Source organism: Rhinoderma darwinii, chromosome 2 (genome assembly GCF_050947455.1).
Source record: "Rhinoderma darwinii isolate aRhiDar2 chromosome 2, aRhiDar2.hap1, whole genome shotgun sequence".
Lineage (NCBI taxonomy): Eukaryota > Metazoa > Chordata > Amphibia > Anura > Rhinodermatidae > Rhinoderma > Rhinoderma darwinii.
In genome coordinates, this window is record NC_134688.1 from 315,691,729 (window position 1) to 315,835,907 (window position 144,179).

A 144,179-nucleotide genomic window follows, 5' to 3' on the forward strand; every position below is an offset into this window, starting at 1 on the left:
TGGTTTGTATATTAAGCGGAGTTCCAAAAACCGGAGTTGAAAAGAGGAGTTAAAGCCCAAGTAAGTGCTCTTCTACTTCTTTATCTTTTTGGTTAACACCTGTTCGCTGTTTTTTTTGTAACTGGGATAATGGACAGCAAGATTGGAGGTTTTCTTCAGTGCACAGTTTGCCATATGTATGCACGACTGGAGCCGAAGTTCCAGGGTGAATATCTCTGTGGCAGATGTGAGCATGTTGTTCACCTGGAAGCTCGTATTAGAGATCTGGAGGAGCAGAATGCAACACTGAGGAGGATAGACAATTTTGAACGGAGCTTGCTGCTCACAGAGCATGCAGTTAGTGGGTTACAACTGGAGGGTAAAGACATGGGTGAGCAGGATCAGGTAAGTAGCTGGGTTAATGTAGTTAGGGGCAGTAGAAAGGGGTCAAAGACAAGGAAGGCCGATCCGGTTTCTGACATTCCAGGCAAAATTGCCAAGTTGGGTGATGATGCGAGGGTGTCAGTCTCAGAAATGGCAGCCCTAGTGGATACTGATCTCCCTAACAGCCGGGAGAACAGCCCAGCTAGTAGTCGGCGGGATGGTAATGCAGGTAAGCCAAGACAATTGATAGTCGTAGGGGATTCTATAATCAGGAAGACGGATAGAATTATTTGTCGCCAAGACCACCTCAACCGAATGGTTTGCTGTCTCCCTGGTGCCAGGGTTCGGCATGTGGTGGAACGGGTGGACAAATTGCTGGGAGGGGCTGGTGATGATCCAGCTGTCGTGGTCCATGTCGGTACCAACGACAGAATAAATGGTAGGTGGAGGAGCCTTAAGAATAATTTTAAAGAACTAGGCTACAAGCTGAAGGGAAGGACCTCCAAGGTTGTATTCTCAGGAATACTGCCTGTGCCATGCGCATCACAGGAAAGACAGCGGGAGCTTAGGGAGTTAAATGCATGGCTGAAGTCTTGGTGTAGAGGAGAAGGATTTGGGTTCCTAGAGCACTGGGCTGACTTTTCATTGGGGTACAAACTGTATTCTGCAGATGATTTGCACCTAAATGGAAGGGGGTCCGCTGTGCTGGGGGAGAGAATTCTAGCTGGGGTGGCGGAGTATTTAAACTAGGGCTGAGGAGGGAGGTCAATGTAGAAAAAAAAGGGGTAGCCAGGTTAGAGAGGGGTCAGACTATATTGGTGGGGGGAGAAACAGAATGTGGGGAGAGGACTAGACAACAGGATAAGGAGATCCTTTCGTTACAAAACATCAGTGTAAATAAAAAGGACCGATTAATGTCAAATCACATTTCTGATAATAAAAGTGAAAAACTGACAGGCAAGTTAAAGTGTATGTTCACAAATGCCAGAAGTCTAGCAAGTAAAATGGGGGAGCTGGAGGCCTTGATACTGGAAGAAAATATAGATATAGTTGGTGTTGCTGAAACATGGCTGGACTCTTCACATGACTGGGCTGTAAATCTACAGGGTTTTACACTTTTTCGTAAAGACAGGACAAATAGGAAAGGTGGTGGTGTATGTCTGTATGTGAGAAGTGATATGAAGGCGAGTGTGAAAGAGACAATAGTGGGTGAAGACTGTGAGGAGGTTGAAACCTTGTGGGTGGAACTAGAAAGGGAGGTAAACACTGAAAAAAAAACTTTTGGTGTAATCTATAGACCCCCCAATATAACTGAGGAGATGGAAGTTCAGCTATATAAACAGATGGAGCGGGCTGCACAGGCGGGTACTGTAGTGATAATGGGAGATTTTAATTTCCGGGATATTAATTGGTGTCATGGTTCGGCTTCAACTGCAAAGGGGAGACATTTCCTCAACCTGTTGCAGGAAAATTTTATGGGCCAGTTTGTGGAAGACCCGACTAGAGGTGAAGCTCTGTTGGATCTGGTCATTTCTAATAATGCAGATCTTGTTGGGAATGTCAATGTTCGTGAAAACCTCGGTAACAGTGATCACAATATAGTTACATTTTACCTATACTGTAAAAAACAAACGCAGGCTGGGAGGGCAAAAACATTTAATTTTAAGAAAGCCAATTTCCCCAGGATGAGGGCTGCAATTCAGGATATGGACTGGGAAGAACTAATGTCAAATAATGGAACAAATGATAAATGGGAGATTTTCAAATCTACTTTGAGTTATTATAGTGCAAAATTTATTCCTACAGGTAATAAGTATAAACGACTCAAATTAAACCCCACATGGCTTACACCTTCTGTGAAAGGGGCAATACATGACAAAAAAAGGGCATTTAAAAAATACAAATCTGAGGGTACAGCTGTAGCCTTTGTAAAATATAAAGAGCTTAATAAAATCTGTAAAAATGTAATAAAATTAGCAAAAATACAAAATGAAAGGCAGGTGGCCAAGGATAGTAAAACAAATCCTAAAAAATTCTTCAAGCATATAAATGCAAAAAAGCCAAGGTCTGAACATGTAGGACCCCTAGATAATGGTAATGGGGAGTTGATCACAGGGGATCAAGAGAAGGCAGAGTTACTAAATGGGTTCTTTAGCTCTGTATATACAACTGAAGAAAGAGCAGCTGATGTAGCCGGTGCCAGTGCTGTTAATATATCGGCTGATATACTGAATTGGATGAATGTAGAGATGGTCCAAGCTAAATTAAATAAAATAAATGTGCACAAGGCCCCGGGACCAGATGGGTTACACCCTAGAATTCTTAAAGAGCTTAGTTCAGTTATTTCTGTCCCCCTTTTCATAATATTCAGAGAATCTCTAGTGACTGGTATAGTGCCAAGGGACTGGCGCAGGGCAAATGTGGTGCCTATTTTCAAAAAGGGCTCTAGGTCTTCCCCGGGTAATTATAGACCAGTAAGCCTAACATCCATCGTGGGGAAAATGTTTGAGGGGCTATTGAGGGACTATATACAGGATTATGTGACAATAAATAGCATTATAAGTGACAGCCAGCATGGTTTTACTAAGGACAGAAGTTGTCAAACTAACCTAATCTGTTTTTATGAAGAGGTAAGCAGAAGTCTAGACAGAGGGGCCGCTGTGGATTTAGTGTTTTTGGACTTTGCAAAGGCATTTGACACTGTCCCCCATAGACGCCTAATGGGTAAATTACGGACTATAGGTTTAGAAAATATAGTTTGTAATTGGATTGAGAATTGGCTCAAGGACCGTATCCAGAGAGTTGTGGTCAATGATTCCTTCTCTGAATGGTCACCGGTTATAAGTGGTGTACCCCAGGGTTCAGTGCTGGGACCACTATTATTCAACTTATTTATTAATGATATAGAGGATGGGATTAATAGCACTATTTCTATTTTTGCAGATGACACCAAGCTATGTAATATAGTTCAGACTATGGAAGATGTTCATGAATTACAGGCAGATTTAAACAAACTAAGTGTTTGGGCGTCCACTTGGCAGATGAAGTTTAATGTAGATAAATGTAAAGTTATGCATCTGGGTACCAACAACCTGCATGCATCATATGTCCTAGGGGGAGCTACACTGGCGGATTCACTTGTTGAGAAGGATCTGGGTGTTCTTGTAAATCATAAACTCAATAACAGCATGCAGTGTCAATCAGCTGCTTCAAAGGCCAGCAAGATATTGTCGTGTATTAAAAGAGGCATGGACTCGCGGGACAGAGATGTAATATTGCCACTTTACAAAGCATTAGTGAGGCCCCATCTAGAATATGCAGTTCAGTTCTGGGCTCCAGTTCATAGAAAGGATGCCCTGGAGTTGGAAAAAATACAAAGAAGAGCAACGAAGCTAATAAGGGGCATGGAGAATTTAAGTTATGAGAAAAGATTGAAAGAATTAAACCTATTTAGCCTTGAAAAAAGACGACTAAGGGGGGACATGATTAACTTATATAAATATATTAATGGCACATACAAAAAATATGGTGATATCCTGTTCCTTGTAAAACCCCCTCAAAAAACAAGGGGGCACTCCCTCCGTCTGGAGAAAAAAAGGTTCAAGCTGCAGAGGCGACAAGGCTTCTTTACAGTAAGAACGGTGAATTTATGGAATAGCCTACCGCAGGAGCTGGTCACAGCAGGGACAGTAGATGGCTTTAAAAAAGGGTTAGATAATTTCCTAGAACAAAAAAATATTAGCTCCTATGTGTAGAAATTTTTCCTTCCCTTTTCCCTTCCCTTGGTTGGACTTGATGGACATGTGTCTTTTTTCAGCCGTACTAACTATGTAACTATGTAACTATGTAACATAATCTCCACAAATATTTGAAAATATTCAAACTGATTCATGATCACTTGTATGCGATAAATAGGCCCAACACTATGGTATGAGAAACATCCCCATATCATGATTTTTGCACCATCATGCTTTACTGTCTTCACAGTGTACTGTGGCTTGCATTCAGTGCTCGGGGGTCGTCTGACATACTGTCTGCAGCCACTAGACCCCAAAAAAAAAACAATTTTGCTTTCATCAATCCACAAAATATTGCACCATTTCTCTTTGGGCCAGTCAATGTGTTCCGTGGCAAATTTTGACCTATTCAGGACACGTCTTTTTCAACAACGGGAATTAGCAGGGAGTTCTTGCTGGTAATTTGGCTTCACTTAATTGTCTTCTGATTGTAGCAGTACTCACTGGTAACAGTAGTTCCCCGCTTCCTCCCGAATTGGTTACCACTTTTAATCAAAGTAAGTGTTTCATCCGAACAATGTCTGGAACGACCCATTTTCTCCAGTATTTCAGAAGGAAATGCACTATTGCTAACATGTGCAACATTTAGGGCCAAAATTGACACCTGTCATTCCACAGAATGAATGACTTCACCAGTTTAACTCATCACTGCTATAATTTTTTTAAAATAAATTTAGATTTTTATTTGAATTTAAGCAAAATACAAATACACAAAACACAAAGAACAGTGTCAGACTGAACCAACAGTGGTCGGAAACAATTACAATTGTCAATTACAATTAGCCATATTCGTGCTAGGAGCACCATTTTCAAAAACTAAATACATCAGCAGAAACATGACCTGGTAATTATAAACGGTTGAAAAAAGGAACCTTATGCTGATCCAGGCTAGGACAAGCAAGACATTTAGGAAGATGCGGGGAAGGAAGAGAAAAAAAAAACGGGGGAGAATATTCTTTATCCCCTTACGACAATTTGGGAATACAGTACGCTATCAGGTGTCAGCAGGGACTTATAGGTATCCGAGGACTGAAACTGGATCCAAGGGGACCATATTGTGAAGAAGGTTTCCTCAGCGATGCAGTGAGCTCCTCCATCCTCATGATATCGTCCACTCTATGTAACAATTGCACAATGGTCTGGCAGCGTTTTCTTTTCTATAGGACAGGAACACAGGCTCGGCCAGCATTGACCAAATGGCGGAGGATAGATCGAGCTTGCTAACGATGAGGAAGATCATTGATATGTAAGAGAAAGAGAGATGGGCAACTGTCTAAGGATATACCGGTAACCTGGCAACAGAGTCTATGAACCCAGTGATCACAATATAGTTACATTTTACCTATACTGTAAAAAACAAACGCAGGCTGGGAGGGCAAAAACATTTAATTTTAAGAAGGCCAATTTCCCCAGGATGAGGGCTGCAATTCAGGATATAGACTGGGAAGAACTAATGTCAAATAATTGGACAAATGATAAATGGGAGATTTTCAAATCTACTTTGGGTAATTATAGCGCAAAATTTATTTCTATAGGTAACAAGTATAAACGACTAAAATTAAATCCCACATGGCTTACACCTTCTGTGAAAGGGGCAATACATGACAAAAAAAGGGCATTTAAAAAATACAAATCTGAGGGTACATCTGCAGCCTTTGTAAAATATAAAGAGCTTAATAAAATCTGTAAAAATTTAATAAAATTAGCAAAAATACAAAATGAAAGGCAGGTGGCCAAGGATAGTAAAACAAATCCCAAAAAATTCTTCAAGTATATAAATGCTAAAAAGTCAAGGTCTGAACATGTAGGACCCCTAGATAGTGGTAATGGGGAGTTGGTCACAGGGGATCAAGAGAAGGCAGAGTTACTAAATGGATTCTTTAGCTCTGTATATACAACTGAAGAAAGAGCAGCTGATGTAGCCGGTGCCAGTGCTGTTAATATATCAGTTTATATACTGTATTGGATAAATGTAGATATGGTTCAAGCTAAATAAAATAAAATAAATGTGCACAAGGCCCCGGGACCAGATGGGTTACACCCTAGAATTATTAAAGAGCTTAGTTCAGTTATTTCTGTCCCCCTTTTCATAATATTCAGAGAATCTCTCATGACTGGTATAGTGCCAAGGGACTGGCGCAGGGCAAATGTGGTGACTATTTTCAAAAAGGGCTCTACGTCTTCCCCGGGTAATTATAGACCAGTAAGCTTAACATCCATTGTGGGGAAAATGTTTGAGGGGCTATTGAGGGACTATATACAGGATTATGTGACAAAAAATAGTATTATAAGTAACAGCCAGCATGGTTTTACTAAGGACAGAAGTTGTCAAACTACCCTAATCTGTTTTTATGAAGAGGTGAGCAGAAGCCTAGACAGAGGGGCCGCTGTGGATATAGTGTTTTTGGACTTTGCAAAGGCATTTGACACTGTCCCCCATAGACGCCTAATGGGTAAATTAAGGACTATAGGTTTAGAAAATATAGTTTGTAATTGGATTGAGAATTGGCTCAACGACCGTATCCAGAGAGTTGTGGTCAATGATTCCTACTCTGAATGGTCCCCGGTAATAAGTGTTGTACCCCAGGATTCAGTGCTGGGACCACTATTATTCAACATATTTATTAATGATATAGAGGATGGGATTAATAGCACTATTTCTATTTTTGCAGATGACACCAAGCTATGTAATATAGTTCAGTCTATGGAAGATGTTTGTGAATTGCAAGCAGATTTAAATAAACTAAGTGTTTGGGCATCCAGTTGGCAAATTAAGTTTAATGTAGATAAATGTAAAGTTATGCATCTGGGTACCAACAACCTGCATGCATCATATGTCCTAGGGGGAGCTACACTGGCGGATTCACTTGTTGAGAAGGATCTGGGTGTACTTGTAAATCATAAACTAAATAACAGCATGCAGTGTCAATCAGCTGCTTCAAAGGCCAGCAGGATATTGTCGTGTATTAAAAGAGGCATGGACTCGCGGGACAGGGATGTAATATTGCCACTCTACAAAGCATTAGTGAGGCCTCATCTAGAATATGCAGTACAGTTCTGGGCTCCAGTTCATAGAAAGGATGCCCTGGAGTTGGAAAAAATACAAAGAAGAGCAACGAAGCTAATTAGGGGCATGGAGAATCTAAGTTATGAGGAAAGATTAAAAGAATTAAACCTATTTAGCCTTGAAAAAAGACGACTAAGGGGGGACATGATTAATTTATATAAATATATTAATGGCACATACAAAACATATGGTGAAATCCTGTTCCATGTAAAACCCCCTCAAAAAAACAAGGGGGCACTCCCTCCGTCTGGAGAAAAAAAGGTTCAACCTGCAGAGGCGACAAGCCTTCTTTACGGTAAGAACTGTGAATCTATGGACTAGCCTACCGCAGGAGCTGGTCACAGCAGGGACAGTAGATAGCTTTAAAAAAGGGTTAGGTAATTTCCTAGAACAAAAAAGTATTAGCTCCTATGTGTAGAAATTTTTTCCTTCCCTTTTCCCGTCCCTTGGTTGAACTTGATGGACATGTGTCTTTTTTCAGCCGTACTAACTATTTAACTATGTAACTATTTAACCCCATACCAGAATTCTTGTAGGGCAGAGCAAGGACAAAAAATATGTAAGAGTTCCTACTGCAGAACCACATCTCCAGCACATAGGGGAGCACGAGGGCTAAATAGTGTGAGGTCTTTCTGGTACATAATACCAGCGGTACAGGAGCTTATACCTAGCCTCCTGGTATCTGCTACCAATGCAGGACTTGTGGGTGTAGAGAAGAGTGGGTCTTTTCTGTTCTGGGGAAAGGGAGATCTGTAAGTCCGCTTCCCATTTAGTCAAAACCGGGGGGCCATAGTCTTCCTGGGGAGAGACCAGGAGAGAATATCAAGACGATAGAGAGTGCCGACACGGACCCGATGAGGAACAAAGAGCATCGAACAGGGTTTTGGCTCCATAGTAAACTTCAGGCACTAGAGATGCAAGGAAGTGAGATAGTTGCGTGCATCTCCAAGAGTCTAAGGTGGGGAGATCTGGGACAGTTGCAAGGTCTGAATTGGTCAACCATCTTACTCCAGAGAGGAAGTGGCATGCCCGGGAGGATCCTCTAGTGTGCCAGGAATGGAATAGGGGATCTGAGTGGCCCGGTGGGAAGGCTGGATTGCCAAGGATGGGAAATTGGAAAACTGGAGGGGGAAACTTGAGCATATGCAAAAATACGGTGACAGACATGAAAAGTGGCCCCTATTGTGGGATGTGAGATAAGGTGAAAGACTGGGAAAGAGACAGGCATGAAAGGGAGTCTAATGGAGTTGAGGAATGGACCTGTTCCAGAGCAACCCAGCTTTTAAAGGGCCCGTGACAACACCAGTCAATTACTCTTTGGAGATGTGAGGCTTTATAGTATTTTCTAATGACCGGCAGACCCAACCCATCACTGAATTTTGGGTAATCAAGTATACGACGGGCAATGCGGGCAGGTTTGCCAGCCCAGATGAATTTAATGAGGTCTTTAAAGACTAGATTGAAACAGGAGACTGGCTGGTGTATAGGGAAGGTCTGAAGGACATACAAAAACCTGGGAAGGCTATCCATCTTATAAATGGCACACCTGCTGAACCATGTGTAAAGGCCCTTAGACCATCGACACAGGTATTCTCTGATGCGAGACAGAAGGGTCATATGGTTACATTTAAAAGTGGAGGAAAGGTCTCTAGGGATCCAGACACCCAGGTATTTCAAAGCCGAGTCAGCCCAGCGAAATGGGAAAGAAGAGGCCAAGGCAGCTTGCTTGTCTTTAGGAAGGGAGATGTTAAGGTCCTCAGATTTTTGGAAATTAATTTTAAAATTAGACACCTCACCCAACCCATTCAACTCTGATAGCAGATTAGGGAACGTAATTAAAGGTTGAGTGACCAGAAACAAGAAGTCATCCACATATGCTACCACCTTGAGCTCAGTCTTAACGATTCGATTTTTCCCTCCCGTAAATACTGGCGTAAATACGGGTCCTTGGTCACACGTATTCGACCCGTATTACACCAGTATTTACGGACCCGTGCCCGTAAATACGGGTCCGGTGTCACCCGTATTCCACCCGTATTGAGGGGCATGTTTTCTCTGCAAAATTGCACTGCACTAATCGGCAGCCCCTTTTCTCTATCAGTGCAGGATAGAAAGGGCAGCCCTTTCCGAGGTAAAAGTAAAAGAAATTCATACTTACCCGGCCGTTGTCTTGGTGACGCATCCCTCTTTCGACATCCAGACCGACCTCCCTGGATGACTCGGCAGTCCATGTGACCGCTGCAGCCTGTGATTGGCCTGTGATTGGCTGCAGCGGTCACATGGGCTGAAACGTCATCCCGGGAGGCCAGACTGGAGGAAGAAGCAGGGAGTTCTGGGTAAGTATGAACTTCTATTTTTTTTACACGTTTATTTATATTGTGATCGGTAGTCACTGTCCCTGGTGCTGAAAGAGTTACTGCCGATCAGTTAACTCAGCACCCTGGACAGTGACTATCCACTGACGTCGCCTAGCAACGCTCCCGTAATTACGGGTGCACACACGTAGTCACCCGTAATTACCGGAGCCCCATAGACTTCTATGGGCCTGCCCGTGCCGTGATTACGGCCTGAAATAGGACATGTTTTATATTTTTCAACGGCCCAGGCACCTTCCCGTAAGCATACGGGGAGGTACCCGTGGCCAATAGAAGTCTATGGGCCCGTAATTACGTAAGGCCGTTTTTACGTTCGTGTGCATGGGGCCTATGTAAATGATTTTTTATAAAAAGTATTTTATTGTTCAAACGCCATAAGACAAAAAAAAATTATAAACATATGTTATCACCGTAATCGTTTCTGTCAAGAAAAAGACATTTGTAAATTTCACCTCTACTTTGCTTTAAATTCATGTGAAACACCTACAGGGTTAATAATCTTTCTAAATGCTATTTTGAATGCTTTGAGGGGTCTAGTTTATAAAATGGGGTGTTTTATGGGGCTTTCTAACATATAGGACCCTCAAAGCCACTTCAGAACTGAACTGGTACCTAAAAAAAAGCTTTTGAAATTTTAAATGTTCTAAGCCTTGTAACGTCCTAGGAAAATAAAAGAATGTTCAAAAAATGATGCCAACATATAGTAGGCATATGGGAAATGTGAACTAGTAACTATTTTGGGTGGTATAACCATTTGTCTTAGAAGCAGATACATTCAAATTCAGAAAAATTCTATTTTTTCCAAATTTTCTCTAAATTTTGCTATTTTTCACAAATAAACACTGAATACATCGACCAAATTTTACCACTAATCGCTTGCATAGTTATAAGTAGAGATGAGCGAACCGGGACAACCGAACCCGGTTTCGGTCCGAACTTCCGGTAAAGTTCGGTTCGCAGCGAATCCGAACTTCACCGGGTTCGGCCGAACCCGTTTTGACCGAACCCGGTCAAAAACATTATACAAATCGGCAGCCACTTATCTCTATCAATCACTGATAGAGAAAAGAGGCTGCTGATTAAAAATAAAATAAAAAGCATTTCATACGTACCCGGTCGTTGTCTTGGTGACGAGTCCCTCTTCTTCCTCCAGTCCGACCTTTTCCGACGCGGCAGCCTGTGATTGGCTGCAGAGGCCTCTGCAGCCTGTGATTGGCTGCAGAGCCCGCGGCAGCCTGTGATTGGCTGCAGCGCTCACATGGGCTGCATCGTCATCAAGGAATGTCGGGCCGGATGTCGAGAGGGACGCGTCACCAAGGCAACGGCCAGGAGACCGGACTGGAGGAAACAGAAAGTTCTCGGTAAGTATGAACGTCTTTTTTTTTACAGGTACTGTGATCGGTAGTCACTGTCCAGGGTACTGAAACAGTTACTGCCGATCAGTTAACTCTTTCAACACCCTGGACAGTGACTATTTAGGGTATGTGCACACACACTAATTACGTCCGTAAATGACGGACGTATTTCGGCCGCAAGTACCGGACCGAACACAGTGCAGGGAGCCGGGCTCCTAGCATCATAGTTATGTACGATGCTAGGAGTCCCTGCCTCTCTGCAGGACAACTGTCCCGTACTGTAATCATGTTTTCAGTACGGGACAGTAGTTCCACGGAGAGGCAGGGACTCCTAGCATCGTACATAAATATGATGCTAGGAGCCCGGCTCCCTGCAGGGTGTTCGGTCCGGTACTTGCGGCCGAAATACGTCCGTCAATTACGGACGTAATTAGTGTGTGTGCACATACCCTTACTGACGTCGCCTAGCAACGCTGCCGTAATGACGGGTGCACACATGTAGCCACCCGTCATTACGGGGCCTCATGCACACGACCATTAAAACACCCGTTATCACGGGTTGTAATTACGACCCGAAATAGCGGGCCCATAGACTTCTGTTAGCCACGGGTACCTTCCCGTTTTCTCACGGGAAGGTGCCCGTGCCGTTAAAAAGATAGAACATGTTCTATTTTTTTATTTTACGGGCCGTGCTCGTAATTACGACTCGTAACTACGAGCACGGCCGGCCGGCCACGGGCAGCCGGCCGCTTTTGTGAACCGTGCTGTCATTATAATTATAGCAGCACGGCCCGTAAAATAGAAAAATAGAACATGTTCTATTTTTTTAACGGCACGGGCACCTTCCCGTGAGAATACGGAAAGGTACCCGTGGGTAACAGAAGTCTATGAGCCCGTTATTGCGGGTCGTAATTACGACCCGCAATAACAGGTGTTTTTACGGTCGTGTGCATGATGGGAGCACGGCTCGGAAAAACGAACGGCTGCCCGTGCTCATCTCCTGAAATACTCTGTGCTGCCTTAAACTCTGTGGACAGGTCAGGATCCTGTTTCTTTTAAATGCTGCTAGGGAACCCGCTCGATCCACTATATAAGGCTACGCTACAGTGCAGCATTTAAAAGAAACAGGATCCTGACCTGTCCACAGAGTTTAAGGCAGCACAGAGTATTTCAGGAGATGAGCGTGCAGATTCAGTGCTGTTGTGAACTCTGCTCTTACCATTACGTAGCTCTCAGTCTGTTATCTCTCCTCCACTCCTGTCCTCAAGAACACCTTCACATGATTGGCAAGTCACCACGTAATGGTAAGAGCAGAGTTCACAGCAGCACAGAGTATTTCAGGAGATGAGCGTGCGGATCTTGTGCGTGGTGGTGACTTGCCAATCATGTGAACGTGTTATAGAGGACAGGAGTGGAGGAGATGTAACAGACTGAGCTACGTAATGGTAAGAACAGAGTTCACAGCAGCACAGAGTATTTCAGGAGAGGAGCGTGCAGATTCAGTGCTGCTGTGAACTCTGCTCTTACCATTACGTAGCTCAGTCTGTTACCTCTCCTCCACTCCTGTCCTCAATAACACCTTCACATGATTGGCAAGTCACCACCCCGCACAAGATCCGCACGCTCATCTCCTGAAATACTCTGTGCTGCTGTGAACTCTGCTCTTACCATTACGTGGTGACTTGCCAATCATGTGAAGGTGTTCTGGAGGACAGGAGTGGAGGAGAGGTAACAGACTGAGAGCTACGTAATGGTAAGAGCAGAGTTCGCAGCAGCACTGAATCTGCACGCTCATCTCCTGAAATACTCTGTGCTGCCTTAAACTCTATGGACAGGTCAGGATCCTGTTTCTTTTAAATGCTGCACTGTAGCGCAGCCTTATATAGTGGATCGAGCGGGTTCCCCAGCAGCATTTAAAAGAAACCGTGTTTGTGTATGTGTGTGTTTGTGTATATATGTGTGTTTGGGTATGTGACTTTGTCTGTTTTTGTTTTTATATGTGTGTTTGTGTATATATGGGTGTGTTTGTGTATATGTGTTTTGTGTATATGTTTGTGTATATATGGGTGTATTTGTGTATATGTTTGTGTGTAGATGTTTGTGTGTGTTTTTGTATGTGTGTATATGGGTGTGTGTTTGTGTATATGTGTTTGTGTATATGTGTGTTTGGGTATGTGTGTTTTTGTTTGTATATGTGTTTGTGTATATGTGTTCGTGTATGTGTGTATAACTGTGTGTGTGCGTGTGTTTGGATATGTGTGTTTTTGTTTGTATATGTGTGAGTTCGTGTATATGTGTGTGTTTGTCTGTTTATGTGTGTGTGTATATCTTGTTGTGTTTGTGTATATATGTGTGTGTCTGTGTATGGTTGTTTGTTTGTGTGTGCGTGTATATATGTGTGTAGGTGAGTAGAAGTATTGGTATTGTTCACATTGATAACTGTTTTTTTTTATGTTGTTGCAGATTTTGATGTACCGATTGGACTACATCTTCGATTCGTTGGACTACTGCGTAGATCTGCGTTTTTTCAAATTTTAATAAAATGGTTAACGAGGGTTTTGTTGGGGATTTCTTATTTCAATAAAAAAGAATTGTCTTTGTGTTTTTTTTTTCAAACTTTATTAGTGCCTAGATAATGGCAGTTGGCTGATTGACAGCGTTCATTATTAAGGCGGTACTTAGTGTTAGCCGGTGCAGAGGCTAGCACTAACCACCCATTATTACCCCGGTACCCACCACCACCAGGGGTGCCGGGAAGAGCTTGGTACGATCCAGTACCCGACCATCTGTTGTGATGGTCGGGTACTGGGGCGGCCGTAGGCTGGTATTATGAGGCTGGGAAGGGCCCAAATCAGTGGACCTTCCCACCCTTGTAATGCTAGGCTGCTGCTGCTGTGTTGTATCGGGCTGGTTATAAAAATGGGGGGGGACCCCCACGTCGTTTTTTTTTTGGAATTTAACAAATTTAGCAATAGACGGGTCCCCCACATTTTTAATAACCAGCCATATACAAGGCCGCAGCAGTCTGGCATTACATGGGTGGGAAGGGCCACTGGTTTTATCCATTCCCAGGCTAATAACACTGTGTTGTATGTGGCTGGTTATGATAAATTGGGTGGAACCCCATGTCTTTTTAAAAAAAAAAATGTAAATAAATAAATAATTTAAAAAAATGACGTGGGGTCCCCCCCACTTTTATAACCAGCCAGATACAACACAGCAGCAGCAGCCTAGCATTACAAGGGTGGGAAGGTCCACTGTTTTTGGCCCTTCCCAGCCTCATAATACCAGCCTGCGGCCGCCCCAGGGCCCGACCATCACAACAGATGGTCGGGTACTGGATCGTACCTGGCTCTTCCCGGCACCCCTGGTGGTTTTGGGTACCGGGGTAATAATGGTGGTTAGTGTTAGCCTCTGCACCGGCTAACACTAAGCCTCGCATTAGTAATGGATGTTGTCACTCAGACAGCGGCCATTACTAAAGTGGTAATAATAAAATTTGAAAAGAAAAAGACAAAGATATAGATAAAATATTTTATTGAAATAAAGCACCCCCAACACAACCCTCATTAACCATTTTATTGTAGAAAAAAAAAACGTCATCTAAGTAGTCCTCGAAACCGACGTAGTCCAAACACCAAACCTGTAAAAAAAAATAATTATGAAATAAAACATGTCGTAGGCTTAGATTCAGTTTAATGTGTGATACTGACTGTTATACCATGTATAGAAGCCTGCCGTGAAGTTGACTTAGATACAGGGCGCCAGCAGACAGTATCATACATGGCCATACATACATATATACAAATATACATACATACATATATACAAACATACATACATATATACAAGCATGCACATATATACATGCAAATATACATACATGCAAACATACACACATATATACATGCAAACTATCATACATACATGCATACACACACACATGAAAACATACATACATACAAACAAACAAACATGCAAAGATACATATATACAAGCATGCACAAATATACATGCAAACATAAATACATGCAAACATAATTACATACATGCACATATATATAAACATACATGCAAACATACATGCAAAAATAAAAACATGCAAACATACATACATGCACATATATACATACATACATGACAACATACATACAAACATACATGACAACATACATACATACATGCAAACATACATACATACATGCAAACATACATACATGCAAACATAGATACACACATGCAAACATATATACATGCAAATATACATACAAACATGCACATGTATACATACATGCCAACATACATGCAAACATACATGCACATATATACATACATACATGACAACATACATACATGCAAATATACATACATACACACATGCACATATATACATACATGCACATATATACATACATGACAACATACATACATACATGACAACATACATACATATATATATATATATACACACATGCAAATATACATACAAACATGCATACATACATGCAAACATACATTCATGCAAACACACATACATGCAAACATACATACATACAAATATACATACACACATGCACATATATACATACATGACAACATACATACATACATGACAACATACATGCAAAAATACATACATGCAAACATACATACATACATGCAAATATATACATGCAAATATACATACAAACATGCACATATATACATACATGCCAACATACATGCACAGATATACATACATACATACATGACAACATACATACATGCCAACATACATACATGCCAACATACATACATACATACATACATACATACATACATACATGCCAACATACATACATGCCCCAAAAAAATAATAATACGTTCATACTTACTTTCCTCCTGTCCGGCCTCCAGCGATGACGTTTCATTCATGTCGCCGCTGCAGCCTGTGATTGGCTGCAGAGGCGGTCACGTGGGATGAAGCGTCATCCTGACGTGCGTGACCGCCACTACAGCCTGTGATTGGCTGCAGCGGCGAAAGGGATGAAACGTCATCGCTGGAGGCCGGACAGGAGGAAAGTAAGTACGAACGTATAATTTTTATTTTTTTATTACATTTATGGTATTTTCCGCGCGCCGAGCATGTACTGTGAAGGTTGCTGAAAGAGTTAGTGCAGCCCATTAACTCTATCAGCACCCTGGACAGTAGCATGCTCGGCGCACGTAAGTGACAGGTTCGGTCAGAACTAGTTCGGTCCGAACCGAACTTTTTTGTGAAATTCGGCGAACTAGCCGAACCGAACTTTTGATAAGTTCGCTCATCTCTAGTTATAAGCATTCCGAAGTTATTACCAAATAAAGTGAAATATTGTCAGATTTGAAAAATGGGCTCTGAGCCTTAAGGCCAAAACTAGGCTGCGTCCTTAAGAGGTTAAGTGCTTTACAGATCTCCTTGACCGAGATCAGAGAATCAAGAGATTCTACCACTCCACTGGGTAGGGAGGCGAGAGAGGAATCTCGTATATATTGCTGAAGGGGGGCTTGGCATGGAGAGGCTTCAGAGACACTAGATGGAGGAAGGTTATATAGGCTAGCATAGAAAGAACCAAATGTATCCGCTATAGCACGTGGGTCCTGAGTGAGTGTCCCTGTAGGCTGGGAGATGAAAGAGATAAAGTTACGGGCTCGTTGTTCACGGAGAGATTTAGCTAACGTTACGACGACGGTCGCAATACAATAAGCGTTTACTGTAAATATCTAGTTCCGACTGCAGTTTTTTACAAGCTAGCATAAGTTGCGCAAGAACCTCGGTCGCGAGTGAGGGTTTATCAGGGCGGCTGAATCAGGGTGGCTGTTTTAGCAACCTGTTCTTTTTTCAAACGAGCACCGTGCTTCACTAGCAGGCCCCGGATGGCACATTTATGTGCAACCCAAAATATCAAAGGGGGAGTTTCCTGACACGTGTTCTCCTCAAACTTTCTAGATAGTTCCATCCTGATATCACCACACGCTTATTGATCCTTTAACTCCTTCCCGACCGCCCACCGTCTTTTGACGTCAGGCGGTGCAGGTCCCGAGTCTACAACTACGTCTTTTGGCGTCGCTGTAGATGAGTCTGATGAGCGCTCATCCTCTAAGCAGGAGCTGTAACTAACAGTTCCTGGTCCTAGAGAAGCCTCCTGAATACAGCTGGGGTAGGAAAACATTCGGACCCCAGCTGTTTAACCCTTTGATTGTCGCGGTCCATGACCGCTGCATGATCAAAGGGAATAACCCCTCTTTGATCGCATCACCGGGATTCCGGTGATGCGATCAAACACCGGGGAATCCCTCTGCAGTCAGCCCTGGGGACCTAGAAAGGACCCCAGGGCTGTCTGTTATGTTTGCCTGCTGTTTGGGCACACTATGTGCTGCCCTAACAGTAGCCTGTGTCATGGGGACATATTTTACTGCCCCTACACTAAATAAAAACAAAAAACCTACACATATTAGCTATCTATACGACTGTAATAACCTGAAGAATTAATCTAATGGGTTATTTAGCATAAAACGTGAACGGGATAAAAAATAAACAAGAAAAACAATGCAGAGAATGGCTTTTTCCTATATTCACGGCATAAAAAAAAAAAAAATCACCCCCAAACTGTGGGGGAAAAAAATACTATTTCTCTGGCATAAAACAAGGCCTCATACAGCCACGTCAATGAAAAAATTAAAAAGTTATGGCTGCTGAAAGGCAGAGAGGTAAAAGCAGAAATATTTAGCTGGTCATTAATGTCTTTTCAGGCCCGGTCATTAAGGGGTTAAGAAGGAATCATTGAGGCGCCAATGCCAGGAACGTGGTCGAGTAGTAGGGAATGCCAGTGAGACTGCTATTATTTTGAACAAGCCCCTTTCAATGAATGATTCAATGACTCTGAATGTGAATGAGTGGCATGCTTGTCCTAATTGTTGGGTCTGTTTTTTTTCTACTACACTGAGGGTTTGTTCACATGCACTAATTACGGACGTAATTTGGGCATTTTTGCCCCGAATTACGTCCGTAAATAGCGCCCCAATAGCGTTGACAAACATCTGCCCATTGAAAGCAATGGACAGACGTTTGTCTGTTCACACGAGGTGTATATTTATGCTCCGCTGTCAAATGACGGCGCGTAAATAGACGCCCGCGTCAAAGAAGTGACCTGTCACTTCTTTGGCCGTAATTGGAGCCGTTATTCATTGACTCCAATGAATAGCAGCGCCAATTACGTCCGTAATGGACGCGGCGTTCAAGCGCCTGCACATGCCGTTACGGCTGAAATTACGGGGATGTTTTCAGGCGGAAACATCCCCGTAATTTCAGCCGTTACGGACGCTGTCGTGTGAACATACCCTTACAATTAAATTATTTGCTATGTAGAAATATCACTACCAAAAACATTGATTTATCAAGTTAATTATGTTGGATTGCCATTTTTTTAACACTACTGTATGTCGATGAGTATAGCTAATCTATGCTCTAGGGTCTGCTGGGTAGAAATCATTTTCTCAATTTGAAAGCAGAGGAAATAAAGCTGTTTCTCATAAAAGCCTAATGGGCCAACCAGGCCGAGTGTAGGTCAGCACCCAGATTGCGGTTATCACAAAAAACATCAGCTGAGAGCAGTAAGCTGTTGTCAGACCCCGGGGTCCATGAGCATTGCTTAATTTAATCATCAAGGAAACACTATGGGGCCCTTACTTGCAGGGATCATTAGCCTGTATATTGCTTGCAAAAACATTATTACTTTATATCAGTATATTCCGCAAAGAACTTGAATGTAACAAGATGGAGACTGCATCAGTAACACGCCTATGGAGACACCGCCCCTGGAATGCAAGAGGAGTGTACAGATTAGTTTACAGCTGAATAGAGCCAATAGGGCTTAAAGAGGCTCTGTCACCAGATTTTGCAACCCCTATCTGCTATTGCAGCAGATAGGCGCTGCAATGTAGATTACAGTAACGTTTTTATTTTAAAAAAACGAGCATTTTTGGCCAAGTTATGACCATTTTTGTAATTATGCAAATGAGGCTTGCAAAAGTCCAAGTGGGTGTGTTTAAAAGTACAAGTCCAAGTGGGTGTGTATTATGTGCGTACATCGGGGCGTTTTTAATACTTTCACTAGCTGGGCGCTCTGATGAGAAGTAACATCCTCTTCTCTTCAGAACGCCCAGCTTGTGACAGTGCAGATCTGTGACGTCACTCACAGGTCCTGCATCGTGACGGCCACATCGGCAGCAGAGGCTACAGTTGATTCTGCAGCAGCATCAGCGTTTGCAGGTAAGATCGACTTACCTGCAAACGCTGATGCTGCTGCAGAATCAACTGTAGCCTCTGGTGCCGATGTGGCCGTCACGATGCAGGACCTGTGAGTGACGTCACAGATCTGCACTGTCACAAGCTGGGCGTTCTGAAGAGAAGAGGATGTTACTTCTCATCAGAGCGCCCAGCTAGTGAAAGTATTAAAAACGCCCCGATGTACGCACATAATACACACCCACTTGGACTTGTACTTTTAAACACACCCACTTGGACTTTTGCAAGCCTCATTTGCATAACTACAAAAATGGTCATAACTTGGCCAAAAATGCTCGTTTTTTTAAAATAAAAACGTTACTGTAATCTACATTGCAGCGCCTATCTGCTGCAATAGCAGATAGGGGTTGCAAAATCTGGTGACAGAGCCTCTTTAAGCACGTCCCACATCTCTAGGGAGGAGATTTGTAAGTCTTTGTTCAATAAAGTTTAATCTTACTTCCTGCTTCACTGAGGGAGGATGTGTACCAACTTGTCTGCCTGGTATGTCTCTTCCACGCATGCCCTCAGTTTCCAATTTACAGAGGTGGCTATTCGGTGTGAAATAACAGGGAGAAGGAAGTGACCCTGACATACTAAGAAAATCAAACTCTAACTCCCATAACTATATCATGGCCTGACCATGAACAATAAGCATAAGCCAAACATGGTAGAAATGAGATTGAGGCTTATATCAATTTTCCAATAGGCAAATTGTGTGGGGAAATAATAGGTGTAGTCCTGTTGAGGATATTTTTTTCCACCCACGTATCAGTGAGTAATAAGGCGTGAAGGCTATCAGTGGACTGTTGATATTCTATTCGAGCCAGGTATGGATTTATATAAATATCATTAAAATTGTCAGACTATTTAACCCCTTAACGACCAAGGACGAAAATGAACGTCATGGTCGGCTGCTAGTTCCCGCACCATGACGTTCATTTTCGTCCGCATTTCAAACTGTAACTCTGTGTAAACACAGAGTGACAGACCCGCGCTGACAGTTGTCCCCGACAGCTGAGACATCAGTCTTGCCGGACAGCGGACCATCGCCGCTGATTTCGGCAGATAACCCCTTAAGTGCGGCGACGGATTGCCGTCGCCGCATTTAAGTGGTTTGAAGCACATCAGCAGCCCCCACGAAGTGATCGTGGGGGCTACCGATGCTTGTCACGGCAATCGGAGGTCAGATAATGACCTCCAGGTTGCCATGCACGGAAGCCTCGGAGGAACAGCGTCCGGCCGTTCCTCCTCTGCTTCCTGTCAGTGTGACAGTCACGTCACAATGACAGTTAGAGTACATTACACTACGTGTGTAGTGTAATGTACTCTAGCAGCGATCAAAGCTGCAAGACTAAGTGTCCCCTAGTGGGACAAGTTAAAAAAGTAAAAAAAAGTAATAAAAATGTTTTAAAAAAAGTGTAAAAATAAAAGTTATAAGTTCTATAAACACTAAATGCTTTTTTTCCTGTAATAAGACTTTTATTATAGAAAAAAAAATGAACACGTTAAAAAAGTACACATATCTGGTATCACCGCGTTCGTAACGAACCCAACTATAAAACTATAATGTTGTTTTTCCCGCACGATGAACACCCCAACAAAAATCAATAAAAAACTACGACAGAATCGCAATTTTTTGGGTCACCACCGCTCCCTAAATAAAGAATAAAAAGTGATCAAAAAGTCGCATGTACCCGAAAATAGTACCAATAAAAACTTCTATCCGTCCCGCAAAAAACAAGCCCTTACACAGCTTTTTTGACTAAAAAATTATGGCTCTCAGAATATGGTGACACAGAAATTTTTATTTTTATAAATAAGTCATTTTATTGCGCAAACGCTAAAAAAAAGGACCAAACCTATATACATATGGTATCGCCGTAATCGTACCAACCTGCAGAATAAAGTAAAAATGTCATTTATAGCGTACGGTGAGCGCCGCAAAAAGAAAACCTAAAAAACGGTGTCAGAATTCCTGTTTTTTGCTCAGGATTGCAAAAAAATTGAATAAAAAGTGATCAAAAAAAATCGCATGTACCCCAAAATGGTACCAATGAAAACTACAGATTGTCCCGCAACAAATAAGCCTTCACACCACTCTATTGATGGAAAAATAAAAAAGTTAGGGCTCTTGGAAAGCGGGGAGTGAAAATCTAAAATATGAAAGCAAAATATGGATCAGTCCTGAAAGGGTTAATTCATTTCTAATGAAAAAACGTATGACAACATGTTGGGTATTTCCGTACTCGGGAGAAATTGCTTTATAAAAAAATGGTTGTTTTTTCCCTCCTTTATCCCTTGTGAATATGAGAAAATGCAGCATTTTAGTGGAAAAAATGTTGATATTAATTTTCGCGCCCTAATTCTAATAAACTCTGCAAAAGACCCGTGGGGTCTAAATGCTCACTATACCCCTAGAAAAATTCCTTGAAGGTTTTTCCAAAATGGGGTCACTTTTGGTGGGTTTCCACTGTTTTGGTCCCTCCAGTGCATTGCAAATGCGACATGGCACCGAAAACCATTCCAGCAAAATCATAAATCCAAATGGCGCTCCTTCCCTTCTGAGCCCTGCTGTGGGTCCAAACAGCAGTTTATTACCACATATGGGGTATTGTCGTAATCGGGAGACATTGCTTTACAAATGTTGGGGTGCATTTTCTTCGTTATAATAAAAATTTCTATGTTGTTTCAGAAAAAAAGTACATTTTAATTCTTACAGACTAATTTCAATATATTTAGCGAAAAACCTGTGTGGTCAAAATGCTAACTATACCCCTAGATAAATACCTTAAGGGGTCTAGTTTTCGAAATGGGGTCGTTTATGGGGAGTTTCTATCATTCTGGCAGCTCAAAGCTTCTCCAAATGTACATTGGGGCCTAAAATATTTTCAAGCAAAATATGAGTCCTGAAAGCCTCCGGGTGTTCCCTTCCTTTGGGGCCCTGCCGTGTGTCCAAACAACGCATTAGGGCCACAATGTGGGTATTTTTGAAAACAGGAGAAAGAGGGTGATAGATTTTGGGGTGTGTTTCTTCATTTTCATGGTCGCTTTACAAAGAAATCGGTCTTCAAACTGATACTTTTATGAAAAAAGTGAAATTATTATTTTTTTCACCTGATATGCATTAAATTTAGCAAAGAACTGTGGGGTCAAAATAATTACTATACCCCTAAATAAATACCTTATGGGGTCTAGTTTTCTAAATGGGGTCGTTTATGGGGAGTTTCTATCGTTCTGGCAGCTCAAAGCCTCTCCAAATGTGCAGTGGGGCCTAAAACATTTTCAAGCAAAATATGAGTCCTGAAAGCCTCCGGGTGCTCCCTTCCTTTTGGGTCCTGCCGTGTGTCCAGGCAGCGCATTAGGGCCACAATGTTGGTATTTTTGAAAACAGGAGAAACAGGGTGATAGATTTTGTGGTGTGTTTCTTCATTCTCATGGTCGCTTTACAAAGAAATTGGTCTTCAAACTGATACTTTTATGAAAAAAAGTGAAATTATTTTTTTTTTCACCTGCTATGTATTAAATTTAGCAAAAAACTGTGGGGTCAAAATACTTACTATATCCTTAGGTAAATACCTTAAGGGGTCTAGTTTTCTAAATGGGGTCATTTGTGGGGGTTTCCACCATTCTGACACCTATGAGCCTCTGAAAACCTGGCTTGGTTCAGGAAAACAAAATGTACTTCAAAATTTATAAAATTATTATTCAATTTATAAGTCCTCTAAATTGCTGAAAATGTATTTAATTTTTTCAAAAGTGCTGCCAAAATGGAGTAAAGAGATAGAAATATATATTTAATTAAAAAAATTGTACAGTATGTGTGTACATATGTGACATATTGCAGTTAAAAATAGGGGAAAATGGTAATTTTTACAAAATTTCTTCCATTTTTCTATTTTTTTATTAATTTCCGCAAATCGTATCAGTCTACTTTTACCACTAAAATAAAGTACAACATGTGACGAAAAAACAATGTCAGAATTACTTGGATATTCAAAACTTTCACAGAGTTATTCTCTGATAAAGTCAGACATACCAGATTTGACAAATCTGGCTTGGTCATTAAGGTACAAACATGCCCGGTCATTAAGGGGTTAAGGTCCTAATAAGTTATGGGTGAAAGGATATTTAGCATTCTTTAGAAAAAACAAAATGGGATCAGTATTAAAGTGGTTGTCGACTACTGGACAACTGACAGGTCATCAGTATATGATTACGGAATAACGGCAGAGCTGCAGTATTACAGCCCCGCTCCTATTCAAGTGAATAGAGCAGAGCTGTAGTTCTGCAGCACGGCCTCTATGCAATGTATGGAGCCAACTGCTTCCGGCTCTGTATATTGCATACTGTGCAATGACATCCGGTTCCTGCAGGCCACTTGAGCAGCTGTGGATAGGTAATCAGTTGTCCGGTAAAGGACAACCTCTTTAACTATACAGTGGGAATCTTTATGCAGTTCCCAACACTATGACATAGGGACCATGTGGAGCTAGCGGTCACATGAAGGGAAAATTTGCTTATGAAGTTTTATATGCAGATTTAACTCTATGCATTGCAAAAGGTGAAATCCATGGCAAAAATCCAGAAGAAATCCATGACATACTGTATAGGGCATGCTGTAGATTTGAAAATCCGCAGCATGCTATAAAACACACACAAATTGTTTCCGCAGCATGCAAATTAATGTTTTTTGCTTGCATTGTACTGTACTTAGCTGTTTATTTTCGGTGAGGAAGCCATAGAAAATTCAATTACATTACCTGGAAAGGAATAACCAAATTCACTGCTTCTCCAACATGTTTCACATACATTTGACGAAGGTATCTAGGGAGTCGAATTTTCGGACGATCTACAATAAAGTTTTTTGAACAAAATTATAACAATCACCTTATAATTAATGACACATAAAAAGGGTTTCCCAACCTAGACATTTATACCAAATCTACAGGATAAGCCATAAATTTCTAAAAGATGTGGGTCCCAGAGCGGGGACTCGCATCTATGAGACTTTATGGCATATTCTGTGGATATGCTATAAATGTCTCTGTTGGGTAAACCCCTTTAAAGTTTCCAAAGAAACAATAAACTACAATCATATTAGGATATTTTAGGATACATTTCCTTCAGTGTCTACAAAGTTTAGCATCTAGTGCTTTTTCTTAAAAAAAGTATTAATCCCTTAATGACCTCCAGTACTAGTATGTTGTAAAATTGTCGTTAAGGACTTTGGGTTACAATAAGTTACTTGCTGATCGGTGGGTGTCAGACAGCTGGGACCCCACTGATTACGAGAACGGGGGTCCTGTACCCCTAGTTTAAACGGAGCGGCAAGCATCTCGTGTGCACTGCCGCTCCATTCATTCTCTATGGAAGCGCTGGCCTCAAGTCTGCTAAGTATGGAAGCATGTTAGGTCCCGCCCGGACATGAGCCTGCGACATCAGCCATGGGTGTCAGCTGTATGTTACAGCTGACACCCTTCTGTAATGGCAGGGAATGGTGCTAGCTCCGATCCCTGTCATTAACCCCTTAGATGTTGTGATCAAACGTGATCGCGGCATCCTACTGGTTTGTAGCCAATCGGCATTGCTGCGATGTGATCGCGGGGGTGCCAATCATTGCTATGGCAACCGGAGGCCTAACAATGGCCTCTGGGTCTGCCACGTACGGAACCTAATAGGCTTGCTGTCAGTGAATAACTGACAGCCCTGACTATGTGGGTAAAGCAATGTATTAGACTAAAGATCAGAGGTGCAGGCCTTCAAGTCCCCTAGTGGGACAAAAAAAAAAAAGTGAAAAAAAGTTAATAAAAATGTTGTATAAAAGTTTCAATTTAAAAAAAAACCTGCCTTTTTTTCCTATAATAAGTATTTTATTATATAAAATGTTTTAAAACGTTAAAAAAGTACACATATTTGGTAGCACCGCGTCCGTGACGACCCAAGCTATAAAACTGTCATTTTTTTATAAAAATAAAAAACAATTCCAGAATCGCTATTTTTTTGTTCACCACCCCTCACAAAACAGAATAAAAAGTGTTCAAAAAGTCGCATGTACCCCAAGATAGGACCAATAAAAACTACAACTCGTCCCGCAAAAACAAGCCCTTACACAGCTTTTTTGACAGAAAAATAAAAAAGTTATGGCTCTCAGAATATGGGGACACAAAAGATAAATTTAAGAAAAAAATAGTTATTTTATTGTGCAAATGCTGCAAAACATACAAAAAGCTATATATATATGGTATTGCCGTAATCGTATCGAACCGCAGAATAAAGTAAAAATTTAATTTATAGCCCACGGTGAACACTGTAAAAAAAAAAAAAGAATATAAAATAACAGTCAGAATTGCTGGTTTTTGGTTACCTTGCTTGGCAAAAAATGGCATAAAAAGTGATAAAAAAAATCGCATGTACAAAATGGTACAAATGAAAAACTACAGATTGTCCCGCAACAAATAAGCCACACAACTCCATTGGATAAAAACGTAAAAAGTTCTGCCTCTCAGAATACGGCGTCAGAAAATGTGCAGAGCGTTTCAAAAGCGGATAAGAGGGGCGTGGCTTTGGCATGGCGGTGTGAGGACGCATACTCTCGAGGCATAATTTCTACAAACAGAAGGAGGACATTGCACGGAGAGCATGGGAGAAAGGGGCCATACCCTATAATGGTTCAGAGGTTACTATTTTTCCTGACGTTTACAGATTGACTCTCTACAGGCGTAGAGCTTTACGCCCTTTACTGGAGGCTACTAAAACAGCGGGCAATACGCACAGGTGGGACCATCCCTTCCACATCATACTCAGAAAACAGGAACATTAGCTTGCTGTTAGATCTCCGGATTACTTGGAGGAGGCATTTCGGTTCCTGGAGGTCCCTCCAGCCCTTCTGCCTGATTGGACTGCGCCCCAACATCACTCTTTCCCAGGGGTGGTCCATTTCTGGATCCAGCTCGCCCAATCCTGCCTCGCCCCAGAGATGGCCCAGCAGAGATGCGGACACCATCCCCGCGCAGAGACTGATCTATTACATCTTAACCGTATGGCCTAGTCCTCACATTGTGGGCCTTCGGTCGGTATTTCATGTATTTCATGTGCTTATTTCCCCCTTTGCAGTGTAGTTCAGAGGGTGTCCCCGTCAGTTTTCATATTGGTTTTAAAATAGGGTATTCCTCGTAGTCCAATGGCACGGGGGCTCCTCTTTCTGTTGAATCTCTACATGTCTCTCCTTTCAGGGGTATGGCGGTCTCCGCAGAAGTCTCCATTCATGCCCGTTCCTTGCTTCTGTGTCTCCCTAGCCCGGCTGGGTACGTGTTGTGGGATAGAGCGGGGAGGATAGGTTGGCCACGGGAGTATGGGTCCCGGATATCTTTCGGTTCGGATTCCCAACATAGTTCTTATTGTTGCCGCTTGCCTTATATTCCCTCTGACTGTTGTGCCCGTCACTGACTGTGCCGTTCATGCTGATGGCCCCACACGTGCTGTCCTAGGGAGCTGGGAGCCCCGCCCTGGGAATTACAGTGGTAGGTGGTTCTTTATAGGTGGGTCGGGATGTCCACACCTTATTTAGCCGGTTGGGTCCAGAGTATATTTAACGGTTCTCACCGGTTTGTTTGTGGATCCTCTGTCGTCTGGGAGATGGTGCTTTTAACCCAGGTGAATAGGCCAGAAGTCAGGACAGGCAGCAGACGTCGTCCTCATTAGTGTCCCGTGTTGCTGTGTCTCAGTCTGAGAGTATTTTCCTTCTTAGGGAGACCTAGCACACGATGAGTTGTTGAGGGGTTTTGTACTCCTTTTCCATTGGTGCTGTCTTGTTACATTGTTCTGGTCTCTCTACCTCTTCTAAGGGGACTTTTTCTTCATTGTTTATTTCCTTTCCCCTCTTTGTCTCTCCCCCCCCCCCCACCATGTCTAACATTAATATTGTTTCCCTGAATGCACAGGGTCTGAACAGCCCTGAGAAGAGGTCCTCCATTCTCCGTCTCCTCTGGAAGAAAAAAAAAAGATGGCCTTCCTTCAGGAGACCCACTTTCGGGCTCATAGTATGCCGAAACTCACGGATTCCAATTATACGGATGGGTATCGTAGCATGTCCCCAGACTCTAAGACGAAGGGGGTCTCCATCCTGATTTCACGCTCTCTCCCTTGGGTACATGTGGGGACTCGCACTGATGGAGCGGGAAGGTATCTCTTCGTGAAAGGTAGGCTTTGCTAACTCACTGTTCACACTGGCCTCGTTTTATCTCCCTAACTCTATTCAGGTTGCCTTTCTAGAGAGGGTCCTGGCGGAGTTGGATGACTTTCTGGAAGGTACTCTAATATTGGGGGGTTACTTGAACGTACCCCTAGATCCCACCTTAGACTCCTCACAAGGGCACTCGACCTTATCTAGGTCTGCCCATCGTCGTATTCGTCGGTTGTTCCATGCACATCAATTAATCGATGCGTGGCGTCTCAGGCACCCGTCGACAATAGACTACTCCTTGGCTCCACATAATTCATACTCCAGAATAGATTATTTCTTTCTCCGCCATACATACCTTTCATGCCTCACATCGGCTTCCATAGATGATAATACCTTTTCTGATTATGCTCTTATAACTCTTAATCTCTCCTTCCCTACCGGGTAGGACCCTTGCATGGGCACTTAGAAAAACCCACTCTCGTACATATATTCCCCATATTCACACCTCCCGCAATCGGCGCCTGCATCTTCCCCATGACATCACGGAAGCCTTTTGTGCCTACTACCACTCTCTATATAATCTTCCTCGAGCCTCTTCGTCTTCTGACAGGGTGGGGGCCATCTGGAGAGGATTGAGTCCTACCTCCAGACCTCTGGGATGAAACGTATCGCCCAGGAGGCACTTGCCACTCTGGAGGCTCCTATTTCCCCAGACAAGTTGTCATGGGCATTAAAGGACTCCCCATTGGGGAAGGCGCCAAGCCCTGATGGTCTCCCTTTGCAATATTATAAGGCCTGCTCTGACCTGCTTTCCCCTCACTTCCTACATGCCTTCAATTCACTCACATATGATGCAATGGATTTCAACTCTACTCCTCCCCCTCGGCCCAGGTTAAGGTTAATGGACATTTCTCCTCACCGCTCTCTATTTCGAATGGTACTAGGCAGGGTTGCCCCTTGTCCCCCTTAATATTTATTTTATGCTTGCAGCCCTTCTTGTGTCATATGCGCTCCAACCCAGATATAGCAGGCATTACTCTGGGGGAGAGGTCCGACAAAGTCTCAGCATATGCGGATGATTTGCTCTTTTTTCTTACTTCACCCAGGATTTCCTTGCCTAATCTGTTGGCGAAGCTGAGTAGATACTCGATATTGTCCAATTTCAAAATTAATTACCAAAAATCGGAGGCTCTCAATATCTCATTATCGCAGTCTCTTGTGGAGGATCTGTCAGAGTCATTCTCCTTTAAATGGGCTAGGGATTCTCTCAAATATTTGGGTGTCCTACTTACCAGTGATCTGTCTCGCCTTTATGCGGTGAACTATCCCCCGCTTCTTCAACGCATAAAGAGCGATTTGGAATCCTGGATGACGGGCACTTTTACCTGGTTTGGTCGGTGTGCAGTATTTAAAATGAACATTTTACTGTGGATTTTGTACCTCTTCCAAGCCCTGCCTGTTCACATTCCTCGTCCCTTCTTCCAAACCCTGTTGTCAATACTACATAGATTCATATGGGTGAGGAAACAAGCGCGTATTGCCCGTTCCATGCTTTTCCATGCTAAATGTGAGGGCGGTGTTGGCCTCCCGAATTTTGTCTCATACCATCAGGCCTCACCTTTGCACGGGCACGGGCTCAGTACATCATTCACTATCTCGACTTTATGCTCTCCTGATTTCTCCATCCAATCTCTCTACACCTTCCGATTTGGTTAGTTGGAAGAGAGACTTGGACCTAACATTTACTGCGGCACATAAGGATCGTTTGTTTACAATGACACATAAATCCTCCATGGCTAGCAGATTCAACTAAGCCGGATTTAAGATCTTGTCACGCTGGTATAGAGTGCCTTCCAGATTGCGGTCTCTCCGTTGTGTTGGAGATGTGGCGAGCATGTGGGCATGATTTGACACACCTTTTGGGAATGCCCAAAGTTGACTGACTTTTGGTCGGAAGTGTGGCGCATCTCCTACAAATTTACAGACTTTCCCCTTCCATGTTCCCCAGCCTTCTTCTCGCTCCATCTGTGTGATATTCCATTAACTACGTACAGGCATTTGGTGGTTCGCCATCTGGCGAATGCAGCTACAGCATGCATTCCCGTGTTGTGGAGACAATCTCGTCCTCCATCGATTGCTATGTGGTTCAGCAAAATTCAGGAGATTATGAGAATGGAGGATCTCACTGCATCCATGAGAGGAACCCATGCTAAATTCCTCAAAACCTGGTATAATTGGATTAGATTTCAATCTTCTGCGGAATTTAGGACCATTGTTGCTTCTTGACTTTAAATCCTCTGGTCTGGTGCTCTATGATAATTCCCTATACTCTCCTTCTTCCCTCACCCTCCCATCTTCCTTCTGCCTCTCTCTACCTTCTTTTCGTCCTGTATTTCTTACTGGTTCCTGTACATGTCTGCTGGTATCAGTGTGCACAGGACTACTTTTCTAGTGATGTTCTCAGTTGCTCAATGCTGTTTTTTAGCTTCTGCTGTTGATGCTTTATGCTGGCTTGCGTGCCGATGTGTGTGCTTCCACATGTATGCACTTTATTATCTTTTGTTTGATATTGAAAATGGAAAATAAAAGAATTTATAAAAAACAAAAAAGGATAAGATTGGGCATAATTTATCAGTGCGACACTCCCCACACATCTGCGGATTATTATTTATTTACCCCATTATCATACCCTCTTATTATGCTCTTATGTACTCTGCCCAGCTTACATTTGCCCCAACATTATAAACAAATACCAGCAAAACCCCAAACAGAAATACTACCAAGCAAAATCCACACTCCAAAAGCCAAATGACGCTCCCTCCCTACTGAACCCAACAGTGTGCTCAAACATCAGTTTACGTCCACATATATGGCATCACCATACCCGGGAGAACCCACTTAGTAGTTTGGGGTATTGGTCCTTAGTGGCACAAATTGGGCACACGGGGCAGAAACTGGGCACACTAAAATGGCATATCAGTGGAAAATTTTAATTTTCACTTTGCACCATCCGCAGCGCATTAATTTCTAATGAAAAAACACCTGTAGGATCAAAATGCTCACTACACCCCTTAAAATGCCGTAAGGGGTGTCGTTTCCAAAACAGGGGTCACTACTTGGGGGTTTGTTTTACTGTTTGACCCCAGATCCCTGCAATTGTGGACCAATATTGTGAAAATCACCAAAATAGGCCTCACATACTCATGTGGTTCTTCACTTCTGAGCCCTTTCATATGTCCAGGCAAATGATAAATGCCTTTAAGGGTGTAGTTTCTAAAATGGGGTCACTTCTTGGGGGATTCCACTGTACTCTGGTAACTCAAGATTTTGTGAATGTGACAGGGGCGTCCAAAAACCAATCCAGCAAAATCTGTATGCCAAATTGCGCTCCTGCCCTTCTGAGCCCTGCCATGTGTTCAAACAGCAGTTTATGACCACATGTGGGGTATTTCTTTTCAAATGTTGGGGTGCTTTTTCTCCTTTATTCCTTGTAAACAATTAAAATTTCCAAATTGTATTGATTTTTTTTTAAGATTTTCAACCACATGGCATAATACCACTAAATTCAACAAAAAGCCTGTGGGGTCAAAATCCTCACTATACCCCTCGATAAATTCCTTCTGGGGCGTAGTTTCCAAAATTTGGTCACTTTTGGGGGGTTTCACTGATTTGGTCACGCAGGGGGCTTTGCAAATGTGACATGGCGCCGCAAACCATTCCAGCAAAATTTTAGCTCCAAAAGCCAAATAGTGCTCCTTCCATAGTAAGCCCTACCATGTGTCCAAACAGCAGTTTATTACCACATACGGTGTATTGCCATAATCTGGAGAAATTGCTTTTCAAATGTTGGAGTGCTTTTTCTCCTTTATGCCTTGTAAAAATTAAAAATGTCTATGTTTTATTGAAAAAAAAATAATTTAAGATCTTAATTTTTATGGCCTAATTCCACTAAATTCAGCAAAAATCCTGTGGGGTTAAAATGCTCACGATACTCCTTGATAAATTCATTGAGGAGTGTAGTTTGCACTAAAATTATGCAGCATTCCCCACTGTGATAAATTTGGCACATTTTTTGCCTGCCTGGTTTAAGTTTCTGCTGTCTAACTTTTAGACAGCATTAGTAAATATGGGTCAATGTGTTCAAGGAACAAATAAAAGAATGTTCCCATACACGCATCGACATTCACACATACCGACATTCACACATATTTGGCACAGGAATATTTTCTCTAATTCAAACGAGCATGTACAGAAGCTGGATTTCACAACCACTTGGACCAGAACTTACCAAAATTCTGTTAACATTTGTGGTTCATACATAGAAACCTGGCTATACACGTTGTGCCTCATGACGTACACACTATCCCTCCATGTTTCACACACTTGCACCCCATTATCCATTTATTTCTATTGAGGCACTTCACTCATTACTGCCCCCTATATTTCACCTATAGTATTACACTTGCACACACACTATTCATATATTATTTCTTACTACACATCCCATGCACCACACACACCACTCCCCTCAAGACTAGTGGGAGTGGCTACTATTATTTAAAGCACCTGCTCACTCCATCAGTGTTTCTGAACTGGCTGTGTCCATTTGTAAGTATGGCCTTTTTCGGTGTTTTTGTATATGTCCCCTTGTTTTTATCGGTTCTATACATAGAATTTTGTAATATAGGACATACAAATTAAAAAAAAACCTGTCCTCTGTAGCATAAATTACTCGTGGCACCCAGGTCCCAACCAGCAGTTTGACGACATCCAAAACCATTACTCCATCTCTTTCCTTTTTTAGCCCCACCTGGGATACAACTCGTAGACCGAGAACAGTGGGCTTACAACAAATAAAATGCCCTAATATTCTGTCCCAACCTATTGAGGAGGAAATGCAGGTCTTTGATCTCTCGTCTATTGCCTTAAATCAGTAAGAAATGTCACTGCTAAGGAAGGGTCTATCAATTGATAGACTCCCAAACCTAATTTTTAGAATTTTACATGGTGTTTAGATATTGATCTTATTTCGAGGAAGCTAGCTTTACATAAGTATCATAAGAAAGAGGATTTAGACTTGAGATACCTACATAAAATGGAAGGCTCCATATTAAGGGATCTTGTAGAAATAGCAATGGAAAGTGAGAGGGGCCCAAGCGAGGTGATGACACCCTTCTCATGATTACATCCAAGGTCTAAAAATATCCCTCCTTTTTCACAATATGCGACTATTGAAACATTCGTAAACTTGGTTAGTCAAGATCTGAGAAGACTAATTTGAGCCGGCAAGAAAGGCTAGCCATTGATGAATTGAGTAATAATCAAATAGTTGTTAAACTCTCAGACAAAGGGGGCAACATGGTCACCCTACACAAGGAGAGACATACAATATTTTAGACATATCCAACTGATGTTTTCTTGTAAGACCTTAGACAATTACTCACTGATGCTAAAAGTGACCAATTACTTACTGAGGAGGAATTTAAATATGTATTCAATCAGACACAGTCAACTGAGACTTTATATGCCTTACCAAGAGTTCATTAAAAAAACGCACCCTATCCCTGGCTGATTGATTGTTTCTGGTAATGATAGATTAACCCCTTGAAGTCCAAGGCATTTTTTTTTTCTTTTTTTTGTATTTTTTAACTCCCCACTTTCCAAGAGACATAACTTTTTATTTTCCTGTCTATGGTGTGGTGTGAGGGCTTATTTTTTTGCAGGGGGAGAGGTCGTTTCTATTGCCACTATTTAAAGTGCTGTATAGTGTAATGGAAAACTGAAAAAAAAATTCTATGTGGGGTGGAATTGGGAAATACTACGATTCCTCCATTTTGGGGGGGGGGGGGGGTTCATTTTTAAGTCTTTCACCATGTGGTACAAACTACAAATTAACTTTATTCTGCTGGTCAGTACAATTACGGCGATACCAAATTTATCATCTAGTTTTTTTAATGTTTTACTACTTTTACAAATGAAAAACTATTTGTTAAAAGAGGAAAATTGTCTCGCTATATTCTGAAAGCCATAACTTTTTTTTGTGAACGCTTAATTTTTGCAGGACGGGATGTGATTTTTATTGCTACATATGATTCTTATGACTTAATACTTTTTTTTAGCACTAAGTTGACCAAAAATCAGCAATTCTGGCGTTTTAATTTCTTTATTTTTACTGCGTTCACCGCGCGAGTTGAATAATGATATATTGTTATAGTTCGGATTTTTACGGAGACGGCAATACCAATTTTGTTTATTTTTAAAATTACTTTAGAGGAAAAATTTTATTTTATTTTTTCCCAATACTGAAAACGTTAACTTTTTTTTACTCTTTATTAGTCCCCTTAGGGACTTGTATTGAACCAGATTGCTGGTTCAATACACTGAATTCTTAATGAATTGCAGCATATTGTCATTTTTACAGGCTTCTGTTAAGCCCTTGACCGTGGCATTTAGGTGGTTAAGCGGCCAGGAACAGAGCAGTCTCTGTTACACAGCTGACACCCGCAGCATATGGAGCGAGCTCAGCGCATGAGCCGGCCCCATACTCCAACCGCCGGCACCATGACGTACCGACACGTCATGGTGCGTCAAGGGGTTAACTCATGGTATTAGCACCTATGTGAATGAAATACTATCACCTTTCGTTGTTACTCTTCCTTCTTTTTTAAAAGATACCAAGGTCACTATCACCAGGCTGCACAAAATCTATGAAAACCCACTTTAGTCGCATGTCTTCATGTAAAGTCACTTTACACTAATATTCCTCATGATTTTGGCCTAATTGCCATTGAACATTTTATAGACACTAAAAAGGTACTCAGTTCTGTGTACACAATAAGTTTGTCATTTCAGTTTTGAATTTTTTGCTCACTCACAATCACTTTATCTTTGATGGTAAATATGACCAATCAAAGGGTATCACCATGGGCACTATTTGTGCACCCACTTTTTTTGGGTGTGGTGGGAAGACATTCATGTTTTTACTAATGATTTATTATTTTCACCTCTCACTCCCTTTTTTGGGTAGATATAGACCGAAAGATTTACTTTATAATTTTTTTTATTATTGAAACCACATAAGTACACATAGAATACCAAGATGTGTTGTGTAAAGCCTATCTCTAATTTTAGAATTAATCATGGTCAGCAGGATGGACACATACACACCAAGTTAACAGCTGTGCTTCAAATTCGATACCCGTTTATAGTTTGTCCTTTTAAAAACAGGCCATATATAACCAGCAGTAAAATGTTTGCGCAGGTGGTGTGACATAATATATGAGATGTCTACAACATATATGTACCTCAAACTACAATGTTACTGTACTTGCTAATTGTATGTCATGGTATATGTATTTAAAATACATTATAATAATAAATCTGTATAACATTAGCAGAAAGAGTCAATAATAAAGTGCAGCAACACAACATTCAAGAAAGTAAAATAAATAAAATACATATGTTAAAAACAAGTGCCTTAATTTCTGCACAGCTTAAAGGGAATGTGTCATCAGAGAATGACCTCATGTTTAAATCAAATTTTTATGTTAACATCTTAAGGACCGGGCCAAATTTGGCCTAGGACAGAACAATTTTTTTCCTCTTTGCATCCTGGTGCTCATAACTTTTCTTTTTTATTCAACAAAGTTGTATGAGATTTTTGTGGAACATATTGTACTTTATGTAGGTGCCATTTTTTGGTACATTTACATTATAGTTTAATTTATATACATTTTTATTTTGGCAAAAATGTAGAATAAAAACAGTTCCACGGCAGTTACATTTTTTTACAGCTTACACCAATTATAAATGATGCTATAAATTTTTTGTTACAGTAGTGACAATAGCAAATATGTGTATATTATTTTATGTTTTGGGACTCACATCCAATAAAGTTTATCTATTGTAAAAAATGTGCATTTGTGTGTCAAATTTACAGATTTTTTTAAATTTAACATTACTTTATTATTAATGTAACATTTTAATCGCAGGAGAACTTTCAATTTTAATGGACTGACATATATCTATATGCCAGTACATTAGCCTGCGTACTGATAGTACACAGCCAGTTGTTAGGGCATACCTAATTATGCCCTAACAACAGGAAATATGGTCAGAAAGCCCTGGGGTCTGTCAATGGACCCTGGGCTGTCTGCCCATAGAAGGCATGTCCCTCCATCCCGTCACAGGGATTTCCCATGACGTGATCAAAGTGAGTTCCCTCTTCTCATTTTCCTGTGAATGACGCGATCAGCTTTGATCGAGGCATTGAAGGAGTTAACGGCAGAGATCAGAGGTTTCTTTGATCTCAGCCGTTAGAGCAGGGCTGCCTGATCGTGCGAAAAAACTTGTGTCTGCGCAATTAATTAGCATGACATCTATGCTCATCATAATGCAGTAACATCCAACCGCTCATGATGAGCATAGGCGTCAAGCAGTTAAACAGATTTAGGACATTTTTTTCAATTTTCTTTGTCCCTATCTATATCAGGGGTCTCAAGCACGCGGCCCGCGGGCCGCATGCGGCCCCTGGGGCTGTCATCTGCGGCCCGCGGGACACAGAGCCGCTAGTATCGGCTCTGCTCCGAGACTCTGGAATTCCCTGACATCGCTGTCCACACATGAACAGCGATGTCTGGGGCTTCCCCAGAGCCGGAGTCCCGAGCAGAGCGCTGGTGTCGGCTCTGCTCCGGGACTCTGTGGAATTCCCTGACATCGCTGTCCACATATGAACAGCGATGTCTGAGGCTTCCCCAGAGCCGGAGTCCCGGGCAGAGCGCTAGTACAGGCTCTGCTCCGGGACTCTGTGGAATTCCCTGACATCGCTGCCCATATATGGACAGTGTGTCAGGGTCTTGCCCAGAGCGGAGCAGAGCGCTGGTGTCGGCTCTGCTCCTGGACTCTGTGGAATACCCTGATATCGCTGTCCACATATGAACAGTGATGTCTGGGGCTTCCCCAGAGCCGGAGTCCCGAGCAGAGCGCTGGTGTCGGCTCTGCTCCGGGACTCTGTGGAATTCCCTGACATCGCTGCCCATATATGGACAGTGTGTCAGGGTCTTCCCCAGAGCGGAGTCCCGGGCAGAGCGCTATTATCGGCTCTGCTCCGGGACTCTGGGGAAGCCTCTGACATCGCTGTCCATACATCGACAATTATGTCAGGGGCTTCCCCAGAGCAGGAGTCCCAGTGATGTCAGGAGCACAGCTGGAGTCCCAGGAAGAGCCTACTAGCGCTCTGCCTGGGACTCCAGCTCTGGGCAAGCCCCTGACATCACTGGGGCAGCCTCTACAGAGGGCACTGGGGCAGCCTCTACAGAGGGCACTGGGGCAGCCTCTACAGAGGGCACTGGGACAGCCTCTACAGAGGGCACTGGGGCAGCCTTTACAGAGGGCACTGGGGCAGCCTCTGCAGAGGCCACTTTGGCAGCCTCTACAGAGGGCACTTTGGCAGCTTCTACAGAGGACACTTTGGCAGCCTCTACAGAGGGCACTTTGGCAGCCTCTACAGAGGGCACTTTGGCAGCCTCTACAGAGGGCACTTTGGCAGCCTCTACAGAGGGCACTGTGGCAGCCTCTACAGAGGGCACTGTGGCAGCCTCTACAGAGGGCACTGTGGCAGCCTCTACAAAGGGCACTGTGGCGTTATCTATAAGTGGGTGTGCGACAGTATCTGAAGAGGACACTGGCATTATCTAGGGGTGTGTTGCATTATCTACAGAGGGCACTGTGGCCTTATCTACAGAGGGCACTGTGGCCTTATCTACAGAGGGCACTGTGGCCTTATCTACAGAGGGCACTGTGGCCTTATCTAGGGGTGTGTTGCATTATCCACAGAGGGCACTGTGGCAGCATCCACAGAGGGCACTGTGGCACTATTTAAAAAGGGGCTGCCCAATCTTGACATGTGTGCTAACTGAGCCGCCGGACTGCATTTAGCGACACTTAAACTGGAAAGCTGGATTGTTGAAATAAGCACGTGGAGAAATATCTCAAATTTTTAACCTAGCGCTATTATTATAGTAATGTAGTATTATTATTCTAGTAATATAGTGTTATAGTAGTTCAAATAACTAATTGATTAACAATAATTTTGTATTGTATCAAATTTGAAAGTAATGCGGCCCGTCAACTTCCCATTTTTTCTATATGATCTATATTATAAAATAAACCTAAAATCTTGCAGTTTTCACACTCACCACTGAGCCTCACCATAGACTGACTTTGGGAGGGCACCAGTCAGCTAGTATAACAGCACTTATGGGTAAGCAACTATTTATACACAATGTCAACTTTATATTTGCAGGAGAGGAATCTGCATATTATTAGTATATTTTGGCATTGGTTCATACTATTTTCTTCCTGTTGAGTATAGTGTTTGGCTGTGCTGGGTCTGGTTAACAACATTGTGACTCATCCTCTTTGTATGATCATTTTTTCTATGATCACTCATGTATGTGCATATATATATTTTTTAATCATCGAACAATAAAATGTATACTTTTTCATTAAATAGGGTGTGATGCTTATTCTGCTCTAATATAAGTTTGAATGACACTTCCTTTTCTGTATAGGTCACTTCTCAGCAGTCAACTTATTATCATCATCATCATCATCATCATCACAGGCAGGATTACAATGAAAGGTAAGACCTCGGGGGCGTGGCCTAACGCTGCACTGAGAGGACGCATTTTTTCCCAGTACTCCTAGCCAAGGACCAAATCTGGGGGAATCCTGCCAATCCATTGTCCCACAAGGGTAGAATCACCATGTCCCGGTTCCAGAGATTCAAGAGAGGCGTCCTGTGAGTCCATTTTGGCTGCTAGCATGGTTTTGAGTTTGTGGCCTAGATTTTTGGGCCACTCCTCTTGCGGCTCACTTCCGTCTGCTGAATACGCCGGAACATCCACCCGGGAGCCATCTGTCACCAGCGACATCCCTCCCTGGTGACCAGCTAACAGGAGAGGTGGTACCAGGTGAGGACAGAACATCCATTAGGGGAATCACCTCCCCCGCCCCCTTCTCAGTATTGTCCTGGGAAATTGTTGTCCTGGTATAATACGGGCACCCTCGTTTCCAGCAGACATGTTTGGGCCCTACCCTTCCTTGTTCCCTAATTTTAGGGCCTTAATAAATTGCCTCTTGAAATAGAAGAAATAATCCCCTCGGGCCGGCACAACTGCATATTTTTAATTTCCTGATTGATTGGAGCTTTAGATAATTAAATTTTTTCATAGATGTAGTGGTATGAGAGCTGTTTTTTTTGCGGGACGAGCTGTAGTTATTATTGGTACCATTTGGGGTATATGTGACTTTTTGATCACTTTTTATCCTATTTTTTGGGAGGCAAGGTGTCCAGCAATTCTGGCATTGTTATTTAGGCTTTTTTTTATACAGCGTTCACCATGCATTATAAATTACATGTTAGCTTTATTCTGCGGGTCAGTAGGATTCCGGCGATACCAAATTTATAGTACTTTTTTATATTTTACAACTTTTTGCACAATAAAATTACTTTTGCAAAAAGAATGTATATTTTCTGAACCATAACTTTTGCATTTTTTCAGCGACTGAGCTGTATGGGGGCTTGTTTTTTGCAAGACGAGCTATAGGTTTTATAGGTGCCATTTTTGGATACATGCGACTTTTTGATCATATTTTATTCCAATTTTTGTAAGGGCAAAGTGACCAAAAAATGACCAAAAAACAGAAATTCTGGCATTGTTTTTAATGGGTTTTTTATGCCGTTCTCCACGTGGAATAAATAACATAATATTTTTATCGTTCACGCCGTTAAGGTCGCGGTGATACCAAATATGTATGGTTTATTTATTTTTTTCAATAATAAAGGATTGATAGGGGAAAATGTTTTATTTAATTACTTGAAATGTTTATTATATTTTATTATTTATTAGTTTATTATTTTGACACTTTTTTTCTAGTCCCACTAGGGGACTTGAAGGTCCAACTGTCTGATTTCTTTTTTTTTATATATTGCACTACCTATGTAGTGCAATGTATTAGATCTGTCAGTCATTCACTGACAGCAAGCCGATTAGGCTTCGCCTCTGGGTGGGGCCTGATTGTCTTCCGTAATAGCAGAGCAGGAGGCCATCGTTAGGCCTCCTGTTGCCATAGCAGCAGTCGGCAGCCCTGCTATCGCATGCAGGGCTGACAATTTGCTGCGAACCTCTAAGATGCAGTGATCGCATTCGATCGCTGCATCTAAGGGTTTAAAGGCAGGGATCGGAGCCAGCTCCGGTTCCTGCCGTTACAGGTGGAGGACAGCTGTACAATACAGCTGACATCCACCGCTGATGACACCGGCTCAGCTTCTGAGCCGGCGCAATCTTACCGTCGGCTACGGAAACCTTTCAGGACCCGCCTCCGGGTGGGGCCTGGAAGGCTTCCATACTAGGCAGACCAGGAGGCCAGTATTAGACCCCCGGTTGCCATTGCAGCCACCGGCACCCCAGCAATTTCATTGCTGGGGTGCTGATGAGCTACAAACTCCTTAAATGCAGCGATCGCTTTTGACTGCTGCATTTAACGGGTTAATGGAAGGGATCAGAGCTAATTTCGGTCCCCGCCATTACAGCAGGGTGTCAGCTGTAACATGCAGCTGACACCCAGGGATGATGGCACTGAGCCAGTGCCATCCATTTATCGTAAGTGTATGACAAATTGCGGGAAGCACTGGCTTGACATGACGTATACCTACGACAAATGTCGAGAAGGGGTTAAAGATGTGGGGGTCAGTTCAACTGCAATACATTCTGCAATTTCCCATCCCCAAATGCAGACATAAATAAGTTAACATTTAGGGTATGTCCACACGCACTATTTACGGACGTAATTCAGGCGTTTTACGCCTGGAATTACGGCCGAAAATACTGCTTGAAAGCGTTGGCAAACATCTGCCCATTCATTTGAATGGGTTTTACGATGTACTGTGCAGACGGTCATTTTTTTTACGCGCCGCTGTCAAAAGACAGCGCGTAAAAAAGATGCCCGCGTCAAAGAAGTGCCTGTCACTTCTTGGGACGTAATTGGAGCCGTTTTCCATTGACTCCATTGAAAAACAGCTCCAATTACGTCCGTAATTGACGCTGCGAAAAACGCCTGCACTTGCCATTACGTCTGAAATTCAGGAGCTGTTTTCGCCTGAAAACAGCTCCGTAATTTCAGCCGTAACGGACGTGCACGTGTGAACATACGCTTATGCTGAAAATGAATTACTGATACAGAAGGTCGCATACGGGATGCATATTTGAAAAACAAGCAAAGAACATGTGTCCTGTGTGAGTTAGAGGACTAACTTTAGCTCCGTATTCAGAACTTTACAAACACAGCATTGATGTTTTATTAGTGTTAAGTTTTCTACTATGATTTCACTGAACTGCAGACTTTAACAATAGCAGTGTGTTACAGTTATGCTCCTGATCTCTTATACTTCTTTTAGCTGAGCCAAGGAAGTAAAAAAGAGGACCTCTGTACAGCGCTGCGTAATATGTTGGCGCTATATAAGTAACTGAAATAAATAAATAAGTAGCCAATCTTCAGCAGTCATTTTTAGGACTAAGTGACGCAAGCTTTATAGAAATGCATAGTGCCTGCTTTCTCCTCTCTCCATCCCTCTCCCCGATACCCCACATGATTTCAATGCAGTGTCCGATTTTTGACAGCCTGGAAGTTTAGGCCTGAGCTACACAGAGATTTTTTGTAGCACTTCTGATTGACTTAAACTATTTAGTGATCGCTGCACTCCACAAGATTACATACAACTCAATGGATTCCTATGAACTGCAGCTGTCACTTTAGTTTGTTAATAGTTAAAATCACTTGGAAACACTACAAAAAGTCTGTGTAGCCCAAGCCAAAATCTATAAAAATCAGGTAAACCATTAGTTTACAACAAAACTATGTTTTATGGCAGTTACTGTAGATCCACTTTATATAAAATCTTTGAAAAAAATAAAAAGTTTAATGAAAACTCCTATGCCAAGAAATAGGAGATAATGTTATGAGAAGTGTAAAAATCTCCATCAAACAGTGAGTCTCCAAACATAACAATATACAAATTGTCTTACCTACTATTTCACGAATCAGAATGTCATGTTCCAGAGCTGTTGGGTCACTGCATCCAGCTTTGCTAATGGCTTTGACACGTACCAAAATTTTATCACCAGTATTCAGATTTGTAATTTTGTAATGAGTGGAAATGCTAGGCTCTTTGTTCACAGACACCCACTCTTCACCTAAAAGAAAATATAGGGGCATTTAATGATACATTGCTCCAATAACAATTGTTAGCAAAAAAATTAAACTGTTACAACTCTCAATAAGCAAAGACATCATTAGATCTACTATCATGACAGATACAGCTACCATTGCTACCACCAAGATGGGTGCTATTACCACCACAATGATAAATGCTACCCAAATCACTCTCCCTCATCAACACTTTTAAAACCTTAAGGGAGTTGTCTCCAAAAAATATTTTTATTACGTCCACAGGATAGGTAATAAGTTTATGTTCAATGTGGGTCCAACCGATGGGACTCCCGGCGATCACTAGTACTATAATCCGGTGCACCCCCCCCCCCCCCCCACTGTTTGAATGGAGCGGTGGACACATGCACACTACTGTGCCTTCTATTTTCTATTAGAAATAGCGCAGTACAGCGCTCAGCCATCTCCATCAGCCCGATAGAGAATGATTAAAGAAGTAGTACACATGCATGACCCCCGCTATAATCAAACAGGGGACACGTTCCCTTTAAGTGAAAATCTCTCAGATACACGTGACATTCAAGTTGCACTTTTCAACTAAAACATTGCTCCTCATCCCCTTTTTCTAAGCTGCTTAGCTGCCGCAGTAGCTATTGATCACAGCATCTAAGTAAACAGGTTGAATCGAAGTGATCTTCGATTTTTGCCCGTTGCAGTGAGGTGTTTGCTGTAACATACAGCCGACAACTGCTCCAGTATGGAGCACGCTCAGCTAGTGTGTCTGCTCCATACTTCCCCTTGGCGGCTGGCTGCCACGTACATGTATGTGACATGTCGCCAAGGGGTTAATGTTTCTCTTGATTAGCAGTTGTTTTTGTCTTGCAACTCTCCCATGGGTGGCATTCTTTTTCTAGAGCTTCCCTTACACAGATTTTTTTTCTTCCAGTGTTTCAAAAATGCATAAAGGAAAAAAAACTCCTCCTTAAAACGGCAGCATTTTTTTAAAAATGTAACATCGGTGTTTATTTCGGTTTTGGTGGAGATTTTTATTTAGTGTGACCTTGTACAGTCAATAATTTTTTTCTGGTGTTTTACAGTGCTATGGAGAAGCTTATGGTAAAAAAAAGCCAAAGAAATCAAGTGCTCTTGTGATGCCAAAATAAAGGAAACACCCCAAAAATGAGCCCATTTTGGAATCTACACCCACAAGGAATTCATCTAGGGGTGTAGTGAGCATTTTGACCCCACAGGTGTTTCATAGATTTTATTAGAATTTGAACGTGAAAATGAAAAATGTTCATTTTCTCCAATAAGATGTAGTTTTAGGTAAAAAAAACAAACAATGTCTACAAGAAATAAAGAAGAAAAAGCCCTATAATATTTGTAAAGCAACTTCTCTGGAGTACAGAAAAATATCCCCCCCCCCCCCCCCACATGTGGTCATAAACTGCTGTTTGGGCTCACGGCAAGAATGAGAAGAGAAGGAGCGCCATTTGGCTTTTGGAGCACAGATTTTGCTGGATTGATTTCTTGGCACCATGTCGCTTTTGCAAAGACCCTAAGGTATCAGTACAGCGGAACCTACCCATAATTACAAGCCCATACCTAGTCTACCATTTCTCCTACGCTGACGCTATCATGGACCCCCTTGAGACCCTGACCCAGCAGATGGAGGGCCTCTCCCTACAGGTCCAGGCCCTAGCCCAGAGGGTCATCCAGGGTGACGCTGCCTTAGTAGTACCCCTCACCTCACCTCTAGAACCCGACCTCAAGTTACCTGACCGGTTTTCAGGGGACCGTAAGACGTTTCTCTCCTTCCGGGAGAGTTGCAGACTGTATTTCCGCCTAAAACCCCACTCCTCAGGTTCCGAGAACCAGCGGGTGGGTATCATCATATCCAGACTCCTGGAAGGGCCCCAAGAGTGGGCCTTCTCCTTGGCTCCTGACGCCCCTGAACTTTCCTCTGTTGATCGTTTTTTCTCTGCCCTCGGACTCATTTACGACGAGACTGACAGGACTGCTTTAGCCGAGAGTCAGCTGGTGATCTTACGTCAGGGTAGGAGACCGGTTGAGGAATACTGTTCTGATTTTAGAAAGTGGTGCGTAGCTTCTCGGTGGAACGATCCAGCCCTAAGGTGCCAGTTTAGGTTAGGATTATCTGACACCCTGAAGGATCTGCTGGTTAGCTACCCCTCTTCTTACTCCCTTGACCAGGTTATGGCCCTAGCAGTACGACTTGACCGACGTCTCAGGGAACGTCAGCTTGAACGTTTCAATGTGCTCCCCTCTGACTTTTCTGCGATCCCCCCCGAGGTCCCGTCTCCTCGCCCCTCCACGGAGGACTCGGAGGTACCTATGCAACTCGGGGCCTCCATGTCCCCTCGACAACGTAGGGAGTTTCGCAGAATGAATGGTCTCTGCTTCTACTGTGGGGACGACAAGCATCTACTGAACACCTGTCGCAGGCGCAAGAATAAAAAGCCGGAAAACTTCCGCGCCTAAGTGATCATCGGGGAGGTCACTTGGGCGCACAGGTATTTCCCGTTAATGTGAAACGCAATAAAATTTTGCTTCCCTTTCAGGTCTCGTTTGCTGGCCGGTCTGCCACGGGCAGTGCTTTCGTGGATTCTGGCTCATCTGCTAATATCATGTCTGTGGAATTTGCTATGTCTCTAAAAATGCCTTTTATTGATTTACCTTATCCTATCCCTGTAGTAGGTATCGACTCCACTCCCCTTGCTAATGGTTATTTTACTCAGCATACTCCTGTTTTTGAACTCCTGGTTGGCTCCATGCATTTGGAGCAGTGCTCTGTACTGGTGATGCAGGGATTATCGTCTGATCTGGTATTAGGTCTTCCCTGGTTGCAGTTGCATAATCCCACGTTTGATTGGAATACTGGGGATCTCACCAAATGGGGTAGTGAATGTCTGATGTCATGTCTTTCTGTTAACTCTATTTCTCCCCGGGAGGAGGTAAACACGCTTCCTGAGTTTGTTCAGGACTTCGCCGATGTGTTTTCTAAGGAGGCCTCCGAGGTGTTGCCCCCCCATAGAGATTACGATTGCGCCATCGATTTGGTGCCTGGTGCCAAGCTTCCTAAGGGTAGGATATTTAATCTTTCATGTCCTGAACGTGAAGCTATGAGGGATTATATCCAAGAATGCCTGGCCAAGGGTTATATTCGCCCCTCTACCTCTCCGGTAGGTGCTGGCTTCTTCTTCGTGGGGAAGAAGGATGGTGGTCTTAGGCCGTGCATTGATTATCGTAACCTGAATAAGGTCACCGTAAGGAACCAGTACCCACTTCCTTTGATTCCGGATCTTTTTAATCAGGTTCAGGGAGCCCAATGGTTTTCTAAGTTCGATCTACGGGGGGCATATAACCTTATCCGCATCAAAGAGGGGGATGAGTGGAAAACTGCGTTCAACACACCCGAAGGTCATTTCGAATACCTGGTCATGCCCTTTGGGTTGTGTAATGCCCCTGCTGTCTTCCAGAATTTTATTAATGAAATCCTGAGAGATTACCTGGGTAATTTTCTTGTTGTGTACCTTGATGACATACTGGTGTTTTCCAAGGACTGGTCCTCCCACGTGGAGCATGTCAGGAAGGTGCTCCAGGTCCTTCGGGAGAATAATCTGTTTGCTAAGACTGAAAAATGCGTCTTTGGGGTACAGGAGATACCATTTTTAGGGCAAATCCTCACTCCTCATGAATTCCGCATGGACCCTGCCAAGGTTCAGGCTGTGGCGGAATGGGTCCAACCTGCCTCCCTTAAGGCGTTACAGTGTTTTTTAGGGTTCACCAACTATTACAGGAGATTTATTGCCAACTTCTCGGTCGTCGCTAAGCCTCTTACGGACCTTACTCGCAAGGGTGCTGATGTCCTCCATTGGCCTCCTGAGGCTGTCCAGGCCTTTGAGACCCTCAAGAAGTGCTTTATCTCGGCCCCCGTGCTGATTCAGCCCAACCAAGAGGAGCCATTTATTGTGGAGGTTGACGCATCCGAGGTGGGAGTGGGGGCCGTCTTGTCCCAGGGTACCAGCTCCCTCACCCATCTCCGCCCCTGTGCTTACTTCTCTAGGAAGTTTTCGCCCACGGAGAGTAACTATGACATTGGCAACCGCGAACTTCTAGCCATTAAATGGGCTTTTGAAGAGTGGCGGCACTTCCTGGAGGGGGCCAGACACCAGGTAACGGTCCTTACGGATCACAAGAATCTGGTTTTCCTAGAATCGGCCCGGAGGCTTAATCCTAGACAAGCTCGTGGGCACTATTCTTTACCAGATTTAATTTCTTGGTTACCTATAGGGCTGGGTCCAAGAATATTAAGGCTGATGCTCTGTCACGTAGTTTCATGGCCAATCCTCCTTCCGAGAAGGATCCTGCTTGTATTTTACCCCCTGGTATAATCGTTTCTGCCACGGATTCTGATTTAGCTTCTGATATCGCGGCTGATCAGGGTTCAGCTCCCGGGAACGTCCCTGGGGACAAACTGTTTGTTCCCCTTCAATACCGGCTAAGGGTACTCAGGGAAAACCATGACTCCGCTCTATCTGGTCATCCTGGCATCTTGGGCACCAAACACCTCATTACCAGAAACTATTGGTGGCCTGGGTTGCCTAAAGACGTTAGGGCTTACGTCGCCGCTTGTGAGGTTTGCGCCAGGTCCAAAACCCCTAGGTCCCGACCTGCGGGCCTACTACGTTCCTTGCCCATTCCCCAGAGACCTTGGACCCATATCTCCATGGATTTTATAACCGATTTGCCCCCATCTCAGGGCAAGTCGGTGGTGTGGGTGGTAGTAGACCGCTTCAGCAAGATGTGCCCCTTTGTGCACCTTAATAAGCTACCTAACGACAAGACGTTAGCTTCTTTGATTGTGAAACACATCCTGCGTCTCCATGGGGCCCCAGTCAATATAGTTTCTGACAGAGGGGTACAATTTGTTTCCTTATTTTGGAGAGCTTTTTGTAAAAAGTTGGAGATTGATCTGTCCTTCTCCTCCGCCTTCCATCCCGAAACTAATGGCCAAACGGAAAGGACTAACCAATCCCTGGAACAATATTTAAGGTGTTTCATCTCTGACTGTCAATTCGATTGGGTCTCATTCCTTCCCCTTGCTGAATTTTCCCTGATTAACCGGGTCAGTAACTCGTCAGGGTATCTCCCCGTTTTTCTGTAATTTCGGGTTTAACCCAAGGTTCTCCTCCATTTCCCCTGGTTGTTCCAATAATCCTGAGGTAGAGGATGTTCATCGGGAACTGTGCACAGTCTGGGCCCAGGTTCAGAAGAACCTAGAGGCGTCCCAGAGCGCACAAAAGATTCAGGCTGATAGTAGACGTTCTGCTAACCCCCGGTTTGTCGTCGGGGATTTGGTCTGGTTGTCGTCCAGGAACTTGCGCCTTGAGGTCCCGTCCAGGAAGTTTGCTCCCCGATTTATTGGACCTTATAAGATCATTGAAGTCCTCAACCCTGTATCCTTCCGTCTGGAGCTGCCCCCATCCTTTCGCATACATGACGTCTTCCATGCCTCCCTCCTTAAACGCTGCTCCCCGTCCTGGTCCCCCTCGAGGAAACCTCCTGTTCCCGTTCTCACCCCTGGGGGGTGGAATTCGAGGTGGCCAAGATTATGGACAGTAGGATGGTCCAGGGCTCCCTCCAGTACCTGGTCCATTGGAGAGGATACGGGCCGGAGGAGAGGACTTGGGTACCTGCTCGTGATGTTCACGCTGGGGTATTGATCAGGAGGTTCCACCTTCTCTTCCCTACTAAACCGGGTCCTCTTAGTAAGGGTCCGGTGGCCCCTCATAAAAGGGGGAGTACTGTTAGGGATCTGCCAGGTACTACGTCTAGGTATACTCCTGGGATTAATCAATCCACACCTGAGGCAAGACCTCTTAGACTGATACCGGCTCCCACCAACCAGGGTGGCAGGCTCAGGAGTGGGAGAGCCTATCGCGGCCTGGTCAGTCGGAGTTAGCTCCGCCCCCTGTCCATTATTACCTGCCGTGTTTTTTTCCTCAGTGCTTGTAATTCTTCTGGATTCCTGTCCCCACTGCTGCTTGCTCCAGCCTGCTTCTGCCGTGCTTCTGCCTTGCTGCAGTTCCACTTAACCTGCTTCGCTTTGCCCCTGGCTTGCTTCCTTCTCCGTGCTCACGTTGGTATACTCCACTTCATCCTGGTCCTGACTACTCGTTCGCCGCTCCGTTTCCTCGCGGCGTTCCGTGGGCTACTGCCCCTTCCCTTGCGTGTTCCCTGTTTGTTCTCCCGTGCACTTAGACAGCGTAGGGACCGCCGCCCAGTTGTACCCCGTTGCCTAGGGCGGGTCGTTGCAAGTAGGCAGGGACAGGGCGGTGGGTAGATTAGGGCTCACTTTCCCTTCACCTCCTTCCTGCCATTACAAGTACCATGTGAAATTGAGACCTAATTTGTCGATTTACAACGTAATGGTTCACGATTGCAGAGGTTTTGATGTGAAATAATAAAATAAACACCTTAGAAGCCAAGTTTGGAAACTACACCCTTCAAGGCATCTATTAAGGGCTGTAGTGAGTATTTTCACCCCACAGGTCTTTTCCATAAATGAATGCGCTGCGATTGGTGCAAAGTATTGGTGCAGTGGTGGATGTCAGCTGTATGTTACAATGGACATCCACCACTGATGACGCCGGCTCAGCTCCTGAGTCGGCGCCATCTTGCCGGTGGCTACGGAAGCCATTTAGGCCCGCCTCTGGGTGGGGCCTAAACTGCTTCCATACTAGGCAGACCGGGAGGCCAGTATTAGGCCTCCGGTTGCCATTGCAGCCACCGGAACACCGGCAATTTCATTGCTGGGGTGCCGATGAGCTGCAAACCTCTTAAATGCAGTGTTCGATTTTGACTGCTGCATTTAAGGGGTTAATGTCGAGGATCGAAGGTAACTTCAGTCCCCGTCATTACCCCAGGGTGTTAGATGTAACATTCAGCTTCTGAGCCCTCGTCATCCATTTGTTGTATGGATACGGAAAAATGCGGGAAGCACTAGCTTTCCATGACATATCCTTACGAAAAATGTCGGGAAGGGTGTTAATCGGTTTCATTAAGCCTGCCTGTAGAATCAAGGTTGTCGGACCACTATACCCAGCAGTTACATAGTTACATAGTTTGTACGGTTGAAAAAAGACACATGTCCATCAAGTTCAACCAAGGGATGGGAAAGGGGAAGTGGGATGGGAAAGGGGAAGTAAAAAATTTCTACACATAGGAGCTAATATTTTTTTGTTCTAGGAAATTATCTAAGCCTTTTTTAAAGCCATCTACTGTCCCTGCTGTGACCAGCTCCTGCGGTAGGCTATTCCATAAATTCACCGTTCTCACAGTAAAGAAGGCTTGTTGCCTCTGCAGGTTGAACCTTTCTTTTTCCAGACGGAGGGAGTGCCCCCTTGTTTTTTGAGGGGGTTTTACATGGAACAGGATTTCACCATATTTTTTGTATGTGACATTCATATATTTATATAAGTTAATCATGTCCCCCCTTAGTCGTCTTTTCTCAAGGCTAAATAGGTTTAGTTCTTTTAATCTTTCCTCATAACTTAGATTCTAAATGCCCCTTATTAGCTTCGTTGCTCTTCTTTGTATTTTTTTCGTACTCCATGGCATCCTTTCTATGAACTGGAGCCCAGAACTGGACTGCATATTCTAGATGAGGCCTCACTAATGCTTTGTAAAGTGGTAATATTACATCCCTGTCCTGCGAGTCCATGCCTCTTTTGATACACGACAATATTTTGCTGGCCTTTGAAGCAGCTGATTAACACTGCATGCTGTTATTTAGTTTATGATTTACAAGTACACCCAGATCCTTCTCAACAAGTGAATCCGCCAGTGTAGCTCCCCCTAGGACATATGATGCATGCAGGTTGTTCGTACCCAGGTGCATGACTTTACATTTATCTACATTAAACTTCATTTGCCAAGTGGAAGCCCAAACACTTAGTTTGTTTAAATCTGCCTGCAATTCACAAACATCTTCCATAGTCTGAACTATATTGCATAGCTTGGTGTCATCTTCAAAAATAGAAATAGTGCTATTAATCCCATCCTCTATATCATTAGTAAATAAGTTGAATAATAGTGGTCCCAGCACTGAACCCTGGGGTACACCACATATAACTGGGGACCATTCAGAGTAGGAATCATTGACCACAACTCTCTGGTTACGGTCCTTAAACCAATTCTCAATCCAATTACAAACTATACTTTCTAAACCTATTGTCCTTGATTTACCCATTAGACGTCTATGGGGGACAGTGTCAAATGCCTTTGCAAAGTCCAAAAACACTATATCCACAGCGGCTCCTCTGTCTAGGCTTCTGCTTACCTCTTCATAAAAACAAATCAGGTTGGTTTGACAGCTTCTGTCCTTTGTAAAACCGTGCTGGCTGTCACTTATAATACTATTTATTGTCACATAATTCTGTATATAGTCCCTCAATAGCCTCTCAAACATTTTCCCCACAATTGATGTTAAGCTTACTGGTCTATAATTACCCGGCGAAGACCTAGAGCCCTTTTTGAAAATAGGCACCACATTTGCCCTGCGCCAGTCCCTTGGCACTATACCAGTCATGAGAGACTCTCTAAATATTATGAAGAGGGGGACTGAAATATCTGAACTAAGCTCCTTAAGAACTCTAGGGTGTAACCCATCTGGTCCCGGGGCCTTGTGTACATTTATTTTATTTAATTTAGCTTGCACCATATCTACATTCATCCAATTCAGTATATCAACTGATATATTAACAGCACTGGCAGCGGCTACATCAGCTGCTCCTTCTTCTGTTGTATATACAGAGCGGTAGAACCCATTTAGTAACTCTGCCTTCTCTTGACACCCTGTGACCAACTGCCCATTACCACTATCTAAGGGTCTTACATGTTCAGACCTTGGCTTTTTTGCATTTATATGCTTGAAGAATATTTTAGGATTTGTTTTACTATCCTTGGCCACCTGCCTTTCATTTTGTATTTTTGCTGATTTTATTATCTTTTTACAGATTTTATTAACCCCTTCCCGCTCCTTGACCTACTATTACGTCATGGCAGCTGTATCGTTCGCGCTCCATGCCGTAATAGTACGTCTCAGGAGTAACGGCCGTTTCGGCCGTCCTCCCGACACATACAGGAGCTGTGACGCTGCTGTCTTGTTCAGCAGCTGTCACAGCTCCTACAGCGGGGACCGATCGCTGTGTCCCCGCTGATTAACCCCTTAAAAGCCGCGTTCTATAGAGATCGCGGCTTTTTAGGGGTTAAGCTGCCATCGCCGGCCTGCTACGCGACAGCGGCCGGCGATGGTGACTATGGCAACCGGACACCAAACAATGGCGTCCGGCTATGCCATAGACGGAAGCCTAGTGGGTCCTGACAACGTCAGGACCCACTATGCTTGCTGTCAGTGAGTAGCTGACAGTTCTAATACACTGCACTACGCATGTAGTGTAGTGTATTAGAATAGCGATCAGGGCCTCCTGCCCTCATGTCCCCTAGTGAGACAAAGTAATAAAGTAAAAAAAAAGTTAAAAAAAGATGTGTAAAAATAAGAAAATAAAAGTTTTAAAAGTAATAAAAGTAAAAGTCCCACTCTTTCCCTTATCAGTCATTTATTATTAATAAAAATATATAAACAAACAAATAAACTATACATAATTGGTATCGCCGCGTCCGTAACGGCCTGAACTACAAAATTATTTTGTTATTTATCCCGCACGGTGAACGCCGTAAAAAAAAATATTAATAAACCGTACCACAATCACAATTGTTTGGTCACTTCACCTCCCAAAAAATGGAATAAAAAGAGATCAAAAAGTCGCATGTACCTAAAAATGGTACTGATGGAAAATACAGTTCGTTACGCAAAAAATAAGTCCTCGCACGGCTTTATTGATTGAAAAATAAAATCGTTCTGGCTCTTAGAATAAGGTAACACAAAAAGTGAATGATTGTTTACAAAACGTATTTTATTGTGCAAACGCCATAAGACATAAAAAAAAACTATAAACATCTGGTATCGCCGTAATCGTATCGCCCCGCAGAATAAAGTTAATATATCATTTATAGCGCACGGTGAACGCTGTAAAAAAAAAAGTATACAAAAACAATAGTAGAATTGCTGTTTATTAGTCACCACGCCACCTAAAAATGGAATAAAAACTGATCAAAAAGCCGCATGCACCCCATGAAAACTACAATGGATTCCTCAAGGGGTCTAGTTTCCAAATTGGGGTCACTTTTGGGGGGTTTCCAATGTTTTGGCACCACAAGACCTCTTCAAACCGGACATGGTGCCTAATAAAAAAGAGGGCTCAAAATCCGCTAGGTGCTCCTTTGCTTCGGAGGCCGGTGCTTCAGTCCATTACCGCCCGAGGGCAACATGTGGGATATTTCTCTAAACTGCAGAATCTGGGCAATAAGTATTGAGTTGCGTTTCTCTGATAAATCCTTTTGTGTTATAAAAAAAATGGTATAAAAAGAGTAAATTTCACCTCTACTTTGCTCTAAATTTCTGTGAAACACCTAAAGGGTTCATAAACTTTCTACATGCTGTTGTGAATACTTTGAGGGGTCTAGTTTCTAAAATGGGGTGTTTGATAGGGGTTTCTAATATATGGGCCCCTCAAAGCAACTTCAGAAATGAACTGGAACCTAAAAAAATAAATAAATGAGGCAATACTTCGCTTCTTACATTATACTGATAATGAGCAGTGCCCACTCCGAGATTACCCCAGTTTTGACCGTTTGTATAAACGGAGACCCCTATTAGACCGTTCCAGTGCCCGGTTTTCCCAAGCATACACCCCCGAGAAATGTTTTTCTATTGATGAGTCCCTGGTACATTTTAAAGGGAGGGTTCAATTCCGCCAGTACCTGCCAGGTAAGAGGGCAAGGTATGGCGTGAAGATGTATAAGCTGTGCGAGAGTGCATCAGGGTATACCTACAGGTTTAGGATATATGAAGGAAAGGCCACCCCCAAACCAGACTGCATCCTGGACTACAATAGGTACATGGGAGGGATGGACTTGTCAAATCAAGTCCTGAAGCCCTACAGCGCCATGCGGTGTGGTATAAGAAGCTGGCCGGGCACATCATACAGATGGCTTTGTACAATTCGTATGTGCTACGTCGATGTGCAGGCCAGAGGGGAACTTTCCTGGAATTTCAAGATCTAATCTTTAGGGACCAGGAAGGGGGGGCACCCAGTACTTCTGGAAGCGAGGCCACACGCATCGTACCAGGGCAACACTTTCCAGGAGAAGTTCCCCAAACCGGTGGAAAGGGAAAGAGTCAAAAGAGGTGCAGAGTCTGCTATAAGAGGGGGATAAGGAAGAACACAATATACCAATGTGACACGTGTCCCGAAAAACCAGGGCTCTGTATAAAAGATTGTTTTAAAATGTATCATACATCCCTTGATTTTTAATTTACCCTGATGCACTCCGCACAGCTTACCCCCCTCATCTTTCCCTTCTGAGCCCTGCCGTATGCCCAGGCAGCTGATAACAGCCACATGTAGGGTATTGTCGTACCCAGGAGAACCCACATTACAATTTAAGGGGTGTATATCTCCGGTGGCGCATGCTGGGCACACTATATTGGACACTGAAATGGCATATACATATATAAAATTGCAAATCTCACACTGCACCATCTGTTGCGCATTATCTTTTACACAGTACCTGTGGGGTCAAAATGCTCACTACACCTCTAGATGAATGTCTTAAGGGTGTAGTTTTTAAAATGGGGTCACTTCTCGGGGGTTTCAACTGTACTGGTACCTCAGGGGCTTCTGCATACATGACTTAGCACCAGAAAAGCTCCAGTAGGCCAAATGGTGGTCCTTTTGTTCTGAGCCCTCCCATGGGCCCAAACGGCAGTTTATCACCACAAATGGGGTATTGCCGCACTAAGGACAAATTGGGCAACAAAATGGGGTATGTTGTTCCTTGTGAAAATAAGAAATTTTGATCAAAAATGACATCTTATTGGAAAAAATATCATTTTTTTCATTTCACAGCCCAATTCAAATAGGTGCTGTGAAAAAACTGTGCGGTCAAAATGATAACAAAAACCATAAATGAATTCCTTGAGGGGTGTAGTTTCCAAAATGGGGTCACTTCTGGTGGGTTTCCATTGCTTTGATACCTCTGGGGCTCTGCAAATGCGACATGGCACCCGAAAACCAATCCAGCAAAATCTGGACTCCAACAAACACATAGCGCTCTTTTCCGTCTGAGCCCTCCCATGGGCCCAAACGGCAGTTTATCACCACAAATGGGGTATTGCCGCACTAAGGACAAATTGGGCAACAAAATGGGGTATGTTGTTCCCTGTGAAAATAAGAAATTTTGATCAAAAATGACATCTTATTGGAAAAAATATAATTTTTTTCATTTCACAGCCCAATTCAAATAGGTGCTGTGAAAAACCTGTGCGGTCACAATGATAACAAAAACCATAAATGAATTCCTTGAGGGGTGTAGTTTCCAAAATGGGGTCACTTCTGGTGGGTTTCCATTGCTTTGATACCTCTGGGGCTCTGCAAATGCGACATGGCACCCGAAAACCAATCCAGCAAAATCTGGACTCCAACAAACACATAGCGCTCCTTTCCTTCTGAGCCCTCCCATGGGCCCAAACGGCAGTTTATCACCACAAATGGGGTATTGCCGCACTAAGGACAAATTGGGCAACAAAATGGGGTATGTTGTTCCCTGTGAAAATAAGAAAATTTGATCAAAAATGACATTTTATTGGAAAAAATATCATTTTTTTCATTTCACAGCCCAATTCAAATAGGTGCTGTGAAAAAACTGTGCGGTCAAAATGATAACAAAAACCATAAATGAATTCCTTGAGGGGTGTAATTTCCAAAATGGGGTCACTTCTGGTGGGTTTCCATTGTTTTGATACCTCAACGCCTCTTCAAACCTGGCATGCTGCCTAAAATATATTCTAATAAAAAAGAGGCCTCAAAATGCACTAGGTGCTTCTTTGCTTCTAGGGCTTGTGTTTTAGTCCACGAGCGCACTAGAGCCACATGTGGGACATTTCTAAAAACTGCAGAATCTGGACAATACATATTTAGTAGTGTTTCTCTGGTAAAACCTTCTCTGTTACTAAAAAAAATTGAATAAAATTGAAATTCAGCAGAAAAAATGAAATTTGCAAATTTCATTTCCACATTGCTTTAATTCCTGTGAAATGCCTGAAGGGTTAAAAAACTTTCTATATGCTGTTTTGAATACTTTGAGGGGTCTAGTTTTTAAAATGGGGTGTTTTATGGGGGTTTCTAATACATAGGCCCCTCAAATCCACTTCAGAACTGAACTGGCACCTTCAAAAAAAGGCTTTTGAAATTTTCTTAAGAATATGAGAAATTGCTGTTTATGTTCTAAACCTTGTAACGTCCAAGAAAAATAAAATAATGTTCAAAAAACGATGCCAATCTAAAGTAGACATATGGGAAATGTGAACTAGTAACTATTTTGGGTGGTATAACCGTCTGTTTTTCAAGCAGATGCATTTAAATTCTGAAAAATGCTATTTTTTGTAAATTTTCTCTAAATTTTGCAATTTTTCACAAATAAAGACTGAATATATCGAACAAATTTTACCACGAACATGAAGCCCAAAGTGTCACGAGAAAACAATCTCAGAATCGCTTGGATAGGTTTAAGCATTCCGACGTTATTACCACATAAAGTGAAATATGTCAGATTTGAAAAATGGGCTCTGAGCCTTAAGGCCCAAACTAGGCTGCGTCCTTAAGGGGTTAAGCTCTTTATATTTTACAAAGACTACAGCTGTACCCTCAGATTTGTATTTTTTAAATGCCCTTTTTTTGTAATGTATTGCCCTTTTTACAGAAGGTGTAAGCCATGTGGGGTTTAATTTTAGTCGTTTATACTTGTTACCTATAGGAATAAATTTTGTACTATAATTACCCAAAGTAGATTTGAAAATCTCCCATTTATCATTTGTCCCATTATTTAACATTAGTTCTTCCCAGTCTATATCCTGAATTTCAGCCCTCATCCTGGGGAAATTGGCCTTCTTAAAATTAAATGTTTTTGCCCTCCCAGCCTGCGATTGTTTTTTACAGTATAGGTAAAATTTAACTATATTGTGATCACTGTTACCGAGGTTTTCACAAACATTGACGTTCCCAACAAGATCTGCATTATTAGAAATGACCATATCCAACAGAGCTTCACCTCTAGTCGGGTCTTCCACAAACTGGCCCATAAAATTTTCCTGCAACAGGTTGAGGAAATGTCTCCCCTTTGCAGTTGAAGCCGAACCTTGACACCAATTAATATCCCGGAAATTAAAATCTCCCATTATCACTACAGTGCCCGCCTGTGCAGCCCGCTCCATCTGTTTATATATTTGACCTTCTATGTCTTCAGTTATATTGGGGGGTCTATAGATTACACCAAAAGTAATTTTTTCAGTGTTTACCTCCCTTTCTAGTTCCACCCACAAGGTTTCAACCTCCTCACAGTATTCACCCACTATTGTCTCATTCACACTCGCCTTCATATCGCTTCTCACATACAGACATACACCACCGCCTTTCCTATTTGCCCAGTCTTTCCGAAACAGTGTAAAACCCTGTAGATTTACAGCCCAATCATGTCAAGAGCCCAGCCATGTCTCAGCAACACCAACTATATCTATATCTTCTTCCAGTATCAAGGCCTCCAGCTCCCCCATTTTGCTTGCTAGACTTCTGGCATTTGTGAACATACACTTTAACTTGCCTTTAAAGGTTTCACTTTCAGTATCAGAAATGTGATTATTTGACATTTGGACCTTTTTATTTTCACTGCTGTTTTGTAACGAAAGGATCTCCTTATCTTGTTGCCTAGTCCTCTCCCCACCGTCTGTTTCTCCCCCCACCAATATAGTCTGACCCCTGTCTAACCTAACTACCCCTTTATTTTCTACATTGGCCTCCCTCCTCAGCCCTAGTTTAAACACTCTGCCACCCCAGCTAGAATTCTCTCCCCCAGCACAGCGAACCCCCTTCCATTTAGGTGCAAATCATCTGCAGAATACAGTTTGTACCCCAATGAAAAGTCAGCCCAGTGCTCTAGGAACCCAAAGCCTTCTCCTCTACACCAAGACTTAAGCCATGCATTTAACTCCCTGAGCTCCTGCTGTCTTTCCTGTGATGCGCATGGCACAGGCAGTATTGCTGAGAATACAACCTTGGAGGTCCTTCCCTTCAGCTTGTAGCCTAGTTCTTTAAAATTATTCTTAAGGCTCCTCCACCTACCATTTATTCTGTCGTTGGTACCGACATGGACCACAACAGCTGGATCATCACCAGCCCCTCCCAGCAATTTGTCCACCCGTTCCACCACATGCCGAACCCTGGCACCAGGGAGACAGCAAACCATTCGGTTGAGGCGGTCTTGGCGACAAATTATTCTATCCGTCTTCCTGATTATAGAATCCCCTACAACTATCAATTGTCTTGGCTTACCTGCATTACCATCCCGTCGACTACTAGCTGGGCTGTTCTCCCGGCTGTTACCAGCACAAACAATATAACAGGCCTACCAACAATACTTTTTCCTATTTTTTTTACTTTTACTGAAAAGGACTATCTGTGAATACTAGTTTGTCTTTCTTCCTTTTGCTGTGGGAGTTGGAGCTTTTTTTTCTGAGCGATATTGGGAACTGTTGTAGCTGTGATGGTATTTATGCCTCTCTGAGATAAATGCAATAAGCGCTTGAAATCACTGAATAACATCTATGTATTTAAAAAAAACCTGCTCTGAATGGTCCCCGATTATAAGTGGTGTACCCCAGAGTTCCATGTTGGGACCACTATTATTCAACTTATTTATTAATGATATAGATGATGGGATTAATAGCACCATTTCTATTTTTGCAGATGACACCAAGCTATGTATTATTGTTCAGTCTTTAGAAGATGCTCATAAATGACAAGCTGATTTTGACACTAAGTGTTTGGGCATCCACTTGTCAAATGAGGTTTAATGTAGATAAATGTAAAGTTATGCATCTGGGTACCAACAACCTGCATGCATCATATGTCCTAGGGAGCGCTATACTGTGGGAGTCACTTGTTGAGAAGGATCTGAGTGTACTTGTAGATCATAAACTAAATAACAGCATCCAATATCAATCAGCTGCTTCAAAGGCCAGCAAGATATTGTCGTGTATTAAAAGAAGCATGGACTCGCGGGACAGGGATATAATATTACCACTCTACAAAGCATTAGTGAGGCCTCATCTAGAATACGCAGTTCAGTTCTGGGCTCCAGTTCATAGAAAGGATGCCCTGGAGTTGGAAAAAATACAAAGCAGAGCAACGAAGCTAAGCATGGAGAATCTAAGTTATGAGGAAAGATTAAAATAATTAAACCTATTTAGCCTTGAAAAGAGACGACTAAGGAGGTACATGATTAACTTATATAAATATATTAATGGCACATACAAAAAATATGGTGAAATCCTGTTCCATGTAAAACCCCCTCAAAAAACAAGGGGGCACTCCCTCCGTCTGGAGAAAAAAAGGTTCAACCTGCAGAGGCGACAAGCCTTCTTTACTGTGAGAACGGTGAATTTATGGAATAGCCTACCGCAGGAGCTGGTCACAGCAGGGACAGTAGATTGCTTTAAAAAGGCTTAGATAATTTCCTAGAACAAAAAAACATCAGCTCCTATGCCAATGTGTCGAATTTTTTCCCTTCCCTTTTCCCATCACTTGATGGACATGTGTCTTTTTTCAACCGTACTAACTATGTTATATTCCTCTGGACATATGGCATATATTGCGCCTAAACCCAGAAAACTACAACTAAAAGATGACAGACGTGAGTCAGGGTTGGTGTTGGGGGAATAAATCCCCTGGATGTGGAAAGGGGGAGGAAAGTGCCTCATCTGAGGAAACGCAGAGACCTATCAAAGAATGTATTCAAGAAGCCATAAAGGATTTGCTGCCTTCTTTGCACAAAACTGGAGAAATCAATTGCACAATCTCTACATATATTGAGATAAGATGTCACAGCTCAATCCACTAAACTTGATTTCTTGGAATAAAAAATAGTGACTATGAAGGACGAGGTAGAAGCACAACATGCTGCAATAAGGGGCTTAATAAGGATAATAAGTTGTCAAAGATGAAAATGGACGATCTTGAAAATAGGTTAAAGCAGAATAATATAAATATAATTGGTCTGCCAGAATCTTTTTCCTCCTAAGAGAATGGGAGATGTTGTAACAAAAGAAATTACCAAAGCTTTGAATATTAAGAAAGAAGTTAAATTGGAACAAATAAACAGGATAGGCTCAACAGTATAGGAAAATTGGGAGCCACGGCCAGTGATTGCCAGTTTGATGGATTTCATTAATAAACAAAAATTGATGATGGCCTTTAACCCCTTGGAGACAGTTTTGGCCTTGTGGACACATCCTATTTTTTCAAATCTGACATGTGTCAATTTATGTGGTAATAACTTGGGAATGGTTTTACTTATCCAAGCGATTCTGAGAACATTTTCTCGTGACATATTGTACTTTATGTTAGTGAAAAAATTTGATTGATAAATTCAATATTTATTTTTGAAAAACCCCAAATTTAGAGAAAATTTGGAAAAATTAGCATTTTTCTAAATTGAAATGTATCTGCTTCTAAGGCAGAGAGTAATACCACAGAAAATAGTTACGAGTGAACATTTCCCATATGTCTACTTTATGTTTGCATTGTTTTTTGAACATTCTTTAATTTTTCTACGACGTTACAAGGCTTAGAATTTTAGCAGCAATTTCTCACATTTTCAAGAAAATTTCAAAAGGCTATTTTTTCAGGGACCAGTTCAGTACTGAAGTGGCTTTGAGGGTCTTATATATTAGAAAGTCCCTATAAATCACCCCATTTTAAAAACTGCACCCCTCAAAGTATTCAAAACAGCATTTAGAAAGTGTCTTAACCCTTTAGGCATTTTACAGGAATGAAACTAATGTGTAGGTGAGATTTACAAATTTCTTTTTTTTTGCCAAAATTCATTTGTATTAAAAAAAAATTGTAACACAGAAGGTTTTACCAGAGAAACGCAAGTTAATATTTATTGCCCACATACTGCAGCTTTTAGAAATATTCCACATGTGGCCCTAGTGTGCTAATTGACTGAGAACCAGGCCTCCGAAGCAAAGGAGCACGTAGTGGATTTTCAGGCCTCCTTTCTGTTAGAAAATAATTTAGGCACCATGTCAGGTTTGAAAAGGTCTTGTGGTGCCAAAACATAGGAAAACCCCTAACAAATACACCATTTTGGAGACTACACACCAAAGGAATTAATCTAGGGATATAGTGAGCATTTTGATCCCACAGTTTTTTTGCTAAATTTCTTTGAATTAATCTATAAAAATGAAAATCTAAATTTTTTCCAATAAAACATACATGTTTTCATTTTTACAAGGAATAAAAGAGGAAAAAACACCCCAATATTTGTAAAGCACCTTCTCCCGATTACGGAAATACCCCATATGTGGTCATAAACTTATGTTTGAAAACACGACAGACCTCAAATTTTGCTAGAATGGTTTTCGGTGCCAAGTGACCCCATTTTGGAAACTACACCTCTTATGGAATTTATCTAGGGGGTATAGTGAGCATTTTGACACCACAGATTTTTTTGCAGAATTAATTAGAAGTAGGCCGTAAAAATGAAAATCTAAATTTTTTCCCATAAAATGTAGTTTTACCTTAGATTTTTTCATTTTCACAAGGGCTAAAGGAAAATAAGCACAACAATATTTGTAAAGCTATTTCTCCTGAGCACGGCAATACCTCATATGTGGACATAAATTTCTGTTCGTAGCCACGGCAGGGCTTAGAAGGGAAGGAGCGTTATTTAGCTTTTGGAGCTCAAATTTTTCTGGAATGGTTTGCGGCGCCATGTCACATTTGCAATGCCACTACGGGACCAAATCAGTGGGAGCCCCCCAAAAGTGACCCAATTTGGGAAACTACACCCCTGAAGGAATTTATTGAGGGGTATAGTGAGCATTTTGACCCCACTGTTTTTTTCAGAATTTAGTGTAATTATGCTGTGAAATTGAATTTTTTTTTTCTGGATAAAACGTGGAAATTTTCACGTTTTACAAGCAATAAAGGAGAAAATGCACCCCAGAATTTAAAAAACAATTTCTCCCGATTACGGCAATACCCCATATGTGGTAATAAACTGCTGTTTCGACACACGGCAGGGCTCAGAAAGGCAGGAGCGCTATTTGGTATGCAGATCTGGCTGATTTTATTATTGGGTGCTATGTCGCATTTGCAAAACCCTAAGGTACCACAGTACAGTGGAAGCCCCCAAGAAGTGATCCCATTTTAGAAACTACACCACTCAATGCATTTATCATTTGCCTGGACAAATGACAGGGTTCAGAATTGAAGAGCACCATGCGCATTTGTGGCCTATTTTGGTGATTTTCACAGCATTCGCCCACAATTGCAGGGCTCTGAGGTCTGAGGTCAAATAATAAAACAAACCACCAAGTAGTGACCCCTAATTTGGAAACTACACCCCGTAGGGCATATTAAGGGGTGTAGTGAGCATTTTGACACCACATGTTTTTTCCTTCTAAATTAACACGTAGCGGATGGTGCAAAGTAAAAATTGCAATTTTCCACTGATATGCCATTTTAGTGCACAATATGTTGTGCCCAGTTTGTGCCATTGAAGACAAATACCTCATAAAATGTTAAGCAGGTTCTCCCAGGTATGGTGATGCCATATATGTGGACGTAAACTGCTGTTTGGGCACACTGTAGGGTTCAGAAGGGAGGGATCGTCATTTGGTTTTTGGAACGCAGATGTTGCTTGGTGGTAGTTCTGTTTTGGGTTTTTGCTGGTATTTCAGTTTATAATGTGGGGGCATATGTAGGCTGGGCAGAGTACATTGGGGAATAATAAGAGGGTATAATAATGCGGTAAATAAATAATAATTCAAGATCTCTGGCCGGTGTCGCACTGATAAATGGTGCCCAATCTTATTCGCTTTTGGAACACCCTGCACATTTTGCGTCGCCATATTCTGAGACCCAGAATTTCTTTATTTTTTTCTCCAGCGAAGCTGTGTGAGGGCTTATTTGTTGCGGGACAATCTGTAGTTTTATTGGGACCATTTTGGGGTACATGCGATTTTGTAATCACTTTCTATTCCATTTTTTGCAAGCAATGTAACCAAAAACAAGCAATTATGACAAGGTTTTTTTATTCTTTTTTTTTTACCATATTCACCATGGGCTATAAAAGATATTTTACGTTATTCTGCAGGTTGATACAATTACGGCGATACCATATGTATATTGTTTTTTTATGTTTTGCAGCGTTTGCACAATAAAATCACTTTTAATTAAAGATAATAAATTTTTTATGTCACGATATTATGAGATCCGTAACTTTTTTATTTAAGAAATAAAGGGCTTGTTTTTTGCGTGACGGGTTGTAGTTTTTATTGTTACTATTATGGGGTACATGTGACTTTTTGATCACTTTTTATTCTATGTTTTGTGAGGGGTGATGACCAAAAAATAGCAATTCTGGCATTGTTTTTTATTTTTATTTTTTTGCGGTGTTCATACTGTGGGACAAATAAGATTAAGTTTTATAGTTTGGGTTGTTATCAACACGGTGATACCAAATATGTGTACCAAATAATGTGCTTCCATATGTGGCAGACCAGGAGGCCATTGTTTGGCCTCCGGTTGCCATAGCAACTATCGGCAACCCTGCGATCACGTCGCAGCGCTGTCGATCGACTTCAAACCACTAAGATGCCTGTGGATATGTCATAAATGTCCTTCATGGGAAAACCACTATAAATGCCGCGGTCGCTATTGACCCCGGCATTTAACTAGTTAAACGGCCAGGAACAGCGCCACCACTGTTCCTAGCCATTAGTGCAGTGTGTCAGAAGCTGACACCTGCAGTGTATGGAGCGAGCTCAGCACAAGAGGGCCCGCTCCATACATCATCCCCTCCCCGCTCGATAATGTGCTGGCACATCACGGGTCGGGAAGGGGTTAAGTAAGGAGCGGTCAGGGGGCCCAGGGTCCTCACTGCCGACTATAAAATGCAGGGACTTTTTAGCAAGATTTATTCTTGCTAAAAACTGCGACTTATAGTCCGAAAAATACGGTAAGTGTGATATATTTACATTTCAAGGCATCTATGCAGCTGTTCCCTAAAGCTGACCATGCACTTTAGATAGCTGTCAGACAAACGCTTGTTGAATGATGGTTATTTCTTCCAACTCAATCAAAACATACAAGCTTAGACCAATTTGATAATTTTTTATGTTTTCAAAAAAAATTCTGCTGTTTTCAGATTATCAGCAACTATTCTGTAAATATCTGATTGGTGGGGATCCGTCCACTGAGACCCCAACCATTCTGAAGAACAAGGTTTTGTTAATCTGCTTCCATATTTACCATAATAGAAAGTGACCACACATGCATGGCCACCTCTCCACCTCTAGTACAGGTAGGCTAAATAATGAAACTGGGAGTGAAGTGAGGGAAGAAATAATAGTTAAAGGGGTTTACCCACGAGTGACACTTATGACATATCCACAGGATATGTCATAAATGTCAGATAGGTGCGGGTCCCACCTCTGGGACCCGCACCTATCTCTAGAACGGGGCCCCCTAAACCTCATTTATCTAGACTTTATTCTTTTCTCTATATATTATCATCATCCCCTTTATATTTTAATTTTAGTGATTTTCATTAGCATACAGCAGGAAACAAACATTAAATATACGTCCCCCTAATAAAGATCGCACTGCAGGTACACTCATATGACGAATCCTTGTCTATCTTACCATATTGCAACTTTTTTTTTATTATCCCATCCCCAAACAAAACAACAACAAAACAAAAAAAAACAAAAGCAACAAAAAAATTGTATCCATCTCTCTCTGCTCCCCTCCCCTTCACAAATGAATATATCCAACCTCGTATTGCAACCAACTCCCCCACAACTCTTCAGACTCTACCTTCCTACTGTTTTATAGGTAGTAGATTTTTTTGTATTGTAGCATCCTCCTCACATATTTCCTCCAGCAATTTCCCGTAGGTGGATCCTGCCTGATCCATTTAAACGTAATGGTCTTACGCGCCCAATATAGCAGTTTAAATCGGACTTCATTCTTAATATCCCTTGTACCCTAAAGTCCATCATAACCCAATACGCAAATGACTGGATCCCAGGGGATTTCAACCCCATATCTCTCTACAATTTATTTAAGGATATCTTCCCAGAATCTCTTTATTTGGGGACATGACCACAACATATGGATTAGGTCTGCCTCTTCCCCTGCACACTTAGGACAGTTTGCTTTCCGATCTTTAAAGAGGCTCTGTCACCAGATTTTGCAACCCCTATCTGCTATTGCAGCAGATAGGCGCTGCAATATAGATTACAGTAACGTTTTTATTTTTTAGAAACGAGCATTTTTGGCCAAGTTATGACCATTTTTGTAGTTATGCAAATGAGGCTTGCAAAAGTCCAAGTGGGTGTGTTTAAAAGTAAAAGTCCAAGTGGGCGTGTATTATGTGCGTACATCGGGGCGTTTTTAATACTTTTACTAGCTGGGCGCTCTGACGAGAAGTATCATCCACTTCTCTTCAGAACGCCCAGCTTCTGGCAGTGCAGATCTGTGACGTCACTCACAGGTCCTGCATCGTGTCGGACACATCGGCACCAGAGGCTTCAGTTGATTCTGCAGCAGCATCGGCGTTAGCAGGTAAGTCGATGTAGCTACTTACCTGCAAACGCTGATGCTGCTGCAGAATCAACTGTAGCCTTTGGTGCCGATGTGTCCTCGCTCGTCTGACACGATGCAGGACCTGTGAGTGACGTCAAAGCGTGATCAGGCAGAAGCTGGGCGTTCTGAAGAGAAGTGGATGATACTTCTCATCAGAACGCCCAGCTAGTAAAAGTATTAAAAACGCCCCGATGTACGCACATAATACACGCCCACTTGGACTTTTACTTTTAAACACACCCACTTGGACTTTTGCCAATAGCAGATAGGGTTTGCAAAATCTGGTGACAGAGCCTCTTTAAGCATTTTAGCCAACCTACAGTATATGGTGGATAATGCGACCTATTACCAATGAAGAGTTGTGTGACTCTAAGATGAGGTCCATGAGATAGTTTAGATATTTCCATGTATTCTCTTCCATTGGAGTTCTCCTGTCTCCCCCATATCTTGTACCCATCTCACTTGAGCAGGGATTAGACTAGTTGAACTCATTTTTATCACTCATTACTTTATATATCTTTGACAGTCTCCCTTTCCTACCACATTCCTATATTCCCAACATCAAGGTTACAAATGGGTTCTCCTCCAAACATAATCTATCTTTCTCCTCAAGTCCATATTCCCTAGATAGAGCATGGAAACGTTTTAGTCCTCCTTCTTTAAGGATCTGTCCTAATTTATATATCCCCTTCTGCTTCCGAAATGTATACTCATTAGTAAAATAATCATCTCCCATATTTGTATTCCCCCATATAGGCGTGCCACTATAGTAACTACCTGCTTCCAGTCTCTTAGCTACTACTTTCCATACCATAGTGTACATATACAAAGAGGGAAACTAAATCCTGTATATTCTCCCCATTCCAGATTTCAGAATTTCAAGCATGTTATAATTCTGCCAGAAGTGGAATCTATATCCTAGGGCCCTAACCCAAACATTATCAGTTTTTGTATTAATAATTTTATTAACTTGCGCAGACAAAAAATAGTCTCTCATTGCTGGAATTGCCAAACCACCCCTATCAACCGGTTTCCTCAAGCGGTTCAACTTTTTTCTAGGACATTTCCCCCTCCACACCAACTAAAGAAAACAATCTATCAAAAGTTTTAAATATCACTTCTGCCAACCAAATCGGATTATTCATCAAAATATATAAATTTTTGGGTAATACGATCATTTTAATCAGCGCCAACTTCGCAGCCAACCCTACATTGAGTTTTTTTTCCATATCTGAACCTTCTCTCTTATGTATTTCAAGAGTGGGGCTACGTTTAACTTTTCATATTCCTTTACATTACTAGAGACGTTAATCCCCAAATATTTAAAGTAATATTTTTTTGTTATTCTTTTTAACTGCCCTCCCGGAATATGTTCCTTTTCATTAATCGCTAAGATAGAAGATTTTCCCCAGTTAATACCCACACCTGAAATTCTATCTAATTCTTCAAATAGGTTAAAGATAATCCCAACACAATATTGTGCACCCAAAAACAATAAAATATCATCTGCGAACAATGCTATTTCCTCTTCCTCCCTTCCATACTATAACTCATTATTTCTGGGCTTTTTCTTATATAACTTGCCAATGACTCAATTACTAGGTCAAAGAGCAACGGGGATAGGGGATAGCCCTATCTAGTTCCTCTATCAACGTTAAATGGATCCGATATTGTCCCATTTATAGATAGCCTTGGCCTTGTTCCAGTATATAACAATTTTATCCACTTTAGGAATTTTGGACCTATTCCCTCAACACATCCCACAAAATATCCCACTCAATAGAGTCAAAGGCCTTGGCTGCATCCAGTGACACTATTACTCTTTCCCCCGGATTGTCCGGCATCAGATGAATATTCCGGTATAATCTGGATAAATTATCCATTGTAGATCTACCCATCATAAAACCAGCCTGATCACTGTGTATTAGATCCCCCACTACATCTTTTAATCTTGTTTCCAGAACCGTAGCCAAGATATTAGCATCTTTATTCATTAACGAGATTGGTCTATATGCATCCAAAGATAATGGATCCTTTCCCTCTTTTGGAATAAGTATTATCATCACTTCCCTCATAGACTCAGGTAAAAGACCAACATCAAATGCTTCCTCATATATAACTAATAGTTCAGGCAACAAGATTTCCCGATATTTTTTATAAATCTCAAATTTGAAGATGCAGCCAAGGCCTTTTCCAATTTCTCCAAGGATATTGGTGATTCCAACCATTCTTTTTTTTCCTCAGTCAAGAAAGGCTGCCCTGATCTTATCAGAAACTGAGCATTCTCTTTTTTAGACCTCATCCCCCTTGAGATATAGATATTCTTAAAATAAGAGAGAAAGGTCAATCCCACCTGTTCTGTTCCCACGACAATTAACTCCTTGTCATTCTTTATTGCATACATATACTTTTTCTTTGGGATTTAATAATCCCAGCCAACCTTTTTACTGGGGTTCCCATTTCTATTGCAACACCATAGTTTATAAAGAGTTGATCCTGCTGAGCTTTAAAACCCAAATAATTTTCATCGTTTTCTATTGCCTTTTGCCAGCACTCAAATTTTTCCCTGGATGAAGAGGACACAGCTTCTTTTTCACTTTGAATAACTTTCTCCTTCAGGACTAGTTCCTGACTAGGACTAGTTTTCTTCTTATAGTGACTAATTTCTCTAATCAGTGCCCCCCTCAAATATGCCTTCGTAGCAGCCCATACAATCAATTGTGATGGCTGGACTATTGTACAGAACAAACACTGTTACACTTTGTGTCTCCTTTATTTCCTCATAGATTGTAAGCTCTTGTGAGCAGGGTCCTCACTCCTCAGGTTTGAATTGTAAATTAACTTTGTCACTATGTAATGTCTGATATTTTTTGTTTCATGTTCCCTCTAAATTGTAAAGTGCTGCGTAATATGTTGGCGCTATATAAATAAAGATTATTATTATTATTACTGTGTGCCAATTAAATGTTAGAAACTCAGCTAAGCCAGTTTCAATAGTACTCAATGAATCAATTACTTGAATCCCAAGTGTATTGAATCAAAATATCCCCCCCCCCCCTCTGTTATTACCCATTACACATTCTACTACTAAATGTGCATGATCTGAGATCCCCTTTGTTTCATACGCAATCTTTTTAACAATTTCCAGTGCACGGCTATTTCCAAAACAATAACCTATTTGTGAAAATACTACGTGTGTTTTAGAAAAGTATGAATATTCGATCACCCCTGGATGTCTCTCCTTCCAAATATCCCACCACCCAAATTCTTCCAAAAGAGCCTGGAACTTCCCATTGCCTACGGAGAACTTCCCTACTTTTCCATCCAATCTCGTCTCTATATTATTATTATTGAATTCACCAATAATCAATAATATTGCTTCTTCCTTATCAACCAGGAAATCTAGAAGTTTGTACCGCCACTATCACCTATCTCTTATTTTCTAGTGAACCGTACAGAAAAACATATCTACCCTCCATCTCAACCCACACTGATATAACCTCAAAGGGATTTTTTTTAATGAATAAGTACAGAAACACCTCTAGCATATCTACTATAGTAATTCAACCCCACCCATCGTTTCTCTATAGAATGTATTGTTTCCTGAGACCAGACCTTACTTTTTGAATTATAATTTCTTTATCCTTATCAGACAGGAGTTTTACCAGTAATGTCCGTGTGGAGAGCCCTGGTTGCCAGGGATTAAAGGAGACTCAATGGGCTCATTCCACCTGGAACATATCTGACAGGTGTTCTTCCCCTACCACCTCTTTAAACCATTCTGTAACAAACCTCACAGTATCATCCCTCTCCACTTTTTCAGGCATTACTACTATCCTCAGATTACTCCTCCTTCATCTGTTTTCCAGATCTAGTACTTTATCCCAAAAATTTTTATTCAAAAGCTGGGCCTCTTAGATCTTTCGAGAATTCCTGTGAGATTTCTTCTATGTTATTCATTCTAGTTTCTATCGAATCAAGCCTTACTCTAAACCCATTCATATCTGTTCTTATTATGGCCAAATCACTCTTGATTCCCCCCAATTGTGACAATATACCATTCACAGCCTCAAAACATTGCATTATCTGCCCTGATATATCCTTTAGGGATGGATTTTCATTCTGTAGCCTCTTCAACCGTCTCCCCCTCGCTACCCCACCTCTCCCCTCACTATCATCCCCCTCTGGGGATTGTTTCCGTACGGCCCCTGATCTACTCAGGTATTTTTCCATTTTCCCTGTCTGTTTTCTCTACTCTAGTTTTTTTCTGATGGAGACAGTGAAACATCTGACAATCTACACTTTATATTCAGTTTAGTTTTTCTATTAGCCATATTATAAAGAGGATATTTACCGTTTATACATATAGCAGTCACAAGTATCTACTTTAAAGAAGAGAATACTTCCCCCCTATTAACTTGACATATGAAACATATACCAAGTTTTAACCAAGTGGAAATACAAAAATTATATGTTAGTGTATACAAGTCTCGTACGGCACATTTGTATGTGACTTTGCCAGAATATACTTCACTTAGCGATTTATCAATTTAGAGAGGCTCTGTCACCAGATTATAAGTGCCCTATCTCCTACATAATCTGATCGGCGCTGTAATGTAGATAACAGCAGTGGTTTTTATTTTGAAAAACAATAATTTTTGAGCAAGTTATGAACAATTTTAGATTTATGCTAATTAGTTTCTTGATGCCCAACTGGGTGTTTTTTAACTTTTGACCAAGTGGGCATTGTAAGGAGGATTGTATGATTCTGACCAATCAGCGTCATACACTTCTCTCCATTCATGTCCATTTGTATTCACAGCACAGCGTGATCACGCTGTGCTGTCACATACACCCACATTAACTTTACTAAAGTGTCTTGAGAGTGAATAGACATTGTCTCCAGCCAGGATGCGATGTCTATTCACACTCCTGACACTTCGGGACAGTGTCACATCGACTTGTGCTGTGTGAGATCTCTCTCGCGAGATCACACAGTGTTTCTTTCACTGTTTGACAAGAGCTGGAAAGAGGAGAGCGTGTGCGTTAATGAATGTACGCACAGCTCCTCTGCCTCCAAGAATGTTCTGTGGTGGCCGGAGGGCTTTGTCGGCAACGGCGGAGCGGTGTGCGCGTAAGGGGGGGGGTCTCTTGCCACTCCTACTTCTACCCTTCCTGAAGTTAGGAGTCACCATGGTGGTGACATCCAGCTAGTAGAGATTTCTATCTGTGGAGATTTATTCTGGGGTCTAGGTTTCTATTTTTGTCTCATGTCCTCGTTCGTCTTGTTTTTGTCTGATCCCTCTACTGTCGCTTCCCTCAACTTTCCTTTCTTGTTCTCTCCTTCCTATTGAAATAACTGGCTACTACTAGCCTTAAAGTATGCTCATTTAATGTCAAAGGGTTCAATAAGAGTCCGATCTTATACATTTCTTTACTGTTATGTTACAGGAGACACATTTTTGTCCTTCTAATATCTTGCCCTGTTTGATACCATAGCACCAACCCGCAGAGTGCATCTCAGGGAGCTCTATGGGGTTCCATAAATCCTTTTCCCCTCAAGTTCTACAAACCATTATTGATCCACAGGGTCATTTTCTTTTTCTGCGTCTATACTTCTCTTCTAAAGTTCTAAACATTGCGAATGTTTTCCAAATCAGTGTCAACTGCAGTTCGTGAGATCCACTCTAACCCCTCTAGAATCCTTCGCTGGTAGCTTGCCGATCATACTTGGCGGAGACTTTAACCTAGCCTTTAATCCTACGCTTGAAACATCCTTTCTCTCTCATCCATAGGTTACGGATACATTTGAATACAATTAAATTGGTGGATGCGTAACGCAAACTACCCCCTTCTACTAAGGACTACCATTTCTATTCTGCTGTGCATAATGTATACAGCAAAATTGATTACATTTTTCTTTCACATTACCTGACGAAGTCAAATTCAAACACTTGAGGTGGCATACATAATACATAGAAGCTGTATCTCAAGAGGCAAACATTTTTAAATAAAAACAAATTACAAAGTTGCACTAAACACTAATACATTGTTTTTTAGTAAACAAAAATGTAATAACCATTCTTCAAAGGTTTTCATAGCCTTTAAACCCAGGAAGGACCAATCCAATGTGGTACTTACCACCCTATTTCCCTGATCAACCGCAATGTAAAACTTAATGTTAAAATGATTGCATCCCGACTTCAGCCTCTTCTGCCTTCTGCAATCTCTGGAAGCAATCGGGACCTCCTCGTACACCCCTTCCTTGAACGTTTAATCACATAATGAGCATGGAGGTCTTAACGGCTACTGAGGTTGACAAGCTCTCTACCTTCATAAAATTTTGGCAGCCATGGATGTTGTTTTGTGACTAATGGTAACAGGTGTAGGCTGACCTCAGATTCCCCATAGACTACTTGATCGCTAGTCTCAGATTTTACCTTTCTTTAGTTATCCCTTCTCCCTCTCTTTCATTCTGATCTTTCCTTCTATATCTGTTTGTTGACATAGTCATGTTAAACGGCAGAACTGAATATTTTGTGTTTTCATGAGGCCAGAACTCATGCTATGGAAGGTTGGACTGACTGCCTTTGGTTCTACTGCAGACTTATATTTAGTTATTATTTGTCAGATTCCCAACTTACAATTCTGGGACTATTACATATGTTCTGCTCTTTTTTTGTTTTTAGTTTAAGCATGTCAATATTTCTTGAGTCACTTATTTTATTTTTTTCTGTGTCATCTACTGCATAATATTGGAAAAGGTTTGAGTAGTATAGAGTATAGTAGTATAGACTCAGGGGCAGACATACCATAAATGCAATCTGTGAAGCTGCACAAGTTACCAGTAGGTAAGGGGCCCATTGCCACCTTAAAAGAAGCGAACAGCTTTCTACAACTTGGGAATATTAGCAGATGTAAAAATTAACTTAAGTCAGTACCAAATATCTGCTTCTAAGGCAAATTAAATCATTGGATGCATTGAAATGGGTACATGTTCACATGTACCATCTTATATTATACCAGCGGCCAAATGTTACTTTGTATCCGTTGACTTTTTAAATAATCCCATTTACATAGTATGGCAGGCAAAAAAATGAATGCTGTAGTAATTGTACAAACAGGGAAAAGCTTTTTAGGTGAAACATCATGTAACAATCAATAGAAGAATTAATAAGAATATTTAGAGAGCTGTTCTGAAAAAAATAGCTGTGGCAGAATCATGTGTCCCAGTTTTACAAATGTTTTTTTTTTTTGGATGTGGTATTCAAGAACAGAAGCAGCAGATGAACGGAAAGACAAACGGAAAGTATTGTTTCTGTTTGCAATACCATTGATATCAATGGTATTTTTTTTTGTTTCAGTTTGCATCCGTTCCGCTAGGTTTCCGTTTTTTTCACGGAAACAATAGCTCTGACGGTATAGATGAACAGAAAGCTGAACAGAAGTCCAACGCTAATGTGAACAGGCCCTTAAACTGTTGTATGGCGTATGCTGACAAGTGTATCATATAAATATAATTCCAGGAAACATATTACTGAATTTTATCACTATTTAATAGTTTAGCATCAGAAAAATCCAAAATATGTTACATCATATAACTAAAATACGGATCTACATCAGGGAATAAAATACAATTTTGTCTATACTTACTGCCCTCCTTACGGTACTCAATCAAATATCCATCTATGGCAAAGGTTCCTTCCGTCTCAGAAGCTTTCCATCTAAGGGATAAAGTGGTAGCGTCAATCCCATCCACTGTCAAATTTCCAGGTGCGCTAGGTGGATCTAAAAATAAATTAAGAACAATTGGTCAAATTAAAAAATAAATACCAGAATATGATGAGTGATAGTCTGAACCAGATGGAGAAGTGACACATTTATATGTGCACATAACATTTTTAGCCTATATTAAACATATAAGCCTGGAATAGCTCCCGATGTATACATTAAACGTAGTCTTTTACGGATACCTTGACAGTGACATCTATCACCATCAAGTTTCATGGTATACCTAAGGCCTTGCTCACACTTTTTTTAAGCCAAATCCAGGAACAGAAGCCTAAACAGAATATATAAAAGTAGGCATTAGTCCAATAAAATGCATGCAAAATCTACAGTGAGTCTGCTCTGTGTCAGCAAGGCACCTGTCAATAGATTTTAGGGCACTAAACCACCAGCACGTTCGTATACTGCTGGGGTTTAGTGTCCTAAACATGTATCTATTAAAACTGTCCATTTCAGCATTTTGTCTAAAAGGTTGTAATACAGCGTGCGCTGGGTGTAAATTACCAGAGAAGAGTCTAGAGATGAGTCCAATGGAATCCTGCGGATGCTCAGTTGAAGCCAAGGTCAGTACACCTGGACTCATCCCTGAACTCATCTCAGGACTCTTCTCTGGTAATTTACATACAGTGAACGCTGTATTGTTACTTCTTTTTATACAAAACGCTAACTGACAGATTTGAGAGTGGCAATTTTTGGATACTAAACCCACACCTCCCCACTTTCAAGTATGGCAAAGAGGGACTACCCATTTATTTTCCTTTTAAGCCACGCCTCTAACCCTGCCCAATCCCCGCCCATACACATCCGGTTCAGCCCACACAGTATCATGCTCCCACAGTGCCTCTTCACAAATGCCCCCATAGAATCCCACCAGAGTATAATGCCCCTTTAGCTGCCGCCTACACAGTATAACACCCCATAGTGCCTCCCACACAGTAAAATGACAAAAAACTGCCCCCACACTTTATTATGCCCAATAGCTGCCCCCATACAGTATAATTCCCACACCGATGCCCCCATACAGTATAATGCCCCATAGCTGCCCCCATACAGGATAATGCCCCATAGCTGTTTTCATACAGAATGCCCCGATAGCTGCCCCATATAGTATGGTGCCCCCATATTTGCCCCATACAGTATAATGCCCAAATAGCTGCCCCATACAGTATAATGCCCCATAGCTGCCCACATACAGTATAATGTCCCCATAGATGGCCACTACAGTATAATTCCCGCATGGCTGCCACCATACAATATGTCTCCTTAGCTGCCACTATACAGTATAATACCCCATACAGCATAATTCCGCCTTAGCTGCCCCATACAGTATAATAGAAATGATAGGAAAAGGGGAAAGGAGGAAAAGGAGCGTGGAGGGTTAAAGTCGCCTTCAATTAAGGTCTATTGATACCGACTGGAACAAGAGCAGAAAGATTGTGTTGTGCAATGTCCCCTATTATTATTGCCACGTTGTAAAGTATTGATTGTTACAATGTGTAATTACGACTTTTATCTGATTCACCAAGGTGGAAAATTTAGTATTTGGTTTTATCACTTTGGTGAAAAATAGAAGAGGTAGTGCTGCAAGGATGATTGGTATATGTAAAATTCCTTGCATACGCACTCCGCAAGAGGTTATATTCAGATTATGTGAGCAACTGCGTGTTGCTTGATTGCGTTTATGGTGTTATTCCAATTGGTTAGTTGGTTATACTGTTGTACAATACGGACTGCAAATTATGCCGGTAAGTAGTTGGTTCGCTAGTGCGTTTTATGTACAACGCTATTGCTTTAGTCCCAGTTGGATATACACCTTATTCAGCAATGTGAGCACTATCGTAATGAACTGCCAATTCCTAGTATATACTGTATTGCATTCAGGCGGCCGTGCACACAGGTAGACAGGCTCTGTTTGATTTGTAAGTATTACTAGATAAATTCAATTATGAGATTTGCTGGTTATTTACGTCAGCAAATACTCAGGATGTAAGCTATCAGAGCCACGGCAGCTCAGTGGCCTATGATGATATTACCACCACGTTCGTTCGTTCCCCTTTTGTACGGAGCGAACTCGCAGTTCAACAACCTGTAGTGCTGTAGGATGTAAGCTGTCAGAGCCACGGCAGCTCAGGAGCCTGTGATGGTATTACCACCACGTTCGTTCATTCCCCTTTTGTGCGGAGCGAACTGACAGCTCAACACCCTGTAGTGCTATTGCCACTACCTCCGTTCGTTCCAAGTTTGCAGTGGACGAACTGATTGCGGTAAGATTAGATTTTAAAATTTTTCATTTGCTAATCTTGCCCTCTATAGTCGAAAATCTTTCCCTATTGCCAGGGTCGGTATGATCCCGACGCGCGTTTCACTGATCAAAGTCAGCTTCTTCCGGGAGAAAGAAATCTCATAATTGAATTTATCTAGTAATACTTACAAATCAAACAGAGCCTGTCTACCTGTGTGCACGGCCGCCTGAATGCAATACAGTATATACTAGGAATTGGCAGTTCATTACGATAGTGCTCACATTGCTGAATAAGGTGTATATCCAACTGGGACTAAAGCAATAGCGTTGTACATAAAACGCACTAGCGAACCAACTACTTACCGGCATAATTTGCAGTCCGTATTGTACAACAGTATAACCAACTAACCAATTGGAATAACACCATAAACGCAATCAAGCAACACGCAGTTGCTCACATAATCTGAATATAACCTCTTGCGGAGTGCGTATGCAAGGAATTTTACATATACCAATCATCCTTGCAGCACTACCTCTTCTATTTTTCACCAAAGTGATAAAACCAAATACTAAATTTTCCACCTTGGTGAATCAGATAAAAGTCGTAATTACACATTGTAACAATCAATACTTTACAACGTGGCAATAATAATAGGGGACATTGCACAACACAATCTTTCTGCTCTTGTTCCAGTCGGTATCAATAGACCTTAATTGAAGGCGACTTTAACCCTCCACGCTCCTTTTCCTCCTTTCCCCTTTTCCTATCATTTCTACAATTCAATAGGTGGTGTACACCTGAGCATGGAGGGATAATCTATTTTAAATTAATATCAAAAGTGGAGGTCTCCTCTACTAATCTCCCATACAGTATAATACCCCATAGCTGCCCCATACAGTATAATGCCCCATAGCTGCCCCCATAAAGTATAATGCCCCCATAGCTGGCCAATAAAGTATAATGCCCCCATAGCTGCCAACATACAGTATGTCTCCAAAGCTGCTACTATACAGTATAATTCCCCATACTTTATATTGCCACCTTATCTGCCCCATACACTATAATGCCCCCTTATCTGCCCCTAGTGCCAGTGCCCACAGATAGAGCCCACAAAGATAGCGGCCATATAGTGCCACACCCCAGTAGATAGCACTAACCCCATTGCGGCTCCCTCTAGGAGCAGAATCCACAGCCAGAGCATCGGCCTCACTGGAGCGTATATGGACAGTGACGTCAAAGGTTTTCCCAAGACAGGAGTCCCCGGCCAGAGCTTGCATTGCTCTGGCCAGAGACTCCACAGTTAAAAGCCCAATATCACTGTCCATATATGGACAGTGATGTCAAGGGCTTCCCTGTGTTCAGCATTTTAATTAGCGATGTCCTCGACAAGTGGACAGTGAATGCTGAAGCAGGGAACTGACTGTTCCTTCCTTCAGCTGTTAGGAAAAAGACTGTTCCCTTAAGATCACCATGACTACTGTTCTAGCTTCTGGGCGTTTCTGTTTTACTTCGAACTATCTCTTTTCTCTGTTCTTCTGCCTATCAGGTCTAGGGTTGTATTTATACCTAGTTTCCTGCACCTGTGCTTTGCTTGGGAATTTTCCTGTCTGCAGGCATTTTGATCAAGCTACTTATATATACCCTTCACCTTTGACTTCTGGACTTCTTGGATATTGACCTCGGCGTGAATTTGAATAACACTTTGTTTACTGATTTTGATTATCTGCTTCCGGCTGGTTCTGACCTCTGCTTTACCTGATATCCACTAGCACTGTTTTGAACTTTCTGTTTACCCTCTGGCTGTCTGGTTATCCTGTTCAGGTATTGCCTGCATTGAACCTCTTATCCAACACTGAACTCTGCTAAGACAACCTGGGTTCTATGCAGCAAAGTCCATCCCACCTTGCGGTCCGTAGAGTAGCCTTAGACTCTCTCGATCAGAGTTCAGAACTTTTCAAATTTTCAGTCGACATAGACGTATAAGGGCACACAGTGTCGCATTTTAAGCCATGCTCCTTTCCAAAAGCCCACGTCCCCTTTCTTACTAAGCCAGGCCCCCTTGTTGAGCACATTTTGGGATTCAATTAGTTTTTATTCGAAAATAGACAATAGAAACAATAATGTAAATTACTGGATTGCAAAGCACACAGCATATCTATACACATTGGTAACAAATTACATATTAATGTACATAGAAGAACCACAAATACATATAGTGTATTAGAATAAAATAAAGTCTTATAAACTAATAGAGTGTTTATGGAGAAGCAAACGGACATGAGGTAGGTCTGTCCAGGGGGCCCAATAACACAAACATTTTTGTCTAAGTCCTCTAGAGGTAGCAAAATCTAGTTCATATTGGAAATGTAAGAAAACTCTATTGAGTACTTCAACGCATCAGCTGATTTCCATCTTTTAGCGATGTGAAATATTGTAGCAATAATAATATGTTCAGCTGGCCACCTAAACTCTAACAGCACAGAATCCCATTGAGATCTAATAAAGCTAGTGCAGGAGTCGGTTTACATTCTGTTCCCAACAAATCTGATATATATATATAAAAATATGTTTCCAAAATGTATAAACAAATTTGCAAGTCCACCATAAGTGATATAGTGTACCTCTAGCTCCGCAATTTTCTCCAACACAAAGGTGAAGCACTAGGTGACATAGGTTGTAACTGAACCGGAGTAAGATACTATCTAAATTGTATTTTCCTAGCAGCTTCCAAATGGTTGACACATTTAGAAATTCTATTTATATGAGCTACAGCATCTTTCCACTCATCCTCAGTCAAATTTATTCCTAAATCAGTTTCCCATTGGGTCAAGTACATTTTGAATAGTAAATGTAGAAAAACTGAAAAATCCATATCAGTGCACTAGAGAGTGTTGACATATTTTAAAATATTTTCGACCACCTAAATTCTATTATAGCCCTACATTTTTTTTTCTCTACTTGTGCTGCTCTAAATGCTCTAAAACTTTCCCAGTACATTTTTCCTTTAGGCCTCTTTCAGATGAGCCCAGTATAAGGAAAAAAATCGGGGAAATCCAAGGGCGCAGCCGTATCCAGATAAAATTGTTTTTATTTTGTACATAGAACAACAACAAAAAGGATTGTGTTTCGAAGCCGTACCGGCCTCTTCGTCAGGTCAGAGTACAAGTGATTGTCCTACGAAAGCACACAGTTTATATAATCCAAAAAACAGATGACTACCGGGTTAAGTGAGAGGTCAGATTAAAAGGCGGGTTCAAACAGGTTGTTCTCAACGAAATAGGCCTGTTAACCCCTTAAAAACTTGTATATATATATAAACACATATATATATGTATTGATAAATATCAACCAAGTTTATATAGAATTAAAAAATAGTAATAAAAGTGTATATATATACACAGAGAAAAAATTACATTAGAAATTGTTAAAACAATTGCATTCGAAAGAATATATCTAAAAGACATGGAGCATATACATATATATACACACACACATACGTCTATCTTAAAAAACACGTGAAAAGACTATCCAAAAAGATGTAACTTCCTATATGCGCTAATTGGAAATATACAAATAAATAAATAAATAAATAAATAAATGAATGCCTGGACATAAAAACAAATTAGTGCAGAAGATAAAAATGACATTAGGAATGATCACATCATATATCTATATCCACTATATAAAAAGACAAAACGTGTTATGTAATGGTCTACTTGAATTCATTCAGAAATGTCGGTTTTTGTGTTTTTAGTTTGAAGATGGTTTTACTATATACATTCAGACCTGTCGGTTTTAGTGTTTCCTAGCATAACATCATCAGGTCAGTACCCTTGACCATATACATTTTTTCGTTATACATACAAATTCAGGCACGATGTGCGCTTTGTTTTTATCTTTATTTCCATAGCGTGATACATCTTTCAGATGAGCGTATTTTTCATCCGTTTAAAATTTTTTGCGAACTGTAATACAGAGCTAATGTTATTCAATGAGGCTATTCAAATAGGCGTATAAAATAAGTGCATATTTTAAATTGCAGCATGCACTAGTTTCATCCATATTGCACCCATTGAGGTCTATGGAGAGTAATTAAAATAGGGATGCATCCGTATTTGGTCCGAATGTCATCCGTTTTTTAAAAGGGGCTATCTTACGTCATTCAATTTTCTCCCTAGAAGACAGCCCATCAGTAATACGGATCTGTATTACTGATGAAATACTGACGACATACTGATGCAATATCATCCGTAATATGTCCATATTACGGACCCATGTTATGGACATTCACGCTTGTCTGAAAGAGGCCTTAAATATAGGTTATTTCAAATTAAATAGCAGTAGTTAATCTGAATGACAAAATGTTTTCTATTTTCACATACTAACCACCCTCATATTTTGTTTTATGTGGAATTTTACTGTCATATATTGTGTAAATGAATAACTTATTTTTTTATTTAAAGAACCATCACCTCTTTAAGCACAATAAAGAGTACCTCAAAGAGGAGTCTTCTGAGGATTTGAGAGAGTCAGGAGATGCCATATGACTACTAGCCAGAGTGCCACATCTATGTATCCTCCATTGCATCAATGCTATTCACAAAGTTCAATCATGAAATAAAATTATTACTTCATGTTACTTCATTATTACTTCATCTTACTTCATGTTATGCTTTATATTGAACTGTCTGTGACTGGAACCTGCAGCTGAGCACTACCTTAAAGATATTAAACTCTGCACAACATATTTCACAATCGTAGGTTGGAGTCTGGTCCTCACTGATATATTGTATGTTACTTATAGATTCAATAATAATTTAGAGCATGCAAGGTACGTGATGGTAATTCTGATCCTGTCCATCAATTTTTAGGGACTGGAAAACCCCTTAAAATGGCCTATCCTCGGGATAGGCCATCCATAGCTGATCGGTCAGGGTTTGACTTATGGGACCCCTGCCGATAAGCTGTTTTTCAAGGGGGGGAAGCTCAACGAGCGCTGCTTCCCCTTTATTTCTACTTGCTCACTGTGAATCATTGACACACATGCTGAGGTGTTATAGAAGCCCAGGTTGCTTTGATAGCGCCCTTCAGCTCGTCTGCATTGGTGGGTCTGGTGTCTCATCTTCCTCTTGACAATACCCCATAGATTCTCTATAGGGTTTAGGTCAGGCCAGTTTGCTGGCCAATCAAGCACAGTGATACTGTGGTTATTAAACTAGGTATTGGTAACTTTGGCAGTGTGGGCAGGTGCCAAGTCCTGCTGGAAAATGAAATCAGCATCTCCATAAAGCTTGACAGAAGAGGGAAGCATGAAGTGCTATGAAATTTCCTGGTAGACGGCTGCGTTGACTCTGGACTTTCTATAATACCTCAGCACAGGGGCGTAGCTAAAGGCTCATGGGCCCGGGTGCAAGAATTCAGCTTAGGCCCCCCTACCCCTCCCCAACACCATTATCACCATAACCCCTGCATGCGCCTATGCCCTATCCGCCTTGCCCAACAGCCCCCATAGTATAAGGCCCCCACACAGTATAATGCTCCCATAGCTGCCTCCACACAGTATAATGCCCCCATAACTGCCCCATACAGTATAATGCCCCCCATAACTTCCCCGTACCGTATAATGCTCCCCATATCAGTCCCCACAGTATAATGTCCCACATAGCTTCCCCCATACAGTAGTGCCCCCATATCAGCCCCCATACAGTATAATGCCCCCCATATCAGCTCCCCATACAGTATAATGCCCCAATATCAGCCCCCCCCATATAGTATAATGCCCCCCATATCCGCTCCCCATACAGTATAATGCCACCCATATTCGCTCCCCATACAGTATAATGTCCCCCATATGAGCTTCCCATAAAGTATAATGCCCCTCATATGAGCTTCCCACACAGTATAATGCCCCCCATATGAGCTCCCCATACAGTATAATATCCCCCATACAGTATAATGCCCCCATATCAGCTCCCCCATACAGTATAATGCCCCCATATCAGCTCCACATACAGTATAATGCCCCCATATCAGCTCCTCATACAGTATAATGCCCCTCCATATCAGCTTCCCATACAGTATAATGTCACCCATATCAGCTCCCCCTGCAGTATAATGCCCACCATACAGTATAATGGCCCCCATATCAGCCCCCATGCCATATCAGCTCACCATACAGTATATAACCCCCGCCATTTGAGCCCCCATACAGTATAATAATGCCTGCCATATCAGACCCCATTCAATATAATGCCCCCCGCCATATCAGCCACCCATTCAGTATAATGTCCCCCTGCACAGTAGAATGCCCCCATATGTGAATAATAGAAAAATAACATAAATTACTTTCCTATCGCCGTTTCCTCGCCGGGTGGAGGATCCTTCGCCTCCTCCGGTGTGTGCTATGAGTGACTCGGCGCAGGCAGGCGCGAAGATGTTGCTACATCCCGCCTGCCTGCATCAAGCCGCTCAGGGCACAGTGAATGCTGGAGCAAGGGGTCAGCCGTCAGCTCCTTGCTCCGGCATTGAATAGAACCGGGACCTCAGTGAGTGACTTGCGACCCCCCGGAGGTCTTCACGCGACCCCCCAGGGGGAGGCGACCCACAGTTTGTTATGTATTGTGCAATTTGCGGTGGAGAGAGGAATGGGGGCTATAATTTAACGCCCGCCCCTCTCCACCGCAAATAGAGACAGCACAATACAATACAATATATTACAAGACAACCCAATACAGCACAACATAATGCATTACAATACAATACATTACAACACAACACAATACAGTACAGTACGGTACAGTACAGTACAGACTCTGCAGCTCACCTGTAGTCCTCTTCCACGCTGGCTGGAACGCCCCTCACGTGACATCATGGTCACATGGTACACTAAGTGTACCATGTGACCGTAACCAGGAAATGTCGGCTCCACGGCACAGAAAATCTATGTTATGTTGCTGTATGGCAACGGGGGCCCCATGGGCCCCACAGGCTTAGGGGCCCGGCCGCAACTGCGACCGCTGCAACCTCTATAGCTACGCCACTGCCTCAGCAGTTCCACAGGCTGATCGCCTCCATGCCAGGAAGCATTAATGCAGTTAATCATGCAAAAGAAGCCCCGACCAAGTATTGAGTGCATATACTGTGCATACTTTTCAGTAGGCCAACATTTGGGTATTAAAAATCACTTTTGAAATTCGGCTTATATAATATTCAAATTTTCTGAGACACAAAATCAAAATCAGCCATAATCATCAACATTAAAAGAAAAAATGCTAAAAATAGATCACTTTGTGTGTAATGAATCTATATAATATAAGAGTTTCACTTTTTGAATTTACTTACTGAAATAAATTTGTAGCGTTCATGAACGCGGACCGTCGGGATTACTTACCCCCCCGGCGGCTGCAGCCATGGATCTGTGAGCGCTGGCTCATATCTCCTTCCCAGGAGACGACAGCACTCACTTACGCTCCAGTCTGCTATGTTCCGTAGGGTGCACGAGCACGCTCACGCCCGGCCTTAAAGGGCCAGTACACACACATGTGTAAAATCTGTAATTAGCCCATGATCACCCTGGACTATAACAAGGGCTCTGCCCTTTCACTCATTGCCTGAGCGTTGTTAGTTAATCCTATGTCAGTCTTGCAAATGGTCCCTTAGTGTTATCCTGTTCCTGTTGTTACCTGTGCCCTGCTACCATTATCCCGTGCTGTGCCTTTGTTCCTGAATGTGTTAGTGTTGGATTCGTGTCCTACTGCACCAGTGTCATCTGCCACGTCCAGTGTCATCCGCCATGACCAGTGTCATCCGCAAGGTCCAGTGTGTCATGTCCATGGCTGCGGGCCGTCAGGTTCACTCACCTCCTGACGGCCGCAGCCATGGGTCGGCGAGCGCTGGCCCCAGTCTCCTCCTCAAGAGATGTCAGCGCTCACTTCCACTCACCCCGGCCGTGTCCCGTAGCCCGGACTTTATTGTTAAATTAGCCCATAAGCACCCTGGACTATAAGAAGGGCCCAGCCCTTTCCTGCAGTGCCTGAGCGTTGTTTGTCGTATCCTAGTTTGTCTAAGCAAATGGTCTCCCAGTGTTTCCCAGTTCCCAGTGTATCCTGTATCCCGTATCCCGTGCTATCCTGGTCAAGTGCCGTGCTGAGCTTTAGTCGTATATATTACCTCCAGCCAGGACGTCATGTCAATTCACAATCCTGACACTTCTGTAGCGTCTCTGTGATATTTACAGCAAGGCAAGCATAATCTCGTTTGAAATGACAGGTTACATCATAATCTCCCGAGATTACGCTTGCCTTGCTGTAAATATCACACAGACACTACAGAAGTATCAGTATTCTGAATAGACATTACGTCCTGGCTGGAGGTAATGTATATTCATTATCAGGACACTGCAGTAACGTTATAGTGTGTCAATGTGGCTGCATATAGCAATATAGCTATATCGCTATGTGCTGTGTAAATCAATGGGGAGAAGTGTATGACGCTGATTGGTCAGCGTCATACACTCCTCTGTACAACGCCCACTTGGCCAAAAAGTAAAACACGCCCAGTTGTTCATTAAGAAAGTCATTAGCATAAAGCTAATATAGGTCATAACCGTCAAAAATTATCGTTTTTCTAAATAAAAAACACTGCAGTAATCTACATTACAGCGCCAATCACATCATGTACAATATAGACCACTTATAATGTGGTGACAGAGCCTCTTTAAATGTGATTTTATTGTGCAAAAGCTGCAATACATGAAAAAAACTATATAAAACTTGGTATTGCCATAATCGTATCGCCCCGCAGAATAAAGTCAACATCTAACTTATGGCGCACGGTGACTGCTGAAAAACAAATGAAAACAATTACAAAATTGCTTGTTTTTGGTAATTTCTTCTTCCAAAAAATGAAATAAAAAGTGATCAAAAAGTTGTTTGTGTCCCCAAAAAATCTACCGTTTGTTGCGCAAGAAACTACCCTTCACACAAAAAGTTATGGCACTAGTAATGCGGTGATGAAAAAACAACCCAATGTGCAGGCCGGAGGGGAGCATTCCTTCAGTTTCAGGACGTGTTTATCAGTCCCCTAATATTTAGGATCCGGAAAGGGAAGGGACATAGCACATCTGCTGGAAGTGAGGGCGCCCGTATTATTCCAGGGTAACACTTTCCCAGCAAAATTTCCCAAACTACCAAGGAGGAAAAGTCCCCAAAAGGTGCAAAGTTTTACAAAAGGGGAATAAGAAAGAACACCATTTGTCAGTGCGACACTGGCCTGTGAATAACAGATTGCTTTACAGCGTACCACACATTTATGTATAATTGTATTATTTACCCCATTATTATCCCCTCTTATTATGCCCTGATGTACGCCACACAGATTACATATGCCCCCACATTATAAATTAAAATAACAGTAAGGTTAGTTCACACACATTGGTTTCAGACGTAATTCGGGCCGTTTACGCCTCGAATTCCGCCTGAAAAAACGGCACCATTACGCCTCCAAACATCTGCTCATTGCTTTCAATGGGATTTACGGTGTTCTGTTCCCACGAGGCTTAATTTTAAGCTTCACTGTCAAAATACGGCGCGTAAAAAGACGCCCATGAAAAAGAAGTGCAGGATACTTCTTGGGACGTTTTTGGAGCCGTTTTTCATTGACTCCATTGAAAAACAGCTCCAATAACGGCCGTAAAATACGCCATGAAAAACGCGAGTTGTTACAAAAAGTCTGAAAATCAGACATATTTTGCTAACATACCCTTATACTCAAACAAAACTTCCAAGCAAAATCCATGCTCCAAATGGCAGTCCTTCCCTTATAAGCCTTACAGTGTGCACAAACAGCAGTTTACGTCCACATGTAAGGCATTGCCATACCCGGGAGAACCCGCTCAACAATTTATAGGGTAAGATTCTCCAGTGGCACAAGCTGGGCACAGCATATTGTGCACTAAAATGGCTTATCAGTGGAAAAATTTAAATTTTCACTTTGCATCATCCACTGTATTTTAATTTTTGAAAAACACCTGTGGGTTCTAAATGCTCACTACTCCTCTTGATAAATGCCTTTAGGCAGTGGCGTAACTACCACAGTAGCAGCCGTAGCAGCTGCTACGGGGCCCGCGGCATGGGGGGGCCCGTGTCGCCCTGACAGGCACATTACATTGTGTGCCAGGCCTGGAGGCACGGGCCCCCTCATGCCTAGTAGCAGCATCACTAACGTGACACTAGGCATCCGGGGAGGGGGGGGTCCCGGAGCCCGGTGATAGCCGCTGCACTGCACACTGTGCAGTTGAATAGGACGGCGATAGGTGGTAGGAGGAGAGGACAGGGGGCGGAGCTAAAGGGAACAAACGACTTCGGGCAAGTCTATGTCTTCTATGAGGGACGGACCAGAGCTCCCTCAGCCATTACACACAGCGCTGACACTAAGCTCCTCCCATCAGCCTCTGTGTCACACGGATCCAGGAAGTGTCCGGACTGACTGTGTCTTCAGCTACAGTGGTGGAGGGGGAGCCCGCTGCTCCGTGAGGGCGGTAAAGTACCAACACAACCAGCTCTGTGCCAGTGCATCCTGCCGCCGCCGCCATGTTATAGGTGCGCTTACTGCTGTGTGTAATAAATGCACCAGTTGCCTGTGTAACGCTTACAGGGGGTGTTTGTGTTTAGCTTTGCATAGAGGACGATATTATACAGGGCAGACCAGAAGTTGGTGCAGGCTTTGCAGTGCCTGATGTTTCTATCCAGACCAGGACCTGCGTTATGTGGATATTCTCTCTTATCCACAGTGTGTATGGTGATGTCGCTGTGTCTGGGTTATAGAGGGTTAATAATCACCTGCTGCATGAAGTCCAGTGCGAATGTTCCTTTGCTGGACTTGTTACTGGAATGATTCCAGGGGTCATTCATGACTATGTAACTAAGGGCTGATTCAGACGACCGTGGCGTTTTGCCTGCGCAAAAACCACTTACCTGCTCCGTGAGGCAGCAGCATATGATGCGCGGCTGCGTGCTTTTCGCGCAGCTGCCATTATGACACGCCATTCGGATGTTTGCAAAGAGAAAAGCACGTGGTGCTTTTCTGTTTACATTCATCCTTTTGACAGCTGTTGCGCGAAAGAGGCAGTTCGCATGGAAGTGCTTCCGTGCGACCTGCGTGGTTTTCACGCACCCATTGACTTCAATGGGTGCGTGATGCGCGAAATACGCGGAAATATTTAACGTACCGCGCTTTTTAAGCTGCGCAAAAAGCACGGACTGTCTGTACTGCCCCATAGACTTCTATTGGTCCATGCGTGCCGCGTGAAAACCACGCGGCCTGCGCGGACGCAATTCACGGCCGTCTGAATCAGCCCTAACAGTCAGTGCCAGAATAATCGGGAATTCGTAAAAATGGAGTAGACATCGAGCAGCAAATGTGTGTTTTTGATGCTTTTTGCGCCAACGATGACAGTACGCAAAAGTGTAATGTGAAAGGGGTGTGGCTGAGTTGTCAAAATGCGCCAAATGTATTATAGACATGTACGTGAACCCCAGCCATGAGGTGGTGTAAGAATGACAAATGTGTCTAGCAAGATGGGGAATATATCTAATTCTATGTTTGCTACTTTGGTTAGGCCCCATGCACACGACTGTAAAAAAAACTCCGTAATTGCGGACCGCAATACAGTCCGCAATTACGAACCCTCCCGGTTCTAGCGCTCCGAAAATGTGTCAGTGCCGTATAACCGTGCTGGGAATTGTGGAGTATGTCCTACTTTTCTAATTTTGCGGGCCGTGCTCCCGAAAAAGTGGCCCGCGGGTGTCGGCAGCCGGCCGTGTGCATGAGGCCTAAATTTGTGCACCCTACAGAACTATTTTCAAATCTCCCTTATTTGTCTCCTAATGTACATGATAAACTATATTAATATTTCCAGGGGGGTAGCTAAAGGCTCATGGTGGTCAGAGCTGTAGCACTTGAGTTAAATGATGAGCATGTTAAGCCTGCTCCGCCAGCCCACCAGCTGCTGTTTGACACGTTTTTCCCTATTAGGTCGTTCTCCTATGGGTCGAATAAGTTGCGTAAAAATCATGCAGCGTATCTGACCTGGAACCCGCAGTACATTCCGTGCGAAAAATCACACTTTTTTTCTCTTTTTTCCGAACGTAATTTGCGCTGTGAAAAATAACGCTAATACTTACCCCCTCCGTCTTCTCTGCGCGTAGTCCGGCCTCCTGCGATGATGTTACAGGCTATGTGACAGGCTGCAGTGGTCATATGGGACGAAACGTCATCCCAGGAGGCCGGACTGCAGGAAGGAGAGCATTCTGGGTAAGTATGATTTTTTTTTTTTTTTTTCCTGAGTTGGACACAGGATAGGGGATACATGTGTGATCGCTGGCATTGATAGGGAGAACGGGGGACCGAAAGTCCCCTGAAGTTCTCCATCACAAACCTCGGACTTCCGGGGTCTGTGTCGGCAACTCCGTAGAAATGAATGGAGCGCCGGTCGTGCTTCTGCGCATGCGTCACCAGCGCTCCTTTCATTTTTATTGAGCTGCGCAGACGCCGGAAGTCAGAGGTTAGTCATGGAGAACTTGGGGGGACTTTCAGTCCCCCGTTCTCCCTATCAATGCCAGCGATCACACGTGTGGATAGGGGATACATGTCTTTTGTAGGACACTATAGGTCAGATTTTTTTTGGGGGTTGGGGCATGGCGTTACCTACAGGGGGGGCTGTATGGCGTTACCTACAGGGGGGGCTGTATGGCGTTACCTACAGGGGGGGCTGCATGGCGTTACCTACAGGGGGGCTGTATAGCATTACCTACAGGGGGGGCTGTATGGCGTTATCTACAGAGGGGGACTGTATGGAGTTATCTACAGAGGCACTATCTACAAGGGGGGGTTGTGTGACACCCAGGGGAGGGGGGGCCCCAGTCAAAAGTTTGCTATGGGGCCCAGTCTTTCCTAGTTACGCCCCTGCCTTTAGGGGTGTAGTTTCTAAAATAGGGTCACTTTTTTTATACATCAGGGGTTTTGCAAATTAAATATGGCATCCGCAAACCATTCCAGCAAAATCTACTCTCCAAAAATCAAATACCACTCCTTTTCTTCTGAACCCTCCCATATGTCCAAATAGCAGTTTGTAACCACAAGGGGTATTAGCCATATTCGGGAGAAATTGCTTTACAAATGTTGGTGTGCTTTTTCTTTATTCCTTGTGAAAATGAAAAATGTTGACTAAAACTACATTATTGGAAAAAAAAAAAAAAATGGTTTTACACAGCTTAATTCTAATTAAGCCTACAGTGTTCACCGTGGGCTATAAACTACATTTTACTTTACTCTGCGGGTCGATACGATTATGGCGATACCATATGTTTATCATTTTTTTTATGTTTTGCAGTGTTTGCACAACAAAATCACTTTTAAAAAAAAAAAAGAAAACATTTTTTTGTCACAATATTCTGTGAGCCGTAACTTTTTTATTTTTTCGTTGACAAGGCCGTGAAACGGCTTGCTTTTTTTGCAGGACAGGTGGTGACCAGAAAATACTAATTGTGGCATTGTTTTGTATTCATTTTTTTTGCGGTGTTCACTATGTGGGAAAAATAACATTATAGTTTTATAGTTTGGGTCCTTATGGACGCGGTGATATTCAAACATGTGTACTTCTTTTAACGTTTTAACCTTTTTTCCTATAATAAATGACTTATCGTAGTAAAAAAGGCAGTTTAATTTTTTTACTTAGAACTTTTATTTTTACACTTTTGTTAAACATTTTTATAACTTTTTTTTCAATTTGTTGTTGTTCCACTAGAGGACTTAAAGGCCTGCATCTCTGATCTTTATTCTAATACATTGCACTACCCACATGACTGACTGACAGCAAGCCTATCAGGCTCCGCCTCCGGGAAGGGCATTGCAGCAATGCCGATCTGCTGGAAACCAATAAGATTCCACTATCACTTTTGATCGCTGCATCTAAGGGTTAATGGCAGGGATCGGAGCTAGCTCCGTTGCCTGCCGTTACAGCAGGGTTTCAGCTCTTAACATACATCTGACACCCTTTGGCTGATGGCGCAGACTCATCTTCTGAGCCCGCCGCCTTCTTCCATCTGGGGCCGGAAGCCATTTATTCCCCGCCTCCGGGTGGGGTCTAACAGCCCTCCGAACTTGGCAGACAGGAGGCCATTGTTAGTCCTCCTGTTGCAAACAGCCGGTCGGCTAGCATTGCCTCCTGCCTCTTTTTGCCGGGTAACCATGCTGTAATGATGTGATTGGTCACAGTTGTATATTTCAATTGCACAATTTTTGGGTGCACATAGCTTATAGATAAACTTTTATTAACGTTTTTTGGGGAGGGAATTAAAAAAAAGAAACCCCAGCTATTCCAGCTTTGTTTTTCGCATCTTGAATTTACGCAGTTCACTATGCGGTGTAAATAACATGTTATTTTTATTCTATGGGTCGGTGCAATTGTGGCGATACTAAATATGTATATGTTTTTAATGTTTTACTACGTTTACACCAAAAAATCTTTGTTTTTGAATCGCCGCATTTAAGAGCTGTAACTTTATTTTTCCGTCATGGTGGCCATATGTGGGCTTGAGTTTTGCAGGACAAGGTGTAGTTTTCATTGGTACTATTTTGGGAAACATGGAACTTATTGATTAACTTTTATTTTATTTTTAATGGGGGGGGAGGGAGAAAAAAATGGAATTTGTTGTTTTTTTGGACGCTGTTCACCCAGGGGTTTAATTAAGATGTTGACTTTATTGTTTGAGTTGTTATGAACATGGCAATACCATATTTATGTATGTGCTTTTTTTTTTTTACACTTTTACAGTGGTTTTATTTTAATTTTACTGTAATCTTTTTATTTATTTTTTCATAAACTTTATCTAACTGTTTTTTTTTTTGTGTTTTCTTCTCCCACGAGGGGACTCCACTTTGCAATCTTCTGATTGCTTATATAATGCTTTGATATACTTAGTATACCAAAGAATTATTGTCTGTCAGTGTAAAAAGCAATCTATTAGGCCTGATCCGTCCCACGAACCTATGTAATTCAATGTGGCCGTTCACACAGCCGTTGTTTCAACGGAATGTGTGAAGGGTCCGTGGGAGAATAGGACACGTCCTATCTTTTCACGAATCACGCATCCCTCCATAGACTCAACTATGGTGGATGCGTGACATCGCGTCCCGCAGCGCTGAGCACAGATGCACCTCGGACGTGAAAAACTGCAGTTTTTCACATCCGAGATGCGCAGTGTTCGTGTGAATCAGGGCCAAGGCAGTGTAAAACTGACAGCCAATCTCTGGCATGGCCTATTAGGCAGTTGCTGAAGGCTTTGTTAGGCCCCCGGCTGCCATGGAAAGCCATCTGTGTCCCACAATTTTGTCGCAGGTTGCCGTTAGGGTGACAGAGGGAGATCTCTCCCTCTTTTTAAACACATTAGATGCTGCTGTCGCTATTGACAATGGGTTAAACTGTCGGTATCGGAGAGCGCATCGATTCCGGCAGTTGCGTCAGGAGCCTGGCTGTGTATAGCACCTGGGAACCTGCCTCTGATCTTGTGGGTACAGTGGCAGTACTTACGAGATCAAAGTGGCGGATATATCCGTCGCTATGCGGGAACTAGCTCCCGCATGTGACGGATATATCCGTCACTCATCATTAATGGGTTAACCACTTTGATGCAGCGCTCAAAAGAGAGTGCTGGATCTATGGGGTTACTAGCCGATCGGCACCCCCGCGATGCGATCGTGGGTTTACCGGTTGCTGCTTTGGCAAACAAAGGCCTAACAATGGCCTCCTGGTCTGCCACGTACAGAAGCCTGTTAGGCCCCACCCAGAGGCGGAGCCTAATGGGCTTGCTGTCATTGTATGACTGACCACGTTAATGCATTGCACTATATGGTTGGTGCAATGTATTAGAATAAATATCAAAGGTGCAGGCCTTCAAGTCTCCTTGTGGGACAAAAAAAAAAGTTAAAAAAGTTAATAAAAATGTTGCACATTACACCGCGTTCCAAATTATTATGCAAATGTTATTTTTCGCTGATTTTCCTAAATAGTTGATGCAAATGACAGTCAGTATAATCTTCAAGCCATCAACCGTTGAACAAATCTCCTAATGATAACAGATTTTTTTTTAGACGTAAAAACTCAAAATGCACAACACAGATCAAAACACTTTAAAGGTTGTAAAGAGAACTAAAATGGTAATTTGTTGAATTTGCAGCATCAGGAGGTCATATTTACAGAAATCAAAAGCTCTGTCAATCAAAAAAAAACTTAAAGGGGTTGTCCGAGATAAATTTTTATTTAAAAGTTAAACACACAATACACACATTAAATATTCCCTAATATACTTACCTGTGCAATCTTGCTTCTGTTCTCCGTTCTGGCAGCTTTTTTCTTCCGATCACCTGTCTTCTGACGTCACGTTTTCTTCCTCCTCCACTGTCGTGTCGTGTCCCGATCACATGGTCTCGCCCCAGCGAGACCTCGGATGGGACACGACACGTCACTGGAGACGTGTCGTTTCTGCGGGTGCCCAGCCTATGCAGCTTTTTTTCAATGTGAGCGCGCCTATGCATGTTCACAGTGAAAAAGTGAAGAGGGACGGCACCTGCGGGAATGTCGGGTCTCCGGCTGTCAGTGACTGCCGGGGACCTGGAGGAGAAGATAGAAGCAGCTTTCGCTGCTTCTGTCTTCTCCGATGTCTTCTTACACAGCGTTCAATGAACGCTGTGTATAGGAATAGAGACAGCAGCGGCGCTGTCTCTATTCCTCCCGGTGATCATGTGACTGGTCACATGATCACCGGGTACCGTTAGTGGCAGACTGTTGCTGGGTCTTACTAGACCCAGCACAGCCCTATTAGTGACAATCGTCACTGTGAGAGGGCTGATTTCCCCTGTAACTGGGGCTGCTATGCAGCTCCAGTTACAGTGGAAAAGATGGTGTAAAAAAAATATATAATGTTCCCCAAAGGTCTTTTTTGACCTTTGAGGGACAGACAACAATAATAAAAAAATAGTAAAGTACAAAAAAAAATTAAATAATAAATACACATAAAATACCCACCCCAAAAAAAACGTTCCCCCCGCCAATCATTGTTGTAATGCTAACGCTGACCCAATTACCCTAATATAGACATGTAATATATAGAAATTTACGGTAGACAATGCCGATCACAAATAAAAGGTCTATTTTAGGGTAAAACTATGTTATTACCAAAAAAAATAGCTGAAACGTAAAAAAGCTTATTTTTTTACTATTTTCAAACTTTATGAATGAAAATTCTAAAATGGCAAAAAAGGTGTGTATAAAAACGATAAAAAAATAAACCTGCATTGTCTACGGAAAAAAGGTCGCAAAAATAACGTCGTTAGCCCAACAAATAAATAAGTTATAGCCATTTAACTAACACGTGCTAAAAATGGCTAAACGGTGTCTGGTCCTGAAGGCGCAAAATAGCCCGGTCCTGAACTAGATAAGATCTTCTGGGGTCCTGTATCTAAGCCTACATTGTTAGGCTTAGATACAGGGTCTAACAAACAGTGTCACACATGGAGCCTGTATCTAAGCCTAACACAATGTAGGCTTAGATACAGGACCCCAGATGACATTCTTTTTATTCCTGTATAAGGGTATGTTCACACGGCCTATTTATGGACGTAATTCGGGCGTATTAACCCCCGAATTACGTCCGAAATTACGGCTTGAAATCGTTGGCAAACATCTGCCCATTGAAAGCAATGGGCAGACGTTTGTCTGTTCACACGAGGCGTATATTTACGCGTCGCTGTCAAAAGACGGCGCGTAAATAGACGCCCGCGCCAAAGAAGTGTCATGTCACTTCTTCAGACGTAAATGGAGCCGTTTTCCATGGACTACATGGAAAACCAGCTACAGTTACGTCCGTAATGGACGCGGCGTTCAAGCGCCTGCACATGCCGTTACGGCTGAAACGACAGGGCTGTTTTCTCCTGAAAACAGCCCCGTAATTTCGGCCGTTACGGACGCTGCCGTGTGAACATACCCTAAGATTAGTGTTTTGGGGCCCTGTATCTAAGCCTAACATGTGGTATTCTTAGATACATGGCCCATGTGTGACACTGTCTGCTTGGGTAATGTATCTAAGGCTACCTTGTGGTAGGCTTAGATACATGGTCTAACAGTATCACACATGAGCAGTGTATCTAAGCATCCCTCTTTTTTTTTTTTTTCTTAGTTATTAGGTGTTTTTTACAGGTTGGGTCCTTGGTACTACATCAAGTTCAAGGACTACTTCAATGACACCTTTTTTATTTTTAATAAAATCGTTAACCAGTGTTGTGTGTGTTATTTTATTCCAAGATTTTTTCTACGTCCTTCTCATTTATTTAAAAATTTATTACTAGTTCATTATTAATGGTCACTGTCTAACAGAGTCCATTAGTAAGGCTTCATGCACACTAGCGTGTGTATTTTCCGCGCGTGAAAAACTTGCGTCAATCCCATCCGTGTGTTTGCGTTAGGGCGGATTAACACGAACGTGCTATACGTCCGTGCAACCCGCATGGTATTCAGTGCAGACAGTCAGACAGTCCGTGAATTTTACGCAGCGTGAGTCCGCTGCGTAAACTCGCGACATGTTCTATATTTCTGCGTTTTTCGAGCATCACGCACCCATTGAAGTCAATAGGTGCGTGAAAATCAGTCGCACCCCATGGTAGCACTTCCGTGGGACGAGCGTGATTCGCGCAACAGCAGTAAAATAATGAATGTAAACAGGAAAGCACCACGTGCTACAAACATCCAGAGTGTCATAATGATGACGGCTGCGCGAAAACCGCAGCCGCGCATCCGTATGAACATGACACGGTGCTGTCAAGTGCATTTTGCGCACGCAAAACGCCACCGTATTTGTGTGCGCAAAACGCACACGCTCGTTTAAATCCGCCCTTATGCATCAGTGTGCTTTTCGATTGTCATGCGTTATTCACGCACTCACAAAGCCAGCCCATTTTTTTCTTCTTTTTTACAACAAATTGCTGTGCAAATCACGCACCAAACACGTGTGTGCTGTTTGTGGTTTTCACGCATGCATTGACTTCAATGTGAGTGAAGGTGCATGATAACGCACCAATAGAGGACATGCAGTATGTTTCACGCAGCAGACTCTCGCTGCGTGAAAAGTCACACATGTGTCAACGGCCCCATTGAAATAAATGGGTTGCGTGTGTTGTGCGTTTTTTCAAAGCACAGCACACAGACTTGATACACGCGCATAAGGCCCCATTCACACCACGTCGAAACCACGCACAGCACATGCGACCCATTTATTTCAATGGGGCCGTTTTCACGCAGCGAGAGTCCGCTGCGTGAAACATACTGCATGTCCTCTATTGGTGCGTTATCATGCACCTACACTCAAGTAGATGCATGCGTGAAAACCATGCACCAAACAAGCGTGTTTGGTGCGTGATTTATGCTGCAATTTGTTGTAACAAGCATTAAAATCGAGCATTAAAACTGCCTTGCGGGAAAAAGAAGCGACATGCTCTATCTTCGGGCGTTTACGCCTCTGACCTCCCATTGACTTCAATGGGAGGCAGAGAAAGCGTATTTCGCGTTGTTTTATGCCTGCGGCGCTCAATTGCCGCGGGCGAAAAACGCCACGGAAAACGACGCAAAAAACGCAGCAAAAAAAGCCACAAACAACGCCGCAAAAAACAGACGCAAAAAAAAACAACACCGAAAAGGCTACAATAAATGCCGCAAAAAACATCAAATAAAGCCGCGAAAAAAGCCCCAAACAAAGAGGCAAAGAACGCCACGAAAAACCACAGGGAAAACGACACGAAAGACGCAATGAAAAACGCAGAAAAAAAAACGCAAAAAAAAGACGCAAAAAACGACGCAAAAAAGGCTACGATAAACGCCACGGGAAAAGCTGCGAAAAACATCGCGGAAAAAGACGCGAGAAACGCCGCAAACAGAGGCAAAGAACGCAGCGAAAATCAACTGGGAAAACGCCACGAAAGACGCAACGAAAAACGCAGCAAAAATAGGCGCAAACAACGACGCAAAAAAAGAAATGATAAACTACGTGAAAAAGGCTACGATAAACGCAATGGAAAACACAGCAAAAAACATCGCAAAAAAAGACGCAAACAAACAAGCAAAAAACGCCAAGATAAACGAAGCGAAAAACGCTCCGAACAAAGCGGCAAACAAATACGCAAACAGCGCACAAAAAACGCCGGGAAAAACGACGCAAAAATCAATGTGCAGGGAGAGGTAAATCTGCCGCAAACTTCAAGACGGAATTTTGAGGCAGATATTACTCTTGCAAAAAAACTCTGTGTGAACATGGCCTTAGTGGAGAGAGACATGAGATAGAGGAGGGTGGACGAGGGTTGGGGTAGACACGAAGAGGTTTATAGACCTGAAAAGAGAAAGAAAACATAAATGTGAAAAACATAATGGGGGGGGGGGACATTTGCTCATCATCCTTCAAGAATGTCAGCAAGGAGACAAGTCCAGTGAAGGAGGTCAGCGGGAGGAGCAAGGACAGCTCACATGAACTCTTGGAAGGTACGTGCACGCTCATTGCAGCCTGCAATCAGCGTGCACGGGAAAAAAGTTTCATCACAAGGAAAGATCAACAAACCAGAGCTGAACTGCATGTAAACAAGCTGTGCTAAATTCAAAGAAGAAATGTGCTAAGTAGAATTTTTTTAAAAAATAATGCTTTATTTAGGTTGTCTGTATAAGGGGTAATGTATGACACAGTTTTTGAAAAAATGTTGGTATCTCGGACAACCCCTTTAACAGGCCAAGTTACATGTTAACATTGGACCTCCTTCTTTGATATCACCTTCACAATTCTTGCATCCATTGAATTTGTGAGTATTTGGACAGTTTCTGCTTGAATATCTTTGCAGGATGTCAGAATAGCCTCCCAGAGCTTCTGTTTTGATGTGAACTGCCTCCCACCCTCATAGATATTTTGCTTGAGGATGCTCCAAAGGTTCTCAATATGGTTGAGGTCAGGGGAACATGGGGGCCACACCATGAGTTTCTCTCCTTTTATGCCCATAGCAGACAATGACACAGAGGTATTCTTTGCAGCATGAGATGGTGTATTGTCATGCATGAAGATAATTTTTCTACGGAAGGCACGGTTCTTCTTTTTGTACCACGGAAGAAAGCAGTCAGTCATAAACTCTACGTACTTTGCAAAGGTCATTTTCACACCGTCAGGGACCCTAAAGGGGCCTACCAGCTCTCTCCCCATGATTCCAGCCCAAAACATGACTCCGCCACCTCCTTGCTGACGTCGCAGACTTGTTGGGCCATTCACCAACCATCCACTACTCCATCCATCTGGACCATCCAGGGTTGCACGGCACTCATCAGTAAACAACACGGTTTGAAAATTAGTCTTCATGTATTTCTGAGCCCACTGCAACCGTTTCTGCTTGTGAGCATTGTTTAGGGGTGGCCGAATAATAGCTTTATGCACATTTGCAAACCTCTGGAGGATCCTATGCCTTGAGGTTCGTGGGACTCCAGAAGCACTAGCGGCTTCAAATACCTGTTTGCTGCTTTGCAATGGCATTTTAGCAGCTGCTCTCCTAATCCTATTAATTTGTCTGGCAGAAACCTTCCGAATTATGCCTTTATCTGAACGAACCCGTCTGTGCTCTGAATCAGCCACAAATCTTTTCACAGTACGATGATCACGCTTACGTTTTCTTGAAATATCCAATGTTTTCATACCTTGTCCAAGATATTGCACTATTTCAAGCTTTTCGGCAGCAGAGAGATCCTTTTTCTTTCAAATATTGCTTGAAACCTGTGGCCTGCTTAATAATGTGGAACGTCCTTCTTAAGTAGTTTTCCTTTGATTGGGCACACCTGGCGAACTAATTATCACAGGTGTCTGAGATTGATTACAATGACCCAAAGAGCCCTAAGACACAATACCATCCATGAGTTTAATTGAAAAACTAATAATTAAATGTTTGACACTTAAATCCAATGTGCATAATAATTTGGAACACGGTGTAGTATAAAAATAAAAGTTCTAAGTTAAAAAAACAAAAACTTCCTTTTTTCCTATAAGTCTTAGGTTTGACATCTGCGTCAGGGTCCTGTTCTGACATTCCGTCTGAGCTTTCCGTAGTAGTCGACTCCGCTATTCATTCCGTCAAAACGATGGAACCCTTGCACAACTGAGACAAACCGAAACCATTGGCATTTCCGTTTCTCTTAGTCAGGGCTCCATTCTGACGGAAAGCTCCAACGAACGTCAGAATAGAGCCTTGACAAATAGGTGAACGAAGTCTTATTGTAAAAAATGTAAATGTTAAAAAAGGACACATATTTGGTATCACCACGTTTGTAACGACCCAAACTATAATGTTATTTTTCCTGCACGGTGAACACCGCAAAAAATAAATAAATACACTGCCAGAATTGCTATTTTTTGGCCTCCACCCCTCCGAAAATAGAATAAAAAGTGATTAAAAAGTCGCATGTACCCCAATAAAAACTACAACCCTGCCCCGCAACAAAACAAGCCCTTACACAGCTTTTTTGACTAAAAAATAAAAAAGTTATGGCTCTCAGAATATGGTGATGATAAAATCGAATTTTATAAAAAAGTGATATTATTGTGCAAACGCTGCAAAACATAAAAAAATAATATATACATGTGGTATCGCCGTTATCATATCGACCCGCAGAATAAAGTAAAAATGTAATTATAGCCCACGGTGAATACTGTAAAAAAAAAATAGAAAAATAAAAGACACTGTCAAAATTGCTGGTTTTTGGTCACCTTGCTTGCCAAAAAATGGAATAAAAAAAGTTATAAAAATTGCGTGTACCCCAAAATGGTACCAATGAAAACTACATATTGTCCCGCAAAAATTAAGCCCTCACACTGCTCCGTTGGAGAAAAAGAGAAAAACATTTTATGGCTCTCAGAATATGGTGACGCAAATATGCAGAGTATGTTCCAAAAACAGATACGATTGGGCACCATTTATCAGTGCGACACTTTTTATACCCTGATGTGCTCCGCACAGCTTACGTATTCCCCCACATCATAAACTGAAATAACAGCAAAACACCAAACAGAAATACTACCAAGAAAAATCAACATTCAAAAAGCCAAATGGCGCTCCCTTCCTTCTGAACCCAACAGTGTGCTGAATCATCAGTTTACGTCCACATATATGGCATCACCATACCCGGGAGAACCCGCTTAACAGTTTAGGAGGTATTTGTCTTCAGTGACAGAAACTGGGCACAACATATTGTGCACTAAAATGGCATATCAGGGAAAAAATTGCAATTTTCACTTTGCACCATCCACTGCGGATTAATTTCTACTGAAAAAAACGCATGTAGGAGTCAAAATGCTCACTACACCCCTTAATATACCTTAAGGAGTATAGTTTCCAAAATAGGGGTCACTACTTGGGGGTTTGTTTTACTATTTGACCTCAGAGCCCTGCAATGGTGTGCCAGTGCTGTAAAAATGACCAAAATAGGCCTCAAATGTGCGTTGTGCTCTTCACTTCTGAGCCCTGTCATATTTCCAAGCAAATGATAAATGCTTGATGGGTGTAGTTTCTAAAATCGGGTCACCTCTTGGGGGCTTCCACTGTACTCTGGGAATAACAACAGCAGAATAATATGAAGATATGGAGTGCAAAGACCAACAGGACTGGATCCTACTGTCCTAGTCACCAATGTAGAAATAAGAGATCCAGGCAGCACATCCAAAGGAACAAAAATGTATTCACCCGTGCAACGCTTCAGCTACACAGGGCCTTTCTCAAGCATAGCACTATACACAAAGTGACGAGTATTTAAGGTGCAAGACCTCATGAACAATTATCAAATCAATGAAGATAAGATTAGTGAAAATACAGTGATAAAAAGATAATAAATATATATCATATATCAAGAAGACACACATGTATACCCATTAAAAAAGGAATTATTAATATATCCTGCAGGTCTGACTTACCCCTCGTGGAACCCAGCGTTCACTCATTCTAACTGCGCATGACAACTAAACTCTAGACCAATCAACAGCAAAGATGTCAAAAGATACAAACAAAGTTCGCATGCATCAAATGGGAGTATCAAAACTCTCATTTTAAAAGATGGCAAAAAAGTACTAAGATTACAGTCACTCAATAATCATACTAATGAAAAGATCACTACTAGATTTGCCATATAGTATAGTCCTAGACGGTATAAGTATACCCCCTAATAAAAAGAGGGGGGAGGGGAAGAGAACCCATATATGTGTCGGAGTTATACTGCTTACCCAATATACTAAATAACTATATTGACCCGTGCTTCTCCATCATACAGTATAATGATGTAGAGAACCTGGTAATCAGCCAGAAGATCCCCAAAAATTAAAAAGGTACATATGTCTCTTTTCAAAAGGGGCACAAAGGGTGATATATAGATCAGTGTATATTAGTATAGAATGGGAGATAAACCACAACTAACACTATCATACATTTATAGAAAAATGCACATCGGGACATATTATTTCAGATTATTAATATACAGTTCGGGACATAAAAAGATGAATAGATCCCACGGAGTCAACCATATCAAAACTGAATGAATTCAATAGCTAAAACGTCTTGTATCGATATGGTAGATAATGGATGATAAACACTATCAATGTATGGGTCCAAGAGAGGTAGTCAGAGACCATCTGGACCAAAACAAAACCATATTAAAAAGAAGCTTATGAGAAGATCTATAGAATTTCAATAGTTCATAGTTCAACCAATCACAAATGAAGAGTATTATCTGTTAACTTACTCGGAAGGGGGACAATGCAGAATGAAAAGTAGAGCCACGCAAATGCCCAATGGCCAAATTCACATCAAGTCAACGTCGGACTCACTTTAAATTCAAGTTTGAGAACATTAGGGGCCAAAGTATTAATTTTAAAGATTCACTCCAGCTCCCAACTCTATCACCACCACGTCCAGGGGCGTAGCTAAAGGCTCATGGGCCCTGGAGGAAGAATTAAGCTTGGGCCAAGCCTACCCCTCTCCAACACCACCAGACCCCTGTGCACGCTTATTCCCCGTCGCCTTGCTTAACAGCAACCATGGAGGCCCCCACACAGTATAATTCCCTCCATAGCTGCCTCCACAGTATAAAGCCCCCCATACAGAATAATGCCCCCGTAGCTGGCCCCACAGTATAATGCTCCCCATAGCTGCCCCCTCAGTATAATGCTCACCATAGCTTCCCCCACACAGTATGTTGCTCCCCTAAGCTGCTCCTCCGCAGTATAATGCTCCCATAGCTGCCCCCAAACAGTATAATGCTCCCCATAGCTGCCCCTCCACAGTATAATGCTCCCCATAGCTGCCTACCCACAGTATAATGCTCCCCATAGTTGCCCCCACACATTATAATGCTCGCCATAGCTGCCCCCACACAGTATAATGCCCCCCATAGCCGCCCCTTCACAGTATAATGATAATGCTCCCCATAGCTGCCCCCCACAGTGTAATGATAATGCCCCCCACAGCTGCCCATCCACAGCATAATGCTCCCATAGCTGCCCCCACAGTATAATGCTTCCCATAGCTGCCCCTCCACAGTATAATGCTCCCATATCTGCCCCCCACTGTATAATGCTCCCCATAACTACCCCTCCACAGCATAATGCTTCCATAGCTGCCCCCACACAGTATAATGCTCCCCATAGCTGCCCCTCCACAATATAATGCTCCCATAACTGCCATTCACACAGTATAATGCCCCTATAGCTGCCCTCAACAGTATAATGCTCCCATAACTGCCCTCCACACAGTATAATGCTCCCATAGCTGTCCCTCTACAGTAAAATGCTCCATAGCTAGCCCTCCACAGTATAATGCTCCCCATAGCTCCCCCCACAGTATAATGCTCCCCATAGCTGCCCCCACACAGTATATAGCTGCCCCTCTACAGTATAATGCTCCCATAGCTGCGCCTCCACAGTATAATGCTCCCCATAGCTGCCCCTCTACAGTATAATGTCCCCATAGCTGCCCCTCCACAGTATATTGCTCCCATAGCTGCCCTCACACAGTATAATGCTCCCATAGCTGCCCCCACACAGTATAATTGTTTTATTCCAGATTACATTGATAGTGTTCATCATCCATTATCTACCATATCGATACAAGACGTTTTTGCTATTGAATTCATTCCGTTTTGATATGATTGACTCCGTGGGATCTATTAATCTTTTTCTGTCCAGAACTGTATATTAATAATCTGTAATAATATGTCCCGATGTGCATTTTTGTATAAATGTATGGTAGTGTTAGATCTGGTTTATCTCCCATTCTATACTAATATACACTAATCTATATATAACCCTATGTGCCCATTTGAAAAGAGGGTTGCCAGGTTCTCTCCATCATTATATGATGGAGAAGCACGGGTCAATATAGTTATTTAGTAGATTGGTTAAGCATTATAACTCCGACACATATATGGGTTCTCTTTCCCTCCCCCTCTTTTTATTTGGGCTATACATATACCATCGAGGACTATAAAACCTGGTAAATCTAGTAGTGATCTTTTCATTAGTATGATAATGAATTGACTGTAATCTTAGCATTTTTCTATGCTGTCAGTGATTTGTTCGTACTGATGAATAGCTTTTGTGGAGTCTAATAGCTGTTTTTTTGCCCTTTTTACCCTCTTTGAGATGACAGCTTTGATACTCCCATTGTTATTGCACATGCGCGTACAACGCGTTTGACGCATGTGCACTTTGTTCGTATCTTTTGATGACATCTTTATTGTTGATTGGTCTACAGTTTAGTTGTCATGCGCATAGAATGAATGGATGCTGGGTTCCACGAGGGGTAAGTCAGACCTGCAGGATATATTAATAATTCCTTTTTTAATAGGTGCACATATGTGTCTTCTAATTGATAGTTTACGCTATCATTGAACATAGCACTTTATCTGTTTATATGTTTCGGTTTTTATATGGATATAATTGCTCTACATTGTATTTTCACTAGTCCTTGATATATAATACATTTTTATTATCTTTTTTTATCACTGTATATGCACTAATTTTATATTCATTGATTTGATAATTGTTAATGAGGTCTTGCACTTTAAATGCTGGTCACCTTTTGCATAATGTTATGCTTCAGAAAGGCCCTGTGTAGCTGAAACGTCGCACGGGTGAATACATATTTGTTCCTTTGGATGTACTGCCTGGATCTTTTATTTCTACAGACAGCAGTTTATGACCACACGTGGGGTACTGCCGTACTCGGGAGAAATTGCTTCACAAATGTTGGAGTGCTTTTTTTCCTTTATGCCTTGTAAAAATGAAAAAAATTTACATTTTAGTGGGAACAATGTTGATATTAATTTTCACCACCCAATTCCAATAAGACTTGTGGGGTCTAAATGCTCACTATACCCCTAGATACATTCCTTAAGAGGTTTAGTTTCCCAAATGGGTTAACTATTGGGGGTTTCCACTGATTTGGTCCCGCAGGGGCTTTGCAAATGTGAAATGGCGCCTCCAAAGGCCAAATGGTGCTCCTTCCCTTCTGAGCCCTGCCGTGTGTCCAAACAGCAGTTTATTAGCATTTATTGGGTATTGCCATAATTGCGAGAATTTGCTTTTCAAATGTTGGGGTTCTTTTTCTCCTTTACGCATTGAAGATATCTACGTTTTATTGGAAAAAATTAAAACTGTGGGGCCAAAATACTTAATATGCCCATTAATGACTTCCTTAAGGGTAGTAGTTTGCCAAATTGCATCTTTTTAGGGGGGTGTCCACTGTTTTGGCACCACAAGACCTCATCAAACCTGACATGGTGCCTAAATATGTATTCTAATAAAAAGGGGGCCCCAAAATCCACTCAGTGCTCCTTTGCTTCTGAGGCCTGTGCTTCAGTCCATTAGCACACTAGGGTCCCATGTGGAATATTTCTAAAAACTGCAGAATCTGGGCAATAAATATAGAGTTGCGTTTCTCTGATAAAACCTTCTGTGTTACTGAAAATAATGGTCTAAAATGGATTTTCTGCCAAACAAATTGAGAATTTAAATTTCACCTCCTTGTTTTAATTCCTGTGAAAATGCTTAAGGCTGGGTTCCCACGTAGCGTAAACATTGCCGAATTTTCGCAATGGAATTCTGTGCGTAAATTTTGCAGCATTTACAATAGCAGCAAAGTGAATGAGAATTAGAACATCTCATGCCCACGCTGCGGAAAAAGAAGTACAAAAGTAGTGCGGAAAGTGTTCAGCGGTGCGTTTTTAAATTCCACAGCATGTCAATTTATGCTGCGTGTTCTGTGCGGAGATAATGCGTGTTTGGCCCATAGACTTCAATGGGGAGCAGAAATTCCACAACAGATTTATGTTGTTGCGGTTTTTACAGCGTTTACACAGCGGAAACAAAGTAAAAACTGCTGTAAATCCGCATGTGCACATATACTTTGGTATAACCAATGTTTAACACTAAATCCGCAGGTAAATCCGCTGTGGAAAAAACGTAGCGTTTCCGCAGCAATATGAGCAGGAAAAACACACTATTTGGTGTGGATTTCTGTGACAGATTTACCAGCGATTTTCTAGAGATACTGCTGCATATTTTCTGTTGCAGAAAATCTGCAGCGTACCCTGTGTGTGGAAACATACCCTAAGGCAGGGGTCTCAAACTCGGCCAGGTAAGTCGGCCACATATAGAAAAAATGGGAAGTTGATGGGCCGCATTACTTTCAAATTTGATACAATACAAAATTATTTTTAATCAATTAGTTATTTGAACTACTATAATAATACTACATTACTATAATAATAATACTACATTACTATAATAATAATAGCGCGAGATTTAAAATTTTAGAGATTTCTTCACGTGCTTATTTCAACAATCTATTTTTCCAGTTTAAGTGTCGCTAAATGCAGTCCGGCAGCTCAGTTGGCAGACACACGTCAAGATTGGGCAGCCCCTTTTTAGATAGTGCCACAGAGTCTTCTTGAGATGCTGCCACAGTGCCCTCTGTAGATGCTGCCACACACCCACTTGTAGGTGCTGCCACAGTGCCCTCTGTAGATGCTGCCACAATGCCCTCTGTAAATGCTGCCACAGTGCCCTCTGTAGATGCTGCCACACTGCCCTCTATAGATACTGCCACACACTGCCCTCTGTAGATACTGCCACACACTGCCCTCTGTAGATACTGCCACACACTGCCCTCTGTAGATACTGCCACACACTGCCCTCTGTAGACAGTGCCACAAACCACTGTGGATCATCACCACCCCCCCTATAGATAGTACCACATCCCCCCTATAGGAGTGGAATCCCAAGCCAGAGCAAGCTGATGCACTGGCCTGGGATTCCTTTGCTGTAGAATGGGCCCAACACACCCCACCCTGCTGACAGCGCCACATGCCCGCTCCATTTAGGTAGCTCCATTGAGACTCCCTCCTCGACCGGGGTGGGTAGTGCTGTCAAAAGTGGGGTGTGTGGGGCGCTACTACAGGGGGTTTCCACTACATGGGATTGTCGGGCCACTATTCACCAATGCGTTCGCAGTGTGGGAGGACTGACATCGTGAAGGAGCGCTCCTCCTTCCGACCGCTCTATCCTCTCCCCGCGGGCTCACCAATGCGTTCGCATCGCCGGAGGACTGACGTCATGGAGGAGTGATCCTCCTTCCAAACGCTCTTTCCTCTCCCCACGGGTCGCGGACCGCAGATGACAGCCTCAGGGGCTGCATGCTTGAGACCCCTGCCCTAAGGGCACAGCCAGACGTGGCGGAATTGCTGTGGAATTCCGCTGCGGACAGTCTGCTGTGGAATTCTCCAGCGGCCGTTTTTTACAGTTGTTTCAATACATTTTTAGGCAAGTTAGTTCAGACGTTGCGGAACACTCCGCTGCGGGCCATAGGCTGTGGTGCAGAATTTTCTCTCCACAGCATGCACTGACTGTTGCGGAGAAGAAGCGGAATTTCACTGCAGATTTCAGCCTTGGCAATTAGAAAACTGAAATCTGTGGCAAGTCCGCTGTCTTTTCTGCAATGTCTGAATTACCTGTCAAATATGCAAATGTTGGTGCAGATTCGTTGCGTAATTGCCCCAAATCTGCACCAACATTTGCTGCGGAAAAACTCTGCCACGTCTTGCCGTGCGCTTAGGGTATGTTCACACGGCAGCGTCCGTTACGGCTGAAATTATGGTGCTGTTTTCAGGAGAAAACAGCACCGTAATTTCAGCCGTAATGGCATGTGCAGGCGTCTTTCGCTGCGTCCATTACGGACGTAATTAGAGCTGTTTTTCCATGGAGTCCATGGAAAACGGCTCCATTTACGTCTGAAGAAGTGACATGCACTTCTTTGACGCGGGCGTCTTTTTTGAGCGCCGCCTCTTGACAGCGGCGCATAAAAAAAATGACCGTCGGTACAGAACATCGTAAGACCCATTCAAATGAATGGGCAGATGTTTGCCGACGCTTTTGAGCCGCATTTTCGGACGTAATTCGGTGATAAAACGCCCGAATTACGTCCGTAAATAGTGTGTGTGAACCCAGCCTTAAGAAACTTTCTAAATGCTGTTTTGAATAATTTAAGGGGTACAATTTTTATAAATGGGGGATTTATAGGGGTTTTCTAATATATAGGGCCCTCAAAGCCACTTCAGAACTGAACTGGTCCCTAAAAAAAGAAAAGGCTTTTGAAAATGTATTGAAAATGTAAGAGGCTTATGATGTTCAAAAGACTATGCCAACATAAAGGAAATGTTAACTAGTAACTATTTTGTGTGGTATTACTATCTGTCTTACAAGCAGATACATTTAAATTGATAAAAAGGCAACATTTTGCAAATTTTCTCTAAATTTTGGTGTTTTTCACAAATAAACACTGAATGTATCGACCAAATTTTACCACTAACTAAAAGTACAATGTGTCACAAGAAAACAATCTAAGAATTGCTTGAAAAAATTTAAGCATTCCAAAGTTAATACCACTAAGGCTGGGTTCATGCGAGGCGTATTATGCCTCGTTTTACGTCTGAAAATAGGGCTACAATACGTCGGCAAACATCTGCCCATTCATTTGAATGGGTTTGCCGACGTACTGTGCAGACGACCTGTCATTTACGCGTCGTCGTTTGACAACTGTCAAACGATGACGCGTAAAATGACTGCCTCGGCAAAGAAGCGCAGGACACTTCTTTAGAACGTAATTTGAGCCGTTCTTCATTGAAGTCAAAGAAGAGCAGCTCAAGATTTATGAGCGTCAAAGACGCCTCGTATAATGCGAGGAGGAGCTTTTACGTCTGAAACGACGCAGCTGTTTTCGCCTGAAAACAGTCTGTCTTTTCAGACGTAAAAGCCACTTCTCGTGTGCACATACCCTTAAAGTGACATCAGATTTTTTTTTTTAAATTGGCCTGGTCTAAAAGGCCAAAACAGGCTGTGTCCTTCAGTCCTCATGCACACATCAGTGAAAATCTTTCCATTTTCCATTATAGGTTTTCTCTGTTTATGTTCCACTACTGGTTTTGGTTTCCAAATACCTAAGCAAAATACTGACCAGAATACTTAACGTGTGCATGAGGTCTAAGGGTTTAAAGAAGCCAAGGCTCAATTCATTTGCAAACAATATTCATGAGTACAAAATATGTTTATTTGCCTAAACACAGTAAATCTGTATTCAAACTTTTTTTGTTCATTTCCCAAAAGAAAAAAAAAAATAGATGATTTGGGAGGTGTATTTGTGGCGGAACGGGTGACGGTTACAGTCATTGTACCCAGATAACGGTTAAGCCTGCCGCAAACCGTCGCACTCCCGCCATCCGGGTGCCATAGCTTAGATGGCGCCCGGTGCTAGATGGGGATATGTCCCCTCAAACTGCATTACGTGAGTGAGGGATATCGTGGTGCTGTGTGAGAACGGAGTTAGTTGCAGCCCAGGAGAGGATGAGATAGCAGTGTGAGCTGCAGGCAGGGGCTGTCTACCTCAGAGATGGTACCTGACCTAGGGACAGTAATAGAGGACAAGTGCTGGAGTCCCATCTAACTAAGGAGGATCTGGAGACACCCCAAAGGATGAAAGGTACAGTGGAGAGACCCCATAGTGAGGTAGCCTGTCCCATCCAGCCCAGAGGGGAGAAGCAGCGATGCATTGGTTCTGTGTGTGTCTGTCCCTGTTAATAAACGCGCCGCTGTGGCTTGTCCCCTGTTAATCTGTGTCGCCTGAATCTATCGCCCACATTCTCTTGGCGTAAACCGACCCCCACTGACCCGGTTTCGCCACAGTATTATTAAAGCATTTGTGTACCTTCCAGACGTATTTATTTTTTGACACAGGTCGAGTCAACAGGCCCTGTGAATATGTTTGAGGTATGCGCATCCACTGAACATAAAATGCAAATGCAGTGTGAATAGTGCCTAACTCATATATTGCTATTTTGTACTATAAAAAATTATTTACTTAGCTACTATAAGCGACTAGTTATAGAAAAGGTTTAAATACATTTTTAGTTTTTAATTTTCTTCCTGTATAATTTATACATGTAATGTTAAGTAACCACTATTGCACATTTTAGGAGATTTAGTATATGTAGTCACAGCAAACCTGGGTGTTCCACAGCCAAGTAAATGACCCGCAAATGCATTATGTGAACAGAAGTAATTTAGGAATGTGCCTAGGAGAAGCTTTTCTTGCATAGCTATGCATGTGTTATTTAAAGTTGGTTCTTAAGTTTGACAAGACACATTTTCCCCATATTTGCATGAACAGGTGGAGGCAGACAGCTGTGAGCTCTGGAAAGGACGTACAGTCCACACTCATGTTTCCTTCTCAGGACGTTCACACACAGCTCACTCATGTCACTCATGTACCCTCCGCAGAACGTACATTCCACTATCATATAGTTACACAGTTAGTATCATTGAAAAAAAGAAATATGTCCATCAAGTTCAACCATCAAGAGGACTTAATTTTAACCCTATTGATTCAGACGAAGGTAAGAAATCTCTTCGGAATAAATAAATCTGCTATAAAAGGAAAAATGTCCCTCCTGATCCCAAGTTGCGATCAGACTGAATCAACAATAACTGTAGCAACATTATACTATTCACTTTTTCACCTCCTGAGGACGCTCAATATTCCGTCGTCTCCTCCTCAGGACGCACACACTATGGGCGATGAATGCCAGGTGTCCCAATGAGAAGTAGCAATGGAGGTCATCACATGAGGCATTAATGGGTACCTGGGAATGATGAAGGTAGGATGTGGCTTGGGTAAGGCAAAATGGTGCTTGCCGCATGGTTACTAACTCACATATGCCTCATGAATATAGGAAGGGTTTTGTCAGCAAGGACATACTGAAAGAGGTGATTGGGTGAGTTTTTAAGGGATAAAAGGGTCCAGTGTTTATAATTAGAGACAGAATTTACCTGGATTCTTGGGAAAGTCCAAAACTACATGTATTGTGTGTTGGGGTCTACGTGGGGCTGGGATTGTGACACATTACACTGGGCAGTCATAGGTCAGTATGGCAGTATCTGTCCCCATGTGGGCAATGAGATCAGGCTGTTACAGCCCAGCTAGCATGATTATAGTATGTGGGGGCGTGGGTGCAGGGGTGCTCCTAGCCAAATTAGGTATGGTTTCACAATTTGGTAGAGCTCCCCCTGGAGTTTATAATGTGATTTAAAGTTAAATAATAATGTGTGGCATCTACCACAATATTTCACCACCTCAGAGCCTTTACTATATTCACTCATATGTTCTCCTGAAGACACACACTATTGACTCATGTCTCTTCCTCAGGATATACACTGTTCACTTATTTTCTCATGGAGCACACAGCTGCTTTCTCATGTCCTCCATTCAAAACTTGCCCACCGCTAACTCATGTTCTCTCTTTAAGACACACTTAATGCTCACTCACATGGGTGTAGCTTTAAGGGGTGCAAAGGTAGCAGTCGCACTTAGGCCATCGTGCTCCTTTGCCACATAACAAGACACCAGTATCATAAATGGAAAATTTTAAGTGGGGCCCTGGCACAGATCGTCAATGTTCCGCCACTGCTCACTCATGTTCCCTTCTCACAACTCACTCCACAATCATGTCCTTTCTCAGGACCCACACAATGCTCATTATTTCCCCCCCCCCCTTATGAGGTTGTACACAACACTTCTTCATTTAACTTACGTTCCGCCCTCATGGGATGCACATACTACTAATGTACCATTCTCAGGACCATCACTGCTCACTCATGTCACGAATGCACATTCCTCAGGATGGACACAAGATGCATAATGTACACATGGGAGTCCATCTACTGTTTGCCTCGAACCAATCCAAAAGTCATTAGGGTTGAAAAGCTTTGAATTCACACATACTTTGCATATTTGACCCTGTACAGTATCAAAACCAAGTATATGATCATCCTAGTAATAAATCATGGTTTGGCAGATGTGTGCATTACAATTATGTTAAGATATTTGATAAAGTGCACTGCTATCCTCCTTGAAAACACTTGTCAGGTATTAAAGGGGTATTCCATTTACCGGCCGTTTTGTTCAAAAACCACAACTAAGTTATTATGCACTTGTAAGCTCTCTAATGCAACATGCATGGCTGTTTTTTGATTCCCATTTAGTTTATTTTGCTCTCCAACAGCTTCAGCAACATTGTGGTATCTTCATCAAGTATCATGGCGCCGCCACCACCACCATCATACCCTGCCGCACAGATCAGTCTGTTTGCACGTTCACGAGATTCTCTACTCACTTATTGGTTGGGAGAAGTGAGTCTCGTGACCTAATAAGTTATCGGCATCGCCGGCATCTCCTGCATTACGTAATAAAAATGCACTAAAGGCACATGTTCGAAAGGAGCTTACAGGTCGTAGCTATTAGTAAAAAATGGCAAACAACATGATCAGAGGTCTATAAAGTTAATTTTGTACAAAGAGAACACTGCAAAATCTCTTATAACAAATTTGAGACTTATATTGTGTAACCGAAATACCCCTTTAAGGTATGTTCATACGGATTATTTTCAGATGTATTTTGGACTATAAAACACTTGTATTACACTCCAAAATACACTTGAAAGATGCCTGCGAACAGTTTCCCATTGATTTCAATGGAAAATACACTGTGTAGTTAATATGAGGTGTATTTTTACATTGCTGAATTAAAAAAAACCTCGCAAAAATATGCCTCATAAATAAAGTGACTTGTGGCGTTTTATAAGCTGATTTCCCATTGACACTACAAACGTTTTGAAAGTACGCTTCAAAAATACATACAAAATTCAAAAATGCTTAAAAGTTCAGTTCACATGTTGCGTAAATACTGCGGATTTTCCACAACGGAATTTGTTGAGGAAAATCTGCAGCAAATATAGTAGCAGCAAAGTGGATGAAATAAAACAAATCTCATCCACGCGCTGCGTAAATACTGAGCGGAAAATCCGCTCAGAAATTGACCTGCGGTCAAGTATTTTATTCCGCAGCATGTCAATTGTATTTGCATAAACGCTGATTAGTTGTTGCGGGTTTCCTCATTGAATTCAATGGGGAGGTAATAATAGCAGTTGCGTTTTTTGCGATTCCGCCACAAAAAAAATAAAAGTCTTAAACTTACCCCAGGCCAGGCCAGCCTCCTGGGATGATGTTTCATGCCATGTGACCGCTGCAGCCAATCATAGGCTGTAGCGGTGGTCACATGGGATGAAACGCCATCCCAAGAGGCCGGCCTGGATGACATCAGAGAGCCGGCCTCCTGGGATGGCGCTTCATCCAATGTGACCGCCTCTGCAGCCAATCACAGTTTGGTGCGTTTTTTTTGCCCAGAATTCCCTGCTGTGCGCTTTTACGTGGCATATCCGACCTGTGTGAACTCAGCCTAAAAACGGCTGGATTCAAAGGCGGTTTTATATTGAAATCAGCCTCGTATTTTTCTGACTCAAGCATATGTCGTGTAAACATACCCTTACAATGTCAAGATCAAGATCAATCCTCTCATTCATGTATGCATCACATAGGGAGGAGATTGTCAATTCATATGCCAGTCCTAATAAGAAACAAGCTGGAGTAAGTTCTTATAAATGTCACGCCTCTCAACTGTCGTATCCTTGGGTGTCCGGGCACCACTAAATGAAATCTACGACAACCAGGATCAAGCATAAATTTCCGCTATAATTTTTTACAATTTCGGCTAAAATTAGGCCTTCTTCACACGGTGAGTATTTACCGTGTTTTTGCCCCGTTTTTCGCACCGAAAAACAGTCAAAAACGCTCTATTCAAAAACGCTCTAGTCAAAAACGATCTAAAAACGCTTACTTTAAGCCTCCCATTAACATCAAAGGGAAAACGCAATGTAGTGCATAAAAACTGCCTGTACTTTAAAAAGCGCTTTGCAAAAACACTAGCGTTTTTACGCGTTTACACTTAGTTTTTTTGAGCGCCGTGTGAACAAGGCCTTAGGGTATGTTCACACACTAAAGTAAAAACAGCTGTAAAATACGAAGCTGTTTTCAAGGGAAAACAGCCACTGATTTTCAGCCGTTTTTAAAGCATCAAATGTTTTTTGATGCGTAATTTCGAGCCATTTTTGGAGCTGTTTTTCTATTGCCAATGAGAAACGGCTCCAAAAATGGCTCAAGAAGTGACATGCACTTTTTTTTACAGGGCAATTTTACACGCCGTTTTTTCAAACAGCTGCGTAAAAAACGCCCGCCTGAACGACACGTAATTTCTCCCATTGAAATCAATGGGCAGATGTTTGTGCCAAGAAAAAAACGCCTGAAACACTGCGTGTGAACATACCCTCATAGTAAATTTGGAGGGGCAGCAGCGGTCACGCCCCCATCAGCTAAGCTCCACTCTAGTTTTTGCGAGTTTCGGGCTGTTTGCGACTTTTCTACGTCAGAAAACTGACCTTGTTACATTCCTACCATAGTTCACTAATGGATGTCAGAACAGACTGATGAACAGATGCATGATACATATTGTGTGCACAATTGGCTGTATCAACCAGATTTAACCTTTCATTTTTCAGAGGTCCTTCGGAAAATAAAAGCAGCAACCTGACTGATGACATGGAGATCATATCCACACAGTAGATCGATTGTTTCTGTACAGCAGCTGTGCACATGTGAGTCCCTGTCCCTGTGGCTCTGTACCGTATGCTATTTATCCCTAGTCCTAAAATCTTTATTAAAGCAGTTGTCTTACAAAGAACCACTTTTTAGAAAGAAGCTGGTGTAGCGATCAATAACCCCTTTAACCGCTTCCTGCCCTGTGCTGTATTGATACGTCGCGGATCGCAGTTAGTTAGCTATTGGCCATCATACTATTAAAGGCTATAAAAACCTTTGAAAGTGATATATATATATATATATATATACACACAGGGGCGTAACTAGGAAAGACTGGGCCCCATAGCAAACTTTTGACTGGGGCCCCCCCTCCCCTGGGTTTCACCCAACCCCCCCCCCCCTTGTAGATAGTGCCTTTTTTACAGCCCCCCCAGTAGATAGCGCCATACAGCCCCCCTGTAGATAACGCCATACAGCCTCCTCTGTGGATATCTACAAAGGGGGCTGTATGGCGTTATCTACAGGGGGGGCTGTATGGCGCCATCTACAGAGAGGGCTGTATGGCGTTATCTACAGAGGGGGCTGTATGGCATTATCTACAGAGGGGGCTGTATGGCGTTATCTACAGGGGGGCTGTATGGCGTTATCTACAGGGGGTCTGTATGGCGCTATCCACAGGGGGGCTGCATGGCGTTCTCTACAGAGGGGGCTGTATGGCGTTATCTACAGGGGGTCTGTATGGGGTTCCCTGCAGGGGGGTCTGTAGGGAACGCCATACAGCCCCCCTGTAGGGAACGCCATACAGCCCCCCCTGTAGGGAACGCGATACAGCCCCCCCCTGTAGAGAACGCCATAAAGCCCCCCCCTGTAGTGAACGCCTTACAGCCCCCCCTGTAGGGAATGGCATACAGCCCCCCCTGTAGGGAACGCCATACAGCCCTGTAGGGAACGCTATACAGCCCCCCCCCCCTGTAGGGAACACCATACAGCCCCCCCCTTTAGGGAACGCCATACAGCGTCCCCAACCCCCCAAAAAAATGCGACCTACAGTGTGAAAAGACAAAAGACATGTATCCCCTCTCAACAGGATAGGGGATACATGTGTGATCGCTGGCAGTGATAGGGAGAATGGGGGACCGAAAGTCCCCCAAGTTCTCCATGACTAACCTCTGACTTCCAGCGTCTGCGCAGCTCAATAAAAATGAAAGGAGCGCTGGTCACGCATGCGCACAAGCTCGACCGGCGCTCCATTCATTTCTACGGAGCTGCCGACACAGACCCCAGAAGTCCGAGGTTTGTGATGGAGAACTTCAGGAGACTTTCAGTCCCCCGTTCTCCCTATCGCTGCCAGCAATCACACATGTATCTCCTATCCTGTGGATAGGGGATACATGTCTTTTGTTTAATGGCAGAGCGGGGAGATACCTCCCTGCTCTGCCGTAGTGTTCAGTGGCGTCCCGCTGTAGCAGACATAGCGGCTGCTAGCAGAGCCTCCGGCCATGGTGGGGGCCCGTGCCGGCGGGCGACACGGGCCCCCTCATGCCGCGGGCCCCGTAGCAGCCGCTACGCCACTGTGTATAAATATATATATATATATATATATATATAAATGTCAGTGTGTTTTGTTCAACTTTAGAAATACTTTTCACTTACAATTCTTACAGATATATTGCAATGTATTATATGAGTGATTAGAAGGTTAGATGTTCAAGTCCCTTAGTGTGACTAGAGATAAGGGCAAAAAAAAAAAAATGGTTTTGAAAAATATATAAAAGAAAATAGAAGGGTAAAAAGAAAAATGTCGCCTTTTTTCATAGTGCAAAGACCTTTGTTTTGGAAAAAATGTAAAGAAAACGAAACTAAGCATATTTAGTATCGCTGCATTCGTAACAAACTGTACACCAAAATAAGGCTTCGTTCACATCTGCATCGTGGCTCCGTCTGAGTTTCCGTCAGGGGAACCCATGAACGGAACCCAAACTGGAACAAATGGAGACCGTAGGTTTCCGTTTGCATCATCATTGATTTCAATGGTGACTGATCCGTTGCAAATGGTTTCCGTTTGTTACCGTTGTGTAAGGGTACCGTTTTTTAGATGGAATACCATTTGTAAAGGATCCCTCATCATTGAAATCATTTGCTTCAGTTTGGGTTCCATTCATGGGTTCCCCTGACAGAAAGCTCAGACTGAACCCATAAACGGAGCCCCGACGCAGATGTGAACGAAGCCTTAATACAATATTCATCCTAGTGCTGGGAATTAATCAGGAAAAAAATGAAACCAAAATTCAGCGCAGTTAACCAACGTCATCTTGCACATTTCCATTTTTTTTTTTTTCCCAGTTTCAACTGTATTTGCGTCCTCATGAAGATCCAGCGGAATCAGGAAATATGCGCCAAACCACACAGTCTGGAAGAATAGAGTGATCTCCACTGGTCGTTGGAACAGGGTAAGCGTATGTTCACATGGCCTATTTTCGGCTGTTTTCAGGCCGTAAACGTCCGAAAAACGTCCGGAAAATCAGAAGCAGAACACCTCCAAACATCTGCCCATTGATTTCAATGGGAAATACAGCGTTCTGTTCCGACGGGGCGTTTTTTTACGTGGGCGTTTTTAAAAACAGCTCCGTATTTTTTCAGACGTTTTTTGCTAAGAGTGTGAACATACCCTTAGGCGAGTATGTATTTTATTAGGCACTATTGGGGCATTATACTGTGTGGGGGGGGGGCAGTTATAGGGACATTATACTGTGTGGGGGAAGTTATAGGGACATTATACTGTGTGGGGGGTACTATGGGGCATTATACTATGTGGGGGTACTATAGCGACATTATAATGTGTCAGTGTCGGAGTATATTATGTATAGTAGTATACAGCAGTCGTAGGCGATCTATATTAATTCAATGCTGTGGCATGCAAATAGGGAGCGTAGCAAGCAAATAGGGGTGTGGCCGGAAAATCGTTGATTAATCGTATTTGAGGTTACATGTGCAATTAATCATGCCCAGCCCTAATTTATCCTAGGCGTAAATGGCCTAAAAAAATTATAATATAAGGAACTATAAAACTTGTGAAAATTGCTGTTTTTTGACCATCCCACTGAGAAACGTAATAAAAAGGTGGTCAAAAAATATTATGTACCAAAAAGTGGTACCAATGAAAACTGCAACTCGTCTAACAAAAAACAAGCAGTCATAAAGCTCCTTTGTTGTAAAAATTAATTGGGCAAAAGTATAAAAACATGACAAAAACATTATACGTTTGGTATCACTGTAGCGACTCACAGAATAAATTTAACATGTCATTTATACCACACAGTGAACTCCGTAAAAACAAAACCCAGACCCCCGCAACAAATTAATAAAAGTTATACAATACATATACCCAAAAATGGTGCCATTAAAAAAAGCCCTCAAACACTCTATAAAATGCTCAATTAGATGGGATTATGAAATTGAATGTAACCTACTGTGTGTATGTATATAGAAACGTATTGAATTAATATACCTGAGGCCCTATTCACACTGCATTTTAGCCTTTCCCAGCGTATACCTCCCACGGAAGGCATACAGTGGCATATGTGACCCATAGGCTTCCATTGTAAAAATAAATAAATAAATAAATAAGTAAGTAGTGAATAGAGCTTTAAAGGCTATGTATTCCTTTGAAAACATTTTATTATTTTTTTTACCTGACTGATACAGGTTTTAGTGCTAGCTACAGCTGCTCTGCATAGAGGATACAAATCAGCTGTATCTGGAAATGTAAAAATAATTTTTTATAAAATTTATTTAAAAAGACAAGGCAGTCAGTGTGTTTTGGTGCAACTTTGTAATTACATTTCATTAAAAATAATTTTTACTTTTTCAGATACAGTTGCTTTGCATCCTGTATACAGAGACGCTGTATCTAGCGCTGAAACCTTTATCTGTCAGGCAAAAAAATAATAATGTTTTCAAAGGTTTACATAGCCTTTAAAGCTAGTACACACACACACACACACACACACACACACACACACACACACACACACACACACACACACACTTCTTTCAGGTTTTATTTAAACGCTTATAAAAAAAATTACAAATTTTAAGCGATTTTCATTGCAAATTTTATATTTTATAACATTTTGAACATGAGTTTTCAAAAAATAAAATAAAAAAATCACCACTGACCACAAAAGCACTACAAAACACCACAAACCAAAACGCTATGTATGTAGGCTCTTTCATACTTACACTAGACTATAGGGCCAGGATCACAAACAGTTTTGATGCAGTTTTTGGCTCAATCCTTGGAGTCTAAGGCTATGTTCACACGCTTAACAAAAAATGTCTGTAAATACGGAGCTGTTTTCAAGGGAAAACAGCTCCTGATTTTCAGCCATTTTTTAAGCAACTAGCTTTTTTTGCAGCGTTTTTTACAGCAGTTTTTGGAGCTGTTTTTCTATTAAGTCAATGAAAAATGGCTCCAAAAACAGCTCATGAAGTGACATGCACTTCTTTTTATGAGGCGTTTTTAAAAACAGCTGCATAAAAACGCCCCATGGGAACAGAATGCCGTTTTCCCATTGAAATCAATGGAGGCGGTCAGCCCCCGCATTTTTTGCCGTTTTTCGGGGCGTTTACTGGCCGGAAAACGGCTGAAAATAGGCCGTGTGAACATACCCTAAGCCAGAAGTGGATCCAAAAACAATGAAAGAAAGATATTAAGAAAAGAATGATGCATTTCTTGTGTCCACTTCTGTGTTTGGCTCAAAAAAAAAGAATGAACCAAAAACTGAATAAAAAACTGTGTGTGTGATCTTGGCTTTAAGTAAGATCTCAGACTCTTTCTGCCGTTTTAGTCATGTTTTGTGAAAATTTTACACAACACCTCAGTAAAAACAGCACGTGGGAACACAGTCCAATACTCTCCTAGCTGGTAATTCCCTCATCACTCTAATTTATGTCTATATGTAAGTCTCCGCATATCGACTTAACGTCCTTACCGTCTTTTGTAGGTGGCGTCTCCCTCACAGGCTCGGGTGCTTCTTCCCCAGCTGTTTTTACCGCAGCATCATCCCCAGGGACTTCTGAAGCAGGGGCTGTGGAATCCGCAGCAGGAGTCTCGGTAACTGGAGCAGACATTTCTGGAATTAATGCAGGATTATCGGAGGCTTTGGCGCTAGATTCTTCAACTGGCTGAGACGGAGCGGCCACCTCTGGAGCCGCAGACTTGCTCTGTGCAGCTGGTGGTGCAGGGGATTTTTTAATAGGGACCTTTGCTGGCATGATTGAGTCTCTTTCCAATACAGCAGCAGTATGGCAGTAAAACCATAGGGCGTTCTGATTTATATAGCCTCCTGTCAGGCATTTTACCATCTGTTTTTTACGAACTGCCTCTGTATATTTAGAGCATTGGTGCACTCAGCTTCTTAGGACAAAAATAACTACTCTAAACATGACAAGTTTCAGAAGTCCCAGCAGCCCTTGAATCCCCTATGTACACATTTACCAATTATTAATGACCTGTCTCTGTAGATAAGTGGATTAAATCAGTGATTTTAATAAACGTCCTTTGAAACATTAAAGCACAATTGATATAAATATTGGCCTCCTACACATGGCTGAATTCTGGATCTGTGTGACTCAAACTATAACTTCATGTACCCCTGATTACACAAAGGCCCATAAATGTTGGATCCACATGTAGCTGAAGAAAGCCAGTGTAGATTTGGCTGCAAATTTGTGGTGATTCCATATCAAAATCTGCATATGTTATATGCTGATTTTGCTATGGATTCACCGGATTCAATACAATAAGGGTAGGAACACACCCAGCATGTTCAGAGCGGAAACGTTGCGTCAAGCTGCACAGCGAATCCGTCCTGAACACCACTGGGAATGCCGTCTAAAAATCGTGGTGCGTTTTTTTCGGGCGGAATTTCAGGTGCGGAAAGCAGCAGCGGAAAAAAAAACCATAACATTCATCTCTTCTATGCGTAGTCCGGCCCCCTGGTATGACGTTGCAGGCCATGTGACCGCTGCAGCCATTCATAGTCAAATGGGATGAAACTTAATCTAAGGAGACCAGAATGGAGTAGAAGAAGTGAACTTTGGGTAAGTATAACTACTTTGTTTCTTGCTTGCGATTTTTGCAGCGGAATCACTGTGATTCCACCACAAATATTGCAGCACACACCACTTTGTTGTGGGATTAAGCACCCCATTGAATTCAATGAGGAAAACCCACAACACAAGAGCAGCGATTCCGCAGTAGTAATTGATATGCTGCGGCTCAAATTTTTTTTGTTCCCTATGGATATTAAAGAGGCTCTGTCACCACATTATAAGTGCCCTAGCTTGTACATGATGTGATCGGCGCTGTAATGTAGATTACAGCAGTGTTTTTTATTCAGGATTCTGAATAGACATCACGTCCTGGCTGGAGATAATATATATTCATTGTCAGGAAACTGCAGTAACGTTATAGTGTGTTTATGTGTCTATATCGCTATGTGCTGTGTAAATGAATGGAGAGAAGTGTATGACGCTGATTGGTCAGCGTCATACACTCCTCTGTACAATGCCCACTTGGCCAAAAAGTAAAACACGCCCAGTTGTTCACTAAGAAACTCATTAACATAAAGCTAATATAGGTCATAGCTCCATCAAAAATGATAGTTTTTCTAAATAAAAAACACTGCTGTAATCTACATTACAGCGCCGATCACATCATGTACAAGATAGGGCACTTATAATGTGGTGACAGAGACTCTTTAAGATCCAAGAAATGAATTGTAGCCTCACTATAAGTAAAAGTGAGCAATATATTCAAATCATCAGTATTCAATTCCCCCACGGATGTCTCTAGGGCCCCAAATGGTCCTTTCCAGCATAATAAAATATCAGCTATATATCTATACTGTCATGCCCATGGCCGCGGGCCGTCAGGTTCACTCACCTCCTGATGCCCGCAGCCATGGATCTGTGAATGCTGGCCCCCATCTCCTCCTCAAGAGATGCCGGTGCTCACTTACGCTTCTCCCGGCCGGGTCCCATAGTGTCAGCGCGCGCGCCTAAATTCAAGTACAATGCCGTTCCTGCTACCTGTAACCTGTAATCCGTGCTATCCTGGTCAAGTGCTGTGTTGAGCTGAAGTCGTACTGTGCAGTGTACCATGCCTGTCCTGCTACACCATGCCTGGCGTCTGCCTGCTGCCTAGTCCCAGCCGAGCTTGTCTTGCTACTGTCTGAGCTACCACATGTACACTATACAAACTACAGACTGTGACCTGTGTCCTGTTGGCCAACTGCCATACCGTCAAGGCAGTATGGCCCAGTGGGTCCACATACCCATCGTGACAGTAGGCTGGTCAGTCCAAGACCATGACGACGTAACAGGAGATGCGGGCGGATATGCTAGACCTCCAGTCTCGACAGAACCAACTCCTCCAGGCATTGAACATTATTGCATGTCGGCTGGAGGTGCAAGCTGCCGTTCCTCCAACTGCACCTCCTGGCAGTGGTGATCCCCAATTTTCTTTGCTGCTGCCTGACCGCTATGATGGAGACACAAGGACCTGCCGTGGATTTTTGAACCAGTGTCAGATCCACTTTAGCCTTTATGCAAGGGCATTCTCGTCTGATGGCGCAGGGGTCGCGATTATCGTCTCTCTCTTCACTGGCAGGGCCCTTGCATGGGCGAACCCTATTTGGGAGAGACAAGGACCAGAGACCCGTGACTTCCAGTGGTTCCTACGGACATTTCGCACGGTGTTTCAGGAGCCTGGACGAGTCTCGTCTGCAGTCGCCTCCTTGCTGAACCTAATCCAGGGAGATACCTCCATGGGCGAGTACGCCATTCACTTCCGCACCCTGGCGGGAGAACTGTTGTGGAACAATGAGGCCCTGGTAGCTACATTATGGCAGGGACTGTCGCCTAGGATTAAGGATGAGCTTGCCGCCCGAGATCTACCATCTACCCTGGATGCCCTCATCCTTCTGGCCGCCCCGGTTGATATAAGAATCCGAGAATGGTTCCAAAAAGCTCGTCGGGAAGGAGGACTTCCTAGTCCGGTTCCTACTTTGCAGCAACCCCTGCTGTCCTCAGATGCTGATGCAGGAGTCTGTGAGGACGGACCAGTTTAAGCTGTCTACCCAGGAGAGACAATGCAAAAGCCCCAAAGCCTAGGGTTGGTGGGAGAGACAACCCGGGGTAAAGAAGGACTTTCGAATAAATTGTCCATTCCTGTGACCATAATGTCAGGCGAGAAGACGCATCGGGTCTCTGCGTATCTGGACTCTGGATCCGCTGCCAATTTCATTAGTAGAAACCTGGTGGATCTTCTCCAATTGCCCACAACCCCTCTGGAGAGGCCGTTGATGGTTGCATCTGTGAATGGACTACCTCTGCCAGACTTAATTGTAGCTGTGACCAAGCCGCTGAGGCTCCAAGTGGAAGCTCTCCATTCCGAGCTCCTCTCGTTCTTTGTCCTGGCTAAAGCTGTCAATTCTGTTCTGCTGGGTCTGCCCTGGGTCCGACTACATGCCCCAGTTCTGGACTGGAATTCTGGATAGGTTCTCCCGTGAGGCCCTGAGTGTCTCATCCGTTGCCTGGTACAGATTCGTTTGGCTCACTCTCCTCTGCCTCAGTCCTTGGCAGGATTGCCTGGTCATTATTCTGCATTCTCGGATGTCTTCATCAAGAAAGAGGTGGAGTCGCTGCCCCCACACCGGCGTATAACTGTCCTATCAACCTAGTTCCTTGTGCATCCCTTCCCCGTGGTAGGGTATATCTTCTCTCCGTGCCAGAGACTCTGTCCATGTCCGCCTATGTTAAGTAGAACTTGGAGAGGGGCTTCATACGGAAGTCTTCCTCCCCGGCAGGAGCTGGGTTCTTCTTCCTCCCCGGCAGGAGACGGCTTCTTCTTCGTCAAGAAAAAAGATGGTTCTCTGCATTCTTGCATCGACTACCGGGGTCTCAACCAGATCATGGTAAAAAATAGGTATCCGTTGCCATTGATTTCTGAACTATTTGATCGCATACGTGGAGCCAAGATTTTTTCAAAACTAGACCTGCGTGGGGCTTACAGCCTAATCCGGATTCGCCGGGGTGACTAATTGAAGACGGCATTGAACACCCGTGATGCCCTTTGGTCTGTGTAATGCTCCCGTGGTCTTCCAGGAGTACGTTAATGACATCTTCCGTGATCTCCTCTATGTTTGTGTTGTGGTCTATCTTGATGACATCTTGATTTTTTCTCCAGATCCAATGACTTAGGCCCCATGCACACGACAGCAAAAAACCTCAGTTTTTGCGGACCGCAATTGCGGTCCGCAAAAACGGAGCCATTCACTTTCATTGAACACCGACACCTTGACGTAGCACTACGGAAGGGTGTCAGTGCCGTGGAAATATTCCGGGAATTATGGAACATGTCCGTTCTTTCGCATTTTGCGTGCCGTGCTCCCATACTTTGTCAGTCAGCGGCCGGCCGGCCGTGCCCGCAATCGCGGGCCATGATTGCGGGCACGGTCGTGTGCATGGGGCCTTATTTTAATTTATGTGTTTTTATTTAATAAAATATTATGATGACTTTATTTAATTTTTCACACACAAAGTTTTTTTTATTGACACTTTCTTACTGTACTGGGGGCTGCCATGTTTTTTTTCAATTGTGTATGTGTCTACTAACGACACATACACAGATGGAATATGGGAGCACAATGCAAAGGACACAATGAACGGGAGCCGTCCATTGCCTCTGCTATCTGGCTCTGTACCCCCTGGTTTGTAGGGCGATAGCAGGCACAATTATGAAGACCGGCTGCACTGCAGGTAAGGTGTGTGTGTGTGTCTCTCTGTCCCTCTCTGTCTCTCACAGACTCCCGCTCACATGACCCCTGGCGGGCCCCCCGCTGACCGTGATCGGGTGAGGAATCCGTCAGCAGGAGGTCGGGGAGGAGACTGTCAGCAGCAGATGGTTATTCCTATCACAGAGTGGTGTGACAGTCTCCTCTACTGCGGAGGAGACTGTGAGCAAGATTGTATGGGGACGATGGACGAGACTGTCAGCAAGATTGTATGGGGACAATGGAGGAGACTGTCAGCAGTATTGGGTGGTGATCCTGGAGGAGACTGTCAGCAGGATTGTATGATGATGCTGGAGGAGACTGTCAGCAGGATTGTATGGGGACTTTGGAGGAGACTGTCAGCAGTATTGGGTGGTGATGCTGGAGGGACTGTCAGCAGGATTGTATAGTGATGCTGGAGGAGACTGTCAGCAGGATTGTATGGGGACGTTGGAGGAGACTGTCAGCAGTATTGGGTGGTGATGCTGGAGGAGACTGTCAGCAGGATTGTATGGTGATGCTGGAGGAGACTGTCAGCAGGATTGTACCCAAAATGGCAGCCGGACACAGCTTAGCAATTTGAAGACACCTTTTCCTGGCTTGTAGGAGGGGGTTTGAGATTCCCTCCCACATTTACGGCAGCTGTGAGTCAGGTTGCTTTGCCTTATTCACCTTGCTGTAATTCTGGGAAGTGCTCCCTCTGGTGGCCAAATAGGAAAACATGTCAAATTATCATTTAATTTTTAATAAAAATGTTAAAAAAAAATACAGCCAAAAACTTAAAAAATATAATAGAAATAAGTAACTTACTTAAAAAAAAAAGCTTAATTCGCAACACATTCCTTTTAAGGGAGAATCGTCTTTAAGTCAAGTTGGAGAAGTGCGTGCTTGAGAGAGATGCTCTACCCTTCCTGGGCTACATCATCTCGAATCAAGGTCTCAAGATGGATCCTGAAAAGGTAAAGGCCGTCCTGGAATGGCCATGCCCTCAAGGCTTGAGGGCCATACAGCGCTTCCTGGGATTCGCCAATTTCTACAGACAGTTCATTCCAAACTTTTCCTCACTAACATCTCCTATCTCTAACCTCACCAAGAAAGGCATGAATGCCAAGGTGCGAACTCCAGAGGCGGAAGCCGCATTTAATAGCCTGAAGAGTCCACTACTGTCCGGCCGACAAGAATGTAAGGGCCGATGCCTTGTCCAGGTCGTTTGAGACAGAGGACACTATGGAGTCTCCACAGAATGTCATTAATCCGTCCTGCATCATCCCTGTCAAGCCTCTGCAAGTTAGAGACATTCCCCCAGGGAGGACTTTTGTCGTCTGGCAGACAGAAGAAGAATCCTCCGCTAGGGACACAGTTCCAAACTGGCAGGACACGCGGGTGTCCGTAAGACCCGAGACTTGCCTTGATCACACGTCAGTTCTGGTGGCCCACAGTGCCCAAATACATCACAGACTTTGTCCCCTCCTGCACGGTGTGCGCAGCAAACAAAGTTGCCCACTCCAAACCGGCGTGCCTGCTCCAGCCGCTGCCTGTGCCCGATGTCCCCTGGCAGCATATTGCTATGGACTTGCCACTCTCTGCTGGCTGCAGTACGGTCTGGGTGGTGGTGAACCGATTTTCCAAGATGGCTCATTTCGTTCCACTGACCGGCCTACCGCTTCTCGACTGGCCAATTTCTTCATCCAACACATCTTCTGTCTGCACGGCTTGCCTATGCATATTGTGTTGGATAGGGGGGGTTCAGTTCACCTCAAAGTTCTGGAGAGTCCTCTGCGTAGTCCTCGGTGTGAAGTTGGACTTTTCCTCTGCCTACCATCCCCAGTCCGATGTTCAAGTCGAGAGAATAAATCACATTATGGAGAACTATCTACGACACTTTATTGCCAGGCAGCATGATGACTGGGTGCAGCTGCTTCCTCCTACAACAACCACACTAGTGAGTCCAAAGCTAAGAGTCCATTCTTCATTGTCTATGGCCAACACCCTCGAATACCTCTCCCTGTTTCCACTACGTCCCAGGTGCTTGCAGCTGTCTCTGCATTCAAGGACTTTCAAAAATCTGGCAGCAGACCCGATTTTCTATTCTGCTGCCGGTCGCCGCATGAAAAGAAATGCAGACAGAAGAAGACGAGAGCCTCCCCAGTTTCTTACAGCTGAGGGTGCCATCATACAAGTTTGCTCGCAGGTTCGTTGGACCCTTCGAGATTTTGCAACAAATTAACCATGTCTCCTACAAGTTTCGGCTGCCTCCTACCCTCAAGATCCCTAACTCCTTCCATGTCTCCCTGCTGAAGCCGGTGATCTTGAACCGCTACTCCAAGACTTCCACTCCTGCAGTGGCTCCCAGCGGTTCGTCAGAGATTTTTGAGGTTAAGGAGATCCTGGACACCAAGAGAGTGGGTGGAAGAACCTTTTATTTGGTGGATTGGAGGGGAATTGGTCCTGGGAGCCAGAAGAGAACCTCAATGCCCCTACATTCCTGAAGAATTTTCTCTCTCATTCTGGGGCCAAGAGGAGGGGGCGTAAGAGGGGGGATACTGTCATGCCCATGGCCGCGGGCCATCAGATTCACTCACCTCCTGACAATGCCCGCAGCCATGGATCTGTCCTCAGGAGATGCCAGCGCTTACTTCCGCTTCTCCCGGCCGGGTCCCGTAGGGTGCGCACCCGTGCCCGCTCTTAAAGGCCCAGCAAGCGCACCTGAATTCAAGTACAAAATTAGAGTTTCCTGGACTTTAAGAGGGGCCCAGCCCCTTCCTGCCTTGCCTGAGCCTTGTTGCCGTTTTCCTAGTATGTCTATGCAAATGGTCTCCTAGTGTTTTCCAGTCCCCAGTGTTCCCCGTTCCTGCTACCTGTAATCTTTATCCCGTGCTATCATGGTCAAGTGTCGTGTTGAGCTGAAGTCGTGCTGTGCGGTGTACCACGCCTGTCCTGCTACACTATGCCTGGTGCCTGCCTGCTGCCTAGTCCCAACCGAGCCTGTCTTGCTACTGTCTGAGATACCACAGGTACACTATACGAACTACAGACTGTGACCTGTGTCCTGTTGGCCAGCTGCCATACAGTCAAGGTGGTACGGCCCAGTGGGTCCACATACCCATCGTGACATATACCAACAAGCTGCATACTTACTGATGAGAGGATTTAGATAAACTACAAATTCCTCCCAACAACCCAAGTGTAAACAGGCATACAATGGGCATTTGACAAAAATACCCCATTGCAGTCCCCTGAATCTGGCGATAATGTTTTCGATCAAAAGAAAAACCATTATGATTCAGTACAAATTCCAACATCACAATGATAAATTCATTCTGGTGAGCCCAATCTCTCCCTCCTTTCTCCAGAAAGTATGCAGCAGCTCTGAGTCCTACTTCATGTGGTATTGAAGTATATAATGATTCAACATCTAGATATACTAGAAGAAAATTCCCCCCAAGGGATAGGTTGACAATTTTCATCAAAAGATCTCCTGTATCTAGAACATAGGAAGGTAAATTACGAACAAAGGGCTTTAATTTGTCATCAACATATTTCCCAAGGTGATTCGTTGGGTTATCAGAGCCATAAATAATTGGGATTCCTTTTTCTTATGAACCTTGGCAAGTATGTAAATTATGAGGATATGTTGCTTCCTAACTTCAAGATATTGTAACGACTGGCAGGTATGTGGACCCACTGGGCCACTCCGCCATAACGGAGCAGCTGCTGATCAACAAAGTCTATAGCAGTCAGTGGGGTGAAAGTACCTGGATAGTCAGAGGTGGGCTTGTGCCAGGCAATCAGAGGAAGTAGGCTTGTGAGGGTAATGGAACTTAGCTGGGACACCGAACTGGAGCAGTGCAGTCGTATCAGACAATGGACTTGGCTAGGACACTGGATAGGAGTAGTGCAGTTGTCTCGGACACTGGACTTGGCTAGGACACCGGACAGGAGTAGTGTAGTAGTCTCAGACACTGGACTTGGGTAAGGGCACCGGACACAGATGGTAAAATTGTCTCTGACACTCGAGTTGGCACAGGCAATGAGCACAGATAGTGAAATCGTCACGGTGACTTGACTTAGCACGAGAACCGGACACAGATATTGGATACGAGATACAGAATGCAGGATAAAGGATACAGCTAAGGAACCATTTGCAAGACAAACACTTGGAAGACACAACATTGATCAGGCCGTGGGGCAGAGGGCAGATCAGACTAAATAGCCCAGGGTGTACAGGGATAGGCTGGGGAAACTTATAGTGGTGTGCGCACTGGCCATTTAAGAGAGCACTCTACGGGAGGAGGGAGGCCCCGGCTTTGAGAGAAGGGAAGCATCACTGCGAGAAATTGCAGAGCCAGGGGATTTGCTGTAACGGTTCAGGACCACAGGCTTCAGGAGAGACACATGGAACGAGTTAGGAATATTGAGAGTAGGGGGCAGCCATAGCTTGTAAGACAAAGTGTTGATTTATTGAAGAATTTCAAAATGACCAAGAAATCTGGGAGCAAATTTGTAAGAGGGTATTTTAAGACTAATATTTTTTGATGATAACCAGACCTTGACTCTGGGAAGAAATTGAGTAGGAATTTTTCTCTTTCTATCAGCAAATTTTTTCATGTGGTCCACTGCCTACAGGATCGCGGACTTGGTTTGCTACCAGATGTGAAGAGAGCTTCCAAAGGAAAAATTGGCTGCAGGCACTTGAGATATTTCTAGTACAGGAAGAGGAACACAAGGATGTTGGCTCTAGACAATGAAGAATGGAGAAGAAGCAGCAGACTCACTCGTGTGGTTATTGTAAGAAAATTTAGCCCATGGAAGAAAAATGCAGCCAATTGTTGTGTTGCAGGCATATAAAATGACAAAGGTAATTTTCCAGTACTTGATTAATCCTTTCAACTTGGCCATTAGATTGTGGGTGATAAGCAGAAGAAAAACATTTTACATCCAGAAGTTTACACGGGGCTCTCCAGAATTTAGACGTAAATTGTACACCCCAGTCAGACACGACATGGAGAGGTAGTCCATGAAGGCGAAAGATAAGTTGAATAAACAAATCTGCCAAATGAGGAGCTGAGGGAAGGCCGGGCAGAGGGACGAAATGCGCCATCTACAAAAGCGATCCACAACAACCTAGACAGTTATACATCCAGCAGAAGAAGGAAGGTCAGTAATAAAAGCCATGGCAATGTGTTTCCAGGGACCATCAGGAACAGGCAGGGTTTGGAGCAGTTCAGCAGGCTTGGAATGGGTAGTCTTGTTTTGGGCACAGTTGGTACAAAAAGAGACATAATCCACAACATCTTTAGGCAGCGTGGGCCACCAGTAGGGAAGAGAATTAAAGTCCGGAGTCTTATGGATACCAAAGTGCCCAGCCAACTTGGAATTATGACACTAAGATGAGAATTTTTTTTCTGTCAGCAGGACTTTTTTCCAGGGGGAATGTCTGCAGAGGGTTAGCAGCAATAATCCTAGAAGGTGACTTGACTTTGAGGGTCCTCATCAGAGTCATAAATTTCAAACAACCGGGACAGGGCATCAGTCTTTACATTTTTATCTGCAGGACGGAAGTGAAGTAGGTACTGGAATTTGGCAAAAAACAGCGACCATCTGGATTGACGAGGGTTCAGTCGTTGTGCAGACTATAAATACGTGAGATTCTTGTGATCAGTGTAGATGATGATAGGATGAGTAGCCCCCTTTAGGTAGTGCCTCCACTCTTCTAAGACACCAGTAACTCACAGTCCCAAATAGAATAGTTGCGCTCAGCAGGAGAGAAGAGTTTAGAGAAAAAGCCACAGGATACTGCCTAACCCTTGGAGTTTCTTTGAAAAAGGAGTGCTCCAACACCAATGGAAGAAGCGTCAACTTGAAAGGGCATCACAAGATATTCATAGTGACCGTCTCGGGTGTTGAATGTGGTTTTCCATTTGCCACCCTTACGGATACGGATCAGGTTAGAAGCCCCGCATAGATCCAGTTTTGTGAAAATCTTGGCCCCATGAATCCTGTCAAAGAGCTCAGAGATTAGGCGGCAAGGGGTACTTGTTGTTGACCGTGATTTGGTTTAAACCATGGTAGGCGATCCATCTTTATTTTCAACTAAGAAGAATCCGGCTCCAGCTCGAGAAGAAGACTCTTGATAAACCTCCTCATGAGGTTCTCCTTGACATATGCTGACATGGCCTGGGTTTCAGGCAAGGAAAGGGGATAAACCTGTCCACGGGTAGAAGAAGCTTAAAGGAGTAATTCAATAGGACAATCGCAGGGACGATGAGGAGGAAGGACCTCAGTCTCCTTCTTGCTGAAGACATACATGAAACAGACATACTGTGGAGGCAGACCAGAGAGTGACTGAGGCACCGGGAACAGATCTGGACAAACCTGAGGCAGACAGGGGAGAAGACATCGAGATTCCCACTGCAGGATCTCTCCAAAATTCCAGTCGAGGACAGGAGTGTGTTGGCGAAGTCAATGCAGTCCCAGCAGGATAGGGTTAATAGCTGTCAGTAGGACACAAAATGCTATTTGCTATGGGTAAAAACTCCCACTTGAAACTTCAGAGTTTTAGTGACGGAAGGAATCATATCTGGCAGGGGTTGACCATTCACAAAAGAGACCACAAGAGGTTTCGCCGGAGGTATTATGGGCAAGTGGAGACGATCTAAAAATGCCTGGTGGATGAAGTTCGAAGCTGCTCCAGAATCCAGATAAACAGAAATAGAGTGTGATTCTTCACAAGTGGAGATAGTCACAGGAATAGATTTTTGCATTTGGCATCTCTCCTATCAACCCTAGGTGCTGGAGTTTCCCGGCCTTTGGGGACATTGACGCACAAAATGACCCTTGTGGTCAGAGTACAGACATAATCCTGCTGAACGTCTGCGCTGTCGCTCCTGGTCAGACAGTCTGAGTCTGTCCACCTGTATAGGTTCTTCAGGAGGAACCACTGAAGGAAGAAGTAGAGATCTCTAGACTGGTGCCCAAATTCCAAAGGACCTTTTATCCTGACGAATTTCCAGGGTGCGTTCTTTGAACCTCATGTCAATCCATGTAGCCAGGAGAATTAGGGCACCCAAGGTAGATGGGAGGTCACGAGCCGCCAGCTAATCTTTTATTTGAGAAGCGAATCCTTGCCAGAAGGTCGCCACCAAGGCCTCATTATTCCAGGCAAGCTCCGCTGCCAACATACGGAACTGAATGGTGTATATTTCCACCATCATTTCCCCTTGACGGAGAGTCTGAAGCGAGGCAGCTGCAGAAGACGTTCGGCCCGGTTCTTCAAATACTGTACGAAAAGTCTCCAGAAATAATTGTGAATTTGAAGATTCCAGTCCCTCGCGTTCCCAGATAGGGTTTGCCCATGCCAGTGCTTTGCCAGAGAGGGGGGAGACAATAAAAGCAACTTTGGACACATCAGAGGGAAAATGATGAGCGTGTAACTGAAAATGGATCTTGCACTGGTTGATGAAGCCTCTACAATAATTTTCATCTCCATTGTAACGAGAAGGGAGTGGCAATGAAATTCTGGACCCAGAAATGACAGGAGAGATAGCGGGTGGAGGATTATAGGGAGCAGCCACAGAAGGAAGATCCAAATGATTCACTATAGAGTTAACAGTTTGTAGGAGTTGATTTTGTCATTCACGGTGGTCACGCATGTCCGCTTTCATTAATTGGATAGGCGTCTTGGATTGACCAGCGGGATCCATGGCCAGAGCAAACTGTAACGACTGGCATGTATGTGGATCCACTGGGCCACTCCGCCGTAACGGAGCAGCTGCTGATCAACAAAGTCTATTGCAGTCAGTGAGGTGAAAGTACCTGAATAGTCAGAGGTGGGCTTGTGGCAGACAATCAGAGGAAGCAGGCTTGTGCAGGATAATGGAACTTGACTAGAAGACCAGACAGGAGTAGTGCAGTCATCTTGGACCCCGGACTTGGCTAGGACACTGGACAGGAGTAGTGCAGTCGTCTCGGACACTGGACATTGTTAGGTCACCGGACATAGATAGTGAAGTCATCTTGGACACTCGACTTGGTACGGTCACCGGGCACAGATGGTGAAGTCATCACGGACACTTGACTTGGCACGAGAACCGGACACAGACACTGGATACGGCATGCAGGATACGGGATACAGTATAAAGCTAATTAACCATTTGCAAGACAAAAACTGGTAAGACACAACATTGCTCAGGCACTGGGGCAGAGGGCAGGTCAAACTAAATAGCCCAGGAAGTATAGACATAGGCTGGGAATACTTTTAGTGGTGCTCGCGCTGGCCATTTAAGAGACCACCAGCACACGCTCACCTTAAGGGAGCGTGGACCAGGAGGCAGTTTGCGCAGATAGGAGGGAGACACCGGCATTGAGGGAAGGGAAGCTGACAGCCGCCGGGGGGAGATAAGATGACGGTGGTCAGAGCTACAGAATTTCATATTCATGTTTGCTGATCAAGCCCTCATCTAGGGCATATATAAAATTTCTATTCAGTGTGCAGCTTATGTTTTCTGTTGAGTTTTCCTTTAGGAAAATATAGCACTTAGTATCAAGTTGTTTCCTGATCTCATTGACATAGTATTCTTTCCTGAGGAGGACAACATTCCTACCCTTGTCATTTGGTTTAACCCCTTCCCACAAAATCACATACAGTTACGTAAAGGGCGCTAGTGTGTTAGCGCATCCCCACGTAACTGTATGATGGTGATGGAGCTGGCTCAGAAGCTAAGTCAGCGCCATCACCGCCGGGTGTCAGATGTATATTAAAACGATCAAAACGATATCAAAAACGATCGCTGCATCTAGGTGGTTTCTAGCCTGTCGGCACCCCTGAGACGTAGTGTCGGGGATGCCGATGGTTGGCCTAACAATAGCCTCCGGTTTGCCAAGTACGGAAGCCTTTTAGGCCACGAACCCCTTAGATGCAGCAATCCAAAGCGATCGCTGCATCTAGGTGGTTAGATCGCAACCGATGGTTGCTTAATGGCAACGATCGGCACCCGAGGGGTTGCTGATGGTTGCTATGGCAACCGCAGACCTAACAATGGCGTCCTAGTACAGAAGCCTGTTAGGCTCTGCTGGAATGTGAAGTCTAATAGGCTTGCTGTCAGTAAATAGCTGACAGCTATAATACACTGCACTATGTAAGTAGTGCAGTGTATTAGAATAGTTTATTCATGGGACAAAAAAAAGTTTAAAAAAAAGTTAATAAAAATGTTGTAAAAAAATAAAGGTTTCAAGTTAAAAAAACAATAACCGTCTTTTTTCCCCATAATAAGTATTTTATTACCACAGCTTTTATGATGGAAAAATAAAAAAGTTATGGCTCTCAGAATATGGCGACAGAAAAAATAAATCATTTGAAACAAAAGTGATTTTATTGTGTAGACGCTGCAAAACATAAAAAAAAGTATATACATATGGTATCGCCGTAAACATATTGACCCGTAGAATAAAGTAAATATGTCATTTATAGCACACGCAGAACGACGTAAAAAAAAGTTAAAAAAAAGATTGTCAGCATTGTTGGTTTTTGGTCACTTTACTTGCCAAAAAATCAAATTTACCCCAAAATGGTACCAGTGAAAACTACAGATTGTTCCACAACAAATAAGCCCTCACAAAGCTCCAGGGCAGAAAAAATAAAAAAGTTCTTGCTCTCAAAATTTGGCAATGCAAAATGTGCAGTGTTCCAAAAGCGGATAACATCTGGCACCATTTATCAGAGCGACACTGGCCACACATTTTCTGCAGATTATTATTTATTTACCGCATTATTATACCCTCTTAATATGCCCTGATGTACTCCGCACAGATTACATATGCCCCCACATTATAAACTAAAAAAACAGCAAAACTGTACCCCAAACAGAACAACTAGCAAGCTAAATCTGCGCTCCAAAAGCCAAATGGCGCTCCCTCCCTTCTGAACTCTACAGTATGCCCAAACAGCAGTTTGCGCCCACATATATGGCCTCGCCATACCCGGGAGAACCCGCTTAACAGTTTTAGGTATTTGTCTTCAGTGGCACGAACTGGGCACAACATATTGTGCACTAAAATGGCATATAACTGTGGTAAAATTGCAAATTTCACTTTGCACCATCCACTGAGTATTCATTTGTAATAAAAAACAAAGAAACCTGTGGGGTCAAAATGCTCACTACACCCCTTAAAAAATGCATTGAGGGGTGCAGTTTCCAAAATGGGTGTCAATACGTGGGAGTGTGTTTTACTATTTGACCCCACAGCTCTGCCATTGTGGGCCAATGCTGCAAAAATCACAAAAATAGGCCTCACATTCGCATTTACCTTTTCACTCCTTAGCCCTGTCATATGTCCAGGCAAATGATAAATGCCTTGAGGGGTGTAGTTTACAAAATGGGGTCACTTCTCAGGGCTTTCTACTGTACTGGTACTTCAGGGACTCTGAAAAAATATGAGCTAAAACGACATTTTATTAGAAAAAATTTAGATATTTAATTTCACGGCCTAATTCCAATAGATTCTGCAAAAACCGTGTGGGGTCAAAATGCTAAATATACCCATAGAAATATTCCTTGAGGTGTGTAGTTTACAAAATGGGGTCACTTTTAAGGGGTTTGCACTGTTTTGGTCCCTTCAGGGCACTGAAAACCATTCCAGCAAAATCTGCTTTCCAAAATCCAAATGACCCTCCTTCCCTTGTGAGCCTTGCCGTGGGTCCAAACAGCAGTTTATTACCACATATGGGGTATTTCCGTAATCGGGAGAAATTACTTTACAAATGCTGGGGGATTTTTCTCATTTATTCCTTGTAAAAATTCAACATTTTAATATTTTTCGGAAAAAAAGTCGATTTTCATTTTTACTGATTAATTACAATAAGTTTAGCTAAAACAACTGTTGGGCCAAAATGCGAACTATACCTCTAGATACTTGAAGAAGTATTCGGCACACAAAATGTAGGTTTTAAATTCTTTAGATTTATTGTATTCGATGCCAGCGGCTTAGTGCGTGCAACGTTTCGGTCAGGAGACCTTCGTCAGGCACTATTGGTGTACAGAATAATACAAGGAAGTATATTAGCATCATATAAATACGTAAACAATAAGTGTAACATATACCATGACATAAAAGAGAAATAAAATATAAAGACATTAAATTAAATAATGAAGGTAAGACCTGAAATTAAAACAAGAACAGGATCTTAGGCAAAACACATACAGGGTTCCTGCATTGTAAAGATTTACATGATATACATATATATGTATTTTACTAAATGATATGAGTATGTGCATGTGTAACGTCCATGGCCGCGGGCTGTCGGATTTACTCACCCCCGACGCCCGCAGCCATGGATCCGTGAGCGCTGGTCCCTGTCTCCTTCCTAAGAGACGCGAGCGCTCACTTCCACTCCGTCCTGCTGTGTCCCGTAGGGTGCGCGCGCATGGCCTTAAAGGGCCAGCGCGCGCACAAAAGGATCATCATCATCATCATCATCATCAACTGCCCTGATTTCCTGGTCTATAAGAAGGCCCCAGGCCTTTTGAACCTTGCCTGAGCTTTGTTAGTCTATCCCAGTCTGTCTCGCAAATGGTCCCTTAGTGTTTCCCCGTTCCAGCTGTTACCCATGCCCTGTTACCCGTTCCTGTATTCTGTATTGTTCCAGTTCCTGTGCCTACCAGCGTTGGAGTCGTGTCTTCTGCCACGTCCAGTGTCGTTTGCCATGTCCAGCGTCTTCTGCCACGTCCAGTGTCTTCTGCCACGTCCTGTGTCTTCTGCCACGTCCAGTGTCTTCTGCTTCATTGGATACTGCCCGCCACGTCTGGCGCCACCTGCCGCACCAGTCTCCATCCGTGCTGAAGCCACAGCCACCGTCCGGACTATTTCAGGTACCCAAGTTTTACTGTCTGCCATTGACTTTCGCATAGACTGTGACCTGGTCAGCTGCCTCCCCGCTACGGCGGAGCGGTCTAGTGGGTCAACATACCCTGTGTCCTTGACAGCATGTAGATGGATGACATCCTAATCCTGGGCACAATATCCAAATACAGGGCAAAATGTATGGTATAGGGAAGACTATCCCATGGAGATCCTATAAAAAATCGGCACAACTTAATAATCTGGAATATCTCTCTTAAGATACCATGCTGCGTGTATTCAAAAAGAAGGAAACATATATTGCTGAAAGGTTTTGTTGATGCTTTATATATCTGGTCCCAGTATTTAAGGAGAGAAAACATTGTAACAGAGAAAACATTGTACAATGCCATTGAAAAGTTATTAAAACGTCAGAGGGACCTGGACGACTATAATAATAAAAGGGTCTACAGGTGGCATGAGGGATATGCAGGCGGCAGATCAACACGGAGAGTGGCGTACGACTTGTCGGGATCTTCATATTCAGGATCAGGGGGCGAAAGACAGGACTACCACCAACAAAGACCGTATGGGAGTCGTTTTTTTAGGCCAGCGACGGGGCAGACACCCAAGAAGAGGACGAGGAGAGGCAGGAAACAACCAAGAGGAAATCAACCGGGCAATGGAGACGAGATCGCAGGTATGACCTCTATATCACAGTCATTGGTAGTCAATATTTCATCTAAAACCCTGAGTCCAGCTCAGTCACTTCTCCTCCAGAAGGGCCTTTCCTTATGCCCATCATACAGATACGATTTGTTCCAGCTAGACATGGATCTTAATCGTTTCTTCAGATCCCTACGCCTCCGGGTCTACTTCTCCAATATGGGGGAGTCCCGAAGGAACGAAGGGACAGCGATCAACCCCACAGAGGGTCCTGCAATAACCTCCCGAGACTTTGGACTGAGGAACAAAAGTTTCTTCAACCCTCCAAAGAACTGACCTGCATTGGAGACATTCATTAATCTGATCCACAGAGATGTGGACAGATTCAACCATGAATTTAGATTAGGCCAGTTCAAATGCCAGGCCAATCTAAGTAATCTGGACAGACAAGCTTTGTCTTCCCTTACCGGGGACAAGGATCTGATTATCAAACCTGCTGATAAGGGGGGAGCCATTGTATTCATAGATAGGTCCACCTACTTCAGAGAAATACATAGGCAGTTACAGGACACATCCGTTTATTTACCTGTAAACCAGGACCCCACTAATTAGATCGCACTAAAGATCAAAAACATCCTAGAAAAACATATGGCTTTAGGTACGATAGACCAGGACACGGTGTCTTACTTGACTAATAGACACCCAGTCATACCCGTGTTCTACACATTACCTAAAATTCACAAGGGCCTGGACAACCCTCCAGGTCGTCCCATAGTAGCCTCAACAGATTCACTGTTTACTCCACTCTCCAAATTCATGGAGAAATTGCTCACTACCCTTGTGAAGAACACAAGATCCTTTCTGTTGGATACATCTAACTTCTTAGAAATCATCCACACACTGGATGTACCACCTCCAGACATCATTCTAGTGAACCTGGATGTATGCAGCCTCTACACCTCTATCGAACACCCAAAAGGGCTAATAGCGGTCGAGGAAATATTAACCAAGGCAGATAAAGAAAGAAAGGTTGTAGACCTCGGTCTTGATCTACTAACTATTATCTTAACTGATAATTACTTCCTATTTGAGGATACATATTTTATCCAACAGAGGGGCACGGCTATGGGGTCCAAAGTGGCACCACCATATGCAAACTGTTACATGGCCCATTTTGAGGAAAATTTTGTATATCCTACAACCATGTTTAAAGAACATATACTGCTGTGGACAAGATATATCGATGATATATTCTGCTTACGGAAGGGCACGAATGAGTCACTACTAAAATTCGTGGAGTACCTTAACAACATCTGGCCAGATTTGCAATTCACATTGAATTATGACGAATCTAGGATCAGTTTCCTAGACACCATGGTCATCAAGGATGACAGAGGCCACCTCAGCACAGATCTGTTTACAAAAGAAACAGATAGGAATGGCCTCTTACACTACAGCAGTTGTCACCCAATAGCGACCAAGAAATCACTGCCAAAGTCCCAATATAAAAGAGTTACTAGGATAGTGGACGACACCGAAAATAGGACCATGAGAACGACCAACATGACCCAAAAATTTAGGGACAAAGGCTATCCTATTCGTACATTATTGGAAGCACAACAAAATACAGTCAGTAACAGGACCAGGGATAAACCAAAAAGTATACCATTTGTGCACACGTACCATCCCTGTGCACATAAGGTCCACCATATCATCAGAAAACATTGGCCCCTTCTTATAGAAGCATACCCTAAGGTTACAGAATTCAAAACTCTGTTTCTCCCATGTTCCAAAAGACCCCAGAACCTTAGAGACAAGTTGGTAAAAGCAGATGTAGGCTCAGCCAAGACACCCCCAAGACAAACCTTTCTTAACACCCCCAAAAAAAGGAACCTTCCCGTGCCGATCTTGCTTACAGTGCTACTATGTAATAAAGGGTGACACATTACAACATCCTCAAACTGACGAACGTATACCAGTGAATGAATACTTTACATGCAATACCAACTATGTCGTATACATGATAAAATGCCCATGTGGACTAGCGTACGTTGGGGAAACAATACAGCGCATACGGGATAGAATCGGACAACATAAGAGTAACATACAGTGTAACAAAACCTTACTACCAATCCCAGCACATTTTCTGTCAAGAACACACAACATCTCACAGTTGCAATTCCAGGTAACAGAACATGTACCAGCCACCAGGAGAGGTGGGGATAGCATTAAGACATTGAAACGCAGGGAAGCCTACTGGATCCATAGATTACAAACATTGGAGCCCGAGGTTTGAATAGGGAATATGAAGTCAGCAGTTTCATGTAATTATAGAACAACATTGAGAAGTGCATAATAATGATCATAAGTATGATATTTATGGACACTAATGCCTCTTTTTGTTCCACACCAGACACGCTGATCTATTACATGGCGTTTAGCCAACCTCCATCCAACAAATCCAGACCACGGTGTCCTTGTGAATATTGAGTTTTGCATATTATGTAATATGGTGACATACATTGGATATTTAGTCATCATATCGATACTGATAGAACAACGCTACATTTCATCATACAAGATTATGACAATAGTTACATCCTTACACATATAGGCGATAACTTTTTTTTTTTCCCCACAATATCCCTTCTCCCTGTGTTACTTTGCAAGTCAGAACAACCCGTCCCAGTTTTGATAGATCAAATATAAATACAATGACTATCCCTCTGCTACTGCAACATGAGATACTATCAGGACTCTAAACACCACGATGTCCTAATCTACAAGACTGTGACAATATCACCCCTAGTCCAAGCCAATATCCTAGTCCTATTTACTAACCCGTCTTCCCTGTAGACTGTTAACGCAATCATGGGCCAAAATATATTAGACTGAAATTTGTAATGGGTATGTCAACCGATACCCGCCCTCCAGTGATTTATCCAGCTTCCAAATCATAGGTGATAGATATATATATCTGAGAGAAAAGATGACACAAGAGACCATGCTTGTATGCTCAAAATCCTTCTCTGCGGTTTATTGATCCAAACAAGTACATAAGTATAATGACAGGAAAGGTGTAGGCTTTGGTTTCAGCCAATCATCTACAATATGATAATGACTCTGATTCAGCCAATGAGAATATTTCAATGCATTATAATAATACTTCACCCTCCAAGCCCCAGGTGGCCTGAACCTTGTCCCATGGGAAGACACACATTTCAGAGACACAAGTTAATTTGTCTCCTTCTTATCTCACTAGAGAATGGAGACTGCAGATAAGTTTAAATCATTTAAACAGAGGGCTGAATCCCCTTCCCTCATGGTAAACAATGTCAGGATTAGGATGTCATCCATCTACATGCACATACTCATATCTATGTATTTTACTAAATGATATGTATATCGTGTAAATCTTTACAATGCAGGAACCCTGTATGTGTTTTGCCTAAGACACTGTTCTTGTTTTAATTTCATGTCTTACTTTAATTATTTAATTTAATGTCTTTATATTTTATTTCTCTTTTATGTCATGTTACACTTATTGTTCACGTATTTATGATGCTAATATACTTACGTGTATTATTCTGTACACCAATACTGCCTGACGAAGGTCTCCTGACCGAAACGCTGCACGCACTAAGCCGCTGGCATCGAATACAATAAATCTAAAGAATTTAAAACCTACATTTTGTGTGCCGAATACTTCTTCAAATACGATTGGGTTGGTACCCTATTCGTGCACCTCCTCTGGTCTAGTGCATTCTGAACCAATACCTATACCTCTAGATACATTTCTTGAGGGGTATAGCTTCCAAAATGGGGTCACTTTTGGGGGGTTTGCACTGTTTTAGCACCACAAGACCTCTTCAAACCTGACATGGTGCCTAAAATATATTCTAAAAGAAAAGGATGGCCCGAAATCCACTAGGTGCTCCTTTGATTCTGAGGCCTGTGTTTCAGTCCATTAGGACACTAGAGCCACATGTGGGATATTTCTAAAAACTGCAGAATCTGGGAAATAAATATTGAGTTGCGTTTCTCTGGTAAAACCTTCTGTCTTACAGAATTTTTTTTATTATAAATGAATTCTAAAGGATCTGACAGACACAGCTTCTGTGTCGACGCCTGTGGTTAATCGGTCTGCATATGCTCCTAGGTCTCATAGAGTGACTCGATCTGCTACCACTCAGGCTGGTAGGCTGAGGAGTGGGAGAACCTATCACAGCCTGGCCAGGCGGAGCTTGCTCCCGCCCTCGGTCTATATATACCTTCATTTCCTGCTCTTCCTTTGCCTGTGATTCTGCCTTGTTTCCTGGCTCTGCTGTTCCTGCTAGTACTATTGACCTCTGCTACAAATTGACCCTGGCTTTGCTGACTATGCTCCTGCTCTGCGTTTGGTACCTCGTACACTTCTGGTTTGACTCGGCTCGTTGACTACTCTTGTTGCTCACGGTGTTGCCGTGGGCAACTGCCCCATTTCCCTTAGTTTCTGTGTACCCTTGTCTGTTTGTCTGTCGTGCACTTATTGAGCATAGGGACCGTCGCCCAGTTGTACGCCGTCGCCTAGGATGGGCCGTGCAAGTAGGCAGGGACTGAGTGGCGGGTAGATTAGGGCTCACCTGTCTGTGTCCCCACCCCGACATTACATAATCACAGGCCCATATACCTTTTCTACCCTAGTTCCTACACAACTATGGACCCCCTTGAGACCCTGGCTCAGCAAATGCAAGGTCTCTCCCTACAGGTCCAAGCCCTGGCTCAGAGGTGCAACCAGCGTGATTCTAACCAGGTAGTGCCCTCCACCTCACCTCTTGAACCCCACCTCAAGTTGCCTGACCGGTTCTAAGGGGACCGGAAGACTTTTTTCTCCTTTCGGGAGAGTTGTATTCTCTATTTCCGATTAAGACCCTACTCCTCAGGTTCTGAGAGCCAGCGAGTGGGTATAATTATGTCCCAGCTCCAGGACGGCCCCCAAGAATAGGCCTTCTCCTTGGCTCCTGACGCCCCTGAACTTTCCTCTGTTGACCTTTTTTTTTTCTGCTCTCGGACTCATCTCTGACGAGACTGACAAGACTGTCTTTGCCGAGAGTCAGCTGGTGACCTTACATCAGGGTAAGAGACCCGTTGAGGAGTACTGTTCTGACTTTAGGAAGTGGTGCGTAGCTTCTCGGTGGAATGACCCTGCCTTGAGGTGCCAGTTTAGATTGGGTCTGTCGAACGCCCTGAAAGACCTATTAGTTAGCTATGCCTCTTCTGACTCTCTAGATCAGGTTATGGCTTTAGCGGTACGACTTGACCGACGTCTCAGGGAACGACGACTTGAATGCAATGCAACTCCGGGCTTCCGTGTCTCCCCAACAACGTAGAGAGCTCCGCAGGAAGAATGGTCTCTGCTTCTACTGTGGGGTTGACAAGCATCAAGTGAAAAACTGTCCTAGGCCTAAGAATAAGCAGCCGCAAAACTTCCGCACCTAAGTGACCATCGGGGAGGTCGCTTGGGCGCACAGGTATTTCCCGTAAATATGAAACCTAATAAGATCTTGCTTCCCTTTCAGGTCTCTTTTGAGGGTAGGTCTGCCACCGGCAGTGCCTTCGTGGATTCAGGGTCTTCTGCTAATATTATGTCTGTGGAATTTGCTATGTCTCTAGCTATGCCATTGATTGATTTGCCTAAACCTGTCCCGGTAGTGGGTATCGACTCCACTCCACTTCCTAATGGTTATTTTACGCAGCATACCCGTTTTTGAACTCATTGTTGGCTCCATTCATTTGGAGCAGTGCTCTGTACTGGTGATGCAGGGATTATCGTCCGATTTGGTTTTAGGCCTTCCCTGGTTGCAGATGCATAATCCCACGTTTAACTGGAATACTGGGGATCTTACCAAATGGTGTAATGAATTCATGACGTCCTGTTTTTCTGTTAATTTTATTTCTCTCCCTGAGGAGGTGAACACTCTACCTGAGTTTATTCAGGACTTCGCTGATGCACTGTCACGTAGCTTCATGGCCAGCCCTCCTTTGGAGGAAGATCCTGCTTGTGTTTTGCCCTCAGGTATAATCATATCCTTTGTTGATTCTGACTTAGTCTCCGAAATTGCGGCTGATCAAGGTTCAGCTCCCGGGAATCTTCCTGAGAACAAGCTGTTTGTTCCCCTGCAATTCCAGCTAAGGGTACTCAGGGAAAATCATGACTCTGCACTATCTGGCCATCCAGGCATCCTGGGTACCAAGCACCTCATTGCTAGAAACTATTGGTGGCCTGGGTTGCCTAAAGACGTTAAGGCCTACGTCGCCGCTTGTGAAATTTGTGCTAGGTCCAAGACTCCCAGGTCTCGACCAGTGGGCTTACTATGTTCTTTTCCCATTCCCCAGAGACCTTGGACCCATATCTCCATGGATTTTATCACCGATCTGCCTCCATCTCAAGGCAAGTCGGTGGTGTGGGTTGTAGTAGACCGCTTCAGTAAGATGTGCCACTTAGTGCCCCTCGAGAAACTACACAATGCCAAGACGTTAGCTACCTTGTTTGTTAAACACATCCTGCGTCTCCATGGGGTTCCTGTCAATATTGTTTCTGACAGAGGGGTACAATTTGTTTCATTGTTTTGGAGAGCTTTCTGTAAAAAGTTGGAGATTGATCTATCCTTCTCCTCGACCTTCCATCCTGAAACTAATGGCTAAATTGAGAGGACTAATCAGTCTCTAGAACAATATTTACGTTTTTTTATCTCCGACTGTCAATATGATTGGGTCTCCTTCATTCCCCTCGCCGAATTTTCCCTTAATAACCTGGTCAGTAACTCATCAGGGGTCTCCCCCTTTTTCTGTAATTTTGGGTTTAATCCACGGTTCTTCTCCGTTTCACCTGGTGGTACCAACAATCCCGAGGTAGATGTAGTTTATTGGGAACTGTGCAGAGTCTGGGCCCAGGTTCAGAAGAACCTAGAGGCATCCCAGAGCATACAAGAGACTCAGGCAGATAGAAGACGTTCTGCTAACCCCTTGTTTGTGGTCGGGGATCTGGTGTGGCTGTCTTCAAAAAAATTGCGTCTTAAAGTGCCGTCAAAAAAATGTGCTCCCCGGTACATAGGGCCATACAAGGTTATTGAGGTCCTTAACCCTGTCTCCTTCCGGCTGGAGTTACCCCCGTCTTTTCAAATACACGTGTTTCATGCCTCCCTCCTGAAACGCTGCTCCCCATCCTTGGCTACCTCGAGGAAACCTCCGGTCCCTGTTCTCACCCCTGAAGGGGTATAATTCGAGGGGGCCAAGATTGTGGACAGCAGGATGGTCCAAGGCTCCCTCCAGTACCTGGTCCATTGCAGAGGATACGGGCCTGAGGAGAGGACTTGGGTACCCGCCCGGGATGTTCACGCTGGGGTATTGCTCAGGAGGTTCCATCTTCGGTTCCCCAATAAGCCAGGTCCACCTAGGAAGGGTCCAGTGGCCCCTCATAAAAGGGGGGTACTGTAAAGGATCTGCCATACACAGCTTCTGTGTCGACGCCCGTGGTTAATCAGTCTGCATCTGCTCCTAGGTCTGATAGAGTGACTCGATCTGCTACCACTCAGGCTGGTAGGCTGAGGAGTGGGAGAACCTATCACAGCCTGGCCAGACGGAGCTAGCTCCCGCCATCAGTCTATTTATACCTTCATTTCCTGCTCTTCCTTTGCCTGTGATTCTGCCTTGTTTCCTGGCTCTGCTGTTCCTGCTAGTACTATTGACCTCTGCTTCAAATTGACCCTGGCTTTACTGACTACGCTCCTGCTCTGTGTTTGGTACCTCATACACTGCTGGTTTGACTCGGTCGTTGACTACTCTTGTTGCTCACGGTGTTGCCGTGGGCAACTGCCCCATTTCCCTTAGCTTCTGTGTACCCTTCTCTGTTTGTCTGTCTTGCACTTATTGAGCGTAGGGACCGTCGCCCAGTTGTACGCCATCGCCTAGGACAGGCAGTGCAAGTAGGCAGGGACTGAGTGGCGGGTAGATTAGGGCTCACCTGTCGGTCTCCCCACCCCGACATTATATGAATTTTGGCAAAAAAAATTGAAATGTTAAATACTTTTGTGTCAAAAAGTATAATAGGTATGATACCTTTATTGGCTAACCTTAAAAGATCTATATGCAAGCTTTCAGAGCACAGAGGCCCCTTCTTCAGGCAAGTTAGTAAAAAATAGTGTAGTACCGTGTTAGCCAGAGACTTGCTGAAGAAGGGGCCTCTGTGCTCTGAAAGCTTGCATATAGCACTTTTATGGTTAGCCAATAAAGGTATCATACCTATTATACGTTTGTCTTTTTTGACACAAAAGTATTTAACATTTCATATTGTCTCTGGCTAACACGGTACTACACTGTTTTTTACTGTACTTGGCAAAAAAAATTCAATTGTAAACTTCACCTCTACATTGCATTAATTCCTGTGAAACGCCTAAGGGGTTAAGAAACATTCTGAATGCTGTTTTGAATACTTTGAGGGGTCTACTTTTTAAAATGGGGTGATTTATGGGGACTTTCTAATATATAAGGCCCTCAAAGCTACTTCAGAACTGAACTGGTCTCTAAAAAAATAGCTTTTGAAATTTTCTTGACTATGTGAGAAATTGCTGCTAAAGTTATAAGCCTTGTAACATCCTAGAAAAATAAAAGGACTTTTAAAAATAATGCCAACATTAAGTAGATATATGGGAAATGTTAGTTAGTAATTATTTTGTGTGGTATTACAATCTGTCTTACAGCAAATACATTTAAATTTAGAAAAGTGCTAATTTTGTAAAATTTTCGCAAAATGTTGGTGTTTTTCACAAATAAACACTGAATATATCGACCACATTTTACCACTAACATAAAGTACATTGTGTTATGAGAAAACAGTCTCAGAATCGCTTGGATACATAAAAGCATTCCAAAGTTATTACCACATAAAGTGACACATGTCAGATTTGAAAAAATTGGTTTTGTCCTTAAAGGGGTTGTCCGAGATTTTTTTTTAAGTACATTTAGAAATACATTACACATATTAAAAATTGCATAATATACTTACCTGTGCAATCTTGCTTCTGTTCTCCGCTCTGGCTGCTTCTTCCTTCTGGTCACTTGAGCGCTGACGTCACCTTTTCTGCCGCCTCCACTGTCGTGTCGTATCCCGATCACATGGTCTCGCACCAGAGAGACCTCGGATGGTACACGACACGTCACTTGTCACGTGGTGTAGATCGGCTTCTTCTGCTTCACATGCAGTAACGCGCATGCGCTGTCACTGCTGTTCTCGCGGTCCCTGCTGTTCTCGAGATAACAGCAGGGGCCGCGCATGCGCGTTACAACAGAATAAGCCGATATACACCACGTGACAAGTGACGTGTCGTGTACCCGGCAAGAATTCAAGATCAACAAAGCGGCAGAGAGAGACGTCAACAATCAAGTTCCCGACGGCAGGATCTGGAAACGGGGCCACTTTGGAAAACGTAAGTATATTACAAATGTATTTATTTTTTTAACTTAAATGATTTAATGGTGTTATTTAAAATATTATGTTATCTCGGACAACCCCTTTAAAGAGGCTCTGTCACCACATTATAAGTGCCCTATCGCCTACATAATGTGATTGGCGTTGTTATGTAGATAACAGCACTGATTTTTATTTTGAAAAACGATAATTTTTGAGGAAGTTATGAGCAATTTTAGATTTATGCTAATTACTTTCTTAATGCCCAACTGGGCGTGTTTTAACTTTTGACCAAGTGGGAGTTGTGAAGAGAAGTGTATGACGCTGACCAATCAGCGTCATACCCTTCTCTCCATTCATGTCCATTTGTACTCAGCACAGCGTGATCTTGCTGTGCTGTCACATACACCCACATTAACTTTACTGGTGTCTTGACAGTGAATAGATATCATCTCCAGCCAGGACGCAATGCCTATTCACAATCCCGACACTTCGGTAAAGTTTGTGTGGGACTTAATAACTGCACAGCTTGATCTGTCATTCATAGCGTGATCTCGCGAGATCAAGATGTGCAGCCATTAAGTCCCACACAAACTTTACCGAAGCGTCGAGATTGTGATTAGAAATCGCTTCCTTGCTGGAGGTGATGTCTATTCACTGTCAAGACACTTCAATAAAGTTAA

At 43.0% G+C, this 144,179-nt stretch overlaps 1 long non-coding RNA gene across 1 annotated transcript; it reads right to left on the reverse strand.

Annotated features, from left to right (window-relative positions):
• Nucleotides 1-24,042: 24,042 nt before the first annotated feature.
• LOC142741233 (uncharacterized) lies at nt 24,043-72,303 on the reverse strand. The gene is made up of 3 exons (XR_012881039.1): nt 72,186-72,303; nt 41,532-41,699; nt 24,043-24,111 (listed from the first exon to the last, which is right to left on the reverse strand). It is a non-coding gene; the product is annotated as an uncharacterized LOC142741233 (long non-coding RNA).
• Between the last annotated feature and the right edge of the window lie 71,876 nt (nt 72,304-144,179).